This window comes from Heterodontus francisci, chromosome 23 (assembly GCF_036365525.1).
Source record: "Heterodontus francisci isolate sHetFra1 chromosome 23, sHetFra1.hap1, whole genome shotgun sequence".
Taxonomy (NCBI): domain Eukaryota; kingdom Metazoa; phylum Chordata; class Chondrichthyes; order Heterodontiformes; family Heterodontidae; genus Heterodontus; species Heterodontus francisci.
Genome location: NC_090393.1, coordinates 51026938 through 51155764, shown reverse-complemented (window position 1 = coordinate 51155764; position 128827 = coordinate 51026938). Strand labels below are relative to the sequence as shown.

Genomic DNA, 128827 nt, shown 5'->3' with positions numbered 1-128827 from the left:
AGTATTTGGAGCCCAGTAGACATTGTAAGATTAGTGGAAATTTTGTGGGTGATTTTAACCTAACTCACCCTTTGGGAACTTATGGGGTTGAGTGGAATACCAGTTTAACACCCTGCCTAATATTACATTCCATTGACAGCAATTTCGGACTTGATTCTTGTTGTCAATGGCTTTCTCACCTACTTTGTGTCATATGCTTTGAGGCTACTATTTCCATCCCCTCTAACTCCAACTCCAACTCCAACACTCCCCATCCCCATCATTTCAGACAGGGTAAAATGGGCTTCTTATTGTGAATTTCCCTGTTTTTGGAAGAAGAGGAAGCAGTAATGGAGGCATCCCTCCATTGCTGCTTCCCCTTCTTCCAAAAAAGAGTTTGCCTTCTTGCGGCACCTGCTCATGAATTGGCCAACGGTTTCTCTTGATTGCTGCCTGTATATCACCAGCTCTAGGCAGTGAATTCTGAAATGAATGCTGATCTTGTGCTGGTCCTCTAGTGTAGACCTTATGTTCGGCTTTCAGGCAGCACAGGAGGTGCTCGGCACTCACTGCCAGTACTGTTGTGTCATTATTTTAATTACGTAAGTACTCCACACAGCATCACAGGAAGTGATGTCATCCAACATGTGATCAGTTGGTTGGAGTTGAGCAAGACACCTAGTCACATGTGTAAGACAGAACTCGCTTGTAAATGTGTTACTTGACAAATAAAGAATCCACAGTTTATAACCACTCAACTTAAGATTGTTTTGTACCTTATTGCTCAATAAAAGCAATAATGCAATATGGTGGCAGCAGTGACAGCTGAAAATTCTTCGAATTTCAAGCGCACCATCCTCAACATGGTAGCAGCATGCAGTCTCTGAAGAATTACACCCTCAACGATATCACAGAAATGTGTGGTGTCTGAAGCAGCACACATTCACAACGTGGTGACAGCAACGTGAAGATCACAAGTTCTGAGGTAACACTACTGAAGAGAAACTAAGGAACGGTACTCATGGGGACCAGCGATCTTGGACAGGACATCAAGACTAGCGATCTCTGGCATCGTAGACCAACATGGAGAGGGCAGCACAATTCATCAATGGGTGCAGTGGCAATTCAGCACAGGCAAGTTCGACAACCTTCCATAAAGTGGGTGCTCAAGACACAGTGAGTATGAAGGGGGTTGTTCAGATCGATGGTGGCCAGAGAAAAACAGCAGAAATTGGGCATAATCGTGCTCAGAAACAGCGAGCGAGGTCGGTTCTCGTCGAGGCTGCAGATTGGCTTCGCCATTACACACCGGGTATTTTCCCACCATTAGTACTTCGTGGGCAGGACCTCCCGATCGCAAGCAGAAAGCCCGTGCTGCAGGCACAGGTTCTGGGCATGGCCGAAGCTCCAAACTACAGACACAGTAGACCTGCAAGTTTATTTTTTCCTCCAGGATAAGGCCCAAAGAAAAAAGAGGCTGCAATTTAAGGGGGAAAGTTCCAGCTGCATTTTTGACACTGGGAATTTGGCACCATGTCCTCTAAATATCCTTCCATGAAAGTCCCAGACCTCCCCTCCACGAGTTTCAACTTTTTTAAACAATGGATGAAGTTGTGTTTTTTGGATCTGGCTGTCATGGAGCTGGAAAAATAAGCAATCAAGATAAAAACAGCAATCAGTGATGATGAGCTACACTGGATTAACACCTCAGGACTTTCTGAAGCAGAACATAAGGTCTGCACTAGAGGACCAGCTCAAGATCAGGATTCATTTCAGAATTCACCGCCTAGAGCTGGTGATATACAGGCAGCAATCAAGAGAGACCACTGATCAATTCATGAGCAGGTGCCGCAAGAAGGTAAACTCTTTTTTGGAAGAAGGGGAAGCAGCAATGGAGGGATGCCAGGGTACAATGTTGAAAAGGGTACGAAGTTGAAAGGGTCCTAAGAGAAGGCAGGAGGTTTGAGACAATTGCTGCAAGTGGCAGTGCATATGGGTGCTTAGCACTACTGCTATAGGTGAGGTAATCAGGACCTCAGCCAGGCAAGATATGTGGCAAGTGCAACCTGCTGCACCAGCCGAGGAACTGTCCCACTTTCATGGACAACTGCAAGGTGTGTGGCAAGAAAGGGCGCTGGTCAAGGCTGTGCAAGAGCTCCAATAATGGAAAACTGGCCAGGAGTCACAGCAGACCACAACATGATAAGAATCAGACACCACCTGGTGGAAGAAACAGGAATACATCTGCCAAAAGCCAAATCAAACACAGACATAATCAGAAGATTGACAGTGATGTAAATAACACACAGGTCACACTGAAGGTGAGCAAGCCTTCCACACACTGACACATCAGATAGATGTGTTCTTTTTTATTCATTCATGGGATGTGGGCATCGCTGGCTAGGACAGCATTTGTCTGTAATAGAGTTCTAAAAACAAAAATCTCTATTTTTCCGGTTAACTGGTGTATGTCTGTGTGTGAGTGTGAGAGGCTAAGGTAAAAAGGGAACGTTAATATTTCAGTCTGTGTGTTTATGCTTTACTTCATTACTGGTTAAGACTTGTTTTATAATAAACTGATAATTTTATTGTTTATAAAAGAAACCTGGCTGGTTTGTTTTATTCTGGGATAAAAATAGTCTATGATTGACCGCATCAGTCAGTGGGAAAAAATTTTAATATATGTTGTGACCTTTGGAGAAGTGGAACTAGAATAAATAGTGCACTCCTCCTGCCTCGGTCGTATCAATACACACAAACTGAGTAAGGAAATTAGCTCAGCGCTCCTTTCTGGCCCCTTCACAACTGTCTGCAGCATGCTGAGCGAGCTGTCAAAGCGAGGGAAAGATGAACAAGGGAATTCAAAACTTCTGCAACACACCTGGAGAAAATAGTTTCATGAAAAACTCTGCAGTCTTTTTCATAAATTACATGCCATGGAGCTCAAATCTTTTAAATGATCAGTAAGGGCAGATGAAGAAGGATGTGTTAATCGAAGGAAAGCTTCTCAGTACAAAGTAACAGTGTAGAAGCCTGGTTATCAATGCCCTACACACGAGGAAGGCCAAGTAGACCACCAACGTCAGGATGTGAAAATGCCAGCCGATCCATTTTGACAAACAGAATCTTGAACACACTTGTGCGTGGGACCAACAAGCCCCCAAAAATGGCACTGCTGGGCAAGCCATCTTGGTGCAAGAATGTAACTGATGTGGGTTTGTTTGTACATAGGTGTAGATCTCGATTATGTGCAATAGTGTAAAACAGGTGATGACAAATCAGCAGCCCCTTTTACATCTCTTCTGACAACAGAAATAAAAATGAAGAGAGCTGTAAAAACGTGCTGTCTCACTATCAACCATTTTACAACGTCGCATAAAGTCAAGAGCTACTTCAAGACTTTTATACAGAGGAAAAGGACCAACATCACCCCAAGCCAAGTTCTTCTCCATCATTGATCTCACGCAAACAATCCTTCAGCTGCTGGGCAATAATCATAATTGTGGACACTGGTCTGTCTATAAAATACTTAATGTAAATCCAAAAGTAAACTTACACATATGAGCATTCAACCTCCTTCCTAATATGGTTCACAAGATGTTTTGAGTAAGCACGAGACAGTTGACAGTGTAGTATATGGAACAGTCTTCATTGACCTAGCTGCAATTGGCCTTACTGTATAAAGGAGAATAATTCTTTTTGGTTTCTGTATCTTTCAAGCTCTCTAAAAAGCTCATGAAAACCAGACTTTATACACCATATTTTGCCTACATCAAAGGTACATGTGACAAGTAGGACCTCATGATGTATCTATTCCCTAATCCTTTGAAAACGATCTATTCAAGGAAACAGTTGTAATTGTTTACTCTAAAGTTACTTCTCTCAAACAAGGGGCTAAATTTTACCAGTCCCTCGATGCCGTGGGTCGCGGTGCGGGGGCTGGTAAAATGCTGCGGGGAGAGGCCCGCCTCAACCCGCAACATTGAGATGGGCACAATGCATTCTACCACCGGCAGCGGCGGGACCTCGGTGCAGCCGCATGGCGGCAACACTACAATTAGCATATGGTAATGCTTACTTACCTAGGCTGATTATGCAGCCCGCCGCCTCTCCACCGACACTGCCGGATTTTTCGTTGAACGGGCAGCAGTCACGAGCTGTCCTGTTCACGATCTGAAAAGCCAGCGGGTCCTCACTCTGCATTACGGAAGGGAGGAGGGAGGGGGGGATACACAGGGGTCTAACTCTGCATTCTTAAAGGGAGGAGGGAGGGGGGATACAAAGGGGTGGCACTCCGCATTCTGAAAGGGAGGGGGTCTCGGATTACTGGAGGGAAAGCTGTGCTGGCATGAAGGGAGGTACCGTGTACCATCCCTCCATTAACAGTGTACACCCTGTGTTTGTGAGGGGGCAGTGGCACACTAGGCACCCTGTGTGTGGGGAGGGTGCCAGAAAGGGCAGGAGCATTAAAGTGTTATGGATGGTGGGGGCCATCGATTAAGCTGGTAGGATTTTGATGTGGTCATGCTGTGCCACTCTGAGTGTTGTCCAAGATGGGCAAAGCCACGGCACACCACATAGTTGATCCAGGAAAGCAGCTGATGTACCTATCAACACCAATCCATGCCCTGTTAGGAACCTTTGAGTACATGCAGGGTTCAACTTTATTTATCACATAGAAATAGGTGTGGCTCATCCTACATTGTGTGATCCTCTGTACGTTAGGATCCGTATGCACCAGAGGCAATATCAACAGGCAGGTGTGATTCACGTACAGGCCCCCAGTCATGAGCAGCAGACCCCAAGGGGAGCCCGCCATTACATTTGCTGTGCATCTACAGGCCCCACATGACTTGCCATCAGATGTCAGAGGCCCAGTGTCAGAGGAGATTGCGTATATAGAGAAAGCAGTGACACGTCTCTGTGCCCTGCTCAAGGATGACCTGCAGCCCATGGGCTCCGGTGGACATCCCATAGTGTTCCTCATAGTGGCAGTGGTTCTCAAGCCACCGCAGCCTTTTAGGGGCCCACCAGAGACCTTTGTGGGCTCACAAAGTCAGCAGTGCACCACTGCATCAGGGAGGTCACTAATGCCCCGCACCGGAGGGCCAGTGAGTATGTCCGCTTCAGGACGGACTCTCACAGCCAGGCCCAGAGGCCCATTGGTTCTGCCACCATTGCCGGAGAACCATAGGTTGTAATGTGCATAGACTGCACTCATGTGGCCATCAGGCCTACTGCCAGGCTACCACCTGCAGACGTCATCATTAAAGGAGCCATCTCAATCTAGGTGAAGCTGGTATGTGAACACCACAGATGCTTGCAGCGAATCTGTGACCACTTCTCAGGCAGCTGCTATGACACCTGGGTCTTGCGCCAGTCCAGGCTGCCACTGCTGTTCACTGAACTGGCTCAGATGGAGGGGTGGCTTCTTGGAGATAAGGGCTATCTTTTGCAGACATGGCTCCTGACACCAGTGAGAGACTCCACCACTGCTGCAGAGGAGAGATACAATGCCAGCCACTGAGCTACATGAGCCACCATTGAGCAGGAGATCGGCATGCTGAAAGAGCGCCTCCAATGCCTGTATGGACAGGGTGATGCCCTGTAATACAGGCCGAAAAGGCCAGCTCCTTTCTTTGCTGCTCTGCACAACTACACACCCAATAGGCCTGGCATGATGAGGAGAGACGTTAACAGGATTCCTCCTCGGACTATGAGGACGCTGAGGACCTACAATATGAAAGACGCATGGGAGGGCAGATGGCACCCAGGCTCTGCACGCAGGGCTAACAGTGAGGTAGGGATGTACGGCTGTGGCTTATCAGCCAAAGGCTGTCTGCTCCATAGGAACTGACATGAGCTCTGCGAGCCACACATCACCCTCACTCTCCTGCTGTGCATCAGTCCACATCTGCAGCATCCCTGTGTAAACCATTAGAGGCAGCAGCTGATTGAGCCAATGTCCATGTCACTGCATCTGTGGAGATGCTCATGTGTAATGGTGGCACAGCAATGATATTATTGCATACGTTGGCTCTTCAGAAGGGCCAACGGTGCAAAGGGATGTGACATTAGCGCTACATGTTGGCACACATCATTCGCACAGAGAAAAGGACACACATGTTGGTGAGGAACATTTAGTGAAAGACGTATTTATATTGCTGTGACACCTGTGCATTCCCATTTGTGTCAGTGTGTTCTCTGTAAACCTCTGTAATACCTTTTATGGTCTATTTAAGTCTCATGTCCTGGAATGTGCAGATTTAAGATTATTCACCCAGGTGTGGCACGCCTACAAGAAGGAATGTTACACTTGAGTGGAAGAAGAAGATTGCAACTTTACAGGACACTGGGACACAGCAGGGTAAGTATGTGGCAGCAAAGCGGAAAGTGCAGGGGTCACTCAGCAGGTCAGGCAGCATCTGTGGAGAAAGAAGCAGAGTTAACTTTCAGGTCTGTGAACTTAGGCAAGTTAATTTTGGTTCTTTCTCCACAGATGCTGCCTGACCTGCTGGATTTCTACAGCACTTTCTGCTTTGCTGCCAGATTGACAGCAGTCCCACTCTTCAGCAGTCAGGTAAGTATTTCTTTGACAGCTGTTAGGAAGCAGGTGCTGGGGTGCTTAAAATAGGGCCCCAGCACCTGCTGCACAACTGTCAAAGGGTTCCTCTGCGCCGAATGTCCTGCCTCTCCCCACGTAATATTGGGGGGGGGGGGGGGGGGAGGCTCAGCACAGTGATGCTAATGAGCCCCCTCGTGTAATATTGCGAGGGCTCTGCGGCTGCTGCCAAATGCGGGGGCGCGCTGAGTTCAAAGGGCGCCGCCGCAAATGTTGGCGCCCCAATAAAATTCAGCCCAAGATATCTGGACATAACTGTTCTTAACCTCTTTGAAGAAAAGGCTTTATTAACCATTAATAAAAAAGCTGCTCACAATGTGGTCTGCTCGACATTGGGGAGGCCAAACGCAGATAGGGTGACCACTTTGCGGAACACCTCTGTTCAGCCTGCAAGTATGACCCTGATCTTCCGGTTATGTGTCATTTTAATTCTCCACCTCTCTGTCCTCAGCCTTCTGCAGTGTTCTAATGAAGCTCAACATAAGCTCAAGGAGCAGCATCTCCTATTTTGATTAGGCACATTAAAGCCTTCTGGAGTCAACATTGAGTTCAACATCTGGAGTCAACATTGAGTTCAACAATTTTAGACCGTACCTTTCCCCCCATTTTGTTTCCTTTTTCTTTGCAGGTTTTGTTTTTAATTCGTTTTTCTCTTGTTTTTTTTTTCTTTTGGATAGCAGCTGTCCATCATTCTGCCATTCACACCTCCCATAGACACAACTTTTATTTCTTTACTTGTCCCATTATCACGCCCTTCAGCTTTGCAACACCAACTCTTTAGTCATTTAATCTGTCCTGTCTCCCACCCTATCACAGACCTTACCTTTTGTTCTTATTCCCACCCTCCCCACTTTCACTTTCTTAAAACCTATTACATTTCTAACCTTTCCAGTTCTGATGCAAGGTCACAGACCTGAAACATTAGCTCTGTTTCTCTCTCCACAGCTACTGCCTGCCCTGCGGAGTATTTCCAGTATTTTCTGTTTTTATTTATTAAGCTATTATCTTTCTATATGTCAGCCAATGAATCCCTCTACTTACGTTTATTAACCTAACCACCAAAATTGAACTTTAATCACCCATGGCTGACATCATTACTGTCACTTATTTCCTAGAACAAGCACTTTTCATATCAGAAGGAAAGCTATGCATTCCTCTCACAAGACTTCACAGACATCCTGTTTCTCTTGAAAAGTCTGTTGCTCCACAATACAAAGAAGTTTGAATATTAACCCTTAACACTCAACATGTTGAACATATGACTTTCCTGAATGTCCAACAGGTAGCTCCCATTGGTCTTTTGTAAATATTTAGAAATTATTTAATCACTTTGACTTTATTTGGCTTCTATGAAGCAATTTATTTTTTTCCCTCCATAAAATCTCATCTGGAAGGTTGGGTGTAGACCCCTTCACTGTAATGCTATGAAAATAACTTTTGCAGCATCTGTTTCAATCACCGAAACGCTTATTTGTTGAAATCCTTTCCTAATGCTTAAAGAAGAACTTACATTTATATAGCATCTTTAAACATTCCAAGGTGCTTTACAGGAGCATTTTAGAATATAATTTGGCACCGAGCCATACAAGTAAATATTAGGCCAGATGACCAAAAAGCTTGGTAAAAGAGGTAGGTTTTAAGAATCATCTTAAAGGAGGAAAGATAGATAGAGAGGTGGAAAGAAATAGGGAGGGAATTCCAGAGTTAGGGCCCTGATAGCTGAAAGTACAGCCATCGATGGTGGAGCACTTAAAATTGGGTATGGTCAAGGGGCCAGAATTGGAGGAGCGCAGAGATCTAGAGCTGAAGGAGATACAAAGATATGGGGGGAGGGGGGGAGGGGGGGGGGTGAGGTCTTGGAGAGATTTGAAAACATGGATAAGAATTTTAAAATCGAGGTGTTACTTACTGGGAGCCAATGCAGCTTAGCGAGCACAGGGCTGTTGGGTGAGCAAGACTTGATGCAAGTTAGGACACAGGCAGCAGAGTTTTGAATGACAGAGGACAGAACATGGGAGGCCGGCCAGGAGTGTGTTAGAATAATAAAGTCAAGAGGTAACAAAACCATGGATGACGGTTTCAGTAGCAGATAAGCTGAGGCAAGGGCGAAGTCGGGTGACGTTGCAGAGATGGAAATAGATGGTTTTAGTGATGGTGCGGATGTGTGGTAGGAAGCTCATCCTGGGGTCAAATTAAAAACCATGTGACTGTTTTCCATGTGGACAGAGCTGCTCATTATTCTGCCACTAACACTGTCTCTGGACTAATGCTTTGTCTTTCACCACAAGCATTAACATGCTCTTTGGCTTCGTCCCATGACAGCTTTGTTATTGAATCTCTCCTGCCCTCTGCCCTATCACGCACCTTCCCTTTTCTTCTCTTCCCCACCAAACACCTGCCCCTTCACTTGCTTAAAACCTAATTCTTTTCTAACTGTTGCCAGATCTGATGAAAGGTCACAGACCGAAAAGTTAACTCTGCTTTTCTCTCCACAGATGCTGCCTGACCTCCTAAAGAGGTAAGTTTATCATACTTAACACTCTAACCCCAATTTAAAATAATTAAAACTACGCTACACATTCATGCACACATTCACATGAGAATCACACGTGCGTAAATAGATTACAGAGGGAAAAATAGATTTGGTGGTTGTATTAAAGTCCTGAATAAATGGAACTTAAATACACGGCCTGTGAAGTGAATGATCCAGTAATCCTTGGCTGAAGCTGTATTCTTGAAGTCCTTGCTGGTCAAAGTGAACTTTGCGGTTGGCCGGCTTTGCTCAGAGTTTTCTTGAAGGCAGAATTTGAGTTGGCTCTCTTCCCCTGGTCGCTGGCTGTAGCAATCTGTAGGCTTGGAGGGTCCACAGTCGCAGATGGTTTTCTGGGGAGAGAGAGAAAGGAAGCACACAGTTTTCTGCTGCTGCACACTCTGAGTTATGCTTGTCTTCTGTGAGTGTAACAAACTTCTGTTTTTTCAGAGATGGACAGATAGTCTTTGTTTTAAAGGTTCAAAATTGGCTCCACAGGTTCCAGGATGCCAATATTTACACTCGGAGGGGTTTCTATCGATACAGTCTTTCAGGCGGGGAATTGGGCAGGAGTCAGCTCTGCATTAACCTTCCTGTAATCAATACAGAGCCCTGTTGAGCCATCAGGTTTGGGCTCCAGCACAACTGGGGAACTCCAGCTGCTCTGACTGGGCTAAATCAACTTGTGCTCCAGCATGTACTGAAGTTCTCCCCGATCCTGGGTCAGTTACCCCCGACCTAGGCAATGGGCATCTTGCTTTATGACAGGGGTCTCTCCTACATCCACATGGTGTAAGGGCTAGGGTTGTGCATCCTGGTTTGTCCCTGCAGATTTCTTTAAACACTGTGAGCAGCCTTGTTAGGTCTCTTCTCTGTTCTGCATTTAAGGACGAGAGTACGGTGTCTAATTTCCCAAACATTTTGGTGTTAGCTAACCGGACAGTAGGGGGTTCAATTTGGGAATCCTTCAGGCTTCCCTCTAACTCATCCTCACTGTCCCTTTTGTCCTCTTTTTCCTGATTACCTGACAGACCGGTGCTTGTTTGACCCTTCCCAGCTGTGATACTGCTTTAACATATTGATGTAACACAGCGTTTGCTGTTTCCTATGGTCTGGGTGTCAATTAAATAATTCACCTCACTAATCCTCTTTACTACTCTGTACAGGGCACTGAACCGAGCTTTCAGTGATTCTCCCTGTATTGGTAGTAGCACTAACACATGGTCTCTGGGCTGAAATGTTCTGGCCTTGGCATGTTTATCTGCTTGCATTTTCATAGTTGTCTGGGAAGTTGCTAGGTGTTCCTGAGCCACTGCACAGGCTCTCGTGAGCCGTTCACAGAACATGGAGATGTAGTCTAACAGAGAAGGCTCATTCCTGTGTCCTAAAAAACCTCTCCTTGATTAGTTTAAGAGGACCTCACACCTCATGTCCATAAACTAATTCAAAGGGACTAAAACCTGTGGACTCATTGGGTGAGTCCCTGGTAGCAAACAGAAGAAATCCGAGCCCTTTGTCCCAGTCATGGGGGTACTCATAGCAGTGCGCCCTGATCATTGTCTTTAGGGTCTGGTGGTACCACTCCAAAGCCCCTTGTGACTGTGAGTGATAGGCTGAGGACTTTAGCTGCATTATGCCCAGATTACCCATGACCTTTTGAAATATACTGGACATAAAATTTGTGCCCTGATCCGACTGGTGTTCAGCAGGCAGACGATATCGGGTGACGAATTGGGTTAGCCCCTCTACCACTATCTTGGCAGAGATAGTTCTAAGCGGGGGGGGGGGGGGGGGGGGGTGGCCTCTGGAAATCAGGTAGCCACATCCATAATGGTGAGAAGATACTGGTAGCCCCCTTTTGTTTTCAGCAGAGGCTCCACACAATCTACCATAACTCTGCTGACTGGTTCCCCAAAAGCTGGTATGGGAATTAGGGGGTGCAGGTTTTATTGTAGGTTGGGGCTTCCCCACAACCTGGCACGTGTGGCAAGTTTTACAGAACTCCACCACATCTTTGTGGAGTTGCGGCCAGTGAAAATGCTCTCTTATGCAGGCTTGGGTTATTCAGATACTGACATGTCCAGCCATTGGAATCTCATGGGCTGTCCTCAATAGTTCCCTACAGTACCTCGGCAGTACCACTACCTGGTGACCCACTGTCCACTCTTCGTCTGCAGGTCTGTGAGGAGGTCTCCACTTTAAATAGTAGCACTCTGGAATTCCTTCTATTTCAGCTTCAGTTTGGGCAGTCTGTGCTAACTATTTTAACCCTGGGTCAGCTTGCTGAGCCTCGGCCAAGGAAGACCTGCTGAACACTTCCTTTGGTTCCTCTAAATATCTGAAGAAGGTTTCGGATAACCGGACAGCAGGGTCATCCATCTGCAGCGCCAGTTCGGCCTCCTCTGTTTGGCCATGGACTGGGTCACCAGACAGTCAGGAAAAATGCCAGGGACCTTCCCCTTTAACTGCTCTGTCTCCCTGCCCTCATTCGGCCTATCTAAGACCATATGGGAAGCTACCATCATCGCACCCCCGCCCCCGATCATTACCAAGTAGCAGGTCGACCATGTTTACAGGTAAACTAGGGAGAACCCCCACAGTTACCTGTCTTGAAATAAGGTCGCACTCCAGGTGCACACAATATAAAGGTATGGGCATATACCTTCCTCCAATACCATTCACTAATACTTTGACATTCAATGCATTCTCTGGGGAAAAGGTCATGCCTTTTCCCAGCAGAAGGGATTGGGCGGCCTCAGTATCCCTGAGTTTGACTATGGGTTTACTTGCCTCACTGAAGAGGTATGGGGTCACTTTTCCTTTAGACACAAAATCCTGGTAACTCTCAGGGATATTGTTAAGTTCCCCTGCACTCACAGTGGTATGTTTACAGGGACTTACTCCCGCAGTTAGAGCCACAGCATGGTCTGCTGTGCTTTCCATCAGGGTCCCTTTTCCTGCACTGGTCTGGTGTACCCTGACTAAACTTAGGGGTTTTCCCCTTAGCTTTCAGCAGTCAGCTCGAAAGTGACCTGTCTTGTTGCAATGGAAACAATCCAGGCTTTTGGGCATCACTCCTGTTCTCAGCACCTTCCTTTTTGGCCCGAGGAGGGTCGCCTCTGTGTTTCCAGCTTTCCCTTCTCGCCCATGGCTGTTCATCCTCCTATCACCCTCCCACCTTCTATCCTTTTCAAGTTTCTGGAGGTGACTAGGGAATGGTTTCCCTTGGGGCAAGGGCTTGCCTTCCTGGCTTTTGGAACCTTTTGTTCCTCCATGTGGGTTTTTATGCAAAGGGGAAGCAAGTTTTTGAACTCCTCAAGGAGGCTCACTTCTTTCAGGGTTTCATGGGTGGGATTTTAGTTAAGCCCCCGTATCCATCAGTCAAAAACAAGTTGCTTAACCCTTTCGAACTCGATGTAAGTTTGTTCAGGCCGTTTTCAGAGAGTTCAGAATTTTTGGCGGTACACCTCTGGTACCAACTCATATGTGTTCAGGATAGTAGTTTTTGGTCATCTCATAGTTTGATGAACTCTCATCGGACAATAGGGAATAAACTTCATGAGCTTTTCCTGTTAGTTTGCTTTGCTGCAGAATCCAGCCCTCCACTGGCCACTTCAACTGTTTTGCAAGCTTTTCAAATGCGATGAAAAATGCTTCCACATTCTCCTCATTAAACTTTGGTATCAATTGGGAGAACTTTAAGAGCTCAGCACTCGGTCCTGATCTAGGGGTAGTTCCCTCACTAGTGGTGCCTTCACTGGGTTTTCCCCTATTCAGTTTGAGCGGCCTTAACTCTCCGCTGGTCCAGTCTCTTCCCACCTACATCCATGACTCTTCTGAAGCCCTACGTCATTTTGACACTTTCCAGTTTCCTGGCCCCAACCGCCTCATCTTCACTATAGATGTCCAATCTATCTACACCTCCATCCCCCCTCAGGACGGTTTGAGGGCTCTCAGCTTCTTTCTTGAGCAGAGGCCCAACCAGTCCCCATCCACCACCACCCTCCTCCGCCTGGCTGAACTTGTTCTCACATTGAATAACTTCTCCTTCAACTCCACTCACTTCCTTCAAGTAAAAGGTGTTGCTATGGGTACCCGCATAGGCCCTAGTTTTGCCTGTCTTTTTGTGGGATTTGTTGAACATTCCTTGTTCTAGTCTTACTCAGGCCCCCTTCCCCAACTCTTTTTCCGGTACATTGATGACTATATCAGTGCCGTTTCCTGCTCCTGCCCGAACTGGAAAACTTTATCAACTTTGCTTCTAATTTCCACCCTTCTCTCACCTTTACATGGTCCATCTCCGACACTTCCCTTCCCTTCCTCGACTTCTCTGTCTCCATCTCTGGGGATAGGTTGTCTACTAATATTCATTATAAGCCCACTGACTCCCACAGCTACCTCGACTACACTTCTTCACAACCTGCTTCCTGTAAGGACTCCATTCCATTCTCCCAGTTTCTCCATCTCCGACGCATCTGCTCTGATGATGCTGCCTACCATGACAGCGCTTCTGATACGTCTTCCTTTTTCCTCAACCAAGGATTCCCCCCCACTGTGGTTGACAGGGCCCTCAACTGTGTCCGGCCCATTTCCCGCACCTCTACCGTCACCCCTTCCCCTCCCTCCCAAAACTGTGACAGGGTTCCCCTTGTCCTCACTTTCCACCCCAACAGCCTTCATATCCAAAGGATCATCCTCCGCCATTTCCACCACCTCCAGCGTGATGCCACTACCAAAGGCATCTTCCCCTCCCTTCCCCTGTCAACATTCCGAAGGGATCGTTCCCTCCACAACACCCTGGTCCACTCCTCCATTACCCCCACCACCTCTTCCCCTTCCCACGGCACCTTCCCCTGCTACGTCTCATCCGACGCATTAACAAAAAACTTTTTTTCTTCCTTTCAGGTGTTAAGGAACGCAAGCTCCAGCAGCTGATGGGGACTAATGCCCCTCCAGATCCTCCTTCCGCTTCACTTCCCTCTGACCCCACCCCTTCTGATCTGACCCCTTGCCGTGTATTCACTATACCCTCTGACCTCCCCCTCTCTGATGCTGAGCGTTCTGTACTCAGCAAAGGTCTCAGTTTTATCCCCTTACGCCCCCACCTCAATGAATTTCGCGCTCGGCATGACGTTGAGCTCTTCTTCCGTCGCCTCCGCCTCCGGGCTCACTTCTTCGACCAGGAGTCCTCCCCCCGACCAGCAGACCCATTCACCCGCCTCCAGCATTCTCCCTCTACCTGGACCCCTCACCCTGGCCTCTTACCCGCTCTTGATCTCTTCATTGAAAACTGTCGGCGAGACATTGGTCGTCTCAATTTCTCTGCCCCCCTCACTCACTCTAACCTGTCCCCCTCTGAACTTGAGGCACTCCGTTCTCTCAGGTCTAACCCCGACATGGTCATCAAACCTGCAGACAAGGGTGGTGCTGTTGTTGTATGGCGTACCGACCTCTACCTTGCAGAAGCTCAACGCCAACTCACAGACACCTCTTCCTACCTCCCTCTGGACCATGACCCCACCACCGAACATCAAGCCACCGTCCAAAGGACTGTCACTGACCTCATCTCCTCTGGAGATCTTCCCTCTACAGCTTCCAACCTCATAGTCCTGCAACCCCGGACAGCCCGCTTCTACCTCCTTCCCAAAATCCACAAACAGGACTGTCCCGGCAGACCCATTGTGTCAGCCTGCTCCTGCCCAACTGAACTTATTTCTTCCTATCTCGACTCTCTCTTTTCTCCGCTGGTCCAGTCTCTTCCCACCTACATCCGTGACTCTTCTGACGCCCTACGTCATTTTGACAATTTCCAGTTTCCTGGTCCCAACCGCCTCCTCTTCACTATGGACGTCCAATCGCTCTACACCTCCATCCCCCACCAGGATGGTTTGAGGGCTCTCCGCTTCTTCCTGGAACAGAGGCCCAACCAGTCCCCATCCACCAACACCCTCCTCCGCCTGGCTGAACTTGTTCTCACATTGAACAACTTCTTCTTCAACTCCATGCATTTCCTTCAAGTAAAAGGTGTCGCTATGGGTACCCGCATGGGTCCTAGTTATGCCTGTCTTTTTGTGGGATATGTCGAGCATTCTTTGTTCCAGTCCTACTCAGGCCCCCTCCCCCAACTCTTTTTCCGGTACATTGATGACTGTATCGGTGCCGTTTCCTGCTCCCGCCCCGAACTAGAAAACTTTATCAACTTTGCTTCCAATTTCCACCCTTCTCTCACCTTTACATGGTCCATCTCTGACACTTCCCTTCCCTTCCTCGACTTCTCTGTCTCCATCTCTGGGGATAGGTTGTCTACCAATATCCATTATAAGCCCACTGACTCCCACAGCTACCTCGACTACACTTCTTCACACCCTACCTCCTGTAAGGACTCCATTCCATTCTCCCAGTTTCTCCGTCTCCGACGCATCTGCTCTGATGATGCTACCTTCCATGACGGTGCTTCTGATATGACCTCCTTTTTCCTCAACCGAGGATTTCCCCCCACTGTGGTTGACAGGGCCCTCAACCGTGTCCGACCCATTCCCCGCACCTCTACCCTCACCCCTTCCCCTCCCTCCCAGAACCGTGACAGGGTTCCCCTTGTCCTCACTTTTCATCCCACCAGCCTCCATATCCAAAGGATCATCCTCCGCCATTTTCGCCACCTCCAGCGTGATGCCAGTACCAGTCGCATCTTCCCCTCCCTTCCCCTGTCAGCATTCCGAAGGGATCGTTCCCTCCGCGACACCCTGGTCCACTCCTCCATTACCCCCACCACCTCGTCCCCGTCCCAGGGCACCTTCCCTTGCAATCGCAGGAGGTGTAATACCTGCCCATTTACCTCCTCTCTCCTCACTATCCCAGGCCCCAAACACTCCTTTCAGGTGAAGCAGCGATTTACTTGTACTTCTTTCAATGTAGTATACTGTATTCGCTGCTCACAGTGTGGTCTCCTCTACATTGGGGAGACCAAGCGCAGACTGGGTGACCGCTTTGCGGAACATCTCCGCTCAGTCCGCAAGCAGGACCCTGAGCTTCCGGTTGCTTGCCATTTCAACACTCCCCCCTGCTCTCATGCTCACATCTCTGTCCTGGGATTGCTGCAGTGTTCCAGTGAACATCAACGCAAGCTCGAGGAACAGCATCTCATCTACCGATTAGGCACACTACAGCCTGCCGGTCTGAACATTGAGTTCAATAATTTCAGAGCATGACAGCCCCCCACTTTACTTTCATTTTTAGTTATTTTTTCTTCCTTTTTTTTTTGGCATTCCTTTTTACATTTTTTACAATTTTTTTTGTATTTATTTCAGTTCATCTTAGTTTGTTCAGTTTGCTCACCCACTGTTTTTTTCAGGTTGTTTTTCTTCAGGTTTGCACTTGCTGATGTTCAATATTCAGTATATTCACACCTAATCTGTACTAATGCTTTGTCTTTCAACACACCATTAACATCTTGTTTGCCTTTGCTCCGTGACCTTTTGGTCAGCTATGTGGCCTGGTCCAATCTGCACCTTCTCCTTTGTTATCTCTTGCCCAACCCCCACCTCACTTGTTTATAATCTGTGACTTTTCTAATATTTGTCAGTTCCGAAGAAGGGTCACTGACCCGAAACGTTAACTCTGCTTCTCTTTCCACAGATGCTGCCAGACCTGCTGAGTGAATCCAGCATTTCTTGTTTTTGTTTCAGATTTCCAGCATCCGCAGTATTTTGCTTTTATTTTAGTGTTTAATTCACTGCCACTTCTCTTCCAGGAATGCCTACCTTGAAGAAGTTCCGCTCTTCTCTCCGACGGGATTTTCGTTTGTCTCTTTTACCTTGTTCACCTTCATTGCTTTCTATTTCCCTCATGGTGTTTGATAAGGTATCTACCAAAACCCGTTTTCACAGCCACATCTCCTTCCTCAGTGACTGTCTCCGGCTCCGACTGATTCCACGTGGATTCCAACTGCAGTTTCACCCATCATGCTTTGAAACCACCCAGGATCACAGGTATCTCCGAGAAATACAACGTTCCTCGGACTGCTACTCTCGCCGCATCCTGAGATCCACACTCAGTGCTATGCGCCGCCATATGCACACACTGGACCTCTCTCTCCAGCAGCACCGTCTCACCTTATCTCAAATTTGTTCTACTCCACAGTTTCATCTCATCTTACGTCTCATCCGACGCATTAACAAAAAACTTTTTTTCTTCCTTTCAGGTGTTAAGGAACGCAAGCTCCAGCAGCTGATGGGGACTAATGCCCCTCCAGATCCTCCTTCCGCTTCACTTCCCTCTGACCCCACCCCTTCTGATCTGACCCCTTGCCGTGTATTCACTATACCCTCTGACCTCCCCCTCTCTGATGCTGAGCGTTCTGTACTCAGCAAAGGTCTCAGTTTTATCCCCTTACGCCCCCACCTCAATGAATTTCGCGCTCGGCATGACGTTGAGCTCTTCTTCCGTCGCCTCCGCCTCCGGGCTCACTTCTTCGACCAGGAGTCCTCCCCCCGACCAGCAGACCCATTCACCCGCCTCCAGCATTCTCCCTCTACCTGGACCCCTCACCCTGGCCTCTTACCCGCTCTTGATTTCTTCATTGAAAACTGTCGGCGAGACATTGGTCGTCTCAATTTCTCTGCCCCCCTCACTCACTCTAACCTGTCCCCCTCTGAACTTGAGGCACTCCGTTCTCTCAGGTCTAACCCCGACATGGTCATCAAACCTGCAGACAAGGGTGGTGCTGTTGTTGTATGGCGTACCGACCTCTACCTTGCAGAAGCTCAACGCCAACTCACAGACACCTCTTCCTACCTCCCTCTGGACCATGACCCCACCACCGAACATCAAGCCACCGTCCAAAGGACTGTCACTGACCTCATCTCCTCTGGAGATCTTCCCTCTACAGCTTCCAACCTCATAGTCCTGCAACCCCGGACAGCCCGCTTCTACCTCCTTCCCAAAATCCACAAACAGGACTGTCCCGGCAGACCCATTGTGTCAGCCTGCTCCTGCCCAACTGAACTTATTTCTTCCTATCTCGACTCTCTCTTTTCTCCGCTGGTCCAGTCTCTTCCCACCTACATCCGTGACTCTTCTGACGCCCTACGTCATTTTGACAATTTCCAGTTTCCTGGTCCCAACCGCCTCCTCTTCACTATGGACGTCCAATCGCTCTACACCTCCATCCCCCACCAGGATGGTTTGAGGGCTCTCCGCTTCTTCCTGGAACAGAGGCCCAACCAGTCCCCATCCACCAACACCCTCCTCCGCCTGGCTGAACTTGTTCTCACATTGAACAACTTCTTCTTCAACTCCATGCATTTCCTTCAAGTAAAAGGTGTCGCTATGGGTACCCGCATGGGTCCTAGTTATGCCTGTCTTTTTGTGGGATATGTCGAGCATTCTTTGTTCCAGTCCTACTCAGGCCCCCTCCCCCAACTCTTTTTCCGGTACATTGATGACTGTATCGGTGCCGTTTCCTGCTCCCGCCCCGAACTAGAAAACTTTATCAACTTTGCTTCCAATTTCCACCCTTCTCTCACCTTTACATGGTCCATCTCTGACACTTCCCTTCCCTTCCTCGACTTCTCTGTCTCCATCTCTGGGGATAGGTTGTCTACCAATATCCATTATAAGCCCACTGACTCCCACAGCTACCTCGACTACACTTCTTCACACCCTACCTCCTGTAAGGACTCCATTCCATTCTCCCAGTTTCTCCGTCTCCGACGCATCTGCTCTGATGATGCTACCTTCCATGACGGTGCTTCTGATATGACCTCCTTTTTCCTCAACCGAGGATTTCCCCCCACTGTGGTTGACAGGGCCCTCAACCGTGTCCGACCCATTCCCCGCACCTCTACCCTCACCCCTTCCCCTCCCTCCCAGAACCGTGACAGGGTTCCCCTTGTCCTCACTTTTCATCCCACCAGCCTCCATATCCAAAGGATCATCCTCCGCCATTTTCGCCACCTCCAGCGTGATGCAAGTACCAGTCGCATCTTCCCCTCCCTTCCCCTGTCAGCATTCCGAAGGGATCGTTCCCTCCGCGACACCCTGGTCCACTCCTCCATTACCCCCACCACCTCGTCCCCGTCCCAGGGCACCTTCCCTTGCAATCGCAGGAGGTGTAATACCTGCCCATTTACCTCCTCTCTCCTCACTATCCCAGGCCCCAAACACTCCTTTCAGGTGAAGCAGCGATTTACTTGTACTTCTTTCAATGTAGTATACTGTATTCGCTGCTCACAGTGTGGTCTCCTCTACATTGGGGAGACCAAGCGCAGACTGGGTGACCGCTTTGCGGAACATCTCCGCTCAGTCCGCAAGCAGGACCCTGAGCTTCCGGTTGCTTGCCATTTCAACACTCCCCCCTGCTCTCATGCTCACATCTCTGTCCTGGGATTGCTGCAGTGTTCCAGTGAACATCAACGCAAGCTCGAGGAACAGCATCTCATCTACCGATTAGGCACACTACAGCCTGCCGGTCTGAACATTGAGTTCAATAATTTCAGAGCATGACAGCCCCCCACTTTACTTTCATTTTTAGTTATTTTTTCTTCCTTTTTTTTTTGGCATTCCTTTTTACATTTTTTACAATTTTTTTTGTATTTATTTCAGTTCATCTTAGTTTGTTCAGTTTGCTCACCCACTGTTTTTTTCAGGTTGTTTTTCTTCAGGTTTGCACTTGCTGATGTTCAATATTCAGTATATTCACACCTAATCTGTACTAATGCTTTGTCTTTCAACACACCATTAACATCTTGTTTGCCTTTGCTCCGTGACCTTTTGGTCAGCTATGTGGCCTGGTCCAATCTGCACCTTCTCCTTTGTTATCTCTTGCCCAACCCCCACCTCACTTGTTTATAATCTGTGACTTTTCTAATATTTGTCAGTTCCGAAGAAGGGTCACTGACCCGAAACGTTAACTCTGCTTCTCTTTCCACAGATGCTGCCAGACCTGCTGAGTGAATCCAGCATTTCTTGTTTTTGTTTCAGATTTCCAGCATCCGCAGTATTTTGCTTTTATATTAAGGTGTAATACCTGCCCATTTACCTCCTCTCTCCTCACTATCCAAGGCCCCAAACACTCCTTTCAGGTGAAGCAGCGATTTACTTGTACTTCTTTCAATGTAGTACACTGTATTCGCTGCTCACAATATGGTCTCCTCTACACTGGGGAGACCAAACGGAGACTGGGTCACCGCTTTGCGGAACACCTCCGCTCAGTCCGAAAGCATGACCCCAAGCTTCCGGTTGCTTGCCATTTCAACACAGCCCCCTGCTCTCATGCTCTGATCTCTGTCCTGGGATTGCTGCAGTGTTCCAGTGAACATCAGTGCAAGCTCGATGAACAGCGTCTCATTTACCGATTAGGCACATTACAGCCGGCCGGACTGAACATTGAGTTCAATAATTTCAGAGCATGACAGCCCCCCATTTTATTTTTATTTTTAGTTATTTTTATTTTTTGTGTTTATTTTATTTTAGTTTGTTCAGTTTGTTTCTACTGTGCCTACCCACATGTTTGTGCCTGTGGCTATTCAGTTTTCAGTCCATTAACACCCTATCTGTACTAATGATTTGTCTTTCAGCACACCATTAACATATTGTTTGCCTTTGCTCCATGACCTTCTGGTCAGTTATTCTCTGTGACCTTGTCCTATCAATACCTTCTCTTTTGTTATCTCTTGCCCCATCCCCGCTTTATTTGCTTAAAATCTTTCACATTTCTTATATCTGCCAGTTCTGAAGAAGGATCACTGACCTGAAACATTAATTCTGCTTCTCTCTCCACAGATGCTGCCAGACCTGCTGATTTTTTCAGCACTTTGTTTTTATTTCAGATTTCCAGCATCCACAGTATCTTGCTTTTATTTTAGGCCTTAACTCTCTTTCCTGCTCCTCCTTCTGGAAAGCTCTTTCTTTCTCCCTTTCCTGGAATTCTCTCCCCACCTTCCGTTCCTGAAATTCTAGCTCTAGTCTCTGCTGTTCCAGCTGTATCTTCTATGATACAGAGATGTATAGATTCTATGCCTATCTCTAGTTCTTCCGTTTCAATGTCATAATGGTTGGGGGCAAGTTTTAGGATTTTGGGTTTCCTAGCTTTTGGACAGAGATTTATCTCTAAATGCCGAGCTATACTCCTTAACTCAATGGATAGGGCTTTTAAACTGTCCCAAGTTATTTCACTCTGTTCTTGGAAATGTACTGACTTTGAATGTGGACATTTTTAGTACTCTAGCACTGAAAAACACAAGAAAACCTGCAATAAAGTTTTTTAAAAATATTTTTTTTAAATTCGTTTCTGGGATGTGAGCATTGCTGGCTGGGCCAGCATTTATTGCCCATCCCTAATTGCCCTTGAGAAGGTGTTCGTTAGCTGCCTTCTTGAACCGCTGCAGTCCATGTGAGGTAGGCACACCTACAGCGGTTAGGAAGGGAGTTCCAGGATTTTGACCTGGCGACAGTGAAGGAATGGCGATATAGTTCCAATTCAGGATGGTGTGTGACTTGGAGGGGAACTTGCAGGTGGTGATGTTCCCACGCATCAGTTGCCCTTGTCTTTCTGCGTGGTAGAGGTTGCGGGTTTGGAAGGTACTGCCTAAGGAGCCTTGGTGTGTTGCTGCAGTGCATCTTGTAGATGGTACACACTGCTGCCACTGTGCGTTGGTGGTGGAGGGAGTGAATGTTTTTGGATGGGGTGCCAATCAAGTGGGCTGCTTTGTCCTGGATGGTGTCGAGCTTCTTGAGTGTTGTTGGAGCTGCACCCATCCAGGCAAGTGGAGAGTATTCCATCACACTCCTGACTTGTGCCTTGTGGTGGACAGGCTTTGGGGAGTCAGGAGGTGAGTTACTCGCTGCAGGATTCCTAGCCTCTGACCTGCTCTTGTGCCTTGTAGCCTGCTCTTGTAGCCACAGTATTTATATGGCCAGTCCAGTTCAGTTTCTGGTCAATGGTAACCTCCAGGATGTTGATGGTGGGGGATTCAGCGATCATAATGCCATTGAATATCAAGGGGATATGGTTAGATTCTCTCTTGTTGGAGATGGTCATTGCCTGGCACTTGTGTGGCATAAATGTTACTTGCCACTTATCAGCCCAAGCCTGGATATTGTCCAGGTCTTGCTGCATTCCTACATGGACTGCTTCAGTATCTGAGGAGTCATGAATGGTGCTGAACATTGTGCAACATCAGCAAACATCCCCACTTCTGACCTTATGACTGAAGGAAGGTCATTGATGAAGCAGATGAAGATGGTTGGGCCTAGGAGACTACCCTGAGGAACTCCTGTAGTGATGTCCTGGAGCTGAGATGATTGACCTCCAACTACCACAACCATCTTCCTTTGCATTAGGTACGACTCAAACCAGTGAAGAGTACTCTAGCACTGAAAACCACAAGAAAACCTGCAATAAAGTTTTAAAAATATTATTTTTTTATTCGTTCCTAGGATGTGGGCATCGCTGGCCAGGCCAGCATTTATTGTCCATCCCTAATTACCCTTGATAAGGTGGTCGTGAGCTGCCTTCTTGAACTGCTGCAGTCCATGTGGGGTAGGTACACCTACAGTGCTGTTAGGAAGGGAGTTCCAGGATTTTGACCCAGCATTTTCTCCCTGACTCCCATCGACCAGTTTTGCTAGGGCTCCTTGATGCCATACTCGGTCAAATGCTGTCTTGATGTCAAGGGCAGTCACTCTCACCTCACCTCTTGAGTTCAGCTCTTTTGTCCATGTTTGAATCAAGGTTGTAATAAAGTCTGGAGCTCAGTGGCCCTGGCAGAACCCAAACTGAACATCAGAGAGCAGGTTATTGCTAAGCAAGTGATGCTTGATAGCACTGTCGACAACACCTTCCATCTCTTGACTGATGATTGAGAGTAGACTGATGAGGCAGTAACTGGTCAGGTTGGACTCGTCCTGCTTTATGCGCACAGGACATACCAGGGCAATTTTCCACATTGCCAGGTAGATGCCAGAGTGGTAGCTGTACTGGAACAGCTTGGCTAGGGATGCAGAAAGTTCTGGAGCACAGGTCTTCAGTACTATGGCCATAATGTTGTCAGGGTCCATAGCCTTTGCAGTATCCAGTGCCTTCAGTCCGTTTTTGATATCACATGGAGTGAATCGAATTAGCTCAAGACTGGCATCTCTGATGTTGGGGACTTCAGGAGGAGGCTGAGATGGATCATCAACTCGGCACTTCTGGCTGAAGATTGTTGCAAATGCTTCAGCCTTATTGCTAGAGAACAATTTGATTTCCCGCTTCCAATTCCTCATTTGTCTTTGGGTTTGATCTCGGAAGTAGAGCCCCCAAATTTCTATTATAATTGGGTGAGGAGGGGTTGAAGGGCTCCCCTCTTTTCCTCCTTGTTTGACTACAACAGCTTTATTTCTTTTGAAGTGGATATACTTGCCAATTCAGTGAGTGTTTAACTGTTTGCATGCCATGATCGTCTAAAGAACCAATTGGCAGGTTTTCTTGAGTTTAACAAAGAGGCTTGCTTTCTTGTACTTAAACAGATCTAAGTAAAATAATAAAAAAACACTCCAACTTTCACACACACAAACACACACACACAAATAGGTTACAGAGAGTGGAAGAATAGATTGGTCGAATTAGAGTCCAGAGAAATAAAAGGAGTACACAAACTGTGGAGGTTGATGACTTGGCTGACTCAGGCTGAATTTGGTGGTTGTGTGACTTTCTTTTGGTGGTCCTGAGGCTTCTAGTTTGAAGATGTGGACACTGATTTGGTGGTTCTCTGGGAGGCAGCAATGCAGCTGATTTCCTTCAAAAGGGATCTCTGTCTGTTCTTTCCGGAAACTTCCCTACTCACTAGCTCCACCATTAGGCTTAAGTAATTAAGCTTTGATCGGTGAACAGACTAACACAATAAAACACAGATCAATTAAACTACTGAACACTACAGTCTGTTGCAGGGAATATGCCTCGGTGCTCACAGTCAGCAGGCAGAGTTCGAAGCTTGCAAGATTTGAGTGGTTTGTCTCCACCAGTTTAATATTCAAGTTTCCAGCAGGTGGATTAAAAAAATCATCATTCAACATAGCACATTTTTGTGATACTGGGCTATCCTGTCCTCTCTTTTTAAGCAATGGTACAATGTTAGCAGTCCTCCGGCACTGCAGGTAGAGCGGATTGGAGAATTATGGTCAGAGATTCGTTATTTCCTCTCTTGCTTCTCTTCGCAGTCTGGGATACATTTCATCCGGGCCTGATGATTTCTCCACTTTCAAGAATACTAAACCCCTTAATATTTCCTCCCTCACTATGTCTATCCCATCCAATATTTCACACTCCTCTTCAACAACGACAATGTTTGCTTCATCCTCCGCTTTTGTGGAAACAGGCACAAATTATTCATTAAGAACCAGGCCCATGTCTTCCGCCTCCACACAAGTTATCTTTTTGGTCTCTAATCAGCTTTAATCTTTTCCTTGGTTATTCTTTTGCTGTTTATGTTTTTGTAAAACATCTATGGGTTTTCCTTGATTTTACTTGTCAATATTTTTTCATGTTCTCTCTTTGCTTTCCTAATTTCCTTTTTGATTTCACCAGTGCACTTTCTATACTCCTCTAGATTTGTGCAGTACTGGGCTCTTGGCATCTGACATATTCTTCCCTTTGTTGCTTTATTCTACTCTCTATGCCCTCTAGGACATCCAGGGCAGTCTAGATTTGGGATTTCCATCCCTTTCCTTAATGGCAACATATTTGCTCTGAATTCTCCCTGTCTCCTTCTTCAATGCCTCCCACCGCTCTGACACTGATTTACCTTCAACTAGCTGTTTGTAAATCACTTTTGCCAAATCACATCTCAGCTTAGTAAAATTGGCCTTTCCCCAATTTAACATTTTTGCTCTCGATCAATCTTTATCCTTTTCCATAACTGTGCTGGATTGAGCTAAGGAACAAAAAAGGGGAATCACACTGCTAGGATTGTACTATAGACCCCCAAACAGTCAGAGGGAGACAGAAGAGCAGATACATAGGCAAATCTCTGAAAAGTGCAAGAACAAAAGGGCAGTAATAGTGGGGGATTTTAATTACCCCAATATTAACTGGGATAGTTTTAGTGTTAAAGGAATTGAGGGAGCAGAATTCTTGAGGTGCATTCAGGGGAACTTTTTTAGTCAGTGTGTAGCAAGTCCAACAAGAGAGGGTGCAGTTTTAGCCTTAGTTTTCGGAAATGAAGATGGGCAGGTGGAAGGAGTGGCATTTTGGTGGCAGTGATCATAATTCAATCAGTTTTAACATAATTATGGAAAAGGACAGATAGAACAGGAATTAGAGTTCTCAATTGGGACAAGGCCAATTTTACTAAACTGAGGAGTGATTTAGCGAAAGTGGACTGGAAATAGCTACTTGAAGGTAAATCAATGTCAGAACAGTGGGAGGCATAAAAGGGGCGATTCAAGGGGTTCAGGGTAAACATGTTCCCACAAAGAAAAAGGGTGAGGCGGCAAAATCTAGAGCCCCATGGATGTCAAGGAGCCTACAGGGTAAGATAAGGCAGAAAAAGAAAGCTTATGTCCAACACCGAGAACTCAATACTACAGAAAGCCACGAGGAATATAGAAAGTGGAGGGGTGAAATCAAAAAGGAAATTAGGAAAGCAAAGAGAGGGCATGAAAGAATATTGGCAAGCAAAATCAAGGTGAGCAAAAGATGTTTTATCAATACATTAAGAGTAAGAGGATAACTAAGGAGAGAGTAGGGCCCGTAAAAGACCAAAAATGTAACCAATGTGTAGGAGCGGAAGATATTGGTATGGTTTGTCAGACAAACCCCACCTGCCAAGACTGAGGCACATATTATTTGGCCACATGAACATTAAAACTTAAAATTGCAATCCCTGACTGGAAGGATATTTCCATAATATCAAAGTTGAAACAATGGGGATCCAGCAGTTGCTTCTCCAATACACAGAAGTGGTCAGACCAGTTTTAGTCACATGGATAACTGGCTGTGGCACAGAAATTTGAACCTCCACCAAAGGATGTGAAGACACTGTTCCATATAAGGAACTAGTCACATGACTAACCTGCAGGGCAACCTGGGAGTTTTTTTTGAATTTGAACTCCCATCAAAAGGATTTGAACTCAGACAAAGCTGTGTGCTCATGGAGTAAACACCTCTCCTGGAACTGAAGCAAGAATTACAGCCTCCCCTGTCAGCCTGCCTTCATCTCTTCCCATGGAACTGAATTTGGTGAAAACACGTGAACAAAGTTTGCCACGTGAACAAAGTTTTAAGAAGATTACTGGGCTCCAATGAATCACAAGACCATCTCTTCAATCAAGGACTACAGCGAGCTCAAGAAACAGTAATAAGATATTGCCTCAAACTGCTCTACTTATCTTTTCTTCTGCTCTTTTCTATTCCTATCTGCATGCTAGTGTGAGTGTGTCATATATCCATAGGCGTGAACCGTATTAGAGTTTGAGTTTAAGGTTTAATAAATTTCATCTTTCTGCTTTAAACCAAAGAAAGCCTGTTTATGCTCAGTTATTTGCCTTATAATTGGAAACTGTGAACAAGGATTCACATAAAGGGGGAGCTCGAAACACAGTGTGTTTAAACTTAAACACTGTTACAATAAGACCTGTTGAAAACAGCAAGAGACCCCATAGACACATTGCTCACCTGGTCGTAACAGGTTCTTAATGAATACTTTGTGTCTGTCTTCATAAAAGAGGGGAACGATGCAAATATTGTAGTTAAGGAGGAAGAAGTATTGAATATGATAAACATAGGGAGAGAGGAAGTATTAATGGGATTAGCATCCTTGAAAGTTGATAAGTCACCAGGGCCAGATGAAATGTATCCTAGGCTGTTAAAAGAAGCAAGAGAGGAAATAGCAGAGGGCCTGACCATCATTTTCCAGTCCTCACTGGATACAGGTGTGGTGCCAGAGAATTGCTAACGTTGTACCTCTGTTTAAAAAGGGAGTGAAGGATAGACCGAATATTTATAGGCCAGTCAGTCTAATCTCAGTAGTGGGCAAATTATTGGAATCTATTCTGAGAGACAGGATAAACTGTCACTTAGAAAGGCACAGGTTAATCAAGGATAGTCAGCATGGACTTGTTCAGGGAAGATCTTGTCTGATCAACTTGATCAAATTTTTCGAAGATGTAACAAGGAAGATAGATGAGGGTAGTGCATTTGATGTGGTCTACAGGGATCTGAGCAAGGCTTTTGACAAGGTCCCACATGGCAGACTGGTTAAAGAAGTAAAATCCCATGGGATCCAGGGAAATGCAGCAAGATGGATACAAAATTGGCTCGTGGCAGGAAACAAAGGGTAATTGTTGACGGCTGTTTTAGCGACTGGAGGGCTATTTCCAGTGGCATTCAGCAGGGCTCAGTACTGGGTCCCCTGCTTTTTGTGGTGTATATTAACGATTTGGATCATGATCATGAAGTTTGTAGACGACACAAAGATTGGCCATGTGGTAGATAGCGAGGAGGATAACTGTAGGCTGCAGGAAGACATTGATGGTCTGGTTAGATGGGCAGAAAAGTGGCAAATGGAATTCAATTTGGAGAAGTGTGAGGTGATGCATTTGGGGAGATCAAACAAGTCAAAGGAATACACGATTAATGGGAAAATACTGAGAAGTGTACAGGATGTGAGGGACCTTGGATTGAATGTCCAAAGATCCCTGAAGGTAGCAGGACAGGTCGATAAGGTGGTTAGAAGGCATATGGAATCCTATCCTTTATTAACTAAGGTATAGAATACAAGAGCAGGGAGGTTATGCTGGAACTGCAAAACTCATTGGTTAGGCCACAACTTGAGTACTGTGTGCAGTTCTGGTCACCTCATTACAGAAAGGATGTAATTGCACTAGACAGGGTACAGAGGAGATTTACGAGGATGTTGCCAGGACTGGAAAAATGCAGAAATGAGGAAAGATTGGATAGGCTGGGGTTGTTCTCCTTGAAACAGAGAAGACTGAGGGGAGATCTGATTGAAATGTACAAAATTTTGAGGGGCCTGGATAGAGTGGAGGTGAAGTGTCTATTGACCTTAGCAGAGAGGTCATTGACGAGGGGACAGATTTAAAGTGATTGGTAGAAAAATTAGAGGGGAGTTAAGGAAAACCTTTTTCACCCAGAGGGTGGTGGGGGTCTGGAACTGACTGCCTGAAAGGGCAGTTGAGGGAGATACCCTCAACTTATTCAAGAGAAGTCTGGATATGCACCTCAAGTGCCGTAGGCTGCAGGGCTACAGACCAAATACTGGAAGATGGGATTAGAATAGGTGGATCATTTTTTGGGCTGCACAGACACGATGGGCCAAGTGGCCTCTTTTTGTGCCTTAAACTTTCTATGATTTCTATGAACTCCTGCAGTACTTCACCAGATCTTTGTAGAGGTTTGGCCAGTTAAACTGCTGTTTTATGCGGGCTTTGGTCTTTCATATACCGCATGTACAGCCATTGTCATCTCGTGGGCCCTTCTTAATATTCCTCTCTGGTACCTCTGCAGCACCACTAACTGGTGAACCACTGTCCACTCCTTGCTTTCAGGTCTGTGAGAACTCCATTTCCTCATCAGTACCTCATTCTTTAAATAGTAGCAACTCCCTCTGCTTCACTTTCAGACTGGGCAGCCTGTGCTACTTCTCACAATACTGGGTCAGCTTGCTGAGCCTCAGCTAGGGAAAATATATTTAATTCACTCCCTGGGTTTTCTAACTTCCCAACGAAAGTCTCGGACATAACAGACCTCATGATCATTTGCCTGCAGTACTAATGCAGTCTCCTCTGGGGTAGCTGGTTTGATCAGGGCCTGATTCATCACATTTAGGGAAACTGCAGGGGACCGTCTCCTGCCATTGCCCTGTCTCTCTGATGTCCTGCGGTCTTTCTTTCACTACTGCGGGGGCTACCACCTTCACCCCTGCCAGATCATTACCTAGGAGCAGGTCAACCCCGTCCACAGGCAAACTAGGGACAATTCCTACAGTCAACGGTCCAGAAACTAGGTTGCACTCCAGGTGAACCCAGTGTAAAGGTACAGGCATACACTGCCCTGCAAAACCATTCACCACCATTCTGGTGTTCACTGCAATCTCTGGGGGAAAGATTAGGCCTTTTCCCAGTAAAAAGAATCTAGTGGCCCCTGTGTCCCTGAGAATTACTATGGGTTTACTTGCCCCACTCAAGGGGTATGGGGTTACTTTCCCTTCAAACACAAAATACTGATAGCCCTCAGGAATCTTATTAACTTTTTCTGCACTTATAGTAGTAAGTTTCCTGGGTCTCACTCTTACTGCAGTTAAAGCCACAGCTTGTTCTGCTGTGCTTTCCATTAGTGTCCCTTCTTCACTGAGCGGATGTGCCCTGATTAACCCTACAGGTTGTCCCTTTAGTTTCCAGCAGTTAACTTTTAGATGCCCTGCTTTATTACAATGAAAGTACACAGGTCTCCGGGTCTCGCTCCTGCTCACAGCACCTTCCTTTTTCGCTTGAGGAGGGCCCCCTGTGTTTCCTGCTTTTCTTTCTCTCCCAGGACTGCTTGGGCTCCTATCACCTTCCCACCCTTTGTCCTTTTTGGATTTGTGATAGTGACTAGGTTTTCCTCTGGGAAACGGACTTATAAATTAAAGCAAACTCATCAGCCAGAACGACCGCTTGCTGGGCTGTCTGAACTCGCTGCTCCTCTACATGGGTCTATATGGAGAGTGGGAGAGAGTGTTTAAATTTCTCTAACAGAATTACTTCTCTGAGATTCTCATAGCTGAGCTGTACTTTAAGAGCCCTCAGCCACTGGTCAAAAGCCAGCTGCTTACTTCTTTCAAACTCCAGATAAGTTTGATTAGCTTGCTTCTTGAGGGTTCTAAACTTTTGGCGATAGGCTTCGGGTACCAATTCATATGCCCCGAGGATAGCACTTTTTGTCAGTTCTTAATTTGATGAAAGAGAAAAAAATACTTCTACATCTTCCGCATTGATTTTTGGAATTAGGTGAGCTAGTTTTAACAATTCTGTACCCAGCCCTGAGTTACGCTTCTCCATATTGGACATACTTTCACTGGGGTTACTCTGTCGCCCCCTAGTTAACTCGAGCCGCTTCAGCTCTCCCTCTTCGCATTCCTTTTGGAATATTCTTTCTCTTTCCTGTCTCTCCTGTCTTTCTTTTTCTTCATGTTCCTTCTGGAAAATTCTTTCTCTCTCCTACCTCTCTCTTTTTCCTGTCTCTCCCTTTCTCTTTCCCTGTCTTCTAATTCAAGTTTCCTTTGTTCCAATTGTATCTTTGCTAGCAATACCCTGTCTGGGTCCATTTTTAACCCTGCTTCTGCTTCTTCAGATTCAAGGGAAAAATGGTTGGCCACTAGTCTTAGAAGTTCAAACTTCTAGCCTTGCCATGTAGAGAGATCCCACATTGCTCAGCCATTTTCCTCAACTCCTCTATCGACAGTGCTTTTAACTTATCCCAAGTTACTTCACCCTGGCTTGGGGAGCTACTAGCTTCAGTTACAGACATGTTCAAGAACACACAACCACAAGAAAACCTGTATTGAAATCATTTCTCTTTTTTTTGATTGGGAACAATTTGGCTTTCCATTTCCAATTTCTCTTGTTTGTCTGTGGGTCAAATCCCAGACGAGCCCCCAACTTTCTGTTATGACCAGGTGAGAAAGGGGTCTAAGGTTCCCTCTCAACCTTCACCTGGTCTTACCTCAACAGAGTTTAATTTAAAATACACGTTTTATTTAGTTCCTCCTTAGTAAATCCTTGTTCACTAACTTCCAGTTATAAGGCAAAGAAACTAGCCAAACAGGTTTTCTTAGGTTTAAAGAAAAAAGATTGAACTTTATTAAACATAAACTATAATTCAGTTAACGCGATATGTGACGTGCCCAAGCTAGCATGCATATGTGATAACGCACATGCAAATAGAGACAGAAAAGAGCCGAAGAAATAAAGTGGAAAAGTTTGAGACAATATCTGAAGATGGTTCTGGTTACTGTTCTTTGAGCTTCCTGTAAAGTCCTTGATTGTAGGTAGGTCTTGCTTTTCATTGGAGCCCAGTATTCTTCTTAAACCTTGTTCGATGTAGACTTTCCTCTCTTGAAGTTTATGTGTCCTCACTGGGTCCAGAGGCTTGTGAGAAAGAGATGGAAGCAGACAGGAGAGGTCTTCTCACTTCAGGAGTAACAGTCTTTGAGTTCAAACTGTTCGTACAAGTCAGAAAAACCAGATTGCCAAGCAGGCTGGTAATGTGGCCAGCTGGTCTGAGCACGTATGTTTGTGGATTCGGCCATCCCAGCAGTCATCCTGACATTTGAGCTCCCTCACCTTCAATGTCTGGTGCTCACAGTCCATTGTGGGTTAAATTGGATAAGGGAAGTAACCCCTTTTGTCTCCACAGGCACTGTCTGTTAATATGCAAATATATTTCCAGCCAAGGGCCTGGTGATTTTGTTAAACAAGTCCTTTCTTCACTTCAGCAACAGTTTTCAAATCAATGTTCATATGCCAAAATTAATATGCCTCATTCTTGGCAGCTGGGGGGCTAGCATGACAAGTGAGTGTTGAATAGTACTAGAGAAGGAAGTAGCACCATATTGGATAGGAGCAGACTAAAAAGAACTTCTAGGAATATAAAGACAGGTTTACAGTGCATGTATGTAAACGCAGAAAGAGTGGTAAGATTGGTGAGTAAGATGCACAAATAGCCAAGTGGGAATATGATGGAGTAGCCATAATAGAAACGTGGCTTAAAAAAACGTTAACTCTGCTTCTCTTTCCACAGATGCTGCCAGACCTGCTGAGTATTTCCAGCATTTGTTTTTATTTCAGATTTCCAGCATCCGCAGTATTTTGCTTTTATTAAAAATGGAGAGTACTGGGTGCTTAATTCTCAAGGGTACAGAGTGTTCAGAAAAGATAGGGAAGGAAAAAAGGGAAGTCAGGTGGCAGTGCTGATTAGGGCAGACAGTGTAGTGTTGGAAAGAAAGGATGTCCTTGAGAAGGCAAAGACAGAATCTATTTAATAAGAGTTTAGAAGCAAAAAGGGATGATCACACTACTGGGGGTATTCTATAGACCTCCAAATAATGAGAAAGAGATAGAGGGGCAAATCTCCAAGCAAATCACAGAGATGTGCAAGAACTATAGTGTGGTGATATTGGGGAACTTTAATTCCCCAAAAATCGATTGGGATATTGTTAGAGTAAAGAGAAAGGAGGGGAGGAATTTCTGAAATGTGTTCAGGAGAACTTCCTTGATCAGTATGTTCTCAGTCCAACTAGGAAGGAGGCTTTTCTGCATCTGGTACTGGGGAATGAGGTGGGCCAAGTGGACCAAGTGTCTGTGAGGGAACACTTGGGTAAGAGAGATCATTGTATCATAAGATTAGCAGTAGAGAAGAGCAAGGAACAATCTAAAGTAGAAATTGTAAGTTGGGAGAGGACTAACTTCAATGGGATGAGAGGGGATCTAACCAGGGTAAAATGGAATTAAAGATTGATAGGAAAAACTGTAATGGAGCAATGGGTGATCTTTAAGGAGGAGATGTTTCAGGTACAGGCTAGGTAAATTCCAACAAGGGCGAAAGATAAGGAAACCAAAGCCAGGGCTCCTTGGATGACAAGGGAGACAGTGAATATGATGAAACATAAAAAGAGGGTGTATGATGCAGGTCAGGTGAATTCTCCAAGCAAGAATCAGGTCAAATACTATAAGTTGAGAGGGGAGATGAAGAGAAAAATACAAGTGGCAAAGAGAGAATATAAGAATAGAATGACAGTGAAAATAAAAGGGAATGCAAAAATCTTCACCCGGTATGTAAATAGTAAGAGGTGGAGTGTGGTCTATTAGAGACAAAGAGGATGATATATGCTTAGAGGTGCAGGGCAAGGCTAGAATACTTAATGAATACTTTATATCAGTGTTTACTAAGAAAGAGGATGCTGACAAAATATCGGTAGAAGCGGAGATGGGAGAGGTAATGGATGAGGTGAAAATTGATGTGCAGGATGTCCTAGAAAAGCTGGCTATGCTTAGAGTGGATAAGTCGTCTGGTCCAGATGGTTTGCATCACAGGTTGCTAAAGGAGGTAGGGGTGGAGATAGCAGAAGGGCTTGCCATAATCTTCCAATCTTCCCTAGATATGGGGGAGGTGCCAGAGGATTGGAGAGTGGCATACGTGACACCCTTATTCAAGAAAGGGTGTAAGGAAATTCCTAGTAACTACAGGCAGATAGAATTTAATACAGAGAAATGTGAGGTGATGGATTTTGGTAAAGGGATAGGGAGAGGCAATATAGACTAAATTGTACAGTTCTAAAGAGTGTACAGGAACCTGGGGATTCATGTGCATAGATCTTTGAAGGCGGCAGGACATATTGAGTGGTTAGCAAAGCATGTGGGATCTTTGGCTTCATAAATAGAGAATTTGTGTACAAAAGCAGGGAAGTTATATCAAACCTTTATAAAGCTTAGGTTAAGCTACAACTGGAGTACTGCGTCCAGTCCTGGTCACCACACTTTAGGAAGGATGTGAGGGTCCTTCAGAGGGTGCATTGGAGATTTACCAGAATGGCTCCAGGGATGAGGGACTTTAGCTACAAGGTTAGGTTGGAGAAACTGAGTTTGTTCTCCTTGGAGCAAAGGAGATTGAGGAGAGGTTTGATAGAGGTGTACAAGATTCTGACAGGTTTTAATAGGGTAGACAAAGAAAAGCTGTTCCCACTAGCTGATGGTACAAGGACTAGGGGATACAGATTTAAGGTTTTAGGCAAGAGATGCAGCGGGGATGTGAGGAAGAACTTTTTTACATGGTGAGTGGTAATGACCTGGAACTCGCTGACTATGAGGGGTGGCGGCAGCAGAGACGATGCATGATTTCAAAAGGAAATTGGATGGGCAGTTGAAGGAAATAAACTTACAGGGCTATGGGGATATGGCTGGGAAATGGGACTGGCAGGATTGCTCAAGAGAGCCAGCATGGACTTAGTGGGCCAAATGGCTTCCCTCTGTGCCGTTATGACTCTATGAGGGGAGATGGAAAGAAACTAGGGAAAGATGTGAATTTAGTGTTAGGGCAAGGGGGAAGGGAGGGAAGAAGAGGAGGCAGTTGAACGTTGGTCTCGATTTTTGTCACAAAAATGTCCATGAGCTCATTGCACTTATTGTTGGAGGTGAGGATGGAGCAGGTAGGGGAAGGTGGTTTAAGAATATGGTTAGTGCTGGAAAAGAGAAGCCAGGTGTTACCTATGCCTTCCTGAATGATCTTTGAAAAGTGGGTAGTTTTAGTGATGGAGAGCATTACCTGATAATGCTTTAAGTGTTCTAACCAGATCTGATGACAAATGGTTAAACCAGTTGTTCTCCAAAGACATTCAAGTTTGCATCCCTGGGTCTTAAGGGAGTAGAGATGAGGAGTATACCAGGGGAATGATTAGGGTGGGAAAGAGTAATATTTCTAGTGGGGAAAAGTCCATTAAAGCTGCCAAGATGTCATGGTAAATTAAAGGCCAAAGGTCGAGGTGAGTAACTTGAGGGAGCGTTTTTTCCAGGGTTGGACACAGAACAAAGTGGGCATGAGATGGGGAAGGGGAATTTGGGTAGAGAGTGAAACAAGAAAACATTCAGAGATTGCCTTATGAATGGCAAGATCAAGGGGTGGCTGCGATTTTGAGTTAACGTGAAAGGAGAGACTTGGGGAGGAAAGGAGGGCAGTAAGCTCAGAGGATAGAGAACAGGATTTGACATGGAGGATGAAATCATCACAGTTAAGAAATCACTGTGCAGAGGCAGAGGGAAGAAGTCAGAAAAGATATCTTAGTGAGAAATTTGGGTAGGTGATATAGAACAAAATTTTTCAATGAGAGGTGTGAGGGGTGGGTGCTTAAAGAAGGGGATGTTTCCAGATGAGTGGGGACATAGACCAAGGTGTGATTTAGAAATAATTGGGCTGGATTAATGCTCACCCCCGTGCTGAATTTAGAGGTGGGGAGAACATTTAATTGGGCAGGATGGTGGCGGGTGGGTACCCCGCCACCTTCCTGCCTCCACCCCGATTAAGTCTGTTGCGGGTGGGCCCATGGACAGCTTTCCTGCCCTGCTGCCAATTGATGCCCTTACGTGGGCAATTAATGCTGAATTAAGGGCCTCTTCCCACCGCCGCCAGTATTAGCCCAGTGGTAGGCGGGCTTGTTGTCACGCAGGGAGAATGAGTAAACCTGTGTGGGTTGCTTGCCAGCTTCCCGGGGGTGGGGTGGCGATGAAATTACTTGTTCACAGGCACTCAGTGCCTGATCAAGGGACCAGGGGGGACCATCGGCAAGAGGGGGGTGCCCACTGAGAGCCAACCCCCTATCCTTGCTGCTGCCTGCTGCCCCCATCTACAGCCCCATCCCCGGCAAAACTCCTCCCACCGCCACTCACCTGTGGCCCGGGTCCATCAATGATCCTCGGCCTTTTGTGGATGCATTACCGGCAGCAGCCACCATCTCTATGGTGGTGCTGCAAGTAAAAGAGCTGCCAGCCTCTAATTGGCCAACAGTTCTCAGCAGGCGGGACTTCTGTTCCCCAGAGTCCATAATCCTGGGAAGGCACGTTGCTGCCCAGTTAAGTGCCTGATAAGGCAGGTGAGACCCCTGAAGCCTCCAATTAAATTCTGTTCAATGGCTACACTACCACTGAGACAGTTTGAGCACAGCAAGTGATGGAAGGTATTGTTGAGAGGGAAGCTTTAGTAAGGCGTCAGGTATCATCAACCCTCAGACACGTCTGTGTCAAGGCCATAATGTCAATGTCATCATCCACAATAAGTTCATGGATGGCAAGAAATTAAGGCTTTTCCATAACAGGAAAAAAATCTCACCACAAATTAATTCAGCCTTTGGAAAGCGAACCTACCTTTACCAAACTTCTGTAACATTACTGTATTGGTGCGTTAGTGTTATAGCTATATGGTTGTAGTTGTTGGAGGTCAAGCATGTAAGCCCAGGACATCACTGCAGGAGTTCCTCAGGGTAGAGTCCTAGGCCCAACCATCTTCAGTTGCTTCATTAATGACTTTCCCTCCATCATAAGGTCAGGAATGGGGATGTTCGCTGACGATTGCAGTATTCACCACCATTCGCGCGATTCCTCAGATACTGAAGCAGTCTGTGCCTGCATGCAACAAGACCTGGGCAAGATTCAGGCTTGGGCTGATAAATGACAACTAACATTCATGCCATGACAAGTGCCAGGCAATGACCATCTTCAACAAGAGAGAATCTAACCATCTCCCCATGATGTTCAAAGACATTATCATTGCTGAATCCTTCACCATCAATATCCTGCAGGTTATCATTGAGCAGAAACTTAACTGGACCAGCCATATAAATAATGTGGCTACAAGAGCAGGTCAGAAGTTGGGAACTCTGCGGTGAGTAGCTCATCTCCTGTCTCCCCAAAGCCAGTCCACAAGGCACAAATCAGGAGTATGATGGAATACTCTCCACTTGCTTGAATGAGTGCAGCTCCAACAACACTTAAGAAGCTCGACACCATCCAGGACAAAGCAGCAGGCTTGATTGGCACCACATCCACAAACATTCAGTCCTTCCACCACCGACGCACAGTGGCAGCTGTACAAGATACACTGCAGCAATTCATCAAGGCTCCTTCAACAGCACCTTCCAAACCTGTCCTAGCTGGTAGAGGTTGCAAGGGCAGCAGACACACGAGAACACAACCACCTCCAAGTCCACACCATCCTGACTTGGAGATACTGCCACTCGTTTGCTGTAACTGGATCAAAGGCCTGGAACTCCCTCCCTAACAGCACTGTGGGTGTCCTTACACCACATGTACTGCAGCAGTTCAAGAAGGCAGCTCACCACCACCTTCTCAAGGGCAATTAGGGATGGGCAACAAATGCTGGCCTTGCCAGCAATGCTCACATTCCAGGAACAAGTTTAAAAAGAAAGGGATCGGTCATTTTACTAATCATTATTTGTGAATTGAATACTTGAGCAGCAGTAAGACTGATTGTAGTTGCAGCCTTTCAAAAATTGATTTTTAAATGATACAATGTTTAAAACAGTTTAATTGGCATGTCAATTATTTAATGATACATACATTCAGAATACTCATACTATTAGGGGGCTCTTTAAGCCAGGTTTAGGAACCTAATTGATATCGCTGATGAAAACTTTTGGTAAGAGCACATCATCACAATTCAAACATGCTTTACTTCACTCCAGTTATATACAGTAGCATCTCATTCACTAATTCTCCTAAGTGGCAGTATTATAAAGAGTTCCTGCCCACACATTGATTCATTCTAATCTACAATTCAGTGATTTTACAGAAGATTTTGTGCATTCAATCTGAGGTAGGCTCAAGACGAGTGTTTGTTTCACTAAATTGGTATCATTTAATTAATACTATTAATGTTACTTAGTTCTAACAGGGTTTCATATTGTCCCTATACTGTTCAGCATATTAACACTGTCCTGATATTGATGCCTTTGGAGAGGATCAGTTGGACCTTTCATTATCAAATTTTGATTGCCATAATGCGATCTATCTTCCATACCACTGCATTGATTTTTCTGGTATCTATTTTCCTTCAGCATCTCAAATTCCTCATTGTGCCACTGACTCTTGGTCACAATCTCAGATTAATCTTATCCTAGCTGTATTATTCACACCTGTGCTCTCTTTTACTCCTTTCACAATTGCCACTGTTTTATTTGATTTTTCTGGATGCTTTGGCTTGTTCTATCTCTTCCAGTAATGGGCCTATTTCATGGTGTTCTGCCACTGTTTGACTTCATAGCTCTAAAAATTGCTGTTGGCAATAGTGGTATGACAATACACACCTGTGGCCACTTCAAACCCTCTCATCTGTGACCCTCAGGTGACCTACTACTCTGTCTCAGTAAACTCTGCTACAGCACAGAGGGAAAAGTGGGGGGGAAAGGAGGAAGAGCGAGGGAGGGAGACGAGAAGGGGGGAAAGGAGGGAGGGGAGAGGGAACGAGAGAGGGGGAAGGAAAGGAGCAAGGAGGGAGAAGGGAAGGAGAGAGGGCTGAGACAGCCAGAGAGACCCTCAACAAAATGATTTATGAGTAACTGCTGCAGGACATTTGCTTCTCAGCAATGAATAACTACAGCTGCTAAGCTCAATGGGCAACAGTCATGAAAAGTAAAATGCAAAGAAAGGATGTTTCAGGTCATCAAGCTCATCACCTTTTAGGATGCAACCTCTTCAACTCAACGGGCTCTTGAACAGTGCTAATTGTTTTGACTTCACGGCCTTAAATGCATTTATCCTTTGATATTTTTCCTCCAAATCAGGTTTAAGTTTTTTTAAGTTTATGGCTCCTTGACCTACTGGTCTGACTAACAAAAGCAATATTCTTAATGCACCTTATTATATGGCATTTAAAACTCTGTTAACATCAGTGAGGTCACCCATTTACCTTCTCTTTTCTAGACTGTAAAGCTGAAGCATCTTTAATCTTTCCTCATTACTTATCCCCTTTATACATGGCAGCAGTCTTCTTGCTCTTCTCTATACCTTTAGTAAAATATAATGCTGCTCTCATACTGTGGCATGCAGATCAACAAACAGCACTCTAGAGTGGCCTAACAAGTGCTTTATAAAGCTTCAGCGCAAGTTGCAGTTGTATAGTGCTTTTAACATACAAAATCTGCCAAGACATTTTACAAAGGGGAAGAAGATAAAATAAATAAGGGGATGCACATTGAGACTTGGTTGGATAGTTAGGAGAGGTGGCTAAAAACTTGGTTGAAACGTTTTGAGGCAGGGAGATAAATGGAGAGCAAGACTCTGGCATTAATGCTAGTATGAAGAGGAGGAGCATGTACAAAAGGTAAGGGCTTAGAACAGAAGGTGGAGTGAGGTTACATGGAATGTTACAAGGTTACAAGGCTAGGGAAGATTTGAAGCAGTAAACAAGGATTTTAAGTGCAATGCTTTGTAGGATGAGAAGTCAGTGTATGAGTATTAGGTTTGGGGCAATGGGCATTGACTATTGGGCAGGATAAAGGTGGTTAAGTTTTGAACAGGTTGGACGCTAGTTAAGAAAGGGAGGCCAGAAAGGAGGACATTGGAGGAATTAAGACCCGGATTTTTACTTAAACCTGATTGGACAGGAATGGGCGGATCAGAATGGCGCGGGCAATCCAGAGGTCAGGACTGTCCCACATGCTGTGGAGTTTTAACTCACATTGTATGCGTAGCATGACCTATCAGTTCCCTGTCCAGAAGCCAGCCTGATTGCTAGTCTTGGCTTCCTGTTGGACAGGGAACCAATAGGTGAAGGCTGCAGGACCAGGTAGGTCCATGCCAGGCTGGGGCTGATCTTGAAGGCATACTGATTGAAGGGTGGGGTGATCACAAGGGTTCCTCAGGCAGGCACGCTGGATCCAGAAACTCACCTCCTAGATCTGCCAAGCCCTTTCCTGGAAGTAACTGCCGAGTTTCCTGAGGCTCGGGAAACCTGGCCAAGAACAGTTAAATTCAAAATGGCAATGAAGCTCGTGGTCTCTTTCTCACATTTATAGTGCCTTTGAACAGGTTAATCTCCCACCCACCTTCCTTCCTCAGTTAAATGTGTGGACTGGAGGCGAGTTTGGGTCTGGAATCTCATTTTTAAGACATTAATCCCCCACCCAACCCAAATCCACTCTTTTTTGAGTTAAGGTTCTCCCCCAAGAATCTAGACTGACAAAAGCATATGTATGGATTTTTGCAGTGGTAGGGTAAGGTAGTGGCAAAGAGCAGTGATGTTGTGTAAGTATAAGTAAACAATATTGACAATGAAAAGGATGTGAGATTTGAAGCTCAACTTGGGGTCCAACAGGCTGTCAAGGTTTCACACTGCGTTGTTCAGCAAGTGGCCAGGAAAGGGAATGGAGTCAATAGGAGGGGAGTAGAGTTTATGGAAGGGTAAGAGACAATTACTTTGATCTTCCTGGTATTCAGATGGTGGAAATTTTGGCTTGACTACAACTTGACACCAGATAGGTAATATCACAGCACAGAGATGGTCATGGGGGTCGAGAAGGTGGTGGAGAGGTATAGTTGGGTGCTAATGTCCATTACTTGTGGAAGCTGATCCATAACAGTGCATGACATCACCAAGTGGCAGCATGAAGATAAGGAAGAGAATTGGACTAAAGCTTGATCCTTGGGAAACTCCGGAAGTAACGGTGCAGGGGCAAGAGATAGAGATTGCTGCAGATGCTGTGGCTACAATCAGATTGGTGGAACCAAGCAACAGCAATCTCATTGAGTGGGACAATGGAAGAGAGGTGTTGGAGAAGGAACATGTGTTCAATCATTTCAAAACTCTGCAAAGAGGTCAAGGAAGCTGGGGGGATATAATGCATCATGGTTTCAGTCATGGAAGATGTCATTTGTGACCTTGGTTAGGGCTGTTTCAGTGCAGTGCAAGGATTTAAACCCAATTGGAGATATTCAAACAGGGAGTTTCAGGAGAGATGGGCTTTTATATGGGGAGGCAACAACATGTTAAAGGACTTTGGAAAGGGAACAGAGGTGTGTTTTAGCATGAATATGCAATATAAACCTACATGTACCATCAGTTCTCAATCCAGTGAAACAGACAATAAATAGGAAAGCTAGACTGGTCATCAGCCAGCCAGACGCTATGAATGAATTCAGGCAAACACAGCCATAACAGATAAATATTAGGCACTAATAATTACAATATGGCTGGTTTCACAAGTCACAATTTGTTCTGGGTGAGCCTGTTGAAATTACGCTGGTAAAACACCTTGGAAATTTCCAGAAAGCTCTTTCCTTTTGTTTCTGGCAGGAAGATTCCAACGAATAAAGCAGTGAGGAAGCTAACGCAAAGGAACGGCACATAACAGAAACTGCCCAATCCCCCCTGAAAGACAAAAAAACAGGGTAAGTGCAAAAAAAAGATGTTTCGGTTCTAAAGGATAAAGTTATTTTGTCGTTTTCTACCTTTTCCTTTTCTCAGGTTTTCCTGTCCCACTACTTTCCTGCAGTTCTGCTGCTAGGCTTCGCTAATGGTAGAAATACTGCCTCAGAATCAGATGGTCATGAGTTCGTCTAACTCCAGAGAATTGAGCACATAATCTAGGCTGCTACTTCAGTGCAGTACTGAGACTGCTTCACTGTCAAGAGGTGTCATCTTTAAAATGAAATGAAAAACCAAGGCCCCATCTACCCTCTCAGGTAGATGGAAAAGATCCCAAAGCACTGTTTGAAGTAGACCAAGGAATTTCTCTGTGTCCTGGCCAACATTCATTCCTCAACCAGCATCACTAAAACAATTTAGCTGACTTTTTGTGGGACCTTGCTGTGTGCAAACTGTTGTTGTGTATCCTACATTACAAAAGTGACTGCAGTTCCAAAATACTTCATTGGCTGTGAAGTACTTTGGGATGTTCTGAGGATATGAAAGGTGCTATATAAATGCAAGTTCTTTCTTTTCTTTGTAACCTTCACAGAAGTCACTAGGTAGTGACCAGGAACAGCTGGAGGTAGCTGTCCCAGTGGGTAAACACCTGCCCCTGAACTGTACAAACAGGACTGGAAAAGCATGTTTTAAAAAGCCTGCACAGGGACGATGGGCTGAATGTCCTCCTCCTGTAGTGTATCATTCTATGAAGGTGGGATTGATGGAATGGAGACCTTGCTCGAACTGCGGATCTTCCACTTCTAACCACAGCAGCTACCAACCAAGAATAATACCAATGCCCAAAATGCCCGCCTGGAACTGTGAGCAGATCTGGGATTCAAGAACAAAGTGTAGCAACAACTTTCTGTAATGGGCCTGAGATCCCCAAACTCCACTTCAGTTCATGATGCTCTTCTGACCTGGCACAATGTTCTCATTGTCCAAGACCGGAGAGAAATCTACCTAGAATCAACGTGAGCTTTGGTTTTCAAATAGTTATTTGGTAGTTCAGAACTTGACTCTTGCTGAAAATAGAGTCATGTCAAAGCTTTTCATCTTGCACTCATCAGGACAATCTGTAAGAATACCAATGTAAGGGAAAACAATACTATATGAGAAGAGAGTGCTGATTGGTTGGCAAGAGAACTCTGATTGGTAGAGGCGTTGCCATGGAGAATGCACCAGTTTATGGTGACTGACAGTTAACCGCCAAGCTTTGGTTAAAATTTAAACCAGGCAGCTTGACTCTGATTGGTCAAGGCATTGCCCTGAGGAATGAACTAGCGAATAGCTGTCACTTATTTTGTTCAGCTGAAAAGCAGCTGCGTGCAATAATTTCCTTACACATCTTAATGGGCTCCATCCTGCACTCAAATTCACATTTGAAATGGAGCAGTCAAATGAGCTCCCTTTCCTGAATATACTAGTTGAGAAATCTGCTAAGGGGTTCTCTACCATGGTCTACAGCAAACCTACCTTCACTGGTCAATACGTGCATTGGGATTCTTACAGTTCCATGCGCTATAAGACTGGCCTTAGCAGCAACCTCATAAATAGGGCCCGAGCCATTTGCTCACCATGCAAACTTGATGCTGAAATAGGGCAAATCAAAGACATCCTGCGTGATTTGGCTACCCAGATCAGATCATTTCTCGCTGTATATCGTGCAAACTGATGAACGGGCCTCTGGCCGTCATTTTCGGCCCTGAAAAGTTCCCAGTCTACCTCAAATTACCCTGGAAAGGCAATGTATCCCAAAAATTTGAGCAACGGGTGAAGTTAGCTGTTTCATGCTGCTACTATGCAGTAGCAACACATGTGGGTGTTCACCACTAACAGGATGCTGCCGTCAAGCCAAAAAGACTTCCTGCCTATCACACAAATGAGTAATGTGATATATGAATTTCACTGCCAGGGTGATGCTTGGTATATAGACCGTACATCCCAAAGACTAGCTGATCGTATCAAACAACATGTCCCTTCTGCTGTTCAAAACAGGCAAAGTACAGGCTGTACCCAACCAGCCCGTGCTTGTAAAACTCAAAACAGTGTCCAACATTAGATGTGATTCTGCGATTGGACAACATTTGCTAAATAATCCTCTGTGTGAACATAGAACAGTACAGCACAGTACAGGCCCTTCGGCCCACGATGTTGTGCCGACCCTTTAACCTACTCTAAGATCAAACTACCTACATACCCTTCATTCTACTATCATCCATGTACCTATCCAAGAGTCGCTTAAATGTCCCTAATGTATCTGCTTCTACTACCACCGCTGGCAGTGCATTCCACGCACCCACCACTCTCTGTGTAAAGAACCTACCTCTGACATCTCCCCTAAACCTTCCTCCAATCACCTTAAAATTATGCCCCCTGGTGATAGCCCTTTCCGCCCTGGGAAAAAGTCTCTGGCTATCCACTCTATCTATGCCTCTCATCATCTTGCTAAGAATTACGCTTACAACCAATTTAAGACTGTCAGTTAGGCTCGCAGTGTGGCGCATTTGCGCGTACTGGAAGCTACATATATTAATACACGGGGCCCTGTTCTTTGCAGACAGAAAGAACATGTACAAACATTACGTCTGTTGCAGCTAAACAAAATAAGTGACAGCCATTCGCTGTTTCATTCCTCAGGACAATGTCTTCACCAATCAGAGTCAAGCTGCCTGGTTTAAATTTCAAACAAAGCTTGGCAGTTAACTGTCAGTAACTGTGAACTGGTGCATTCTCCATGGCAACGCCTCCACCAATAGTTCACTTGCCAACCAATCAGCACTCTCTTCCCATGCAGTATAAAGTTGTTGTTTCCCCTTATGTTGGTATTCTTGTGGTTTGTCCAGATGAGTGCAAGACGAAAAGCTTCGACAACATGTCTCTATTTTCAGCAATACTCAGCTTTGGTTTTGTTTAGTTGGCGATGATGTGAAATTGTGCTGTATGATGCCTAGAGTCATGCTAGTGATTATTCACATGATGAATGGTGCTGAAGGGAGGAAAAGAGCTGAGCCAAAGCATACTGCTCTTAATGGAGAGTGAAGGAAAATCATCCAGCCACATACAGCTTAACAGCTCCCAGAGACTGACAAATAGCTCCCAGAGGTTCAAGAGTGGATCCCCACTGCCCCTCAAGCTAGACAATTCTGTAAGGGTGTCAACAGACCAAAGACTGAGGGGAAGTGGGGGGGAGGGGGAAGGATAATTGACGAAGAGTATATTTTCAAATGGGGACAATTCACTTGAAAGAAGGAGGCAGAAAGCATACAGAGCACAACAATGGTTGCAGTTTGTCAGGCAGCAATATTACAGCAAGAGGACAGCTTGTCACACTTTTAAATTCAATTTAGTCCGTGTTCAAGATACTTACAATGATGAATGGGAAAGCCATCCCAACAATAATAAGGTTTATCCATAACAGGGAGCCATTGATCATGTAGGCTGCGGGCCGTGCAGTTTGGTCAAAGATCTCCATTGGTATGATCCCAGTCACTCCAGCTAAGGGCAAAGTAGTCACAATGGATTTAGAAGTTGCACGAGCAAATTTGGTATCAGGAAGTAACGAGACATTTTCATGAACAGTCAAAAGAGGAGAATACACTCCTCACACACAATGGTCATTGTAATAGATAAACAACAGAGAGCACTGGTGTAAGGAACGACCTGCAAGGAGTACCGCTGAATCAAATGGGGCCTCGGTAACTCCTCGTGATTCTTCACACATTCCTGCTCACTGCACCCAGCTGCTTGTTTTCATAATCTGGTAAGAATGAACACCAATTCACAAGAGGCCTCATCACCCTGTGTGCGATTCCAGACACATTTTGGCATTTCTATATGAAGAAACTGAGAGATTTCAGTGCTAGGGAATGTAATAAAGTTCCCTTACAGCACCACAACAGCTCCCAATCAGGCAGGGCATAGTTAGATGTAGAATCTCCACCTTTTCTGCTCAGCAGGCTACACATCATTCAATCCATTAACTCCCTCTCAGTGACTAGAGTATGTGTTGTCTCCATTCCCTTTGTTTCTTCGCTCCTGATTCTAGTAAAAAAAACTTATTTATCTTCTAGTTTTGAAGGACTAAATATGAAATGTTAACTTTTCTTTTTTTTTCTTTACAGATGTTGACTGACCTGTTGTGCATTTCCAACAATTAAAAGTTTTTCATTTATATGATTACAATACAGTGACCTACCTGGTCCAATTCCAAAGCTTAAGATAGATGCAAAGATGCAAACCATGCTCATGTATGGCATCCAGCTGATCTTGCCCTAAGTCAAGACACACAGTATCAGTAAGACACGCAGGGCTTAGCCTTCCCATTTGCAACTAATTGGTGGACAGATTATACTTCAGCCACGACTAGCTTCACAGAGCTCAAGCGAGTCGAAGAATGTTTTTTCAAGTGAGAAGCTGAGCCACACAAACCAATCCCAGATCTGATCCCTGTTCTGAATTAGTTTAGCCTGGACACTGGTAGCGGTGCTACAATTAGCCTCATCATCCATGAGTTAGGGAGATATATTAGCTGAAGTTCCTATTCTAGATTGCTCTGCAGCGATCCCTGGTCTAACTGCCGCATGTGGGCACTAGATGCGATACACCTACAGCCACAGTCTGCCCCATGCTCACAGGTAAGGTTGGCATGAGAATAATGTCCACTTTGGGTGAGGTACTGGGGGAGCTATAAGCCAGCCAATGCCCTCAAAACATGAGAAGAAGGAGGGGGCAGGAGAGGAGTGGCAAAGTGAGAAAGGTGATAAGGGCTGGAAATTATCATCAGCAATGCTTTTGTATGAATGGTGAATGTGGCTGTATCACATTCCTCTTTATTTTAAAATGGCATTAGAGTCATAGAGTGATACAGCACTGAAATAGGCCCTTCGGCCCACTGAATCTGTGCTGACCATCAACCACCCATTTACACTAATCCTACATTAATCTCATATTCCCTACCACATCCCCACCTTCCCTCAATTCTCCTACCATCTACCTACACTAGGGACAATTTACAATGGCCAATTTACCTATTAAGCATTCAGAGGAATGTGATATGGATGCTTTAAGAACATAAGAAATAGGAGCAGCAGTAGGCGATTCAGCCCTTTAAGCCCACTCTGCCACTCAATGAGGTCATGGCTGATCTTCTACTTCAACACCATTTTCCTGCACTATCCCTGTAACCCTTCATGCTTTTAATATGTAGAAATCTATCGATCTCAGTCTTGAACATACTCAACGACTGAGCCTCCATAGCCTTCTGGGGAGGCAAATTCCGAAGATTCACCACCCTCTGAGTGAAGAAATTCCTCCTGATCTCAGTCCTAAATGGCCTGCCCCTTATTCTGAGACTGTCCCCTGTTTCTCGACTCCCCAGCCAGAGGAAACATCCTTCCTGCATCTACCCTGTCGAGCCCTGTAAGAATTTTATATGTTTGAATGAGATCGCCTCTCATTCTTCTAAACTCCAGAGAATAAAGGCTCAGTCTATTTAATCTTTTCTCATAGGACAATCCCTCCATTCCAGGAATTAGTTTGGTGAACCTTCGTTGCACTCCCTCTATGGCAAGTACATCTTTCCTTAAGTGAGGAGACCAAAACTGCACACTAAACTCCAGGTGTGGTTTCACCAAGTCTCTAGATAATTGCAGCAAGACATCTTTACTCCTACTCTCAAATCCCCTTGTAATAAAGGCCAACATTCCATTTTGCCTTCTTAATTGCTTGCTGTCGTGCTTGTTAGCTTTCAGTTACTCATGTACAAGGACGCCAGAAATTCAACACTTCCCAGCCTCTCACCATTTAAGCAATACTCTGTATTTCTGTTTTCCCTACCAAAGTGGATAACCTCACATTTCTCCACATTGTATTCCATCTGCCAAATTTTTGCCCACTCGCTTAGCCTCTCTAAATCCTCTTGCAGCATCTTTGCATCCTCCTCACAACTCGCATTTCCACCTAGGTTTGTGTCATCTGCAACCTTGGAAATATTACATTTAATCCCTGCATCCAAATCATTGATATAGATTGTGAATAGCTGGGGCCCAAGCACTGATCCTTGTGGTACCCCACTAGTCACAGCCTGCCAACCTGAAAGTTACTTATTTATTTCTACTCTCTGTCATGCTAGGCTTCCACCTGCCGAGAATGAGGCACATTAATTTTGTCATGAACACTGATTTTAAACTGTTACTGGAGTGAAGAAAGGACTTGTTAAGCAGAGCATCCGTGGCTGGAAAAGACATTTGCATATTAACAGACAGTGCTTGAAAGGACAAAGGATCATTCCCTGAAACATTCAACTCACAATGGACCTTGATCACCAGGTATTGTGTGTAAGAGGAGCATTCCAGAGACTGCTAAAATGATACAATCTAAGACATGGTCAGACCAGTTACACACATGCTTGACAACCTGGGTTTTTCTGAATTGTACAAACAGTTTGAACTCAGTTTGCTCCTGGACTGAGAAGATCGCTCCTGTCTGTTCACATCTCTTTCTCACAAGCCTCTGAATCCACTGAAGATACATGAACCCCAACAGAGAAAAGTCTCCTGCAGTGAACAAGGTTTAAGAAGAATACTGGGCCCCAACAAAAAACAAGAACTACCTACAATCAAGGATCTACAGTGAGCTTGAGGACCTTAACAAAAACTTCAGATATTACCTCAAACTTTTCACTTTATTTTTTTTTCTTCTGCTCTTTTCTGTCTCTATTTGCATGTGTGTATCATGTATGCATGCGAGTGTGGGCGCGTTGTGTATCTGTAGGCGTCAACTAAATTAGAGTTTAAGTTCAAGTTTAATAAATTTTAATCTTTATTTAAACCTAAGAAAACCTGTCTGTGCTGGGTTCTTTGCCTTATAATTGGAAAGTGGGGAACAAGGATTCACCAAGGAGGAGCTAAAAACAGTGTGTTTAAAATTAAACCCTCTGTTACAATAAGACCAGGTGAAGCTGAAAGGGACCCCTTGACAACTTTCTCACTGGGTCGTAATACAAACCATGCCAGTATATTTCCCCGAATCCCATGTGCCCTAATTTTGTTTACTAACTTTTTGTGTGGGACCTTATCAAAAGCTTTCTGAAAATCTAAATATACCACATCCACCGCTTCGCCCTTATCTATTATACTAGTTACATCCTCAAAAAACACCAACAGGTTTGTTAAACATGATTTCCATTTCATAAATCCATGTTGACTGCCCAATCCTACCATTAATTCTATGCAAATAAAAACAAAATACTGCAGATGCTGGAAATCTGAAATGCAGATGCTGCCAGACCTGCTGAGTATTATTTACTATGTGTCCTCTTATCACATCCTTTATTATAGATTCTAGCATTTTCCCTTAGACTAACTGATCTGCAGTTCCCCATGTGCTCTCTCCCTTCTTTCCTAAATAGTGGGGTTACATTTGCTATCTATCAATCAACAGGAACCTTTCCAGAGTCTATAGAATTTTAAAGGATGACCGCTACTATCTCCACAGCCACCTCTTTCAACACTCCGGATGTAGATCATCAGGTCCAGGGGATTTATTAACTTTAAGCCCCATTAATTTCTCTAGTACATTATTTTTACCAGTATTAATATCTTGCAATTCCTCGTTTACACTAGTCCCTTGATTCTCCATTATTTCTGTGAGGTTGTTGGTATTTTCTGTTGTGAAGACATACACAAAGTATTTGTTTAGTTTCTCTGCCATTTCCTATTCCCCACTATAAATTCTCCTGACTCTGTTTGTAATGGACCCACATTTATTTTTGCGAATCTTTTCCTTTTTACATACCTATAGAAGCTTTTGCAGTCCGTTTTTATGTTTCTCACAAGTTTATTCTCATGTTCTATTTTCCTTTTCTTAATCTTTTTCTTGGTTCTCCTTTGAAAAATTCTAAAATGCTTCGAATCTTCTGGCTTACCATTTTTCTTTTGGCAACTTTATACGCTTGTTTCTTTGCTCTAATACAATCCTTGATTTTGTTCATTAGTCACGGTTGGAATACTTTCCTTGCTGTTTTTTGTGCATTAAAGGAATGTATTTTTGTTGTAAACTATGTATTAGTTTTTCAAATGTTAGATATTGCCTGTCTACCATTATACCTTTTAATGTGGTTTCCCAATCCACCGTAGACAATTTCCTTTGGTTAGATTTAAAACTCCAGTTTTTGATTGAACGACATCACTTAAATGTAAACTTAATGTAATTTTTTTTATTTGTTTCGTGGGATGTGGGCATCGCTGGCCAGGCCAGCATTTATTGCCCATCCCTAATTGCCCTTGAGAAGGTGGTGGTGAGCTGCCTTCTTGAACCACTGCAGTCCATGTGGGATAGGTACACCAACCGTGCTATTAGGAAGAGAGTTCCAGGATTTTGACCCAGAAACAGTGAAGGAACAACAATATAGTTCCAAGTCAGGATGGTGTGTGGCTTGGAGGGGAACTTGCAGGTGGTGGTGTTCCCATGCATCTGCTGCCCTTGTCCTTCAAGGTGGTGGAGGCCATGGGTTTGGAAGGTGCTGCCTGAGTAGCCTTGGTGCGTTGCTGCAGTGCATCTTGTAGATGGTACACACAGCTGTCACTGTGCATCAGTGGTGGAGGGAATATATGTTTGTGGACAGGGTGCCTATCAAGTTGGCTGCTTTTTCCTGGATGGTGTTGAGCTTCTTGAGTGTTGTTGGAGCTGCACCCATCCAGGCAAATGGAGATTATTCCATCACACTCCTGACTTGTGTCTTGTAGATGGTGGACAGGCTTTGGGGAGTCAGGTGGTGAGTTACTGGCCGCAGGATTCCCAGCCTCTGACCTGCTCTTGCAGCCACGGTATTTATACGCTTACTCCAGTTTCTGGTCAATGGTAACTGCCAGGATGTTGATAGTGCGGGATTCAGCGATCGTAATGCCGTTGAATATCAAGGGGAGATGGTTAGCTTCTCTCTTGTTGGAGATGGTCATTGCCTGGCACTTGTGTGGCACAAATGTTACTTCTCACTTATCAGCCAAGCCTGGATATTGTCCAGGTCTTGCTGCATTTCTATACGGACTGCTTCCGTATCGAATGGTGCAGAACATTGTGCAATCATCAGCGAACATCCCTTATGATTGAAGGCAGATCATTGATGAAGCAGCTGAAGATGGTTGGGCCCAGGACACTACCCTGATGAACTCCTACAGTGATGTCTTGGAGCTGAGATGATTGACCCCCAACAACCACAGCCATCTTCCTTTGCGGTAGGTACGATTCCAACCAGTGGAGAGGTTTCTCCTTGATTCCCATTGACTCCAGTCTTGCAAGGGCTCCTTGATGCCATACTCGGTCAGCGCTGTCTCGATGTCAAGGGCAGTCACTCTCACCTCACCTCTTGAGTTCAGCTCTTCCGTCCATGTTTTAACCAAGGCTGTAATGAGGTCATGGGCTGAGTGGCCCTGGTGGAACCCAAACTGAGCATCACTGAGTAGGTTATTACAAAGCAAGTGCCACTTGATAGCACTGTCAATGACATCTTCCATCACTTTATTGATGATCGAGAGCAGACTGATGGGGTGGTAATTGGTCAGCTTGGATTTGTCCTGTTTTTTGTGTACAGGACATACCTGGGCAATTTTCCACATTGCCAGGTAGCTGCCAGTGTTGTAGCTGTACTGGAACAGCTTCGCCAAGGGAACAGCAAGTTCTGGAGCACAGTTCTTCAGTACTATTGCCAGAATGTTGCCAAGGCCTATAGCCTTTGCAGTATCCACTGCCTGGAGTTGTTTCTTGATATCATGCAGAGTGAATCAAATTGGCTGAAGACTCTCATCTGTGATGCTGGGGACTTCAGGAGGAGGCTGAGATGGATCATCCGGTTGGCACTTCTGGCTGAAGATGGATGCAAATGCTTCAGCCTTATCTTTTGCACTGATGTGCTGGGTTCCCCCATCATTGAGGATGGGGATATTTGTGGAGCCACCTCCTCCTGTCAGTTGTTTAATTGTCCACCACCATTCACGACTGGATGTGGCAGGACTGCAGAGCTTAGATCGGCTCTGTTGATCATGGGATCGCTTAGCTCTGTCTATCGGATGCTGTTTACACTGTCCGGCATGCAAGTAGTCCTAGGTTTAGCTTCACCAGGTTGACACCTCATTTTGAAGTTTGCCTGGTGCTGCTCCTGGCATGCCCTCCAGCACTCTTCATTGATTTAATCATATTATAGTCACTTTTTCCTAAAGGCTCCTTTACAACAAGATTATTTTACTAGATCTAAAATAGCCCATTCCCTAGTTGGTTCCTCAACATATTGCTCTGGTATACCATCTTGCATACATTCCAAGAATTCATCTTCCACCACATCAGTATGAATAAAGTTTACCCAGTCTATATGTAGATTGAAATCCCCCATGATTACTGTATTATCTTTGTTCCACACACCTTTAATTTCCTGATTTATAGTGTGATTTACATTACCACTGCTGTTTGGTAGCCTTTCAACAACTCCCACCAATGTTTTCTGCCTCTTACTGTTTCTTAGTTTCACCCAAACTGATCCTATGTCTTGATCTTTAGAATTAAAGTCATCCCTCACTACAGTACTAATGCCATCTTTAATTAACAGAGCTATCCCACCAGCTTTTCCCAGCTTCCTGTCCTTCTTGAATGTCACGTATCCTTGGATATTCAGGTCCCAGCTTTGTTTTTCTTGTAGCAATGTCTCTGTAATGGCTAACATGTCATACATATGAATTTCTATTTAACTGACAATTCATCTTTTTTATTGCAAATGCTGCAGGCATTCAGATACAGAGCCCTTAATTAATGGTTTATTGTTTCAGTAAACTCTGGCCCTATCTGCTGGCACACTCTTAAGTTTGCAATCACTGTCCCTAACTGCCATACTCTGATCATCATTACCTTTATTGCCACCTTGATCTATTGCCGTGTCATTTCCCTTTAATTTACTCAATTTTCCCTACATGATCCCTTCCCCCCTCAATTTAGTTTAAAACCCTCTCTACTTCCCTAGTTATCTGACACGCTAAAGCACTGGTTCCAGCACGGTTCAGGTAAGTCTGTCCCAATGGTACAGTCCCCACTTTCCCCAGTACTGGTGCCAGTGTTCGAAGAACCGGAACGCACTTCTCCTACACTCGGTCTTTGAGTCATACATTCATCTCTCTAATCTTATTTAAACTGGTTTCTGAGCTCTAGCAAAGCTAGCTCATCATTGTTTTTCAGAGAGTATAAATACAGGGGTTGCTGAGTGTTGCTTGAATGCACAGAGTGTGAAGATGGGAGTTTGGTGAGTGAGGGACTTCGTTGAAGAGCAGAACGATAAATTAAGAAATGCCAATTTGCACGTAGCTCAGGTAATAATCCAGAGATTATTACCTTTGAGGTTCTGCTTTTTAAATTAATGCCTAGCTCCTCATGCTTCCTTTGCAGAACCTCTTTCCTAGTCCTATTTATGTAGTTGGCACCTACATGGACCACAAACACTAGATCCTTCCCCTCCCATTGCAAGTTCCTCTCCAGCCATGAGCAGATGTCCCAAACCCTGGCAGGCAACACAGCCTTCTGGCCTTTTGCTCTTGGCTGCAGAGAACTGTGTCTATCCCCTTGACTATACTGTCCCCTACTACCACTACATTCCTTTTAACTCCCCCCACTTGAATGGCTTCGTGTACCATGGTGCTATAGTCAGTCTGCTCATTCACACGACAGCCCTCGCTCTTGTCCATACAAGCTGCATGAACCTCAAACTTGTTGCTCAATTGCAAGGGCTGAGGCTGCTTCACTCCCACTTTTGTGATCCCCTTACCTGACTGACTCGCAGTCACACCCTCCTGTTCCTGACCACCGACCAAATCAGATGACCCTATCCTAAGGGGTGTGACTGCCTTCTGGAACAAAGTGTCCAGGTAACTTCCCCCTCCCCGCCCCGTGCATGGCAATGTCTGCAGCTCAGCCTCCAGCTCATCTGCACCTAACCGAAGCTCCTCAAGCCGCAGACACCAAATCAGATGACCCTATCCTAAGGGGTGTCCAGATAACATTCCCCCTCCCTGATGCATTGCAATGTCTGCAGCTCAGCCTCCAGCTCATTAACCCCGAGTCACAGACACTTAGTACAGATGTGGTTACCATGGATAGTTGTTGCATCAAGGAGCTCTCACCTGCTGCAGTCACAACACATAACCTGTCCTGCCATCTTTATTGTTAATTAAATTAAATTTACTTTTCTTAATTTATCGTTCTCCTCTTCACCGAACTACCTCACTCACCAAACTCCCATCTTCACACTCTGTGCATTCAAGCAACACTCAGTGACCCCTGTATTTATACTCTCTGAAAAACAATGATGAGCCAGCTTTGCTAGAGCTCAGAAAACAGTTTAAGCTAGCTACCTAATTAACTAGCTACAGCTGCTTTCAGAGAGCTTGTATATCCCTGTTTAAGACTGGAAGAAACTTAATTTGCCTCTTCACTTAAACAGTAATTTTTAGTTAATTGGTAAATGTAAATGTATTTATGGACCCATTTGTAATTATTGCTAACAGTACAGCAGAAATTTGCATTTGTATAGTTCCTTTAATGCAGAAAAGCATCCAAGGACACTTCACAGAGGTGTAATTAGACAAAAAATGAACTGAGCCAAAGAAGAGTGGCCAAAGTTAAGTCAGAGGTAGGTTTTAAGAAAGGTTTGAAAGGAAACAAGGTACAGGGGTTTAGGGAGGGAATTCCAGAGCCAAGACAGTTGAAGGTATGGCGATCAATGGTGGGGTGAAGAAAATGAGGGATACAGAGAGCCATAATCAGAGGAACAGAGTATTCTGGAGTTGGGAGACAGTAAAGGGTTGGAGGAAGTTAAAAATATAGGGACGAACAAGGCCATGGAGTGATTTAAACACAAACATGAGAATTTCAAATTGCAGGCATTTGGGGACCGAGAGCTAATGTAGGTCAATAAGGACAGGAGTGGGTAATGATCGAATCTTGGTGCAATGTAAGAAATGGGCAGCAGTATTTTGAAGGAGCTAAAGGTGTGAAGAATGGGACACTGGCTAGGAGATCCTTGGAATATCGAGTCCAGAGGTGACAAATCGATGAATGACAGTAGCATCAGCAGATAGGGTAAGGCAACAGTAGAGATAGGTAATGTTATGAAATAGGCAGTCTTTTTGATGAGAAGAATATGAGACCAGAAGCCCAGCTCGGGGTCAAACAGGATATTGAGATTGTGCACAGTCTTGGTCAACCTAAGGAAGTAATCAGGAAGGGGAATGGAATTGTTCAAAAAGGTACAGAATTTGTCGTGGAGATCAAAAATGATGGCTTTGGCTTTCCCAGTGCTCAGCTGGAGGAAACTGATGCTTATCCAAGACTGGATGCCGGACAAGCAGTCTGAAAAGACGGAGGCAGTGGAGGTGGGTTGGGGGTGGAGGGGAAGCTGCCAAGAGAGGTGGTGGAGACCTAGAGATAGGTATCCTCAAATGATATGGCCAAGAAGCAGCATGTAGATAAGGAGAAGGAAGAGGCAAAGTATTGATACTCAGAGGACTCTGGGGGTAAATTGGGAGGTGGGGTGGTGTGTTATCAGGTACAGGGTGGGGTGGTGTGTTATCAGGTACAGTAGCCATTGCTGAAAATGCTCTGGCTACAAATAGGTATGAGTGGAACTGAGCCAAGGCAGTCCACTGAGCTGGACAATGTAGAAGAGGTGCTGGAGGAGGATGGTGTTGTTAACTATATTAAAGGCTGCAAAGAGGACAAGGAAGAGGAGAGAAAATGCATCATGGTTACAATTATGGAGAATGTCATTTGTGACTTTGATTATGGCCATATCTGTGCTGTGGCAGGAATGAAAAACTAATTGGAAAGATTCAAGCATGGAGTTACATAAGAACGTAAGAAATACGAGCTGAAGTAGGCCGTTTGGCTCTTGAAGGCTGCTCCACCACTCAGTAGGATCATGGCTGATCTTCTACTTCAACTCCATCTTTCCACATTATTCCCACATCCCTGGATTCCCTTACAATCCAAAAATCTATCCATCTCTGTCTTCAATATACTCAACAAATGAGCATCCACAACCCTATGGGGTAAAGAATTCCAAAGATTCACATCCTTTTGAAGGAAGAAATTTCTCCTCATCTTAGTCTTAAATTGCTGACTCCTTAGTCTGAGACTGTGACCTATAGTTCTAAACTCCCCAGCTAGGGGAAACATCCTCCCAGCATCTACCCTGTCAAGCTCAAGCCCTTCAGAATTTAATATGTTTCACCTTTCACTTTTTTATCATCCAGGGAATATAGGCCTAGTATTCTCAATCCCTCCTCGTAGGACAATTCCCTCATCCCAGGAATCAGTCTAGTGAACCTTCATTGCACCCCCTCCCAGGCAAGTATATCCTTCCTTAGGTAAGGAGACCAAAACTGTACAAAATACTCCAGGTGTGGTCTCACTAAGGCCCAATATAATTGCAGTAATACTTCCTTACTATTATACTCCAATCCCTTTATAATAAAGACCTGCATGCCATCTGCTTTCCTAATTGCTTGCTTTAGCTGCACGTTAACTTACTGTGATTTGTGTACATGGTCACCCAGGTCCCTTTGAATATCAATGTTTCCCAGTCTCTCACCTTCTAAAAAATATTCTGCTTTTCTACTTTTCCGACCAAAGTAGTTAACTTCACATTTCTCCACATTATATTCCATCTGCCACATTCTTACCCACTCACTTAAATTAGCTAGATCTCTTTGCAGCCTCTTTACATCCAGCGCATAGCTTACTTTCTCACCTAGCTTTGTATTGTCAGCAAACTTGGATACATTACACTTCTTCCCCTCACCCATTATGGAAAAGATGAGAGGCGACAACATGCTCAAAGATTTTACAGAAGTACAAGGGATGAGTTATCAAAACCAGACAGTGGTAGGAACTGGTACCAAAACCTGGACTAAGTAAGGATAAGTTACTGGGACCTGATAGCACTGAACTAGCACCAGTGCAGTTCATTTAGTGTAATCACTAAAACAGACTGTGACTATCTCAGATGATACCATTTGGCTCCTTAAATAGTGAGAGGAACTTTCAGTATAAAGTACTTCCTGCACATTTATTTACTCTTTCACTTATTAAGTGAAATACTCAGGTTTATTACTGGCCAATAGCCTGGTGGAAAAGGGCCGCATTGCGTTTCCTAGCCAGGAGAGAGCTTCCTCGCCAGTGAATGTAGCCATTTAAAAAGATTCAACTCTGATCATCACTACATAAGTCTGCAAATCAACCCAGAGTTAAAATGTGATGCTGGACACCAGGCTGCTTTATGCTGAGGGTGGGTAAACAATCCCTGTTTTGGCATCATTCCTGCAATTTACCAACTGAAAATCTCTTGTACTGGGAGCCCCAAGTAGTTTGAGAATTTTGACACCAACTCCATTTCACCAGTTTCTTCCCATTTTGTTCATTTTAATGAAAACACAATCCAGAATCATAAGAATTTACAATGAGTCCATCCTAAACAACACCCAAATATAAGTTGTCCTGAAAATGGGAATGACGTTCTGAAAATGCAGTAATTCCAACCTTTCTTTTAACTGTGAGAAAGAGGTTGTGACTCACCTGGAGAGTCAATGAGATGGTGAACAATATTCCACAGCCAACCATCGAACCGTAACCTCCCATAAGCAGCACTCTGCGCCCTATCCGCTCAACAAACAGATTCTAATGGGGGAAAATCACTGTTAAAGCAGGTTGATTACTCACATCTTCTTCTACACCCCATCCCAGTGAAAGCATTAACACTGCAAATCTGTCAAAACTACTACACCGTCCAGACAACAGCAAAGCAGAGAGCCTGGCCTAAACCCAATCTCATGATGCAGCTGAGCCCTGATCTGAAGCTTACTGTGATCTTTAGTTCGGTATGGTCTACAGTCTGCACCATAGACTGGATTATTCATATATTGGTTTTGACTAGGTTGAAAATATAGGGCATAATATCATTCAAGATTAAGTTTCAGTCTGGCCTAGTCCAGTAATCTATTCACATGCCAGGTTGGTACAGTATAGTAGTGCAATAATCCATTCACATGATGATCTGGTGCAGTATAGTAACCTATTTGCTGCCTGGCCTGACCTGGACCAGTGAAGTAACCTGTTCACAGCCTGGCCCAATGCACTAACCTAGTCATAGCCTAGACCAGTGTAGTAAACTATTCACAACCTGGCCAAGCACAGTATAGTAATCCATTCATAGCCTGGCCTGGCACAGAACAGTAATACATTCACAGACCATTACAGTACTTGAATACAAGATCACAAGATAATTAATGATGAAGAGGGCCATTCAACCCATCCTGTTTCAACTATCCAGGCATGTCACCCCAATGTAAAATCCAGTCAGTTCAGAAACAATTCCATGGGTTTTTGGCTCCATTACTCTATTTGGAAGTTTATTCTACTTGTTGAACAATATGTGAAGAAGAATTTTGTGACATCAGTCCTTGTAGCAGATTTCTTAATGGTTACGTTTGCAATAAAAGAGTGGGTTTTATAATACATTTTATTAGCGTGACTGATTTGGTCTTCCATTTCTATTAAACGGCATTCAAATAATACAATTTGGCTCCGACTTGACATCAGAAAGTGTTTTTGGAGGTTGAGAACAATACAAGTCCTGGAGTGACCAGATCCCTCCCTTCAGGCCCTCTATCTGGCTGCATTGCTCCTGACCTTCGAGAATTCTCTGACCTTAAAGGGGACTTCTATAATACAACTTTGCATTGTCCTTACATAATACATAGTTTGCACGTTTTGCTGAGGTGGCAGCTTAGAATTCAGTCTTTGGCTCTTTGTTACAAGATTTGTTTATAGTACAGTAAGTGCTTCTATCAAAAGTTTATTCCATTCTCTAGAACTATTGCTTATATATAGAAACAAGATTCAGTTCCCATTCTCTTTCATTTGCTCTACCACTAAAAATACTAAAAGAAAGGAATGTCAGGATACACTGACTTTTAAAGTCATCTTAAACATTATAAAATTCATAAAATTACTTTCTACTAGTTTGAACCGTGAAGTTCTACTTCATCAGTTTAAAGTAACATTCCAGTTCAACTTCTTCTATACCCTTAACAGTCTTACAAGCCCCGAAAAAGATTATCCCTCAGACTCCCCTTCTCAGTCCCAGACTGTCCAGTCTTTCCTCATAACTCAGATCCCTGACACTGGCCAACAGTCTCTTGCCACTTCTCTGCTTTAAAAATGCAAGCTGTTGTTGTTGCACTGTCTCCAGTGCTCAAATATCTCTCTCATTTCCTGGTGATCAGAAATTGATGCAACATTCAAGGTGTGGTGTGACTAGAGCATTGTACAATTTGATCATTACCTTCTCATGTTATTTCGTACTATTTTGGCTACGTCATTCGAAATTCTATTGCCTTAGTTCCTTGCTGCCCTTCATTTATTAGACATGTTTAGCACAATGTATACTACTCCTAGGTCTGCTTCAGTGTCATCCTTAAATATCTGAACATCATTCATGCAGTACATAATGTCTATTTTTACTCAAGGATGCACTGTACTGAAGCTCAAGAGCTTTCACCTGCCACAATGCAGTTTTCATATTAACAAAGGAAAAATGAATGAGCCATTTGTAATAAAATAACTTGCAACAATGATCAGCATGGAAATTATGGAAGGATTTTTTATTTACATTATCTGATTATACAATGTGTAGTATTTCCGCCTGAATATTATTCAATACATGACACCCTGTAGCCTATGTATACCTAATGCTCAAGATAATCATACCTTTGTTATTATCCTGTAACTCTCTCTGGTTATTACCTTGCACATAACATATCCTGCACACACCACCCAATGTGTTATCTTGGTCATAATGCATTTTACCCAATAGATTATCCTGAAAATAGTGCCTCTCACCCTGTAGTGTGTAGTATTCTTCAGTCTATGTATTATCTTGTTTATAACACACTTCAAACATTACTTTATCCCTTTCAATCTAAAAAGAGGGGGCCTTGAGAACTGTTAAATTGGTCCATTGACTAATCATGAGCCAAAATGGAAGGTAGGGAGATGATTCTACTCTAGTGTCATTTTGCTCCATGTAATTTGTGTGGGAAACAAAGGAATTTGCAACAAAAGAAATAATAAGCAAATAAGCTAATAAATGAATCACAAGAGAAATTGTTACATGGTGAAACAAAGGGTAATTAAAACAGTACTTACACTTGTTACTGTAGTGATGAACTCACAGCACCCAGTTCCAATAGTGGCATACTGGATCTTTTCATTGGGAATTCCTGCAGCACGAAACACGTATACAGCATAGAAATATGACTGGTGGGAGAAAAAGGCATCAAACACTCAGCCCAACAAAATATACACAGGGTCTTTAATACACGGAATATGCAGTAAGTAGATATAATACATGTAAACACACGACCTGCTGTTCCCTGCATAATATAATACAATACACAGTCTGCTATTCTCCGGGATCTACATTGTGCTACATAATATACACAGGACCTGATATTCCCAGTGATATACAGGGATACATAAGGCCTGCTATTCCTGTGACATACAGGCTGCTGTTATACGATACACATGCAGCTGATGTCCTGTCGTCTTATTCTCAGGTAGTCAGAGTTTTGAAGCATGTTTGTAATGTTTAGTTGCCAAACTGACCTGTCCCTTTAAGGCCATTCCTCATTTCTAAATAGAAATGAAGGTAAATTAGTTGCTAATAAATATTAGAATTTTCTGTCGATGGATAACTGTTTGGATCTATGCCTTGTTATGCCAAACACTTCTCCAAATAATTTCAATGTCAGAAACAGCAGCCGCAAATAACTGGGCTTTTTTATCTGTAGACTTTAAGATTGTTCAGTTGTGCTTGGCATCTTACAGATAGTATAATGTGTGAAGTGAGAACAAAGAACAAAGAACAGTACAGCACAGGAACAGGCCATTCGGCCCTCCAAGGCTGCGCCGATCTTGATGCCTGCCTAAATTAAAACCTTCTGCACTTCCAGGGCCCATATCCCTCTATCCCCATCCTATTCATGTATTTGCCTCTTAAACGTCACTATTGTACCTGCTTCCACCACCTCCCCCGGCAGCAAGTTCCAGGCACTCACCACCCTCTGTGTAAAGAACTTGCCTCGCACATCCCCTCTAAACTTTGCCCCTCTCACCTTAAACCTATGTCCTCTAGTAACTGACTCTTTCACCCTGGGAAAAAGCTTCTGACTATCCACTCTGTCCATGCCGCTCATAACTTTGTAAACCTCTATCATGTCGCCCCTCCACCTCCGTCGTTCCAGTGAAAACAATCTGAGTTTATCCAACCTCTCCTCACAGCTAATGCCCTCCAGACCAGGCAACACCCTGGTAAGCCTCTTCTGTACCCTCTCCAAAGCTCCCACGTCCTTCTGGTAGTGTGGCGACCAGAATTGCATGCAATATTCTAAGTGTGGCCTAACTAAAGTTCTGTACAGCTGCAGCATGACTTGCCAATTTTTATACTCACATTTGTCCGGATTAAACTCCATCTGCCATTTCTCTGCCCAAGTCTCCAACCGATCTATATCCTGCTGCATCCTTTGACAATCCTCATCACTATCCGCAACTCCACCAACCTTTGTGTCGTCCGCAAACTTACTAATCAGACCAGCTACATTTTCCTCCAAATCATTTATGTATACTACAAACAGCAAAGGTCCCAGCACAGATCCCTGCGGAACACCACTAGTCACATCCCTCCATTCAGAAAAGCACCCTACCACTGCTACCCTCTGTCTTCTATGACTGAGCCAGTTCCGTATCCATCTTGCCAGCTCACCTCTGATCCCGTGTGACTTCACCTTTTGTACCAGTCTGCCATGAGGGACCTTGTCAAAGGCTTTACTGAAGTCCATATAGATAACATCCGCTGCCCTTCCTTCATCAATCATCTTTGTCACTTCCTCAAAAAACTCAATCAAATTCGTGAGACATGACCTCCCCTTCACAAAACCATGCTGCCTCGCTAAAAAGTTTGTTTGTTTCCAAATGGGAGTAAATCCTGCCCCGAAGAATCCTCTCTAATAATTTCCCTACCACTGACGTAAGGCTCACCGGCCTATAATTTCCTGGATTATCCTTGCTACCCTTCTTAAACAAAGGAACAACATTGGCTATTCTCCAGTCCTCTGGGACGTCACCTCTAGCCAATAAGGATGCAAAGATTTCTGTCAAGGCCCCAGCAATTTCTTCCCTTGCCTCCCTCAGTATTCTGGGGTAGATCCCATCAGGCCCTGGGGACTTATCTACCTTAATGCTTTGCAAGACACCCAACACCTCCACGTGAGAGATCTGGAGTGTTAGATAATTGCATTTTATGTAAGACAGATAAGATGGAGGCATGAGGGTTCCAATTTCCTGTGACACACAGGGTTAGTTGGATTGTTAAATGGATCCAAGTCAAACAGTGAAAAATGAAACTAGACACACATCCTTTTTTTGATCGTCAGTTATTTCACAGAATGCAGCATTCTGTTCACCCACCACCCTTCTGTGGAGGTTGGAGACTCAATTGACTTCAGGCTGAATTCGGTGGTCACGCGACTTTCTTTTGGTGGTCTGGAGGCTTCTGGTTTGAAGGTTCTCCGGGAGGCAGCAATGCAGCTGATTTCCTTCAGGGTGGGGAGAGGGTGTTTCTGTCTGTTCTTTCCAGAAACTTCTCTACTCACTAACACCACCCTCAGGCTTAAGTAATTAAGCACAGTGAGCATCAATCAGTGAACATACTAACACAATAAAATACAGATTAATTAAACCACTGAACACTACAGTCTGCAGTCGGGAATATGCCTCTGTGTTCATGATCAGCAGGCAGAGTTCGAAATTTGCAAGGTTTGAGTGGTTCATCTCCACCAGTTTAATATTCAGGTTTCCAGCCGGTGGATTAAAAATATCATCATTCGACCTAGCATGTTTACGTATCAAGGTGCTTATCCAATTACCTTTTGAAAGCTACATTTGAATCTGCCTCTGCCATACTCTCTGGCAGTGCATTCCAGATCCTAACCACTCGCTGTGTAAAAAGGTGTTTCCTCATGTCACCATTGTTTCTTTTGCCATTCACCTTAAATCAGTGCCCTCTGGTTCTTAACATTTCAAGCCAATGAGAATAGTTTATCGCTAACTACTCAGTCTACACATCTGATGATCTTGAGCACCACGATCAAATCTCCTCTCAACCTTTTATTCTCCAAGGAACACAACCACAGCTTCTCCAATGTCCTCTTGAAATCTATCACTATCCTCCTCACAGTTCACAATACTTCCAAGTTTTGAGTCATCTGCAAATTTTGAAATTATGCCCTGTATACCCAAGTCTAGTTCATTAATAAAGATCAAGAAAAGCAATGGTCCTAGTACCGACTTCTTGGAACCCCAGCCTAGACCTTCCTCCAGTTCGAAAAACAACTGTTCTTCGCTACTCTATTTCCTGTCACTCAGCCAACTTCATACCCATGCTGCTTCTTTTATTCCATGTGTTTCAACTTTGCTGCCAAGCTTATTATGTGGTACATTATCAAACAGCTATTGGAAGTCATGTACAACACATGTGTATGTATATATATGTATACATTCATTTAGGCTGCGTTCATCCACTGTAGGATGTAACCCTCCTCATGCCTTTTCCATTTATCTGTATCCCTTGCAGTTTTCGTCCATGTGGTTCCAACATAAGATATTATGGCATCTCTCCGCCTTCTTCTTGGTCTCCCACTTCTTTTTCACGTTCTTGGCTCCCACTCCCATCCTTTTGTCCGTCTGTTATCATTTCTTCGAGCAACATGTTCAGCCCATCTCCATTTGGCTTCTTTTATCTTCTGAATGATATCATAACTCTGGTTTTCTGGTCAATTTCATTACACTTGATTTTATCACGAATGTAGATGTGTCACATTTGCCTTTCCATTGCTCTCTGAGCTGTACACAGTTTTTGTTTTATAGGTCTTGTAGTTGTCCATCATCCCGCCCCTTATGTCATGGGCGGTAGCACACACTGATCATACACCCTCCTCCTTAATGCCAGTGGTATTTTCTTATCACACAGAATATTTCTGTATCTCCCAAAACAACTCTATCCTGCCCTAATCCTACTCAGTACCTCTTGATTTATACAATCCTCCATCTTAAACAGAGGAGATTTACAAGAATGTTGCCAGGGCTTGAAAGTTGCAGCTATGCGGAAGGATTGGATTGGCTTGGCTGGGATTGTTTTCCTTGGAACAGAGGAGGCTGAGGGGTGACTTAATTGAGGTGCACAAAATTATGAGGGGCCTAGAGTAGACAGGAAGGACCTGTTTCCCTTAGTGGAGAGATCAGATACCAAGGGCACAGATTTAAGGTGACTGATACAAGGATTAGAGAGGACATGAGGAAAAGCTTTTTCACCCAGAGGGTGGTGGGTGTCTGGAATTCATTGCCAGGTGGAGGCAGAAACCCTCAACTCATTTAAAAGGTACCTGAAGTGCTGTAACCTGCAAGGCTATGGACCAGGTGCTGGAAGGTGGGATTAGATTGGGCAGCTAGTTTTTTCAGTCGGTGCACACACGATGGGCTGAATGGCCTCCTTCTGTGCCATAATTTTTCTATGGTTCTAAACATTTTGGTCCAGATGTTTGTATTCAGTCACTTTTTCAATTTCTTGGTCTTCAATTTGTATGGTACCTTCTGTCTTAAAAGTTTGTCATATACTTTGTTTTGCCTTTCTACATTTTAAGTCTAATATTTTTACTGTTTTTATTTCAGTTATTTAATTGTACTTCCAGGTCTTTAACAGTTGATGTAATTAGTGCAACATCATCTGCAAAGCGTAAGTTTGTTAGTTTTTCTCCATCAATATTTAATCCCCTCTCATCTAAGGGCATCTTTTAAAATATGTCTTTCATTACTGTGGTGAATATTTTTGGTGAGGTTGTATCCCGTTGTCTCACTCCTCTTTCAATATTTATCAACTGTGTTACGTCTTTGTCGATGTGTATTCTGGTCGTTGTGTAAATGTCCTCTATGATCTTCACATATCCCTCATTTATTCCTGTTTTCCTTGAAGCTATAAATAAATCTGTGTTCCACTGAATCAAATGCCTTCTCAATGTCAATAAATTCAACACACTGGTTCAACTGATATTTGTTTGCCTTCTCAATGAGTTGGTTCATTGTATGTAGATGGTCTGTTGTAATGTATTCTTCCCTAAACCCCACCTGTTCACTCGTTTGGTATTAGTCTGTTATCTTTATCCTATTTTGAATAATTTTAGTTAGAATTTTGACTTCTGTGGAATAAATCAATGGCATCCATAAAAACCTGCATCTTAGGGACCAGAGACTAAGAGTGAGACAACCCCAACAGAAACCTCTACTGACAACATGTCTTGCCAGCACGTCAGTATATGGTAGAAATCCCTCATGCAATGGAAATCAAGAAAAGGCCGTAAAGCCCATGGCCAAAATGGGTATCATACAAGTGATAAATTGTAAAGTCAACACGCAGAGGAACAATCTCAAAATGAAGTCCTGAAGTCAAAGCTGCTAGGAAACTCTGGGACAGAAAAGAGTAGAGATTGGACAAAGCAAATTTCATTTATGCACCTATCATTGTCATCAGTCCCGCGAAAGGAGTAATGACATCTGCCAGTGCTCATGATTTGTGTGTCCTCAGGTGAATCAGCAGGCCAATCCTGGAACCACAGGTCTTTGTGCAGAGAGGACAAGTATTGCCCTGAGGAAGGAAGTTCTCGAGCCAGGATCCTGCTCTCTCTCCTTCCACTTGTGATGCTTCTCTGCGGCAGACTTTATGGGAACCGTTTCCAACAGTGTTGTGGCTTGTTGGATTAGGTGTCGCCACATGGCATGGTTAGCGGCAAGTTTCTCCCATGCAACGATGTCAATTTGTCCCCTTTTTAATGAAGCATTAAAACATTTTCTCTGTCCTCCTGGAGATCGGGTGCCATCCTTAAGTTGCGAAAAGAGGATCTGTTTCGGAAGCCGATTATTTGGCATGTGGATGCAAAGTCCAGACCAGCGGAGCTGATTTCACATGATCATGGTTGCGATGCTGCAGGAATTCTTTGGGAAGGATGTTGCAGTTTGTTCGCTTGTCTTCCCACTTGGCTTTGAGTATCCCACAGAGACACAGCTGGTGAAAATTCTCCAGTGACTGGTGGTGCCTTTGGTAGATGAAAGTTTCTCTGCCATATCGAAGCGTGGTGGCAATAACAGCATTGTAGATAAAAGCCTTTGTCCTCTTATGGCAATCTCTGTTGTCCAAGACATGGTTATGCAATTTTTGGAAGGCTGCACTGGCACAGCCAATTCTATGCTGGATCTCATGGTGACCTTTTGAGAAAGGTAGCTGCCAAGATATGGGAAGTGTTGAAAGACTTCTAAAATCTCCCCATCAATAACAATAGTTGGAGATGTAGGTGTTTGTCTGGAGGAGGGCTGGTGGAAGATTTTGACCTTGCTGATGTTGAGTGAGAGACCAATCATTTTGTATGTGGAATTGAAGAGGTTTAAGGTGGTCTGAATGTTACTTGCAGTATGGGCCACAACTGCAGCATCGTCGGCACACTGTAAGTTGTGAATGTGCTGGAGAGTCACTTTAGTTTTGGCTCTCAGCCTATTAAAGTTGAAAAGCTTTCCATCGAGTCAAAACTCAATCATGACCCATTGTGGAAGTTGGTCATGAGTGAGTTCCATGACCAGGCTGAGGTAAATAGTGAAGAGAGTTGGTGCAATCACGCAGCCTTGCTTGATGTCCATTCGGATACAAAAGGGCTTGTTCTCCAATCCATTGCAAAAAATGGGTTGCTGTTAAAGCGTCATGCAAGAGTCGCAGAATACTAATATATTTTGCTGGACATCCAAGTCTCTGGAGGACTTTCCAAAGAGCTTTGCGGTTGATGGAATCGAAGGCCTTTGACAGATCAATAAAGGTCATGTAGAGCTCTTTGTTTTGTTCCAGGGACTGTTCTTGGATTTGCCGAGCGACAAAGAATCATATCTGTGGTTCTCCTGGATGGCCGGAAATCACACTGTGTCTCCGGAAGTATGTCTTCACTCACCGGTAGGTGGTGATTCAGGAGGATTCGTGTGAGAATCCTCCCCAATGTGGACAGAAGGGATATGCTCTATAGTTCCCACAAATTGATGTATCACCTTCCTTGAAAGTGAAACAATGATTGAATTATGGAAATCAGGAGATAATACCTATTCTTCTCAGATTTGTATAAAAAGGTCTGAGAGTTTGAGCAATAGTTCATGACCACCAGCTTTCTAGATCTCTGCAGGAATATTGTCCGGACCACACGCCTTGTTATTCTTCATCTGTTGGATAGCCTTTTGCATCTCTGTGTTGGCAGCAAACAGAAATAGGATCTCTTAGCCTGTTGAGGGACTTTTATTTCTGATACCGTTGACTCCTGATTGAGAAGGTTCTGGTAGTGATCCTTCCAACAGTCTTGGATAGCTACATCATCGTTGAGAAAAGTAATGCTGTCTTCAGCTTGGAGGGGAGAGGGCCCATTTAATATTGGTCCGTAGATGGTCTTGGTGGCCTGGAAGAAGCTGCACATGTCATGCAGGTTTGTGTAACATTGGATTTCATTGGCCATCTCTACCCACCACTTATTCTTGATGACAAGTATCATTCTCTGAGCTTCAGATTTGAGTAGTAAATATTCTTCTCATTTCTGTCGGGTGATTTTGACACATAATGAAGGCTTGGCGCTTCCGATCAAGAATTTTGCATATTTCTTTATCATTCTCGTTGAACCAGTCTTGGTGCCTGTGAGATTCAAACCCGGTGGTCTGGCTGCATGTCTATTGGATAACAGATCTGATTTTGTCCCAAAGCCCTTCCACAACTGGCATCATTGGAACCTGTGAGAGCAAGACAGGAAGAAAGATGCACCTGGAATTGTTCTCTTGTTTTTATATCATGGAGAATATGCTTGTTAAAACCGCTCCTGGACTTCTTTGAGGATCTTCGGTGCTTAGATGCCAGGGGTATGCTCATGCTGAAGCATACAAGTCTGTGGTCTATACAACAGTCATTTGTACTCCGCATGGCTCAGGTGATGTGCACATCCTTCCTATCCCAGGCTCAGACAATAACATAGTCCAGGAGGTGCCAATGCTTGGATTGGGAGTGCTTCCACGTTTTCTTACATTTACCTTTCTGACGAAAGACTGTGCTTGTGATGGTGAGCCCATGTTCAGTGCACTCGGTGAGGAGAAGACTGTTGGCAATTGAATTCCCCATTCCTTCTTTCCTGACGTGTCCTTCCAGATGGTGTAGTTGCGTCCAGATCTGGCATTAAAATCTCCCAATAGAATCAGTTTGTCTTGTTTTTGGACATCTGGCAACACAGAATCCAGATCTGCATGGAACTGTTCTTTGGTTTTATCAGTAGAATCGAGTGTGGCAGCATAAGCACTGATGATGCAGCCCATTAGCTGCCACTGAGTTGAAGGTGTAGGGTCACGAGCCGCTCGTTAATACCAATTGGAAGTTCTGTAAGTATATCAGCGATTCTATTTTTGATAGCAAACCCAACTCCGTGGATGTGGTGATTCTCCTCTGGTTTCCCCTTCCAGAAGAAAGTGTATCCTCTTCCTTCCTCAGAGAGTCCCATTTCACTGAAAGGTACATCATCAAAGTTATATCTCGCAAGCTCCCAAGAAACTATGGCCGTTCTCTTTTCAGGGCATTCACTGCTCTGATTGTCAATAAGGGTGCACACATTCCAAGAACAGAAATTCAAGCATTTTATTGCTTGTGTGTGTTTTCAACCGCAAAGGGTGGTGATCACACCAGGTGCAGTTTCCCAGCCAGGTGCAGTTTCCCAGTCAGGACTGTTTGGGACAGCCTATGTTTGGGGCACCTTTTCTAGCCCATTCCTCAAGTGAAGTGAGCAGAGGGATCCTAAAAAGGGCAGCTCAGTTGTGGAGGCTGCTGCCGGAGAGCTATTTCTGTCCCAATTCCAAGAGCTCAGCAACCATCAGGCAACCACCGCCTACATGCAGATTTGTGACTAGAGACCTCCAGGTTCACAGCCTTGCCTCCAACATCACTTGTCCATCACCGAAGGGCTGTTTGGTGTCCCTAGCACAGGACTGCATGTGTCTTCTTTTAAAGTGAGGAAGTCGGTGCGCAGCTGACAACGGCACAATCTTGATGGATTGGCAATCTTTACCCAAAGGCATGGCAAGCCATGACGACTGGTGAGTGTCCATCCCACTGCAGCCTTCATCTGACTTTATGGCCGTTGATCTACATATGGAAGGATTAGAGGAGCATCATAGGTCTAGCAGAAACAAGAAGGGAAGGAGGTATAGAAGAGATTCAAGGAGGTTCATGGTTGTACTATCGAGGAAAAACAGAAGACAATAAAGAAGCAAGTTGGATTCCTCATACACCCCAAAATGATAGACTATGTTATACAAGACAGTAGTTACTCAGAGAGAGTCATCTCACTTCAAATACAGTTGACAGGAAAGGAGGATTTGTATATAGTCCAAGACCCCCACGTGTCTCTGCTCCTGCACCCTCTTTAAGATTTAATTCATCATTTAATTTACAATGCCTCTTCGGATTCTTACTACCAAAATGTTTCATGAAATGTAGTCACAAGAACGAAGTCCAGAACAGGATTGGAAAAATTAAGGCTCAGTTATTAATGCCTTCCACAACACATTCTAATGAAGGTTTACACTGACACTACTTGCTTTTTACATTTCCCAGTGTGAAGCCTTCAGTGTTCTCAGTCTTACTTACTGAGTCGTTCCCACATAACTGCATAGCACTGCTCAGCACCAAGGTGATGATCAACTGCCACCGGACGGAACGGTCTTGGAACAAGTCCCACAGTCGCTTTGCACTTTGACCTTTCAGCAAAGTTTGCTCCTCCAGCAGTTCATCCATTTCTATGTTGACATCAACATCACCACGTAATCTCTTCAATGCTGCGGAAACAAAAAGGGTGATGCCATTGGCAACAAATTGGAAACGTGTATGGTCTGACAGATTCACCAATAGCTGGGTCTGCATATCTCTCACATAATAAAAACTTCCAGTGTTCCACTAGCCCTTGTTACATATAACTACTGAATTTTCTATATTATTTTGTTTCCCAATTCTACACCACCTCCAACTTTTCTCCATTGATAATGCATTGGATATTAGGATAGAATATCTCCCCACAATGCTGAGAGGATACAGCACCACCAAGGAAGATCACAGGTTTGATATCTGGTCAGAGCTGAGTTATAGAATACCAACAGAGGAGCAGTAGTGTTCCACAATTGCTCTCTTTGCACCTAGGCTAAGGGGAGAAAATCAGACAGCCAGTGCTCCTGCTCCTAATTAATATTAGGAACATAGGAACCGGAGTAGGCCATTCATTCCTTGAGCCTGTTTCATCATTCAATTACAATGTGGCTGATCTGTATCTTAACTCAATTTACAGACCTTGGTTTGCAACACTGCAAAACTCTGTTTTGAAATTTTCAATTGATCCCCAGCCTCAATAACTTTTGGGGGAGAGTGTTTGGTGCAGTGGTTAGCACCACAGCCTCACAGCTCCAGGGACCCGGGTTCGAGTCTGGGTACTGCCTGTGCGGAGTTTGCAAGTTCTCCCTGTGACCGTGTGGGTTTTCGCCGGGTGCTCCGGTTTCCGCCCACAGCCAAAGACTTGCAGGTTGATAGGTAAATTGGCCATTGTAAATTGCCCCTAGTGTAGGTAGATGTTAGGGAATATGGGGTTACTGCAGGGTTAGTATAAATGGGTGGTTGTTGGTTGGTTGGCACAGACTGGGTGGGCCGAAGGGCCTGTTTCAGTGCTATATCTATAATAAAATAAAAAAACTTCCAATACCCTTTGTGTGAAGAACTGCTTCCTGACATCAAATTTTAATGGCCTAGTTCTAATCTCAAGGTAATAACCCCTTGTTCTGGTTTCCCACACCAGGGGAAATAGTTTCTCTCTATCTACCCTCAAATCCTTTAATAATTTTAAACTTCTCAATTAGATCACCCCTTAACTGTATATATTCAAGGGAATAGAGCCTAGTCTATGCAATCTGTAATCATAATTTAGCCCTTTTAGCTCTGGTATCATACTGGTTAATCTGCTCTGCACCCACTCCTAGGCCAATATACCCTTTCTGAGGTGGGTTCCCAGAACTGAACACTGAATTCCAGATGGGATCTAACCAGTGCTTTAGAAAAGTCAGCACAATTCAGTGGCCATTGTTGGGAAATCAGAAATAGGAGCAGGAGTAGATCATATGGCCCTCCAGCCTGCTCCGCGATTCAATACGATCACTGCTGATCTTCTGCCTCAACTCCACTTTCCTGCCTGCTCCCATATCGCTTGATTCCTTAAGAGACCAAAAACCTTTCTATCCCAGCCTAAATATATTCTACAATGAAGCATCCACAACCCCCTGGAGTACAGAATTCCAAAGATTCGCAACCTACTGAATAAAGAAATTTCTCATCTCATAGAGTTATAGAGCACAGAAACAGGCCCCTCAGTCCTAAATGATCAACCCCTTATACTGAGACTGTGCCCCACTGCTGCAGATTCCTGAACCAAGGGAAACAATCTCTCAGTGTCTACCTTGTCAAGCCCCTTCAGAATCTTATAAGGTTCAATGAGATCACCCCTCATTCTTCTAAACTCCAGACAGTAAAGGCCCAATTTACTCAGCCTCTCACCACAGAATAACCCTCTCACCTCAGGAACCAATCTAGTGAAACCTTGCTGTATCGCCATCAATGAAAGATTGTAAACAGCTGAGGCCCCAGCACTGATCCCCACGAGTTACAGCCTGCCAATTTGAAAATGCTCATGTATCCCTACTCTCTGCTTCCTGTCCGTTAACCATTCCTCTACTCCTGCTAATATATGACCCTGAACTCCATGAGCCCTTCTCTTGTGTATTCACCTTTTGTGTAGCACCTTATTGGATGCCTTTTGGAAATCCGTCTACTGGCTCCCCTTTGTCTACCCTCCTATTTACATCCTGAAAAAACTCTAATAAATTTGTCAAATGCAATTTCCCTTTCATAATACCATGTTGACTTTGTCTGATCGTACTTATTTCAGGCGAGTTTAGTCTCATTCTACTTTTACCCTTATCATCAACTTTTTGGTCGCTGTTTGCTGGTTTTTAAAACACTCCCAGTCCTCAGGCTTACAACTATTCTTTGCAACATTATAAGCCTCTTCTTCTAATCTAATACTATCTTTAACTTCCCTAAGTAAACCATGGCTGAGTTTTAGTTTTTAAGTGGAATTTTTGTTGAACATTTTGAATTTTTTCTTTAAATGTTTCCAACTGTCTATTTACTACCATACCTTTTAGTCTATTTACCCAATCAACCTTAGCCAGCTTCCCCCTCATACCTAAGTAATTGGCTTTGTTCAAATTTAAGTTTCTTGTTTGGGACTGGAGTATGTCGCTTTCAAACTTAATACGGAATTCAATTGTATTGTGATCACTTTTTCCCAGAGGATCTTTTACTAAGTGATTACTAATTAAACCTGCCTCATTGCACGATACTAGATCGAAAATAGCTTTATCCCGCATTGGTTCCAGGAAACTGTTGTGGAAGTATTCTACAAACTCATCTTCCAGACTACCTCTGCCAATTTGATTTGTCCAGTCTATATGAAGATTAAAGCCCTCCATGATTATTACATTGCCTTTGTTACAAGCTCCAATTATGTCTTGTTTAATGCTCTGTCCAATGGTATAACTGCTGTTTGGGGACCTATAAACTACTCCCACCAGCATTTTCTGATCTGTGTTATTCCTAATCTCCATCCATACTGATTCTACTTCCTGATCTTCCGAGCCAAGATCTTTCTCATTACTGTCCTTATGTAACACTTTACTATCAGGGCCACTCCTCCTCCTCCTCTTCCATTCTGCCTGTTGTTACGACTGAGGCAGAAGGTGTGCACCATTTCTCCCATCTCACTTCTCCACAGGTCACAACAAATATTTAAATTTTCCCACTTACCGATCTTTTTCCCAGAATAAAACACACCAACCAGGTTTCTTTAATAAACAACTAAATTATCAGTTTATTATAAACAAGTCTTAACCAGTAATGAAATGAAGCTTAAGCACACAGACTGAAATATTACAGTTCCCTTTTTACCTTAGCCCCTCACTTTCAAACACACACGCACGTGCACACACACCAGTTAAACGGAAACATAAAAGGGATTTTTGTTTCAAGCTCTATTACAGACATAAAAAGCTTCAGCTGAATACTTGCTCATTCTTGAAGAAACAGCAGATATGTTGTGTTCCAAAACTGGCATAGAGTCCGGCCTTTGAGTACACGTAGACAGGTCACTGGGATCTTTAAGAACAGTTCTTTTCAGACGGCATCGAGAATTAATTTAGCAGGCTTTTCTTCAAAGACAGGAGATGAGATGAGTTGACTCAGTGGACTTCACAGGATCTTTTAGAGAGGTGCTGGAAAGCTGAGCTGGGTTGTGGTCTTCTCCCTTTCCTTCGAAGTTCTCTTCTCTCCTTGGAAGTTCTCTCCCATTTTATACAGTTCAACCCTAACTCAAAACAATTCAAAAGTGAAACCGACAACAGGAGGTCAACCTTTTGACCTCCATCAATCTTGACCTGTCACTTCTTTGTAAACAACTTCTCCCGGTGTCCAAAGTTCTCTGTTGTTTATTAATCTGAAAGTCAGGTGGTTTTCCGGAAAGGCTTGTTGTTGTTGCTGGAAGTCAGGTGGTTTCCCAGAAAGGCTTGTTTTCCTCACAAGACCTCTCAGTGCCCCTTTTAAAAACATTTCCAGGGACTGTTTTTCAAAGTCAAGTGGCCTTTACATGACCCCCTTTGAAAACCCCAAAGCTTAGCATTTCTTCAATTTTTCAAAAATGAATGCTCAAAAAATATATTTAACAAACACAGAGGCACTTTCGTAACACTGTCTTTTCGAAATGTTGTGAACCCTGGAATATTTTTTCATAGTCTTTGTTACCTTGTAGCCATGACTCTATAATGATGATTAGATCTAAACCATTTATTTCTATTTATGCCGCTAGTTCATCTATCTTATACATATCTGAATGTCAGATGAGGATGAGATAGGACACAGCAGTAACACCCCTTATAGTAAAACAGCCTGCCAACACTCACTGGCAAGGTGCATACGTGAAGAATGATACTTGGGTGGGGTGTCAGAGGGCTGTAGGCCCTTTTGGACCCAAGCTCCAGGAAGAGAACACTTTCTGTAGTGGAGCAGAGAAAACGGAAATAGTTTTGTCTGTCTAGCCACTGGGGTAACCTCTATTCTAGATATCTCCAGGATCCCTGAGCAGATGGCAAAAATATTCATTCTCTCTCTCTCTGAACCACTTACCCTTCATGCATAAGTTCTTGTTCTCCCTTTCAATCAGCAGGTACCTGGGGCTCTCTGGGCACCATGGCAGAGTGATGAGCTGGATCAGAGCTGGCACTGCACAGGACGCCAACAGTACAGGCCACAATTCTTCACTGCCCAATATCTCTCTGCAATTAGGATTATGATATGGTTCACTTCCTTACAAATCCACATTGCGCCACCAATACAGTCAACAAACAGAGTCAAGAATGGACAATGAAGTGAGCAGCAAAATATAGTACAATTCCCATCACTTACTCCGTGCATTTACTATTACCATAGAAATCAATAATAGTCAAAGTGAAGTGTAACAGAAATTGCGCAACAGGCAACTCATTATATTAAATGTATTATGAGAATCAAGTGTTACAGTATGCAACATTTTCAACATTAGGTAGATGGACATGCAATTGTCATCTACACTGACAGCTGCCGACACCATAAAATCTGAAATAACTGCACTCCATCGCACTATCAAAAATATTTTAAAAATCAGGTTGTGTGATGCAGGACTGCAATATAAACACAGAATAATGAAGGTCCTGAAATGAGTTACAGTTTGTTTGTAGAAGAGAATGTAAACTAAATTCTGAAGGTTGTTATGACCAGGTGAGAAGGGGGTGTAGGGTTCCCTCCCAGGCGACACCTGGTCTTACCGTAACAGGGTTTAATTTTAACCGTACCGTGCTTTTAGCTCCCCCTTGGTGAATCCTGGTTCACTGCTTTCCAATTGTAAGACAAAGAAACGAGCCAAACAGATTGTCTTAGGTTTAAAGAAAGAAAGAAAGTGATTCTTAAAAACGCAGCCAGCGGGGACGTCGTCCGACTGCGCCAACCTGCGCACATGCGCAAACAGGCTCCTGCTCTCTGCACGTGCGCTGCGTTCCACATTGCCAGGACTGGTTGGTGCATGCACGGATGATGTCATAACGTAAATTGCCAGGACTGGAACTCGCATGCCCAGATGACGTCATCGCATAACGCGGGAGAGAGAGAGGGGGTGTGGGGGAGAAGCGTGGTGGGGAGAGAGGGGAGGGCGCGGGGAGCGGCCAAAGATCTTGGCGGGTGCGCTCTCCTCCTGCCTCCTGGCCCATGTTCTTCGGCCATTCCCCTCCCCCTTTCCGGCCACTCCCCACCACTCCCCCTGCCCCGCCCGCTCTCTCCAGTCATTCCCCAGCCAGCCGATCTCTCCAGCCTTTGTGTGATTATTTGAGCAGTGTCATCTTTAGTCCTGGCAGCTGCCTGAACGTCGCTGACTGTGACATTTTAGTTGAACAGGCTGCATTTGCACATGTGCCAGTGCAGCACCACCTAGTGGCTGCGTTGTCAGCAAACGCAGTCTTAAAGAAAAAAGGTTGAACTTTATTAAACTTAAACTCTAACTCGGTTAACGCCTATGGCTATGTGATGCGCCCACACTGGCACGCATACGCGATACACACATAAAGAACAAAGAACAATACAGCACAGGAACAGGCCATTCGGCCCTCGAAGCCTGCGCCGATCTTGATGCCTGCTGAAACTAACACCTTCTGCACTTCCGGGGCCCATATCCCTCTATTCCCTTCCTATTCATATATTTGTCAAGATGTCTCTTAAACGTCGCTATCGTATCTGCTTCCACCACTTCCCCTGGCAGCAAGTTCCAGGCACTCACCAACCTCTGTGTAAAAAACTTGCCTTGCACATCCCCTCTAAACTTTGCCCCTCGCACCTTAAACCTATGTCCCCTAGTAATTGACTCTTCCACCCTGGGAAAAAGCTTCTGACTATCCACTCTGTCCATGCCACTCATAACTTTGTAAACCTCTATCATGTCGCCCCTGTACCTCCGTCGTTCCAGTGAAAACAATCCGAGTTTTTCCAACTTCTCCTCATAGCGAATGCCCTCCAGATCAGGCAACATCCTGGTAAACCTCCTCTGTACCCTCTCCAAAGCCTCCACGTTCCTCTGGTAGTGTGGCAACCAGAATTGCACGCAATATTCTAAGTGTGGCCTAACTAAGGTTCTGTACAACATGACTTGCCAATTTTTATACTCTATGCCCCGACCGATGAAGGCAAGCATGCCGAATGCCTTCTTGACTACCTTATCCACCTGCGTTGCCACTTTCAGTGACCTGTGGACCTGTACGCCCAGATCTCTCTGCCTGTCAATACTCCTAATGGTTCTGCCATTTACTGTATACCTCCCACCTGCATTATACCTTCCAAAATGCATTACCTCACATTTGTCCATTCAGAAAAACACCCATCCACTGTTACCCTCTGTCTTCTGTGACCGAGCCAGTTCTGTATCCATCTTGCCAGCTCACCTCTTATCCCGTGTGACTTCACCTTTTGCACCAGTCTGCCATGCGGGACCTTGTCAAAGACTTTACTAAAGTCCATATAGACAACATCCACCGCCCTTCCCTCATCAATCATCTTCGTCACTTCCTCAAAAAACTCAATCAAATTAGTAAGACACGACCTCCCCTTCACAAAACCATGCTATCTCTCGCTAATAAGTTCGTTTGTTTCCAAATGGGAGTAAATCCTGTCCCGAAGAATCCTCTCTAATAGTTTCCCTACCACTGATGTAAGGCTCACCGGCCTATAATTTCCTGGATTATTCTTGCCACCCTTCTTAAACAAAGGAACAACATTGGCTATTCTCCAGTCCTCTGGGACCTACCTGTAGCCAATGAGGATGCAAAGATTTCTGTCAAGGCCCCAGCAATTTCTTCCCTTGCCTCCCTCAGTATTCTAGGGTAAATCCCATCAGGCCCTGGGGACTTATCTACCTTAATGCTTTGCAAGACACCCAACACCTCCTCCTTTTTGATAATGAGATGACTGAGACTATCTGCACTCCCTTCCCTAGGCTCATCATCCACCAAGTCCTTCTCCTTGGTGAATACTGATGTAAGGTACTCATTTAGCACCTCGCCCATTTCCTCTGGCTCCACGCATAGATTCCCATCTCTGTCCTTGAGTGGGCCAACCCTTTCCCTGGTTACCCTCTTGCTCTTTATATATGTATAAAAAGCCTTGGGATTTTCCTTAATCCTGTTTGCCAATGACTTTTCATGACCCCTATTAGCCCTCCTATCTCCTTGCTTAAGTTCCTTCCTACTGTCTTTATATTCCTCAAGTGCTTCATCTGTTCCTAGCCTTCCAGCCCTTACAAATGCTTCCTTTTTCTTTTTGACTAGGCTCACAATATCCCGTGTTATCCAAGCTTCCCGAAACTTGCCAAACTTGTCTTTCTTCCTCACAGGAACATGCTGGTCCTGGATTCTAATCAGCTGACGTTTGAAAGACTCCCACATGTCAGATGTTGATTTACCCTCAAACAGCCACCCCCAATCTAAATTCTTCAGTTCCTGCCTAATATTGTTATAATTAGCCTTCCCCCAATTTAGCACCTTCACCCGAGGACTACTCTTATCCTTATCCACAAGTACCTTAAAACTTATGGAATTATGGTCACTGCTCCCGAAATGCTCCCCCACTGAAACTTCGACCACCTGGCCGGGGTCATTCCCCAATACCAGGTCCAGAATGGCCCCATCCCTAGTTGGACTATCTACATATTGTTTCAAGAAGCCCTCCTGGATGCTCCTCACAAATTCTGCCCCATCCAAGCCCCTAGCACTAAGTGAGTCCCAGTCAATATTGGGGAAGTTAAAATCACCCACCACTACAACACTGTTACCTTTACAACTTTCCAAAATCTGTCTACATATCTGCTCCTCTACCTCCCGCTGGCTGTTGGGAGGCCTGTAGTAAACTCCCAACATCATGACTGCACCCTTCCTATTCCTGAGCTCTACCCATATTGCCTCGCTGCATGACCCCTCTGAGGTGTCCTCCCGCAGTACAGCTGTGATATTCTCCTTAACCAGTAATGCAACTCCCCCACCCCTTTTACATCCGCCTCTATCCTGCCTGAAGCTTCTAAAGCCTGGAATATTTAGCTGCCAATCCTGCCCTTCCCTCAACCAAGTCTCTGTAATAGCAACATCATATTTCCAAGTACTAATCCATGCTGACAGTGATAGAAAAGAGAAGAAATAAAGTGGAAAAGTTTGACGCAATCTCTGAAGACGGTTTTTGTTACGGTTCTTCGAGCTCGCCACAGAGTCCTTGATTGTAGGCAGATCTTGCTCTTCGTTTGGGCTCAGTATTCTTCTTAAACCTTGTTCACTGTAGGAGACCTTTCTCTCTTGGGGTTCATGTGTCTTCAGTGGATTTGGAGTCCCGTGAGAAAAAGATGGGAGCAGACAAACAAGTGAGGTCTTCATCAGTCCAGGAGCATACTGTAGTCTCTGAGTTGAAACTCTTTGTACAATTCAGCTTTTCAAGCAGGCTAGTCATGTGATCTGCTGGTCTGACCATGTCTGTTTGTGGATTCAGCCATCCCAGCAGTTATCCTGAAATTTGAGCTCCTTCACCCTCAATGCCTGGTGTTCAAAGTCCATTGTGGGTTAAATTGGATAAGGGAAGTAACCCCTTTGTCTCCACAAGCACTATCTGTTAATATGCAAATGTCTTCCCAGCCAAGGGCCTGGTGATTTTTTTTTTAAAACAAGTCCTTTCTTCATTTCAGCAACAGTTTTCAAATCAATATTCATATGACAAAAGTAATGTGCCTCAGTCTTGGCAGGTGGTGGGTCTGCATGACATGATTCTGTGACGGAAATCACACGTGACAAATAGAAAATATTAATTTTGTCGTATGGAACGTTGATGAGACTTTTTACCGGACATTATTAGAAATAACTTTTAAAAAGCAGAACAGAACAGCTAAAGATGGCCATGCACGATTTGCATAAGAAAAGCCAAAGGCCGACTGGGAGACAGAGGTAATTCCCCAGTCTAGCCAGAACAATAGGGATGCGCTCTGATTCAATTACCTCAACACCCATTGACTTTGAAAGAGCCAAACACCTCCCCACCCCCACAGCTTGAGAGAAGAACTTTGAATTTTAAAAAAACCTTCCAGAACCTTGTTTTCAAACAAAGAGGTGGTCACATGACATACCTGCCTTTTTAATCTGAGTTGTGAATTGTGCGTCAGAAGGAAGAAAGACAGTAAATGAACTCCAAGGAAGAAAACAGCACCTCTCTCTCTCTCTCTCCAACAAAGTCCCACGGGAGCCTTGGCTGCAGCTAAACTTCAAATCTACAGACCCTCACAGGCAACAACCAAAAGCATCAAGATCGGCGCAGGCTTGGAGCGCCGAATGGCCTGTTCCTGTGCTGTACTGTTCTTTGGATGGATAAAGCCTCTCTTCGGCTTCCTGGAACCAGAGAAGCAAGCCTGAACTATGCATGGCCCAGCGAGGACTTCAAGACTTTTAACTTCAATTAAAGGACACTGAAACTCAGTATTTGAATTCCATTGATTAGAGACTTTATCTCAACTTCCCAACTCTGTCTTTTCCCCTCTTTATCTACTTGTGTGTGTGTGTGAGCCTCTCTTATGAATGTGAACATGGATACGTCACGTATTTTAGTAATCTTAACCAGTTTAGGGTGATAAGGTTAATAAACTTACATCTTTCTTGTTTAAACTCATTTGTAATTATATTCGAGGAACAGTGAGCAAGTGCTCACTGAGGTGGAAAGCTAAATCACGGTGTTTAAAAAGCCCTGTTGCGGTCAAACCAAAGAAGGGGAGAAGAGGGAGCCCGAGATCCCTTCCTCACCTGGTTGTAACAGTTCTGATACAGAATAATGGGTACCTGGGAGTGAGCTGAAGACTGAAATATAAATAAAGTTCAAATTAGCTTATTGATAGTATAATAGATAACCAAGAATAGGCTGATCAGAGGTTTGGACAGATTACACATAAAATAATGAATGTCTGGGTGCAGCTGTGGCTCTGTATTAGTTCTCAATCAGAAATGAATGCGTTGCAGGAATGGAAATCAAGAGAATCCTTTGCTGTCTTCATGTACAGAGTTAACTCAGGATCCTTTGGCCTATAACTGAAATTATCTCAATAACAAAATGCTACTTTGGCTGACACCTATCCAACAATAATAACATACATTTACATTGCGTTGTTAACATAGTAAAACATTCAAGGTGCTTCAATGGGGCATTATCAAACAAAATTTGGCACTAAACTATGTAAGTAGATCTCAGTTGACCAAAAGCTTGGGCAAAATGGTAGGTCTTAAAGGAGGAGAGGGATAGAGACATTTAGGGAGCAAATTAGAGAACTTAAGGTCTTATTAACTTAAGGAAGTAATTATAGCTCCCAGTGCTCCTAAGATATAATTTTCCTTTATCATTACATTGCGAACACTGCATATCAGTTCAATATCGTGCCCACAAGCACATGCATACGAAAGCATTAATCTCCAGCATGCAAAGATATCATAAATGAGGAAAAGACTGGACTTACCTCAGACCGATGATCTGTCCCACCACTAATCCAGCTGCAGTGAACGGAGCAAATGACAGGGCCACCATGCCGCGTATTTCCTTTGGTGCAATCTCGCCGAGATACATGGGGTTAATGCTCATTCCCACACCTCAGAGCAAAAAGAAAAAAGGAAGTTGCCACAGTTACAGAACCAGACAGATCTGGACATTATTGTACATTTTTGTTATGAACATTGCACTGAATAATTCAGTCTGTAAACCTTGTCTACAATGTACCTGTTCACTGCTTGGGCATCAGCTTGTGTCAAACAACTGTATTTTTTTTTTGCCCCTTCCTCCTCTGGTTTCCCCAGCTCTCCTGAAACTAGTGAGAGGGAGGACAGTTCTAAATGTTGCTTATTCCTCGGGCAGGATTTTATTTTGCCCTTGGAAATGGCATGGAGGTAGGGTGCAAACAAAATGGCAGGGACGCCGTTCCTGACGTCTTCTGAGCTTCCTGCCATTTTGTCAGGGACGGGGAAGGCTGAGAACAGCCTTCCCACCTCAGGCCAATTGAGGCCCTTAAGTGGCCAATTAAATGGCAGGGCCTCCTGCAGTACCAGCAATCACTACCAGAGGTGGTGATGCAGAGCTGACAGGCTTCCAACTGGCCGTCAGCTCTGAAGGCGGGAGCTCATCCCTTAAAGGGACTGTCTCCCTGTCGATGGGCCGTTAATTCGTTGCCTGTCGTTCGATTGCAGTGGGAAACCGACGGAGGGTCAAAGCAGGATCTCCCCCGCCTTCCGTCCTGCCACCAGGATCCCTGTCACCGGAATAAAATCCGGCCCCTCGATGGTGAGTGTAGACAGACTATTTAATTCTGGGGAGGGGAAGAAGAGCGCAGCCTCACCCAATTCTGCTCTCAGCAGATATTCAGACACGAGCCATTTTTCAGCAGGGCCAGAGGGCAGTGATTAGGAGTACAAATCCCAAATGATTTTGACCCCCTCCTATCCTGAGGCCAACTGCCCCAATTGACTATAAACCAAAATCTGGCATGAGTCAGATCAAATTCAAACCTGCCACTTTTGAATACACTGGCTGAAAATATATTGAAAATATATAAAAACTATAATATATATAGTTTTGTTGCTTCCAGCTTTGAAAAGACAAGACCATGAAGGCAGTACACTGTCTCACACCTGACTAGCAGAGAGCAATGCCTCACGGCTGCCAAGAGGACTGATTAAATTAACAGCCAATATGTGAAGATAATTCTCAATTGAGCTGGAGCACAGAACTTTCAATCAGCCTGATCAAATTAATACTTGGTTAAATGACCACAAAATTTCCCCACTGCACTTTAAATTTAAATGACTTCCTAGATAACAATGCCCTTGGAGCAACTCCTATCTCCAACTCATTCACAGTGCTATCCTAGTAATTTCAGTTTGTTAGAAAAAATATACCTGCATTTATTCCAGAAAAGAATCTCCCGATTAAAATCATCTCAAAGGATTTGGCTGTTCTGCTCAGCCCCATTAACAAAGCACCAATGAATATGAAAACATTGCTCAGCAGCAGCAAATTTCTCCTGAGAATAAAAAGTAATGAAAGTCAATCAGTAAAATGTGATGGAGGTGCCTCCATGTCATGGTAATCACAACAGTAGCAAGTTTCACTCAGAGCAATTTAGCTTCACACCAGAATTTTCACATTTATCTCAATGGAAATGAACTCCTCAGAGGGGCATTCGGGTCAATCCCCTGATGGCCTTGAGGCTAAATGCATTACCAGTGTGGTACTGAGGAAGATCCCAGATCAATCTGCAGTGTGTGTTGACCTAGTGACTGCACACTCTCCTCTAGGTCAGAGGTTGTTGATTCAAGTACCACTCCAGGGACTTGAGCATAAAATCCAGGCTGACACTCCAGTACTGAGGGAGTGCTGCACTGTCAGAGAAGCCATCTCTTAGATGAAATATTAAAACTGAGACCCCGTCTGTTCTCTCAGGTGGACCTAAAATATCTGAGGACACTATTTGAAGAAGAGCTGGGGAGTGTTCCCTAGTGTCCTGGCAAATATTCAGCAATAAACTCTGTTTGCTTTGCAGTAAATGTCACTGCTTGCTGCAAGTCCTGCCAGCCATAAGTCCCGCCCCTCACCTTCAACTTACTGGGTAACGCAGTGCCATCAATAGACGCTCCAAATATTAATCCCTCAATTAGTGCATAAAGACCAGATTATCTGTTTATTATCACATTGTTGTTTGTAGGACCTTGCTGTATGCAAATTGACTGCCACATTTTCTGCAACAGTGACTACAAGTCAAAAAGTACTTCATTGGCTGTAAAGCATTTTGGAGCATTGTGAGGTCATGAAAGGTGCTACAATTAAATTGTTTGCTGATACGGCTTTTAGACACACAAGTGAAGAATGGTCACTTAGGCAAGGTACCAAAGGGTAACTGATGCCCGTGGAATCATACATTTTGATACTGTACTCTGTTACAAAGGATGAAGCTCACACTTGCTTCCAGATACCTTCTGCTGACCCTTCTGCAGAAGAAGAAACAGGAATATTGCCAGTCCACCTTTCTAGGGATGGTAAGTTCTAGCGGAGAGGTCAATCACCATGAGGCACAGATTTAAGGTGATTAGTAAAAGGATTAGAGGGGACATGAGGAAAAACTTTTTCACCCAGAGGGTGGTGGGTGTCTAGAATTCGCTGCCCGGATTGGTGGTGGAGGCAGAAACACTCAGCTCATTTAAAAGGTACCTGGACTTGCACCTGAAGTGCTGCATCCTGCAAGGCTACCGACCAGGTGCTGGAAGATGGGATTAGAAAGGGCAGCTAGTTTTTTCAGCCGCCGTAGGCACGATGGGCTCAATGACCTCTTTCTGTGCTGTAACTTTTCTATGGTTCTACTCACTCCCTATTGTCCAAGTAGTATTCTTGGGCAACAGCTGGCTGTGGGAGAAGAAAAGGCAAGAGGAGAAAAAACAGCAACTAAAACAAAGCATGCACAGAAAAAACCTGAAGAGGAGGGGCGGAAAAGTAGTTTTTCCCCGTAAACAAACAGGAATCTCTCTGAACCTTGACTGAACTATTGTATTGTACAATACAGTCACAAGGCTGCAATACTACTCAGGGTTTTAATGGCATCAGAGACCAAGGCAAAAAAGGTGAGATCGATTTACACACACTGGCTGAAGTTTGTCAGTGAGAGGGCTCGCCACCAGGACCAAAAACGGGAGCTGACCCTGGGAGGTGGGAGGTGGGTGACATTTCACCCAGAGCTACTGGCCCAATCAGAAGGTCGGCAGCACCACCATTACAGGTGGCCACTGCTGAGGCTGTATAATGAAGGAGAGGGCGCATGGCAGGCAAGTCATATTCCAACAACAGCACCTTACCCACAAGGGCGGCCTTTGCCACCAGGTTACCTGTTCATGGACCATGGAGCGGGTACTAAGGAGGGCCGCACCACCATTCCAACCCCCAGAACCTGCTGGGAGGCCGGCAGGATTTACCTGGTGGTCTCCCAACTTAGGTGGCTCAAATGGCCACCCAAGGGGTAGCCGCACTGCTGAGGTTCCCGCAGATGGTAACATGCCAAGGTAGCATGGAGACATCGGGCTCCCCTCCCGACATCTTCGCCCGCCATTTTACCAGCCCTCCCGTCTCCCAGCCCGTCGCCAGAGGGCTGGGAAAATTCAGGTAATTATCTGGGCAGTAAGTTTGCAGTTCTGCCTTTGAAGCACGTGGTTCAAATTTGTAGTTGTTGCCTGAATCACCAGTATACAGAACTGCCTTGATCCTCTGAAATGATACATTAACACACAGAAGTTACAACACTCACACTTGCCTCCAGATAACTTGTGCAGGACAGGACTAGGAGGAAAGAGGAACAACGTCATTCCATCTTTCTAAGGACAGTCAGATCTATTCTCTCACTCTTGTCCAAGTAGAATTCGAGGAGAAGCAAGAGTGCTTCCCCCCAGTCCCCCAAGCAAACCTGCTTTCCACTCTAAATTAAAACTTTAGTGTTTGGGGAAACCTGGACTTCCGAGTTTCCTGACCAGAACTCCTCCACCCCACCTGCCACAGTAAATATCAAGGCCTATGTGTTGGCATTTACCAAGCAAATTTACCAAGCATTCACAAGCAAATAGTTCTAATCCCATTTTCTTTCATTGACATACCCAATCTAATCTTGAATGTTTACATAGTTTCTGCCTCAATCACTAACCCTGGGAGTGAATTCCACAGCATCCCAACTCTCTGTAAAGAGATTTCTCCCGCCCTGCTCTAAATCTCTTGCATTTGATCTTCTATTTATTACCCTCATTTTTAACCTCTCAACACAGTAGATAGGGAGAAAGTGTTCCCATTGGCCGAAGGATCAAGAACCAGAGGACGCCGATTTAAGGAGATTGGCAAAAGAAGCAACAGCGACATGAGCAAAAATGTTTTTACGCAGCAAGTGGTTAGGATCTGGAATCCACTGCCTGCAAGTGTGGTGGAGGCAGATTCAATTGAGGCCTTCAAAAGAGAACTGGATAATTATCTGAACAGAAAAATCGCAGGGCTACGGGAAAAGGCAGGCGAGTGGGAAGAGCCAGCATGGACACAACAGGCTGAATGGCCTTCTTTCGTGCTGTAACCATTCTACGATTCTATAATTCTACGAACTCTTTGTGTTTGTACAATCACAAATCGCTGCTCGAGACTTCCCAAACTAATTTCACTCAGAAACTTTGGAACAAGCAGCGAGAGCCTTTCATCCTACTTGCCTCAACTGGACTTAAATGCAGAGAGTTGGGATGAAACTCGGACCAGTGTTGTCATTGTCACTGAATTTATTTACATTTTGGCACCAAAACACCAGAAAAAATAATGCTGAACTTCTCAGAAGAGAAAATGCTGCAAATGCTTAACAAGTAACACGAGCTTCGATGGAGAAAATAAGCAGGTTAAGGTTTTTAAGCTATTGCCCTTTGTTCAAACTGGAAGATGTTAAAGATGAACAGCACTTGAAAAGGAACGGAGGAAGGGGAAGGAGGATGGAAAAAATATACACAAACGCAGGAAAAGCAATAGAATGACCAGTGAAGTGCTAAAATGGAAAACAGGAGATGGTTAAATCCAAAAATGATATAAACTTGAGATGGCCTTCTTCTGTGTGGTATATGATTCTATCCCTCGATAACAGGAAGCATTATGAGAGCAATTAAAAACAAATAAATGACACAAGACACAGAGAACAAGTGAATAGCTTAAAGAGATGGAAGAATAGGCGGGTGAAAGGGAAGCTGGAAAAACTAGCAAGCTCCAGCAGCCCAAGAGACTGGTATATGCAAATAAACAGGTGGACAGCAAGGGTGCAGATCCCAGGTTGTTCTGATAGGCTATCTCAACTCCAAGAACCGCCCTGCTCCTTGCCTCCATCCCCAGAAAGGCTGGCAAACTAATCCTACATTGCCAGCACATCCTGCTAGAGAAAAAGATGGGAGGTGTAATTAAGGTAGTCAGAGGACTGTACAGTGCCTAGTGGAAAAACAAGGTACCATTCCTTGAGCTTGCCTTAAAATTCATTGGAGAAGGCCAAAGACAAAGAAGTTTGAGTGGGACTAGGATGGAGAAGCAACAGACAGCTCTGGGTCACATTAGTGGACAGGAGGGAGGTGTTCAGCTAAGTTGTCACCTAACCTGCATTTGGTCTCCCCGATGTAGAGGAGACTAAAGGCCTGCTCGGGTCTACAAAAAAAAAACCCGACCGAGCCCAACTGAACCACATCCAACCCCGAGCCCGACCTGGCCCGAGTCCTTCCATTTTTTCCTGCGCCTGACCCAACCCGACCATCAATTAACTTACCTTCCGTTTTTCACTTTCTTGCTGATCTGCACAAGCTTAAAATAATTGTAACAAAACCACCTTTCTAGTCTAAAAATTAAATTAACAGTGGAACCACTTACCTGTGATAAGCGTGTATGACCCTGCCCAACCCGAGCCCAAATGCCAGACCCGGAAGTGCAACCCGACCAGACCCGAACCCAACACATGTTGTTGGGTCCCGTCGGGTTCGGGTCAGGTAGCCGGCCTTTAGAGGAGACTGCACCACAAATGCAAATTTACAGGCTCTTGGGCCACTGCCAATAGCTCCACTTTGCCAATTTTTTATGCTTCCCTTTCACCTGCCTCCTCCCCAAGGCTTTAGCTATTTACACACTTAATATCGCTGACTTACTGCTCTGATTATGCCTCCCAGTACCTCCTGCACATATCACTTCTGCCATTATAGCCTTGCTCCAAACATGGACAAAAGAGCTGAATTCCAGAGGTAAGGTGAGAATGACTGCCCTTGACATCAAGGCAGCATTAGGGTAGTGGCCTAGGCCCAACCATCTTAAGCTGCTTCACCAATAATCTTCCCTGCAACATAAGGTCAGATGTGGGGGTGTTCGCTGATGATTGTATGATGTTCAATACCATCTGCAGTTCCTCAGATAATGAAGCAGTCCGTATCCATATGCAGCAAGACCTGAACAACATTCAGGCTTGAGCTGATACATGGTAAATAACACTCGTGCCAGACAAATGTCAGGCAATGACCATCTCCTACAAGACAGAGTCTAACCAACTGCCCTTGGCATTCAACGACATCAACATCCTGTGGGTTACTACTGACAGAAACTTAAATGGACCAGCCATAAAAAGAATGTTGCTATTAGAGCAGGTCAGAGACTGGGAATTCTACAGCAGGTAACTCACCTCTTGACTCCCAAAAGCATGTCCACCATCTTCAAGGCACAAGTCAGGAGTTTGATGCAATATTCTCCACTTGACTGGATGAGTGCAGCTTCAACAACACTCAAGAAGCTCCATGCCATCCAGGACAAAGCAACCCACTTGACCAGCACCCTATCCACCACCTTAAACTTTCGCTCCCTTCACCATCAGCACATAGTGGCAGCAGTGTGTACCATCTAAATGCACTGCAGCAACTCGCCAAGGCTCTTTGAACAGCATCTTCCAAACCTGTGACTTCTATCACCTAGAAAGACAAAGACAGCAGATGCATGGGGACATCACCACCTGCGAGTTCCCCTCCAAGTCACACAGTGTTCTGACTTGGAACTATATCGTCATTCCTTCACTGTCGCTGGGATAAAATCCTGGAACTTCCTCCCTATTGGAATGTGGGTGTACCTACACCACATGGACTGCAGTGGTTCAAGAAGGTGGCTCACCACCACCTTCTTGAGGGCAATAAATGCTAGCCTTGTCAGCAATGCTCACATCCCCCATGAACAAATAAAAAAGATAACTATCTCCCAGTTTTTACTTAAACCATTCACAAGTTTCTTATTATTTTCCTGCATGTGTTTATGCTTATTCTCCTCCCCTTTCTCCTCGTTCTGTTCTGATAGTCATTTGTGATATCTTCCAGTTCTGACAGAGGGTGCAAGCCTGAAATGTTAACTTGTTTACTGCCTGATCTGCTGAGTATTTCCAGCATTTTTTTTTGCTTCAGATTTCTAGCTCCGACACTATTTTGCTTTGTTTTTTTTTCTGCATTTAAGCTTTAGTGTTATGCCAATACACTTCCGGTGTGATGATCTGAATTCATCAACTGAAATTCTCCCTACTACTACCACCAACAACGAAGGACCTACAACCACCAGTACTCACCCTAGTATTGTACAACTCAAAGCATTGTCTCCATTCACAGCCAAAGTTTGGAATGATAACATCGATGCAGTTAAATGGACATAGGATTGTGAAAACTCTGCAGTTCCCCAGTTCTTCTTCCTTTTTCATCTATTGACATTTTGCACCCAACTATCTCCTCTATTATAAAAGCAACCTCCAATAAGTTTATTTTCTTTTGCATGTTAAACTATTTTTTTGCTACCAAAACTCCTTAAAAAGCTCAACTCCATCCAAGCTTTGAATATAAGTCCATTAGTGGAAAATCAGCTAAAAGCTCCTTTCACACTCCAGGACAAAATTAAAATGTTGTCATCCAACAGGCGATCCTTCTCTCACTCTGAACTTTCTTCTCATTACCCCGGTATCAATCTAACACTGTGCTGCACTCTCGTTCATGAAATGCAAGATTCCCACCCCACTCATAGCACATGAAGGTTGATTTTTGGGATTTTAACCCCAACATTCCCCCTGTAGTTCATACCTTCCAAACCTTATGGCCATGGGTCCAGATATAAGTGCTCCAACCAATCCTCCAACAGAATAAGTGGCCACAATAAAGCTCCAGAGCAGTGTGATGATCCAGCTCTCCAGTTGCGTGCCATAGCGCTCAGTCCAGGTTTCATTGATAAAGTTTTGGATGAACTGTCATTTTGAGGTAAAAAAAAAATACAGGTTTAGTTTAATTATGCCTTTACAAATATGGAGACAACTGACCTTTTAAAGTTGAACATTGCTGTGGACTCACAGTTGTTGGTGCATTGATGATTGTCAGGTTAAACCCATATTGGAAGGTGCCACCAATACAGACAGCAAATATAGTCAGGAGGAGACATCTGCTCTGCAGCTACAGGGGCACAAAGGAAATAGAAATGATTACTTTCAGTAAGGCTTATTTCAGTTATATAAACACCTATATTCAAGGAGTTTCACAAACACTATTGTCAATACCGCACTTTTCTCCTGCCATGGTTCCACACCAAGTTTGTAAATGATCAAAATTGTAAGTACATCTTTCCAGCAACAAACGATCATCAGTTATACCAAAACCTGAAATAAAAGCAAAATACTGCGGATGATGGAATTCTGAAATAAAAACAGAAAGTGCTGGGCATATTCAGCAGTTCAGACAGCATCTGTGGAGACAGAGACAGAGTTAATGTTTCAGGTCGATGACCTTTCATCTGAAATGTTAACTCTGTTTCTCTCTCCACAAATGTTGCCAGACCTGCTGAGTATTTCCAGCACTTTCTGTTTTTATACCCAAACTTGATTTTGGAAACCACTTTTTTTATATCAAAATTATCTGCAAAAGCAACTATGCTTATTTTTAAAGAATTAAATATTATCTCATCTTCTAAATGGAACCAAGGTCCCAAGACCTTGGTACAGTCAAACATCTACATTAGGCATTTGGCTCCTGTGTCTACATTGAGTCTTACCACATTCAGATAGAACTTCAGGCATAAGATAGAGCTTCAATTTATACAGAGATTTTCATGTCCACAGAATGTCACAAAACACTTTACCGCCAATGGATTACTTTTGAAATGTGGTCATTATTGCTATGTAACCAAAGACAACAGCCAAATTATGCATAGCAAAGTTCTAAAACAAGCAAATGACCAGATAGAGTGTTTTCAGTGGCGATGGCTGGGTACCAGGCCAATCCCTACTCTTCTTCGACCAGCACCCTGGGATCTTTTATGTTATGTCCACCTAAACAAGCAGACAGAACCATGTCTCATCCAAAAGACAACACAGCACTCTGACTACTACACCAAAACGTCAGGTCTAAAAAACACATTCAAATTAACAGCAGGACTTGAACCCAAAACCTTCTCCGAGGCAATGTAAGCTGCAGGAACCCATATAGCTGATCTACAGAAGCACAGACCCTCACAAAGGTAAGTATGCTGGACAAGATAAAACAAAGTATGAATATTTCCATTTTCCTTACAGTCTTTCTAAGAGAGATTGACAATTTAAAACCAATTCCTCATTCATTTGTGTCCATTGGACAATTCTAGTCAGCAGAGAAAAGAATTTCATCCTTTCAGTCTGACCTTGATTCAAGCCAGAAGTAAAATGACAGTGAGTGAGTGAGCGTGCGCACGCACACACACACTCAGAAGTTTCGGCTATAGTATATTCATTGCACTTGACAGTGTCCCACGTGCAAAATCTGTTGCACACTTCCACCAGATTGGTTCCAACACTATTATCGGAATAGATTGGTACCCAAACAATGAACAAGTAGAATCCTGGAGAAAGAGAAAGCCAATCATGTCCTGCTGGTTCCTTCTCATCTTCATAAGGTGCTCCTTCAACAAAGGGAAAAGCAAATTATATAGAAGCAGCTATCTATCTACAAATAAACTTCCCTCACCCACAAATAAGCCTTTGACTTAATAGTTGCCTTACTCGCCTGAGTTAAAAGATGCAGAGTTTGAATCCTGTTCTGGACAGTCCTGGTGATTGGAGACTGGAGCTCCAGCTTTGAATTCAGGGCTAACATAAAGCAAGATATTTACATCTGGTGCGTTGGGCTACCTCTCCCCTACCCCTCCCCCCCCCCACAATCATATGCGTCACAGGTGCCCATAAAGATGTAAGATTTAACCCTTTGACCTCGGTGGGAAGGCATGTCCCACAGGCAACAATAACAAAGTAAAACTTTGACTGCTTCTTTGACCTGTGTTAGTATCTCCGGCAGATCTTCCAGCGGCATTTAAGACATTTGGATGCAGAACCCAAGATAAAGCAGTCAAATCAAAATGAAAGCATGTGGGATTTCCAGCTGATGTGACTTTACTATAACTCTTAACCACTGGATACAGTGGGATGTTGTGGCAAACATTATTTAACTGAGCTTGTTGCATGGAATTTTTGTCATTTTTTGTGTTTAATTTATTCTCCATTTCATTTTAGCAAGAGCAATTGAGAGTGATCATCGAGGTGATGATAATCAGCATGGGGAAGTGGAACACGTTTCCACTTTTATCACCCATTGTTAACATAGAGTACTCCCAGATCAGGAAAGCACAGCCAGCTTTGAAGTATTGTATTCTCCGTCTGTCCCAACAATGTGGCTTAGTTCAAAACCCCTAGCAGAGCACCCCTAACATATGTGCAACTTTACTATACTTGCCAGTGTTAACTCAGTAGTAGCATTCTTGCTGCTGAGACAGAAGGTTATGGGTTCAAGTCTCATTCCAGAGGCTCCACGTATCATCCAGGTTGACACTTCAGTACTGAATTGAGGGAGTGCTGCACTGTAGGAGGCACCATCCTTCAGATGAGATGTTAAACTGAGGCCCTGTCTGCTCCCACGGACACATGATTTCGATGAGCAAGGGTATTCTCCCAGTACACTACCCAACATTTATCCCTCAACCAACATCACCAAAACAGATTACCTGGTGATTATCACATTGTTGTTTATGGGAGAGGATTGGCTGCTGCGTTCTCCTATATTACAATCGTGGCTACACCTCAAAAGTGCTCTATAAAGTCCTTTGGGAGGTCCTGAGGTTGTGAAAGGTGTTATATAAACACAAGACCTTTCCTCCCACATTAGTAATCCTTATGAAGGATTAAGGGTTACTAAGGGTGATGAAGGGTCACTGACCTGAAACGTTAACTCTGCCTCTCTTTCCACAGATGCTGCCAGACCTGCTGAGTATTTCCAGCATTGCTTGTTTTTTAATAGTAATTCTTATGTCTTCTCTAAGTGAGATCGACAAATTATTGCCACTGAGGGATAGTTCTGTGCCTGCAGTCACTGGGAACTCGGTTGGCATTACCCAAACTTATTTTTAAAAACTTTTTCCACCTTGACCCTTACTGCCAAAGAACAAAGGATGAATTAATCCCATCAGCCTACACTGGATCTGAACTTTGGTAACAAAGGAGAAAGGCAACTGTTTATTTCCTTTTTCTCCCTGGCACTACTAGTCAGACACAAGTAATTATTAAGCCCTGGGACACTGGCACAGCCCAGCATACAGACATCAAGTAATGGATAATCAAAGGCAGTAAACCTGTGATTGCCCAACAAGAGCCGGTTCCTGCCAGGGCACAACCAGCGACATAGGATCTCACGAAATTTACCCTACAAAGTGAGAAAAACCATTCAACCCATCTAGGCCCACTCCATTATTTAGGTCAATGTTCAGGAACTGCTTGGACCATTTTCATTCCCTTCCTTCCTGAGAAGCTTGGAGCTTTATTATGACTGCAGGTAATGCCAAACCATAACATCACAGTATCATGAACATGTTTTAAGTAGCCAAAATCGACAGTATTTATCCACCCATCTAAACATGTTCCAAGTTTATGACTCTTCAGTTTGGTAGCCCCACTAAGAACTGATCAAATGCATATGATGCAGCTAGATCCAGTTTCTCTGGTACTCAAACAATGTGATTAAGTGGCAAACATTCTATGGTGTACATAGGTGCTTCAGAAAATATTTTCTTTAACTTATACCTCATATTGTGGTAAGAGTTATGAATGGGTAGTAAATCAGGCCGATGGCCATTTTGATAAATGTGATGCAGATACAGTCTGCCAGTAAAAAAACATTAACAATGCTCAGCCCACAAAGGTGGAAATGCCACAGGATCTGAAAGAGAAAGATGGGGGGTATTTAAAGACAGCGGGCGTGAACCTTCATCAGAGTTCTCATGAGGAGCTAGATCCAGTTTATTAACCAGATGCCCATCAAGCTGTTGTATGCTTACAGCATGTGCTTCTGTATTTTAAGATTCCTATAATCTTTGACTTGGAAATAGTTTACCTTAATTAACATTCTATAGTGTAGCTTTGTCAGTTTTTTCTCCTTTTCCCCAAAAGTTCTCCTTTTCTCTCATCTTCCCATTTTGTGTCAACACTCAATGCCCCTTGAAGGAATCAGGTTATTTCAACAATTGATATCTGTACAACGCGTTGCAGTTGCCTTTAACAGGACCAACCAGGATCCTATGTGGAAAACTCTAAAGTTTTCCTGAAGCCAACTTTGACAACTCATGCCAATAAAAAAAAAGTGTTTCATGGACAGCTGATTCATAAATTGCTTTTCACTGGCTGCTACTCCTTTGTAGTAATACTGAACTTTACCCGTTAACAATCCAATCCACATCTATAACTAGCCATATAACTGCAATGTCAGAGTGACTACTTTCAGTTTTCCACTGAAAAGGAACAGTACGTGCTCACTGAGCATCTTTCAATGGGTCAAGAATTTCTTGGTTTGAAAATCCACAGCAGAAAAAGCTAAAGTCCGTATTGACTCTATGGGCCTGAAATTCTGATCTGTAGCATTGCTGCAGGTAACAAATGCAATGAAGCCAATCGCCTCTACCCTGGCCCCCCACAATGAGAGTGCCTGCTGTAGCACCAGCCAGTACACCCTCTAAGCCCGCAGCCGCACTGCAACCCAAAAGTCCCCACACGGTGGCTCCTTTAAATTACCCCGTGCATGGTTGTGCAAGAATTTTAGAGGCCACACATTTAAACAAATCACGTACTGCTCCAAACAAAACAGAGGGAATGTTGCCGCCACTCACTTTTGGCTGGGAACAGTGCTCGAGTGGATTCCCATTGTGAGCACCAAAAGCACCCGAACTGGTGATATCCTGACTTCACAGAACCCTGCCAGCTAATGTGACACATATTTGTGAAATGTGGACCAATCAGGTCCATCCAATGAATTTGCACATCACTCACAAAAGATTAAACGTGAAGCTGCAATATGTGCTTTGCACTATGGCCAGGCACCCAACTTGCAGATAAATAATCTGGAGTGTTTTTGGAGGTGTTGTGGCGAGTTGCTGGATTTGGCAGAGAATGCTGTGGCATCTGCACAGGGCGGGCAGAGGATTAGGTGACCTGTCCACTAAAAAGCTCCAACAGGTATGGGGGCTGCAGTTGCAGTGCCTTTAGATCTGCAGCTCCACAGGGAGATGGAGCACAGACTGCAGAGAGAGCAAACTTTGCTCGATGCCTTCTGCCAACTTGGTGGCAGACTTTTCCATACTTGACAGCTACAGGAGGCTGTCAGGCAGGCCAGCCAACACACCCAATGCATCTCAGTGTGCATGCCCATCAGCTTTCTCCTGTACGCTGCCTCATCAAGGTCTTCATCTGAGTCCCTTGTACCAGAACGCATCTGCGACCTCACCCTCCATGAGCTGGCACACAAACCATCCTTTATCCCTGACCTGGCTGCAGCCCACTCATGTTCAGTTCTGCTCCCTTCTATCGTGCGACTCTTTGTCCAGCAAGAGAGAGGGAAGAATGTCAGTGATTGTGCTCCACTGTGTTTGGGTGATGTGCTTGCTGTAGCTGAATAGCTGGAGGTATGTGGAGACAGCAAGAGGTGGGTGTGAGGCTGGCAACACTGGTAGGTGTGTGAGGGTGATGTGGAGTATCTGGATGTTATGCATGAGTCCTGAGTGGCGGGGCTGCTGATGTGGTGGGCAGGAGATGCCATGTGATGATGCATTCACTAACCTCGACAACTCACGTGAGGTCATTAAATTTCTTGTGGCACTGCTGCCAGGTCCTCGGGGCCAGACGCTGAGAACTGACCTTGACGCCTGCTCTCAATCCCTTCTGAGGGTTGTCCTGTGGACCTCCTGGCCAACACCCACCACCACCACACACCCCCACTACCCACAACCCACCATGGAACTATGGTGTCTCTCCTCCTGTCTATCTCCACCATTAAGGCTTCCAATGTTGCATCCATGTCCCTGGAGCCCTCTCTCAGCTCCTGTGTTCCATTTTCCTTGTTTAGAATTGCAACAATAGTATTCAGCAGCAGCCTCCTGTGATTCAGCGCAGTTTCCTTTAAGAGGGACAAACTGCCCTTAAGAACAAAATGCTGGCTGCACCATCTGCTATCAGCAAATACTGCTCTACTCCCTGCTGAGCGCAGGGGCAGCCAGCAGTGCGGCAGAGGCTCGGCTCTATGCTACAATCAGGTAAATGAGGTGGCAGTCCTAAATTTGTGTGCTCCCCACCTCCACTGTAACTGGAGCGGGCAGGTCACGAATCATGATCCCCGTGCCTGAATAATGCCGCAATCCAATTTTTAGCCCAAAACGTTTTCAGTAACTTGTGTTTCAGATGACATTTCTACACACTTCTCATTTCTTTGCCATGTTATTTCAGCATTAATTATGCGACAGGAGCCATAGCACTTCCACCATCCCCACTGTTAGTTATACAAACTCTACGAGTAACAGTGTGCAAATAACTTACCAGTTCCATCTATAAACTTTTATAGTGAGAAAGTTAGGTATTGGATCAGATCCAAGGACAGGACAGCACCAGGTTGAAAAGAGTAGGAGAGAAGATGAGGTAAATCAAGCTTCCTTACTCAAGCAAGAGGTGAATTACCTGTTCCATAAAGACAAAACAACAAATGGTCACTTTGCAATAATCTATGTGTTTTCGAAGTAGCAAAGGAACTGATTGACAATATTATACCCTTCATTCAAAAAATGATTTCCAAAATACTTTGGCATGTTATGGTGATGGTTCATGGAAACTATTGCCTAACTCAGAGACATCAAATGCCCTTGAATCACTTTTCTCCACTTTATTTACTTGCAAAGACAGAACAAGTTGCTCCTGGAAGGATGGATTATTGTGTACTCACTTGCCAAAACACTGATGACTACCTAATGAGTAAAAAAAGATCATATATAAACAGGGGATAATGCAAACAGACTGTCTCATCCATTTCTGCACACTGATGCCTAATGCTCTACTACTTTTCATTCACTGCCAAGGTTTTAAATTTACAAATAAATCATGGATACCAGAACTATTTTGTGCATGCACCCGGTGATCCCCTTTCCTAGTTTGGAATGCAATATGGAGCATGAGTATCTTAATGTGCCCCCTCCCTTCAGCATACTATAGAGAACATCTGAAACTCAATAAACCCTTAACTTATTCAATAATGTAAAGATTGCCACTTAAATACCCATTAGTCTCACTCACTATCACTACTGCATTAATGATTGTTTTGATCTAGGGGAAGACTCTGAAGGAAAACAACTTTCCTCCTGGGTCGGTCTGCTATTCCTTTATAAGCAAACCTTTAATGTTTTGTCAAGTAATTTATCTTCCAAATAGCCTTTCTACATACTTCTTATTTCCTTTCACAAACGTGAAAATCTTAGTTTTACATAACTTACTGACAGGAGCCATAACACATCTGCCATCGGCACGGTTAGTTATTTACACAAAACTCTACAGCAATAGCATGCAGTAACTTACAGCTGCATCCAGATACTTTTTTTAAGTGAGAAAGCTAGGTGGAGGGTCAATTTAATCCTTGCCAGATCTTAAGTGAGTAATTAATTTTCTCTCTCATTAGGATTACTTTAAACAACAAACGTGAATTCTTCTAAACCCAATTCAGATTCCTGGAACATGTCCTAAATTAACAAGGCAACAGAACAGATCCATAAACGCTGAATGTTATTACAGAGATAGAAACCAAATGTCAGTGAGGTTTGACATTTCCTAGACATGATTAAGGAATTTGGAAAATTCTTTCCAAACAGCACTCGCACCTGAATATTAAAGGCGACAAAACCAATTAGAGATTTGCTGATAAGGACATTGTAAGGATGCAGCATAAATTTCAGAAGTAAATACAGAGAAAACTGATTTCTCTGATGTTGGCGTACCAAGGTCCAGAGTGTGACGTTATATCAGCGACATACCACTAAATGGATTGTGTGTGGTATCTATGCACAACCAAATTAACAGTCACTCAAATTTAGTTGCATATGCTTCATGGTTGTTATCTAAAACAAGACAGAAGTATGGAGAAACAGAGAAAGAAATCTGGAGACAAATGAGCATGGGATTGGTTTTCAGATTACCTCAAAGAAAGTTTCCGAATTGTTACCAAGAATTCACAATTCAAGACAAAATTATATCATCTCTCAAGTACCAGGCAAAGAACTGATTACTGTAATCGTATTATTGTGAGCTTCAACTGAATAGGACTATGCCAGATGAAAATGCATTTCAGTATCAGCAAAACAGCACAGGACACTAATCCAGCATCTTCCTGATACATAGCAACTTCTTCAACAAACACACCACCTGCAGAAAGATGAAGAGGAGGTTCAGAAACATTAAACCTCCACGGGCCTGTGAGGAAGAGCATCAGAGGATATTATAGTTCATCAGTGTCAATCTTGGTTCAGTATAGCACTCACACCTGAGTCAAAAGGATGGGGTTTCTAGTACCATTCCAGAGACTTAAGCATATAATCTAGGGTGATACTTCAGTGCAGTACCAAGGGAAGGCTGGACTGTTGGGCGGTGTCATCATTCGGATAGACATTAAACCAAGGTCCCATCTGCCATTCCAAGTGAATGTGAAAAATCTGAAGGTACTTTTTGAAGCGTGGGGGCGTTCTCCCAGTATTCTCGTCAACATTACTGAAACAGATTGCTCATTTATCATATTGCTGTTTAAATTAGACATTGTTGTATGCTAATTGGATGCTGTCTTTTCTACATTGCAACACTTCGTGAAGTACTTCATTGGCTATAAAGCAATCTGGAAAGTCCTGGGATTATGAAAGACACTATATAAATGCAAGTTCTTTCTTTAATCAAAAATGACTTCTCAAAAGAAAAAGAATGATAACGCTCAACTGACAAAAGTTATACTGAGCTGAGCACAACTGAGTTATACTACTGTAAAGATGAACTTTAGTAATGCCATTGTTACATTTTGGGATTTACTCAAATCTCCCTTTGCCCAGCATCAAGGCCTACTTTTGTATATGTGCCCTTGCTCTCTATGAACTAAAATGTGCAAATCTAGTTGAGTTTCAGGGGTCTGATAAGAACCCTTGTACTATATTCAGCTTGGACATCTCACAAGCCTCGTTTCAACAAGGCGCAGTGGTTAGCACCGCAGCCTCACAGCCCCAGCGACCCGGGTTCAATTCTGGGTACTGCCTGTGTGGAGTTTGCAAGTTCTCCCTGTGTCTGCGTGGGTTTCCTCCGGGTGCTCCGGTTTCCTCCCACAGCCAAAAGACTTGCAGGTTGATAGGTAAATTGGCCATTATAAATTGCCCCTAGTATAGGTAGGTGGTAGGGGAATATAGGGACAGGTGAGGATGTGGTAGGAATATGGGATTAGTGTAGTATTAGTATAAATGGGTGGTTAATGGTAGGCACAGACTCGGTGGGCCGAAGGGCCTGTTTCAGTGCTGTATCTCTAAATCTAAATCTAAAAACAACCAACAATGCAAGCAGAGAAAAAAAATTCTTCCTGCTCATGGTTTAAGCTATGAACAACAACTAGTCTTAGTAAAACTAGAAATGAACAGCACCGCAAATTAATTGTTCACAGAATTTTACCTCCATCTCCACAATCCAAAAAAGTGGCACAATCTTTCATTAATTCTCTCAGTAACTAGACTTGGATGAGAGCCCATAGTGTAACATATTATGCTGAGGTTCTTCAAAATCCACGGAGTCTTAATCCATCTCAATGACCTTCGAGGAACTGCTGAACTGGGAGTGCACTCCAAGCTAGATCCCCAATTCCCTAAGGTTCAAATCTGAGATACAGGACATAAACAAGGGGGTCATATTACAGATCATATAGTTGTCTCTTGCTCGGTTTCAGGGACAAAAAAAGTCACCTCCCTAAATCCTGTCTCCAATCTATGTTCTATAGTGTAGGTCAGATGGTTTCACAGGTCGGCGCAACATCAAGGGCCGAAGGGCCTGTACTGCGCTGTAATGTTCTATGTTCTAAATCACAATTCAGTAATCTCCTGACTTCAGTGGACTGAAAATTATGTATGCTGCCAGATGCAAAACCATTTGTCAACTACTTGGGGTTCAGTGAACTCTCCACAGAGCAAAGCAAGCAGGTAAACAATATTACAATGAATGCCTTCCTGACTCATTGAGCAGACAACCTGGGGTCAGAACCCCGACATCGGGACCATTTCCCGGTCCTGACCCCGCATGGCGTTGGCATGACATGCATGCCGCAATTTTGAAAGGATTAGCCAATTAATGGCCAGAGGGCACGCTCGCATCCAATTAAGGACAGCAGGTGGGCTCCCGATGCTAGAGGGCCAATAGGAAACCCTCCAACAGTGAAAGAGCTACATCCTGCCGATGCAGGGAAGGGAGAGCACGGGCACATCAAGATGAAGGCACCCTCTCAACACTTTTAAACTCATTGAAAATAAAAATGGCCACAGCTGCCAGACCACCTCTGTGGAAAGGGAACCTCACCAACAGCCTACCCCCAACAACAAATAGCCTGTGGCCATGTTTCTGCACAGCAGTTTGGGGGAGCTTTAAAGTCCATCCACAATGCTGGACCACTGGCTTGCCACCAAAAGGCCGCGCTGTGCTGACTGGAAAATTCCAGTCAGCATGGGAGAGGGGCTTTAATAGGCCCCTTAATTGCTTTATTTGGCTACCGGTGCTTGTGGACGGGTAGTCATTGCGTGTCCAACCTGGTCTCCTTGAAAATGGAGCTTGGAGGTGGGAAGATGCTGGCCAGCCAACAGGCAGCTCTCCGATAGCGCACTTTTTGCCCAGCCGCCTCCGGTCCCAACTTTGCGGCCATTTTAAAATCCAGCCCCTCCGCCACCCCCCAATCTCTATGTATGTCCTGGTGCTCTTGTGCATATGCCACCATCGGCAGACAGGAAGAATTTAAAATGGTCAAATAACATCTCAGAAATAGTTATAGAATTTTGGAAACTTCATCATCCAAAATGTGATGATTCCCTATGTGTTCATAGAATTATAGAAAGTTTAAGGCACAGAAAGAGGCCAGTTGGCCCATCATGTCTGTGCCGGCTGAAAAATGATCCACTTATTCTAATCCCATCTTCCAGCATTTGGTCCGTAGACCTGCAGATTACGGCACTTGAGGTGCATATCCAGATTCCTTTTGAATGAGTTGAGGATTTCTGCCTCAACTACCCTTTCAGGCAGTGAGTTTGAAACTCCTACCACCCTCTGGGTGAAAGAGATTTTCTTCAGCTTCTCTCTAAATCTATGCCCTCTACTCACTGACCTCTCTGCTGAGGTGAATAGGCCCTTCACCTCCACTCTATCCAGGCCTCTCAAAATTTGGTACATTTCAATAAGATCTCCCCTTAGCCTTCTTTGTTCCAAGGAGAACAACCCCAGCCTATCCAATCTTTCCTCATAGCTGCATTTTTCCAGTCCTGACAACATCCTTGTAAATCTCCTCTGTACCCTCTCTAGTGCAATTACATCTTTTCTGTAATGAGGTGACCAGAACTGCACACAGTACTCAAGTGGTGGTCTAACCAGTGAGTTCTACAGTTCCGGCATAACCTCCCTGCTCTTGTATTTTATACCTCAGCTAATAAAGGAAAGGATTCCAGATGCCCTCTGAACCACCTTATCGACCTGTCGTGCTACCGTCAGGGAACTGCGGATTTGTTAATGCCATTTCAAGTTGAACCTAGCTAGTAGTGTGCTTCTGCCATTCCAAATCCCAACCATTATACTATTTGTACTCTGACATGTAGAGTTGGTAAAATAAAATGATGTTAAAGGTGTGATTTTGTGTAGTCATTCACTTGCTAATATGAACATATGAAATTACGGGCAGGAAAAGACCAGCTGATTCATCAAGCCAGCCCCACACCATGATGGCCACAGTAGCTTGATTAATACTTTTTCCCTCCCATCATAGCCATGTAACCTCCTGATGACAGTTAAATGACTTTCACCCAGTGTTTCTCTTTACCTGAGCTACTGATACAATCTTTTCTCAAATTTTGGGTGGCTTTAATGTAATAGAAGTTAAAAATGACATCATATCTTAAACTGAAGACATACAAAGGTGAATTCAGATATACATTACCAACCAGCTATTCATCACTACAATAATGGCTGGTAGGGCCCGGAATTTGAATGTCCAATCTTAAAGGCTCAGGTCTGAGACACACTGGGCAGGAACTTACCCCAAGCTTTGGGACCCCAACATCTTGATGAAATGGGGGCCCCGAGCCTGCACTTGCCAGCAGCAGGACCGGCTTAGTAACTTTACCAGAGGCGGCCTCCTAATTGGCTGCCTCCGGGCTTGCCATTCAATTAAGGCTACTGGCCCAACCAGAGGGCTAGAGCTCTAGAGCTTCGGCAGTCCTACCAGGAGAGGTGGGTGCTGCTGAGGCAACTCGGGGATCAAGAGGGCACAGAGGTAAGTTAAAAATTTAAAATCCCAGATGTTAATTGTATACCAGTTGTACTTAATTAGATGCAGGTGGAGGGCATTAATTAGGGTCTCACTTGAGCAGATATAAAGAGATGCTCACTGAAACTGGGGTGTTGTTGGGTTAGGAGGTGTATGCTTGTAGTGTTTCATTCTGTAAATAAATGCTAGACTGAGTAAAAATTAGCTCCCGTTTTGTCCAACACCAGCTGGCTTTCTTGAGTAGAGCACGGTAGCAGAGGATGGTTGCCTGAAGGTGAAGGCTGGAAATTAAGAAAACGATATTTCAGACAGAAGACTACAATGTGAGTAGCGATTGTGAAAAATGGCAGAAAGCAAGTGTAAATTGTTGAGGTATGATTACGCTCCGATGTTCTCCGAATCTGAACCTTATGCACAATGGAAAAATGAAGTGGATATGTGCACATGGGTTATATTCCTACCAAAGATGAAATGGGTATGGCCTTTGCATTGTCACTTCCTACCAGAAGTAAAATCAGAAATAAAGTATTTTGTGGGCTGGATGCCCATCAGTTGGATACTGATGAAGGTTTGGATCTTCTGCTAGAGTTCTTGATAAAATTTACAAGAACGATTATCTATTAAATGCCTATGAGGCATGGTCAGACTTTGAAAGATTTTGGAAAACAGATGGTTATTCAATGGAGGAATATGTTATGGACTTTAACATACTACATAAAAGGTTGAGGAGATTCAATTTAGAGATCCCTGGTTCAGTACTAACATTTAAATTGCTCGATTGTGCTAAGGTGTCGCATATGGAAAGGATCCTGGTTCTAACTGGTGTTCGGCTCTGAGAGAAAGACTCCCAGTTGGATCAGATATCTGTTGCTTCGAAAAAATTCCTGGGGCAACAGTCATTTCCTGCAGCCTTGGTGGAACAAATAGGACATTCCATGGTGGCACAATCAATAGAAGACTGAATGATTGCTGGATTTCAAAATGGTCCAGATACTGGATTAGATTAGATTAGAGATACAGCACTGAAACAGGCCCTTCGGCCCACCGAGTCTGAGCCGAACATCAACCACCCATTTATACTAATCCTACACTAATCCCCTATTCCTACCAAACATCCCCACCTGTCCCTATATTTCCCTACCACCTACCTATACTAGTGACAATTTATAATGGCCAATTTACCTATCAACCTGCAAGTCTTTTGGCTTGTGGGAGGAAACCGGAGCACCCGGAGAAAACCCACGCAGACACAGGGAGAACTTGCAAACTCCACACAGGCAGTACCCGGAATCGAACCCGGGTCCCTGAGCTGTGAGGCTGCGGTGCTAACCACTGCGCCACTGTGCCGCAGAATGCAGGATGCCAATGCAATAGAAGGGTTACAGATATGCAGAATAAAGATGAAAGCACTTTTAGAGGATCTGGCTATTACAGCAGAAGAAAGAATTGGTAGAGTATTATAGGTGAATAAATCAGAGGAATGCCCAAGGGACAGTTAATAGGTACTTCAGATGTGACTCGACATATCATTATGCGATGAACTGCCCAAAGTGGAGGTAGGGTCCTTGAAATGACAACGAGAATTCTGAGGGAGAAGATGAAGATGATTGAGAATGAATTGTAGTAGTCACACGGAGTTTTAGTTCCATGATGAATGCGTTGGTTGTGAACGCACTTAACTGTGCTGTGCTAGATGGTATTTGCACTTCGACAGTATGCAGAACAAACTGGTTAAAATGTTACCTAGATTCACTAACTAGTGTGGAACAATGCAAGGTTTCAGAGTATAAATGTACTACTTGCTTTAGGTTTGATGATGACAACACATTGAGGTCACCAAATAGCTGGAGTAAACCACTTTGTCAATACTGATGTAGTCTCTATGGGATATCTTTGCTTTTGAGTAAGCCTTCTATGAAAACGGCACAAATGAAACTTGACATAGAGCATGATAAGGCAATTATTTTTGGAAAGTCAGTGGATCTGCAGTTTACCCAGTCAGGGCATTATTGTATCCCATTAACTAAACTTGATGTTTCTCATCAGTGTTAGACAAGTATTAATGGCATCGGGCAATAAGAATCAAGAGTGAAAAAAAAGCAAACTGTCTTAGTTACATGACAATTTACTCATCCTACTTGTCATAGATTAAAAACCCTGCTAAAGGATGCAAGTTTAGTTGATGAAGAGTATACAAGGCTAATAGAAGAGACTAGTGAGAAGTGTGAAATGTGTAAAACTATAGGAGGAGGACACCACACCCTATTATAAGCCTTCCATTGGCACATGAATTTAACGAAGTAGTTCCCATGGATCTAAAGGTATTGGACAAAGACAGAAATATTTTTCTTCTACATTTTATAGTCCCGGCAACCAGATTCAGTCTTTCTACAATAATACATAGTAAGAACTAAAGGGTGATTATAGACAAAATCAAAATCATGGAGAAATGGATAGGGACCAGACTTGGGGCACTAGCTAAGTTTCTGACTGAGAAAGGAGGGGAATTTGACAATGACGAATTCAGAGACATGTGAAAACATGAACATTATGGTTATGAATACCACAGCTGAAAGTCCTTTCAGCAATGGACTCTGAAAGCAATCATGCGGTAATTGATGAAATGCTGCATAAAATCTTAGCTGATCAACCAGACTGCAAGTTGACAACTGTTCTGGCATGGGCGGTTCATGCAAAGAATTTGCTTCAGATGGTTGGAGGATATAGTCCCTATTAATTGGTCTATGGGTGAAATCCCAAATTGCCTTCTGTGATGTGCAATAGTCCTCCTGCTCTAGAAGGTACTGCAATTAGTTCCACTTTTTCTGCGCACTGGAACATTTTACAGGCAGGGACACAGACTTTCATTAAAGCTGAGCTTTCAAAGAAAATTTGAAGAGCTCTGAGGCATCGTATAAGACCATTCGAGACAGAATTTAATTCAGGAGATCTGGTGTATAATAAAAGAGAGGGTCATAGGGAATGGAAAGATAATGGGCCGTGACGGTAAAATAGTACTGGTCAAACATGCCAGTCAAACCGTTAAGGTTCATTCTACAAGACTAATCGGGATTAATTACAAGATCTGACTGAGCAACTGATAGAAGGAAATGAGGCACCTTGTACCTCAAGTGCTCATATGTTTTATGATGAAGGTCCTGAGGAACAGAATATGGTAAGTCAAGGGCTGGATAACCGTAATGTGAACGATCATGTGAGCGATCACATCCAAAGGCCAATTGCACAGAATGGGGTGAAAGTGTGGAGAATAAGAATGCGCAGTGCAAGTACTGATGGTGGGTCAATGACTCTTGCATCAGAAAATGATCACGTATCAGAGAAAGAACCTCTGATAGCGCAAAAGGGAGATCTCACAGTAGTAGTCCCGACAGACATCGAAGCGCAAGTACAGGCTGTAGTTTGAATAGATTGCAAAATGAAACGGAGTCTACAGAACCGTCTTGGAACACAACTAGAAACAGAAGACCTTATGACTTTGGAGTTTTGGTGGCTGCCAATAAACTTGAGGATAAACTAATAAGACAAGGAATTAGATAGTTGGAGATGAGTTTGGAGATTATTCTGAGGTACCAAATAAGGGCCAACCAGCTTGGCACATAGATGAATTTGCAATGAAAAAGTCCTTGCAGATGTGACGTAAAAGGCTAAAGCAAGGCTAGTTGCTCGGGGTTTTGAAGAGCAACTGGGTGACACAGATGTTATGATGGATTCTCCCACAGCTGGAAAAGTAATCTTAAAAATATTTTTAGCTGTTTTGGCCACATATTCATGGGCGTGTAGGTCAATCGACATAAAAGCTGAGTTTCTGTAAGGCAATATTTTACAAAAAGTGTTTCTGAAACAGCCATAAGAGGCAGCAGATGCAGAAGGGAAACTATGGAAATTAAACAAATGCATCTATGGCCAGAATGAAGCTTCCAGGGTGTTGTATTTTTCGGTAAGATCTGTTTTTCTGAAATGAGGTTGTGTTCAACTAAAAGCAGATCCTGCAATGTTGCATTGGTCATAAAGGGAAACTTTCAGGCATCTTCATGATGCATGTTGATGATTTCTTATGGAGTGGCGCGTGGAATTTGAGAAACATGTTATCAATTAGATTAGAGCAAAATTTAAGATTGGTAGCCAGGCTACTGCAGCTTTAAATACATTGGTTTAGCTATTAAGCCAGATTAGGTCTAGAATAACTTTAAATCAATAATCCTATTTAGAGTGTGTTACTCCCATCCTGGATAACTGTGCCTGGTCTCAGAAAGATGAGGTTATATCTAAAGAAGAGAGAGCAATTGCGAAACTTGATTGGTCAGTTGAACTGGTTGTGCACTCAGACTAGAGAAGACACTAGTTTTGATGTATTGGAGTTAAGTACCACAATGCAACAGCCTAAAGTCGAATGTTTGAAGGGCAAACAAAACATTAAAAAATTAAATCTGGAGAAATGTATTCCTAATTTCCTATCTGCACAGAGTGCTGCTGGAGGGTACAGAGTGTGAAGATGGGAGTTTGGTAAGGAGGGAACTATAAATTACTTAAGAAAAAAATAAATGTAATTAAATTAACACAATAAAGATGGCAGGACAGGTGATGCATCCATTAGCTCCCACACACTGCAATTGTGTGACACAACGGCAATCCGTGGTAACCACATCTGTGGCAAATGTCTGCGGCTTGAGGAGCTTCGGCTCAGAGTCATTGAGCTGGAGGCCGGGCTCCAGATACAGCAATGCATCAGAGAACAGGAAATTTACCTGGACACTTTGTTCCAGAAGGCAATCACACCCCTTAGGATAAGTTCCTCTGTTTTTGTCAGTGGTCAGGGACAGGAGGGTGTGACTGCGAGTAAGGCAAGTAAGTGGATTGAGAAGGGGGGACTGGAGCAGCCTCAGCCCTTGCAACTGAGCAACAAGTTCGAGGTTCTTGCAGCTTGTATGGACAAGAGCGAGGGCTGTAGTATGGATGAGCAGACTGACCATGGCACCATGGCACAGGAAGCCGTTCAAGTGGGGGGGGAGAGCAAAAAGGAAAGAAGTGGTAGTAGAGGACAGTATAGTGAGGGAGATTGACACTATTCTCTGCAGCAAAGAGCGAGAGTCCAGAAGATTGTGTTGCCTGCCTGATGCCAGGGTTCGGGACATCTGCTCAGGGCTGGAGAGGAACTTACAATGTGGGGGGAATCCAGTTGTCATGGTCCATGTAGGTACCAACGACAGGCAGGACAAGGAAGGAGATTCTGCATAGTCAGTATGAGAAGTTAGACACCAAATTAAGAAGCAGAACCTCAAAGGTAATAATCTCCAGATTATTACCTGAGCTACGTGCAAATTGGAGTAGGGCAAATAAGATTAATGAAATGAATGTGTGGCTCAAAGACTGGTGTGGGAGAAATGGGTTCTGGTTCATGGGGCACTGACACCAGTACTGGGAAAAGTGAGGGCTGTATCGATGGGACGGTCTACACCTGAACCGTGCTGGGACCGGTGTTCTCATGAGTTGCATAACTAGGGAAGTAGACAGGGTTTTAAACTAAATAGTGGGGGCAAGGGATTAAATGTGGGAAGATGTAGTGAATCAAAGAATACAGACAAGACAAGAGAGAAAGGTATTAACATGGGAAATGATGAACAGACCATGACAGGAAGGGACAGTGATTACAAATCTAAGAGTAAATCAGCAGACAAGGCTAGAGGTTACAAAAATAATAAAAAGATAAAACTAAAGGCTCCGTATCTGAATGCACATAGCATTCAAAACAAAACAGATGAACTGAGAGCGCAAATAGAAATAAATAAGTATGATGTGATAGCCATTACAGAGACATGGCTACAGAATGGCATAGATTGGGACCTGAATACTGAAAGGTACATGACATTTAGGAAGGACAGGAAGCTAGGAAAATGTGGAAGGGTGACTCTATTAATTAATGATGGTATTAGCACAATTGAGGGGAATGATCTAAGTTCAGGAAACCAGGACGTAGAAGCAGTTTGAGTCAAGATGAAAAAGGATAAAGGCAAGAAGTCAATTGTGGGAGTGGTGTACAGGCCCCTTAACAGCAACCACATGGTAGGACTGGGTATAAAGGAAGAAATAATGGGTGCTTGTCAGAAAGGTATAGCGATAATCATGGGGGACTTTAATCTACATATAGATTGGAAAAATCAGATAGACAAAGGTAGTCTAGATGAGGGGTTCATAGAACGTTTTCAGAATAGTTTCTTAGAACACGACATTCTGGAGCCAACCAGCGAGCAGGCTATACCAGACCTGATATTGTGAAACGAGATAGGATTAATTAATGGCCTAATAGTGAAGGCACCCCTAGGCAACAGCGATCATAATATGATTGAATTTTACATTCAGTCTGAGGGAGAGAAGAGTGGGTCTATGACTAGTATTTTAAACTTAAATAAGGACAATTGTGACAGCATGAAAGCAGAGCTAGCAAAAGTTAACTGGCAAAGTAGGTTAAGGGATAGGTCAATAGAGATGCAGTGGCAGACATTTAAGGGGATATTTCAGAATACACAGAATAGATATATTCCAATGAGAAAGAAAAATTCTAAGGGGAGGACTCGCCATATGTGGTTAACTAAAAAAGTTAAAAGATAGTTTAACTTAACTTAAAGAAAAAGCATATAATTGCGCAAATATGAGTGGCAGGTCAGAAGATTGGACAGAATAGAAAAAGCAGCAAAAAATGACGAAAAGATTAATAAGGAGGGAGAAATTAGAGTATGAGAGAAAGCTGGCGAGAAATATAAAGACAGAGAGTAAGATTTTCTGTAGATATATAACAAAGTGAGTTTTGGTCCTATAGAAAGTGAGTTTGGGGAATAAATAAAGGAAGATAAGGAGATGGCAGATGAATTGAACAGGTATTTTGCATCAGTTTTCACCATAGAGGATACAAGTAACATCCCAGAAATAGGTGTAAATCAGGAAATGGAACAGAGGGAGGAACTCAAGAAAATTACAAATCACCAGGAAAGTGCCACTGAGCAATGACTAGGCCAGCACTTATTGCCCATCCCTCATTGCCCTTGAGAAGGTGGTGGTGAGTTGTCTTCTCGAACAGCTGCAGTCCCTGGGATGTAGGTACACCCACGGTGCTGTTAGACAGGGAGTTCCAGGATTTTGACCCAGTGACAGTGAAGGAACCGCGATGTAGTTCCAAGTCAGGATGGTGTGCAGCTTGGAGGGGAAATTGCAGGTGGTGATGTTCCCATGCATCTGCTGTCCTTGTCCTTCTAGGCGGTAGAGGTCACGGGTTTGGAAGGTGCCGTCGAAGCAGCCTTGGTGAGTTGCTGCAGTGCATCTTGTAGATGGTACATACAGCTGCCACTGTGCGTCGATGGTGAAGGTTGTGAACGTTGAAGGTTGTGAATGGGGTGCCAATCAAATGGGTTGCTTTGTCCTGGATGGTGTCGAGCTTCTTGAGTGTTGTCGCTGCTGCACCCATCCAGGCAAGAGGAGAGTATTCCATCACACTTGTGCCTTGTAGATGGTGGGCAGGCAATAGGGAGACAGGAAGTTGAGTTACTTGCTGCAGAATTCCTAGCCTCTGACCTGCTCTTGTAGACACATATTTATGTGGGTGTGGCTGGTCCAGTTCAGCTTCTGATCAATGGCAACCCCCCAGGATGTTGATAGTGGAGGATTCAGCGATGGTAATGCCATTGAATATAAAGGGGAGATGGTTAGATTCTCTCTTGTTTGAGATGGTCATTGCCTAGCACTTGTGTGGCACGAATGTTACGTGCCGCTTATCAGTCCAAGCCTGGATGATGTCCAGGTCTTGCTGCATATGGACATAGGCTGCTTCAGTATCTGAGAAGCTGGGAATGGTACTGAACATTAGGCAATCATCAGCGAACATTCACCTATTCTGACCTTATGATGTAGAGAAGATCATTGAAGAAGCAGCTGAAGCTGGTTGGGCCTAGGACACAACCTTGAGGAACTCCTGCAGTGATGTCCTGGGACTGAGATGATTGACAGCCAAAACCCACAACCATCTTCCTTTGTGCTAGGTATGACTACAACCAAAGTAGAGTTTTCCCCCGATTCCCATTGACTCCAGTTTTACTGAGGCTCTTTGATGCCATACTCCGTCAAATGTTGCCTTAATGTCTAGGGCAGTCACTCTCACCTCACCTCTGGAGTTCAGCTCTTTTGTCCATGTTTGGACCAAGGCTGTAATGAGTTCAGGAGCTGAGTGGCCCTGGCGCAACATAAAATGAGCATCAGTGAAGCAGGTTATTGCTGAGCAAATGCCGCTTGATAGCACTGTCCACGACCCCTTGCATCACTTTACTGAAGATCAAGAGTAGACTGAAGGGGTGGTAATTAACCGGTTTAGACTTGTCCTGATTTTGTGCACAGAATATACCTGGGCAATTTTCCACATTGCCAAGTAGATGTCAGTGTTGTAGCTGTACTAGAACAGCTTGATTAGGGGCGCAGCTACTTCTGAGCACAAGTCTTCAGTACTATTGCCAGAATGTTGTCAAGGCCCACAGCCTTTGCAGTATCCCGTACCTTCAGTCATTTCTTGATATCACGTGGAGTGAATCGGACTGGCTGAAGACTGGCATCTGTGATGCTGGGGACCTCAGGAGAAGGCTGAAATCCACTCGGCACTTTTGGCTGAAGATGGATGCAAATGCTTCAGCCTTGGCTTTTGCACTTATGTGCTGGGCTCCCCCCATCATAAGGATGGAGATATTTGTGGAGCCTCCTCCACCTGTTAGATGTTTAATTGTCCACCGCCATTCACGGTTGGATGTGGCAGGACTGCAGAGCTTAGATTTGATCTGTTGGTTGTGGGATCATTTAGTTCTGTCTATCGCCTGCTGCTCCTGCTGTTTGGCATGCAAATAGTCCTGGATTGTAGCTTCACCAGGTTGACACCTCATTTTGAGGTATGCCTGGTGCTGCTCCTGGCATACCCTCCTGCACTCTTCTTTGAACCAGGGTTGAACCCGGCTTGATGGTAATGGTAGAGTGGGAGAATATGCTGGGCCATGAGGTAACAGATTGTGGTTGAATGTAACTCTGCTGTTACGGATGGCTCACAGCACCTCATGGATACCCAGTTTTGAGTTGCTAGATCTATTCGAAATCTATCCCATTTAGCACGGTGGTAGTGCCACACAACATGATGGTGGGTATCCTCAATGTGAAGACAGGACTTTTTCTCCACAAGGACTGTGCGGTGGTCAATCCTATCAATACTGTCATCGACAGATGCACCTGCAACAGGTAGACTGGTGAGGACGAGGTCAAGTAGGTTTTTCCCTCAACACCTGCCACAGACCCAGTCTAGCAGCTATGTCCTTTAAGACTTGGCCAGCTCGGTCAGCTACCGAGCCACTCTCTGTGTTGGACATTGAAGTTCCCCACCCAGAGTACATTCTGTGCCTTAGCTACCCTCAGTACTTCTTCCATTGCTCTTCAACATGGAGAATCCCCTCAAAGGATTAACAAAATGAATGCTTTCAGTGCTTAAGCATATTAAGAAATTATTAGTTACGACATTGCCAGAAATTGCAAACTAGCGTTATAACCATACGAAGCACTGCTTGAAACCCAGACTGCAATCAATTCAAGCAGCATGATACTCAGACAGTTCCAGTTAAGACTGAAAATCAGGAACAAAGCATCAACAAGTAGGAAAAGCCTCTGAAATATGTGCTGACCTTGCATTATACATATATCCTTGAACTCTATTCAGCCTCCTGTTATCAGATTCCTCAAGTTCCAATACTTATGCAGCTCCACTGCAGCATCGGAACTGGGCTGAACAGCCAGAGAATCTTAAAACTGAAATACCTATATTATCAATGACTTCAAGCTGACAAATGAGAAATTTAGTAATCATGCTCTAACTGCAATGTTGCTTATTAACCAACTTACAAAGATCCTTTCACTCTCATCTACAAAACAACAAACCATATCACCAAGATTTTCCTCTCAAATAAGCTAAATTTTTCACAATTCGAAACTCCAAAATATTGTTAACCAATTTACCCAGTACTTTTCCCCAATTACCCTTCTTCAGCTTCATTGGTAACTGGGTTCCACACCAAGCGCCATTTCCCCCTTTGCTTCCTACCTTTCAGTTACACATCATCTCTGCTTAAAACCTTGTGAATTTGGGGAGACTTGACATGTACCTTCCTGAAATGCAATTGAACAGCCTTATCCAACAGATGGGTAACCCTCCTAAAATAGGTCAGACATGGATGAACCTGTGCTGGCTCTCTCTAATCACAACCTGCCCTCAGGCAGTGAAAGGAAGCTCAGCAGCCTCTGTGATTAACCTTTGGCATTCAATTACAAAGCTGGGTTGATAAGAACCTTCCGGACTCTGGATTCAACGAGTGGCCAAGTTCCATGGCCAAGTTCGGAGTGTTTAATTGACACCACTGTGCCAGGCAATGAGTTCCAGATGGGCGGGATGTAGCAGAGCACTTACAATATTTGCTCAGCAAACATGAAAGTCTACTTAGAGTTTATTTATAAATAATCAAAGAACAAAGAACAGTACAGCACAGGAACAGACCATTTGGCCCTCCAAACCTGCGCTGATCTTGATGTTTGTCTAAACTAAAACCTTCTGCACTTCCGGGGACCGTATCCCTCTATTCCCATCCTATTCATGTATTTGTCAAGATGCCTCTTAAACGTTGCTATCATACCTGCTTCCACCACCTTCCCCGGCAGCAAGTTCCAGGCACTCACCACCCTCTGTGTAAAGAACTTGCCTCGCACATCCCCTCTAAACTTTGCCCCTCGCACCTTAAACCTATGTCCCATAGTAACTGACTCTTCCACCCTGGGAAAAAGCTTCTGACTATCCACTCTGTCCATGTCAGTCATAACTTTGTAAACCTCTATCATGTCGCCCCTCCACCTCCGTCGTTCCAGTGAAAACAATCTGAGTTTATCCAACCTCTCCTCATAGCTAATACCCTCCAGACCAGGCAACATCCTGGCAAACCTCTTCTGTACCCTCTCCAAAGCCTCCACGTCCTTCTGGTAGTGTGGCGACCAGAATTGTATGCAATATTCTAAGTGTGGCCTAACTAAGGTTCTGTACAGCTGCAACATGACTTGCCAAATTTTGTACTCTATGCCCCGATCGATGAAGGCAAGCATGCCGTATGCCTTCTTGACGACCTGATCCACCTGCGTTGCCACTTTCAGTGACCTGTGGACCTGTACGCCCAGATCTCTCTGCCTGTCAATACTCCTAAGGGTTCTGCCATTTACTGTATACTTCCCACCTGCATTAGACCTTCCAAAATGCATCACCTCACATTTGTCCGGATTAAACTCCATCTGCCATTTCTCCACCCAAGTCTCCAACCGATCTATATCCTGCTGTATCCTCTGACAATCCTCATCACTATCCGCAACTCCACCAACCTTTGTCGTCCACAAACTTACTAATCAGACCAGCTACATTTTCCTCCAAATCATTTATATATACGACAAACAGCAAAGATCCCAGCACTGATCCCTGCGGAACACCACTCGTCACATCCCTCCATTCAGAAAAGCACCATTCCACTGCTACCCTCTGTCTTCTATGACCGAGCCAGTTCTGTATCCATCTTGCCAGCTCACCTCTGATCCCGTGTGACTTCACCTTTTGTACCAGTCTGCCATGAGGGACCTGGTCAAAGGATTTACTGAAGTCCATGTAGACAACATCCACTGCCCTTCCTTCATCAATCCTCTTCGTCACTTCCTCAAAAAACTCGATCAAGTTAGTGAGACACGACCTCCCCTTCACAAAACCATGCTGCCTCTCGCTAATAAGTTCGTTTGTTTCCAAATGGGAGTAAATCCTGTCCCGAAGAATCCTCTCTAATAATTTCCCTACCACTGACGTAAGGCTCACCGGCCTGTAATCTCCTAGATTATCCTTGCTACCCTTCTTAAACAAAGGAACAACATTGGCTATTCTCCAGTCCTCTGGGACCTCACCTGTAGCCAATGAGGATACAAAGATTTCTGTCAAGGCCCCAGCAATTTCCTCCCTCGCCTCCCTCAGTATTCTGGGATAGATCCCATCAGGTCCTGGGGAGTTATTTACCTTAATGTTTTTCAAGACGCTCCACACTTCCTCCTTTTTGATATCGACATAACCCAGACTATCTACACTCCCTTCCCTAGACTTATCATCCACCAAGTCCTTCTCTTGGGTGAATACTGATGCAAAGTACTCATTTAGTACCTCGCCCATTTCCTCTGGCTCCACGCATAGGTTCCCTCCTCTGTCCTTGAGTGGGCCAACCCTTTCCCTGGCTACCCTCTTGCTCTTTATATACATATAGAAAGCCTTGGGATTCTCCTTAATCCTGTTTGCCAATGACTTTTCATGACCCCTTTTAGCCCTCCTAACTCCTTGCTTAAGTTCCTTCCTACTTTCTTTATATTCCTTAAGGGCTTCGTCTGTTCCCAGCCTTCTAGCCCTTACGAATGCTTCCTCTTTCTTTTTGACTAGGCTCACAATATCCGTCGTTATCCAAGCTTCCCGAAACTTGCCAAACTTATGCTTCATCCTCACAGGATTCTAATCAACTGACGTTTGAAAGACTCCCACATGTCAGATGTTGATTTACCCTCAAACAGCCGTCCCCAATCTAAATTCTTCAGTTCCTGCCTAATATTGTGATAATTAGCCTTCCCCCAATTTAGCACCGTCACCCGAGGACTACTCTTATCCTTATCCACAAGTACCTTAAAACTTACGGAATTATGGTCACTGTTCCCGAGACGCTCCCCTACTGAAACTTCTCCTACCTGGCCGGGCTCATTCCCCAATACCAGGTCCAGTACGGCCCCATCCCTAGTTGGACTATCTATATATTGTTTCAAGAAGCCCTCCTGGATGCTCTTCACAAATTCTGCCCCATCCAAGCCCCTAGCACTAAGTGAGTCCTAGTCAATATAGGGGAAGTTAAAATAACCCACCAGAACAACCCTGTTGCTTTTACATCTTTCCAAAATCTGTCTACATATCTGCTCCTCTATCTCCCGCTGGCTGTTGGGAGGCCTGTAGTAAACCCCCAACATCGTGACTGCACCATTCCTATTCCTGAGCTCTACCCATATTGCCTCGCTGCATGATCCCTCCGAGGTGTCCTCCCGCAGTACAACTGATATTTTCCTTAAGCAGTAATGCAACTCCCCCACCCCTTTTACATTCCCCTCTATCCAGCCTGAAGCATCGAAATCCCAGAACATTTAGCTGCCAATTCTGTCCTTCCCTCAACCAAGTTTCTGTAATAGCAACATCATAGTTCCAACTACTAATCCAAGCTCTACGTTCATCTGCCTTGCCTGTTATACTTCTCACATTGAAACAAATGCACTTCAGACCACCAGTCCCGCTGTGCTCAGCAACATCTCCCTGCCTGCTCTTCCTCTCAGTCTTACTGGCCTTATTCACTAGTTCCCCCTCAGTTATTTCACCTGCTGACCTACTGCTCTGGTTCCCACCCCCCTGCCACACTAGTTTAAACCCTCCCGAGTGACGCAAGCAAATCTCGCAGCCAGGATATTTGTGCCCCTCCAGTTTAGATGCAACCCGTCCTTGTACAGGTCCCACCTGTCCCGGAAGAGATCCCAATGATCCAGATATCTGAAACCCTCCCTCCTACGCCAGCTGTTTAGCCACGTGTCTAGCTGCACTATCTTCCTATTTCTAGCCTCACTGGCACGTGGCACAGGGAGTAATCCCGAGATTACAACCCTGGAGGTCCTGTTTTTTAACTTACTACCTAACTCCCTGAACTTACCCTGCAGGACCTCGTCACTCTTCCTGCCTATGTCGTAAGTACCAATGTGTACCACAACCTCTGGCTGTTCACCCTCCCCCTTCAGAATGCGCCCTGCCCGTTCAGAGACATCGTTGACCCTGGCACCAGGGAGGCAAAATACCATCCTGGAGTCTCTTTCATGTCCACAGAAGGGCCTATCTGTGCCCTTGACTATAGAGTCCCCTATAACTATTGCTCTTCTGCGCTTTGTCCCTCCCTGCTGAACAACAGTGCCAGCCGTGGTGCCACTGCTCTGGCTGCTGCTGTTCTTTTCCCCTGATAGGCCACCCCCCCCAACAGTATCCAAAATGGTATACTTGTTAGAGAGGGGGATAGCCACAGGGGATTCCTGCACTGACTGCCTGCCCCTTTTAGCGGTCACCCGTCTATCTGCCTGCACCTTGGGTGTAACCATTTCTCTAAAACTCCTGTCTATGATGCTTTCCGCCACCTGCATGCTCTTAAGTGCATCCAATTGCTGCTCCAACCGATCCATGCGGTCTGTGAGGAGCTGCAACTGGGTACACTTCCTGCAGATGTAGTTGTCCGGAACACTGGAAGCGTCACGGACCTCGCACATCTCACAGGTGAAGCACTTTACCCCTCTAACTGACATTTCTAGCACTAATTAATAAATTCAATTAAAATAAGTACTTATTAAATCCCTACTAAATTAAGTTACAATTAACTATATGGTTCCTAGCGCTAGATTTCTGCTATAAATATTAAATGCTACAAACTAAAAGAAATAGAACATTGCAACTTCTTCTGATAAAAGCAGGGTGATTTCCCAAGGAAAATGCAGTGGGTTGAGGTTCGTTTAATATAAATTGATTATTTCCCTCATCAATCCCAGTCACAGCCCTGGATTTTCATGGGGGAGATCTGCTAATTGGCTGAGAGCAGGTTGGGCAGCCAATTAGCGGCTGCAGGGATGGTAATGGTGGTGAGACTGAGCGAGTGTGGGCCAATTAAACATACCATGGCAGCCATTGCGATGTCTGCTGTTTGCAGGAGAAAATGGATGCAGCAGCGATGGTAGAGGAAAGGCAGAGGACTGTCACCCGGGGCAGGGCTGCCGCTGCCCCTCGCTTTACTGGCGCCGACCTGGAGATCCTCCTGGAGACAGTGAGGGAGAGGAGGGAGGTCCTCTTTTCAGAGGGTGGCAGAAGGCCAACCTCCCAAACCAAGCAGGCACGGATTGAGCATGTTAACAGACAAAGTGTGGTCAGGAGGAACTGGGTCCAGTGCTGGAAAAGGTTCAATGGCCTTATTGGCTCCAGGAAGGTGGGTGCAACACCAGGCCCTCATGACAGGCCACTGGGTATTCAATCTCCAGCAGAGACTCCAGCAGAGGAGCCTGACAGTGCATGCAGCTCCTGATCATGGGAGGATTGTGTCTCCAGGGTAATTACTGACTCCTAAGGATGGCTCAGAGCCTTAGTGCTGTTGAGGACTTGCCAGCACTAATACATGCAGCTTCCTATTTCAATGAACTGCTGGCATAGGCCACAAAGGTCAGCAGTACCTTAAGTCTCTTTTGTCCTTGCGGGAGAAAAGGGCTCACAATACCAGAGAAATGGCTCTGACAGGAGGAGGAGTGTCCGTCTCCATATTGTCACTGCCACGAGGAGGGGGCAGTGGAACTCGCAAGGGTGTCTCCACAGGAGCAAGTCAGAGAAGGCTGGTCTGATTAGTAAGTTTGCGGACGACACAAAGGTTGGTGGAGTTGCGGATAGCGATGAGGATTGTCAGAGGATACAGCAGGATATAGATCGGCTGGAGACTTGGGCGGAGAAATGGCAGATGGAGTTTGATCCGGACAAATGTGAAGTAATGCATTTTGGAAGGTCTAATGCAGGTGGGAAGTATACAGTAAATGGCAGAACCCTTAGGAGTATTGACAGGCAGAGAGATCTGGGCGTACAGGTCCACAGGTCACTGAAAGTGGCAACGCAGGTGGATAAGGTAGTCAAGAAGGCATACGGCATGCTTGCTTTCATCGGTGGGGGCATAGAGTATAAAAATTGGCAAGTCATGTTGCAGCTGTACAGAACCTTAGTTAGGCCACACTTAGAATATTGCATGTAATTCTGGTCGCCACACTACCAGAAGGACGTGGAGGCTTTGGAGAGGGTACAGAGGAGGTTTACCAGGATGTTGCCTGGTCTGGAGGGCATTAGCTATGAGCAGGTAGCATAGAGACGTTTAAGAGGCATCTTGACAAATACATGAATAGGATGGGAATCGAGGGATACGGACCCCGGAAGTGCTGAAGGTTTTAGTTTAGGCAGGCATCAAGATTGGCGCAGGCTTGGAGGGCCGAATGGCCTGTTCCTGTGCTGTACTGTTCTTTGTTCTTTGAGATGGGTATTCCTGGTGGAGGGTGTGTATAGATGCTGCAATCTGTAAATGAAAGGCTGTATTAGGAAGCCTCAGCACTGCAGAGGCTTCTGCTCTCTAAGGCTAGTTCTCATGATCTCTTCTTGTGTCTCCAACAGGTTCTGACATGGAGGGGGAAGGACAGAGTCCTGTATCTGCATCAGGGCAAGTGCTGGCATCAGAGCCATTAGAACAAGCACCGTTACATCTACAAGCGCACCCTCCACCAGAGCAGATACACTCACATCCTTGGTCCTCCTGCACGATTACATAGGGTTCCACTGGGTGAAAACACATCATGAGTGAGCAGGAGGAGGTGAGAGAAGGAGAGGCAGCTGTGGGAAGTCCCACTCAGAGAATGGAGGACAGACACAGCCATGTTCAGCTGGACGCAGATGCAGGGCCTTGGGAAAGGAGGCTCTATTTTGACCAGCAGCGTGAGAAGTGTACCCATATGTCAGAGTTCCCTGAGGCAGTATGGGGTCATGGGCTGAAAATGGAGGAGTCCATCCAGCTCATGTGCACCACCATGGCTCCGGGTTTTTAAAGCATGAGCTGCTGCATTGAGAGAGAGTGGCCAACCTTATGGAGAGCCATATGCAGCAGCGCTCGGAGTGGATGCCGGAGCAACGCACTGACATGGGCAGAATGCATGCCACACTCCAACATTGATAGGTCAGTGGCACTGGTGACGCAGAGATGTTTGTGGTGGATGCCGGTTGTGCCCCAGCACATCCGGAGGACCAGCCTAGGGCTGAGGCAGTCACAAAGGTGGGTGAGGGTGCCACGTGTCACAGGGCACCATCATTATCAGCAGCTCACCACCACCTTCCCAAGGGCAATTAGGGATGGGCAATAAATGCTGACTTGGCCAGCGACGCCCACATCCCATGATTGAATTTTTTAAAAAAATCATGGGCCTCCTTGGCACCTCTGACTGAGGGGCCATCTGTGCAGCAGGGTCCATTGACAGAGGCTTCCCCAGCAATGACACTGTGCTGCAGTCTCTAGAGATGCACACACTGGCAACGCCATGTGCATCTCAGCTACAAGCAGAGACAAGCGAGCAGGCTGCCTCCACCTCATCGCAGGCCACAAGGGGAGTACCGCCTAGAAGGGGCCAAGAGTGGAGGCCAATGTGCCAGGCAGAGCTCATCTGTAAATGACCACTTTTAATCTTTTCCAACACAATGTAAATATTGACACATGACGCTATGATTCCATACTTTAATGTCATAACAGGATGAACTGAAGAAGGAAAGCAAGGGTTATTGATGGGGGGGGGGGGGGGGTGGGCGTTGCTAGGAACACAGGAGGAGGAGGCCATTCAGCCCGTCGAGCCTGCTCCGCCATTCAATTAGATCGTGGCTGATTGTCTACCTCAAAACCACTTTCTAGCGCTCTCCCCATATCCCTTGATGTAAGCAGGCGGTGAAACCTCTGGACAGATCTGCATCATTCATTGGCAGACAAAGTGGATCTATTCCAGGTTGTGTCTTCAATGGAAGCGATCTCACAGGCAGCTCCAATTGCAGACCATGCTGTCCTCCTGGGTTAGAAAGGTTCAACTGAAACAAAGCTGGCTTGACGTCGATGGCATCCTGAGGTGGTCCTCAAGTCCTGCCACCTCCCTGTACAACCAGGGCACCTCTGTGCTCGGCACCTTCCTCCAACGAGCTGTGTCATTCCAGGGTCCACACCGTTCTGGATGGCCATGTTATGCAGAATGCAGCAGACCACCACAATGCCCAAGACTCTTGCAGGTGTATACTGCAGGGTCTACCTGCATCTTCAGAAGCCTGATGGCCTGATGATGGTGGTCCTTGTGAGCAGATGGCTTCAGTTGTAGCTCTTCTGTGGCTCCATCTTGGGGTCTCATAAAGGGGTGAGTAGCCATCTTTTCAAGAGATATCCCTTGTCCCCTCAATTCCACGCACTTAGTTTTGGGGTTTGAAACGAAGAGCTGTGTCACCCTGGACTGCTGGAGGATGAAGGAGGCATGGCAGCTGCCAGGAAAGTGAGCACACACATGCAAGAAGCTCTTGCTGTGGTTGCAGGCCAGTTGGGCAATGAGGGTGTGGAAGCCCTTCCGACTGATAAATCACAGAATCGTTACAGTGCAGAAGGAGGCCATTTGGCCCATCGTGCCCGCACCGGCTGTCTGAAAGAGCAATTCGCTCAGTTCCATTCCCCAGCCTTCTCCCAGTAACCCTGCACATACTTTCTTTTCATATAACTGTCTAATTCCCTTTTGAATGCTTCAATTGAACCTGCCTCCACCGCACTCTCAGGCAGCACGTTCCAGACCTTAACCACTCGCTGCATGAAAAAGCTTTTCCTCATGTCACGTTTGCTTCTCTTACTAAATACTTTAAATCTGTGCCCTCTCGTTCTTGATCCTTGTGCGAGTGGGAACAGTTTCTCTCTATCTACTCTGTCCAGACCCCTCATGATTTTGAATACCTCTATCAAATCACCTCTCAGCCTTCTCTTCTCCAAGGAAAACAGTCCTAACTTCTCCAATATATCATCATAACTGAAATTCCTAATCCCTGGAATCATTCTCATGAATTTTTTCTGTACTCTCTCCAATGCCCTCACGTCTTTCCTAAAGTGCAGCGCCCAGAATTGGACACAATACTCCAGCTGAGGCTGAAATAGTGTCTTATACAAGTTCAACATAACTTTCTTGCTCTTGTACTCTATGCCCCTATTAATAAAGCCCAGGATACTGTATGCTTTATTAACCGCGCTCTCAACTTGTCCTGCCACCTTCAATGACTTATGCACATATACACCCAGGTCCCCCTGCTCCTGCACCCCCTTCAGAATTCTACCCTTCATTTTATATTGTCTCTCCATGTTCTTCCTACCCAAATGAATCACTTCATGTTTCTCTACATTGAACTTCATCAGCCACCTGTCTGCCCATTTCACCAACTTTTCTATGACCTTTTGAAGTTCTACACTATCCTCCTCACAGTTCACAATGCTTCCAAGTTTCATATCATCTGCAAACTTTGAACTTGTGCCCTGTACACCAAGGTCTAGGTCATTAATATAGATCAGGAAATGCAAGGGTCCCAATACTGACCCCTGGGAAACTCCACTACAAACCTTCCTCCAACCCAAAAAACATCCATTAACCACTACTCTTTGTTTCCTGTCACTCAGCCAATTTCATATCCATGTTGCTACTGTCCCTTTTATTCCATGAGCTACAAGTTTGCACATAAGTCTGTTGTGTGGCATTGTATCAAACGCCTTTTGAAAGTCCATGTACATCACATCAACAGCATTGTCCTCATCAACCCTCTCCGTTACCTTCTCAAAAACTCCAGCAAGTTAGTTACACATGATTTTCCCTTAAGAAATCCACACTGGATTTCCTTAATTAACCCGTATTTGTCCATGTGACTGCTGATTTTGTCCCGAATTATTTTTTCTAGAAATTTTCCCACCACCGAAGTTAAACTGACTGGCCTGTAGTTGCTGGGCTTACTGGCTGGTCATTGGGTGCCTTGATGGCCACATGGGTCCAATCGATGATGCCCTGCACCAGGGGGAATCCAGCAATGAAGGCAAAACCTTTGAGTCTGTAAGGCCTCACCTGCCTGGAATAGTACTACCCAGCTCTTGCAAAAAGGACTTCAGTAACCTGTCAGATGTTGTGGTGTGCAACCATTTGCAAGACGCCATCAAGGTCAGGAAGGACCCGGAGACAAAAAAGTTCAAGGTTACAATGACTTTGATGACCGCTGGGGTGATATGGCGAGCAGTGCTGCAAGGTGTGAGGTCTTCTGCCACGAGGGCACAAATCTCTGTGACCATCTGCACAGTCGCAATCTCCTGCGGTACAGGTTCTCGAATATCGCAAGATAGCTCTGTCCTCGCCGGTAGATCCTATATTGCAGGTGTGGCCACATTGCCTTCCTACTCCCTCGTCCCTCTCCACTGTGCTCCTGATGCCCAGGGCTCTGCCTCTCCTGTGGAGCATGCTGCTCCCCATCACCACGAGTCCCAAAATCTGAAAGTTGTGTTCCCATTACCAGCTGCTGCCTTCCTTGCACTCAGGTGCACTCCCGATAATGTCTGGAAGCCTTATCCCCTTCTCTTATGTCCCCACGATGCCAGAAGGATGACAACCCTATGCAGTGCCTGAGCGCAAACAGACCACTCTCCCCACAACCTGTGGCACTGTGTGCCAATAACTGTGCCCTTGTATCAGAGCTGTGTTGCTGCCTCCATACACCGAGACTGTCCCTAATCCAGAGTACAACCCATACGACCCCACCAAAATCCCAAACCGGTCCTTAACGAGCTCCTGAACTACTTTAATTAGCCTCCCATCCTCTCCCCCCTTCCTCATTCCCCTGTGAAACTCGCCGGTGCCCAGGCCCCCGCCGGTGAGGCGATGCTGCCGATGGTTCCCGTCATCGCACCCCGCCTCGGTACCTGCTGCCGATCCTTCACTTCCAGTTCCAACTCCTGGATTTCAGGACGGTTCAGGTCCACCTTCAGCAAACGAGTCGACATTCCTGATGGAAAATTCACGTTACCAGAATACATGCCCTTCTCTCTCCCAGTAACCTTATTCCGCATAACGTGCCCAGAAAGTGGCGCATTGCTGACCTGCCCCACATCCTGGGAAGACCTCCGGGCAGCAGAGGGCGCTGCCCCTAGTCTGGGAGGACCTCCGGGCAGCAGAGGGCGCTGCCCCTAGTCTGGGAGGACCTCCGGGCAGCAGAGGGCGCTGCCGCTAGTCTGGGAGGACCTCCGGGCAGCAGAGGGCGCTGCTCCTAGCTGGGGAGGACATCCGGGCAGCAGAGGGCGCTGCGGCTAGCCTGGGAGGACCTCCGGGCAGCAGAGGGCGCTGCCCCTAGCCGGGGAGGACATCCGGGCAGCAGAGGGCGCTGCCCCTAGCCGGGGAGGACCTCCGGGCAGCAGAGCGCGCTGCTCCTAGCCAGGGAGGACCTCCGGGCAGCAGAGGGCGCTGCGCCTAGCCTGGGAGGACATCCGGGCAGCAGAGGGCGCTGCTCCTAGCCGGGGAGGACCTCCGAGCAGCAGATGGCGCTGCCCCTAGTCTGGGAGCACCTCCGGGCAGCAGAGGGCGCTGTGCCTAGGCTGGGAGGACCTCCGGGCAGCAGAGGGCGCTGCTTCTGGAAAATTCAAGTTGGAAGCCAGGAAAATGGGATTTTCCGGTGCCAATAAAGACATGCCAACCTCATACCCAAATCAAGACAGAAACTTAAAAATCAGGAGGTTTGGTCTAAAAATCATTAGTTGCTTTTTTCAAATATGAACCAATAGAGATTGACAGTTGATTGATAAGCTTTATTGGTGGCCCTCCTGCCTTGGGTGCTATGGTGTTGGAAGGATGAATGAGAACGGGCAGAGACTGCTTGAGTTGTGTACCTATCATAACCTCTGCATCACCAACCCGTTCTTTCACACTAAATCCTGTCACCAGGTTTCATGGAGGCACCCAAGATCGCGTCGTTGGCACCAGCTAGACCTCATTGTCACAAGGCGAGCCGCCTTAAACAGTGTTCAAATCACACGCAGCTTCCACAGTGCGGACTGCGACACCGACCACTCCCTGGTGTGCAGCAAGGTTAGACTCAAACCAAAGAAGTTGCATCATTCCAAGCAGAAGGGCCGCCCGCGCATCAACACAAGCAAAACTTCTCACCCACAGCAGTTACAAAAATTTCTAAATTCACTTGTAACAGCCCTTCAAAACACTCCCACAGGGGATGCTGAGACCAAGTGGGCCCACATCAGAGACACCATCTATGAATCAGCTTTGACCACCTACGGCAAAAGTGCGAAGAGAAATGCAGACTGGTTTCAATCTCACAATGAAGAGCTGGAACCTGTCATAGCCGCTAAGCGCATTGCACTGTTGAACTACAAGAAAGCCCCCAGCGAGTTAACATCCTTAGCTCTTAAAGCAGCTAGAAGCACTGCACAAAGAACAGCCAGGCGCTGCGCAAATGACTACTGGCAACACCTAAGCAGTCATATTCAGCTGGCCTCAGACACCGGAAACATGAGAGGTATGTATGATGGCACTAAGAGAGCCCTTGGGCCAACATCAAGAAGATCGCCCCCCTCAAATCTAACTCGGGACATAATCACTGACCAACACAAACAAATGGACCGCTGGGTTGAGCACTACCTAGAACTGTATCCAGGGAGAATATTGTCACTGAGATCGCCCTCAATGCAGCCCAGCCTCTACCAGTCATGGATGAGCTGGACATACAGCCAACAAAATTGGAACTCAGTGATGCCATTGATTCTCTAGACAGCGGAAAAGCCCCTGGGAAGGACAGCATTACCTCTGAAATAATCAAGAGTGCCAAGCCTGCTATACTCTCAGCACTACATGAACTGCTATGCCTGTGCTGGGACGAGGGAGCAGTACCTCAGGACATGCGCAAGGCCAATATCATCACCCTCTATAAAAACAAAGGTGACCACGGTGACTGCAACAACTACCGTGGAATCTCCCTGCTCAGCATAGTGGGGAAAGTCTTTGCTCGAGTCGCTCTAAACAGGCTCCAGAAGCTGGCCGAGCGCGTCTACCCTGAGGCAAGTGTGGCTTTCGTGCAGAGAGATCAACCGTCGACATGCTGTTCTCCCTTCGTCAGATACAGGAGAAATGCCGTGAACAACAGATGCCCCTCTACATTGCTTTCATTGATCTCACCAAAGCCTTTGACCTCGTCAGCAGACGTGGTCTCTTCAGACTACGAGAAAAGATTGGATGTCCACCGAAGCTACTAAGTATCATGACCTCATTCCATGACAATATGAAAGGCACAATTCAACATGGAGGCTCCTCATCAGACCCCTTTCCTATCCTGAGTGGCGTGAAACAGGGCTGTGTTCTCGCACCCACACTTTTTGGGATTTTTTTCTCCCTGCTGCTCTCACATGCATTCAAGTCTTCAGTAGAAGGAATTTTCCTCCACACAAGATCAGGGGGCAGGTTGTTCAACCTTGCCCGTCTAAGAGCGAAGTCCAAAGTACGGAAAGTCCTCATCAGGGAACTCCTCTTTGCTGACGATGCTGCTTTAACATCTCACACTGAAGAGTGCCTGCAGAGTCTCATCGACAGGTTTGCGGCTGCCTGCAATGAATTTGGCCTAACCATCAGCCTCAAGAAAACGAACATCATGGGGCAGGAGGTCAGAAATGCTCCATCCATCAATATTAGCGCCCACGCTCTGGAAGTGGTTCAAGAGTTCACCTACCTAGGCTCAACTATCACCAGTAACCTGTCTCTCGATGCAGAAATCAACAAGCGCATGGGAAAGGCTTCCACTGCTATGTCCAGACTGGCCAAGAGAGTGTGAGAAAATGGCGCACTGACACGGAACACAAAAGTCCGAGTGTGTCAAGCCTGTGTCTTCAGTACCTTGCTCTATGGCAGCGAGGCCTGGACAACGTATGTCAGCCAAGAGCGACGTCTCAATTCATTCCATCTTCGCTGCCTCCGGAGAATACTTGGCATCAGGTGGCAGGACTGTATCTCTAACACAGAAGTCCTCGAGGCGGCCAACATCCCCAGCTTATACACGCTACTGAGTCAGCGGCGCTTGAGATGGCTTGGCCATGTGAGCCGCATGGAAGATGGCAGGATCCCCAAAGACACATTGTACAGCAAGCTCGCCACTGGTATCAGACCCACCGGCCGTCCATGTCTCCGCTTTAAAGACGTCTGCAAACGCGACATGAAGTCCTGTGACATTAATCATAAGTCGTGGGAGTCAGTTGCCAGTGTTCGCCAGAGCTGGCGGGCAGCCATAAAGGCGGGGCTAAAGTGTGGCGAGTCGAAGAGACTTAGCAGTTGGCAGGAAAAAAGACAGAGGCGCAAGGAGAGAGCCAACTGTGTAACAGCCCCGACAAACAAATTTCTCTGCAGCACCTATGGAAGAGCCTGTCACTCTAGAATTGGCCTTTATAGCCACTCCAGGCGTTGCTCCACACACCACTGACCACCTCCAGGCGCTTACCCATTGTCTCTCGAGACAAGGAGGCCAAAGAAGAATCGATTTAATTTCTAATAGGTAAGAGTTCTTTACAAAATCAATGCATCTGAAAACTTTTTAAAAGATCCTACCTGCATTTGTTCCCCACCATTTCTCACACAAACCCAATGTAGATAAATGTTAATATGGGGGAACAGATTGGAGGGGCTGAATGGCTGCCAATCAGAGTTCACTTGCCAACCAACCAGCACTCTCTTCTCATACAGTATAGGTTGTTGTTTTCCCTTTCCTTGGTATTCTTGCGGATTGTCCTGATGAGTGCAAGACAAAAAGCTTCGACAACGTATCTCTACTTTAAGCAATACTCAAATTCTGTACTATCTTATTATAGTCACAAAAGACATCCAATGTGACTGTGACAAAGGTAAACTATCTCTCCTTGTCCTTCCCGACCTGACTGCAGCCTTTGGCACTGTTGCGCACACCATCTCCTCCAATGCCTCTCCACCATCATCCAGCTGGGTGGGACTACATTCACCTGCTTCCATTCTCACCTATCCATTTGCAGCTAGAGAAATACTTGCTATGGCTTGTCTTACCCCCCTCTTGCATCGTCACGTCTGGTATCATTGGCCCCCGCCTATTTCTCGTCTATTTGCTGCCCCTCGGCAATATCATCCGAAAACACACCATCAATTGTCGAATGTATGCTGAGCCAGTTGTATCTCACCACCATATCTCTCAACCCCTCCACTGCTTCTCAATTGTCAGACTACTTATCTGACACTCAGTACTGGATAAGCAGAAGCTTCTTCCAACTAATTATTGGGAAGACAAAAGCCGTTGTCTTCAGTCACCACCACAAACTCTGTTCCCTCGCTAGTAACTCCATCCCTCTCCCTGGCAACTGTCTGAAGCTGAACCAGACAGTTTGAAACCTTGGTGTCTGTATTTGAACCTGAGATAAGCTTCCGACTGACTCCTGGTTAAGCCTTCATTTTAAAATTCTCTTCCTTGTTTTCAAATTCCTCCGTAGCCTCAGCCCTTCCAAACTCTGTAAGTCTACTCTCTTGAGCATCTCAGATTTTAATCGCTCTACCATTGGGGACGTGCCTTCAATTGCCTAGGTACTCAGCTCTGGAATTCCCTCCCTAAGCCTCTCCAACTCTCTAGCTTGCTTTCCTCTTATAAGATGCTCCTTAAAACATACCTCTTTGACCAAACTTTACCCTGATATCTCCTTATGTAGCTTGGTATCTCATACACTCCTTCCATGACAACATCCACTGCACTGTACAGTTTGATGGCTCCACTTCCGACAGTTTTGGAGTGAAGAATGGAATGAAACAGGGTTGTGTCCTAGCCCTCACTCTGTTTGGCATCTTCTTCTCCATGCTCCTGATCTTCACCTTCCCTGCAGATATGGAAGGAGTCTACTTGAACACTAGGTCAGATGCATGCTCTACAATCTATCAAAGCTGAAATCAAAGATAAAATCACATCCCGTCCTGATCAGAGAACTCCTCCAAGCTGATGATGCTGTGCTAGTCGTTCAGATGGAAACTCAACTATAAGGACTCATGGACTGTCTCGCCCATGCCTGTAACTTGTTCTCCTTGCCTATAAGCGTCAAGAAAATCGTGGTCATGGGGCAAGGTGTTGCTGCTCTGCCCCTGATCACACTAAATAACACCCCACTGGAAGAGGTTAGCAAATTCTGCTACCTTAGGTCCCTGTGACAGACAATCTGCCCCTTAATGCAGAGCTCGATACACGCAGAGGGAAAGCAGCTACCACCTTTGGCCAACTTGCGAAACGCACATGTAATAACACCAAGCTGACCCTTAGGACCAAGCTCATGGTTTATAAAGCCTGTGTTCTCAGCACCTTGCTACCAGGAAAAGAAGCTCAATAATTTCCATCTTCACCATCTCCGGCACATTATGGGTATTTCCTGGCAGGACAAATTCCAAACTGTGGAAATCCTGTCAAAGGTAGAATTCCCAAGTGTGTTGGCACTAATCAAACAGACGGGGCTTCAGTGGATCGGACACGTCTGCAGGATGGAAGACGGTTGCATACCCAAGGATCTTCTGTATAGTGAGGTAGCCGGGGCCAGAGGACTAATGGGGCACCCAAAGCTCCACTTCAAGGATGCTTGAAAGCGTGACATGAAGGCCCTAAATGTTGACTATCACACCTGGGAGTCACTAGCTGGTGAAAGAGGGAAATGGCGACACATCCTGCGGACTGGTGTGCACTGCCACGATGACCAGCTGCTACAGCAGCTTGGCAACAGGCGCCAATGTCAAAAACAACAACTCACAGCGTCACTTGGCAGTTTCACTTGCAGCACTTGGGCCAGAACCTGCCTCTCAAAGATTGACCTTCACAGCCATCAGCAAAGGTGCACCAAGAGAAGACACCCCACCTAAATGGATTGTTTGCTGCATGCCCATCATCTTTCGTAGATGGAAGGATGTCAACCAACCAGCTCGGTGTCAAATTTTGTTTGATAATGCTGCTGTGAAGCACCTTGGGATATTTTACTATGTTAAAAATGCAAGTTGTTGTTGTTATATCGCACAGTGTACTAAATTCCCAAATTCCATGCTTTGCTGACTTTCAAAACGATTTGAACATTTGCTCAAAATGGAAAGTTTGCAGGGCTATGGGGAAAGAGTAAGGGACTAATTGGATAGGTCTTTCAAAGAACCAGCACAGGCATGATGGGCTGAATGGTTTCCTGTTGCGCTATATGATTTTGTGATTGCCCATCCCTTCCTACCATGCTCCAGATGCTGTACTCACTGATGCTGCCCATCCACCAGAATCCCAATTTATTTATTTATTTATACAGCACTGGAACAGGCCCTTCGGCCCACCAAGTCTGTGCCGACCATCAACCACATTTCACCAATGCTCCCACACTGAATTTTATGTTCCTGCCGCTGGGACTGGTGACGGGTGTGCAAAATGCCAGCAGTCCCACTTGTAACGTCAGCGACCGTGCCACCTAGCAGGTGGCCATTTTGCATAATGGCAGTGGCCATCTCCAATCACGTGGCGGGAGCAGCAATGAAGATGTGTTCACAGCATCACCTGGTGTTGGACCAGGTGCTGGCACCATCTTCAAAAGTCTGCCAGCCCTGTATTTACTCTTTCCATGTACACAAACCCCCTTTCACACACAATTCTCTTGTCTAGTTTCCCTTTCACACACAAACCCCTTGTCAAGTTTCCCCCTTTCACACACAAACCCCTTGTCAAGTTTCCCCCTTTCACACACAAACCCCTTGTCAAGTTTCTCCCATTCACACACAAACTCCTTGCAGAGATCCCCCCATTCAGACACAATCCCCTTGGACACTCAGCATAGCGGCAAAGACTGCTGTAAACCCCACTTTCCCTATGCTACGCTGATTCGGTTACCTTCCCTTTAGCAGCACTGAGAACTCTTGCCTCATTGGCGGTTGCTTTTCAAAGTTGTGAAACTGAAGGTGCATGAGTGCCTACATCAACCAGAAAATTGAGAAACCTTCGTTGGATCACAGTGAATTAGATTCAAATTTATTTAAAGGAGCACTTCAAATATTTAAATGATGATGCCGTCACGTTTGGGCTTCAGTACCGCCACGGTACTTCCCTGCCTCTGACAAAAGTGGACACCTCCAAGAAGATTCCCTGCCCCCATCC

The 128827-nt window shown here is 44.8% G+C and overlaps 1 protein-coding gene across 2 annotated transcripts; it reads right to left on the bottom strand.

The window, feature by feature from the left end:
* Positions 1–37202: 37202 nt before the first annotated feature.
* LOC137382805 (solute carrier family 2, facilitated glucose transporter member 11-like) lies at positions 37203–121777 on the bottom strand. Of its 2 annotated transcripts, XM_068055238.1 has the most exons (13): positions 121587–121671; positions 94917–95054; positions 88396–88494; positions 88132–88292; positions 81403–81527; positions 79974–80103; positions 73553–73701; positions 68927–69114; positions 59320–59430; positions 56689–56790; positions 45278–45353; positions 44450–44577; positions 37203–41040 (listed from the first exon to the last, which is right to left on the bottom strand). In XM_068055238.1, exons 2-13 carry the CDS (start codon positions 94923–94925, stop codon positions 40876–40878), a joined length of 1443 nt encoding a protein of 480 aa, XP_067911339.1. In that variant the 5' UTR covers positions 94926–95054; positions 121587–121671; the 3' UTR covers positions 37203–40875. The 2 variants fall into 2 exon arrangements, with proteins under 2 accessions (XP_067911339.1, XP_067911338.1); XM_068055237.1 differs by lacking the exon at positions 94917–95054 and having other exon boundaries at positions 121587–121777.
* Positions 121778–128827: the final 7050 nt, after the last annotated feature.

Excerpts from the sequence above, each read along its gene's own strand:
- LOC137382805 (XM_068055237.1), bottom strand. The coding sequence starts at position 121,733 with ATGCGGAATAAGGTTACTGGGAGAGAGAAGGGCATGTATTCTGGTAAC. Across the intron at positions 80,104-81,402 it reads CTTTTCTGGAATAAATGCAG|GTGTGGGAATGAGCATTAAC; the intron begins GTATATTTTTTC and ends TTTTGCTCTGAG. Across the intron at positions 44,578-45,277 it reads AAGCTTTGGAATTGGACCAG|CTGGAGTGACTGGGATCATA; the intron begins GTAGGTCACTGT and ends CTTTGCCCTTAG.